At 37.7% G+C, this 121,896-nt stretch overlaps 2 long non-coding RNA genes across 2 annotated transcripts; both read right to left on the bottom strand.

The window, feature by feature from the left end:
• Positions 1–6,298: 6,298 nt before the first annotated feature.
• Positions 6,299–25,433, bottom strand: LOC134493665 (uncharacterized). The gene is made up of 2 exons (XR_010067594.1): positions 24,167–25,433; positions 6,299–6,682 (listed from the first exon to the last, which is right to left on the bottom strand). It is a non-coding gene; the product is annotated as an uncharacterized LOC134493665 (long non-coding RNA).
• Positions 25,434–28,943: 3,510 nt separating this feature from the next.
• Positions 28,944–79,515, bottom strand: LOC134494903 (uncharacterized). Its single transcript, XR_010067722.1, has 4 exons — positions 79,430–79,515; positions 35,636–35,706; positions 34,199–34,308; positions 28,944–29,802 (listed from the first exon to the last, which is right to left on the bottom strand). It is a non-coding gene; the product is annotated as an uncharacterized LOC134494903 (long non-coding RNA).
• Between the last annotated feature and the right edge of the window lie 42,381 nt (positions 79,516–121,896).

Genomic DNA, 121,896 nt, shown 5'->3' with positions numbered 1-121,896 from the left:
CTTTAAACATCTGTGAAAACGGGTGGTAATACATGGTGGTGACAACACAAGTTAAACTTGATCAGATCTGCTTATGAGCATTATTTTCTAGATTTATGCATATAGGTTAAGTACGATATAAGTGCAAGAGTCTGTGGAACAATGGTCGCTCTGCTATCAACAGTGATCTATGGGCCTCTTTCAGTCTGAGAGAATTGCTCTGAGATCCAGTACTGTAGTAACTTTAACAAAAATAATAGTGAAAAATATTTGAAGACTGTTTAAAAGCAAAGTCTTCCCCCGGAGGTGAGACAGGCCTCCTCGCTCCTGGACTTCTGTAAAAAACTAAAAACCTGGCTTTGTCAGCAGGCCTGGAATGGGAAGGGGAATAGCCACTCTTGGGGATGGCTAGCACCCTAGAATGCTTTTAAAAGGGCCTGTTATATTCACAGACTGATAGAGAACTCTCAGCCATCTAGATTCTATCCCATTTTTATTTTTATTGTATTTATTATATTTATAATTATCTTGAATTTTAACTCTGTTTTTATTGTAAACCGCCCAGAGTCCTTCCTTTGGTGGGGGTGGGGGAGATGGGTGGTGACAAAATTTGATAAATAAATAAATAGTCATAAATATGAGCTACAGTATATGTCAGCCTCATGGGGTAAATCAGATAGGAATCACAACCAGATGAGCTAATTCTACTTTATTGTAAAGCTACAGTACACTGACGGAATCTTGCAAGTCTGAAAATATCTCTCTCCACCATCTCCTTTACAGCCCAAGAAACAAGGAAGAGCCCCTTCTGAGTCTCTTGCCCCGCCCACTATCCAACTGCAAGCTATGCTGTCTCTTATTTGACCATTCCCTTGGCAGAGTCTCTTGGCCCTGCCTCCCAAGATCTTTCCCACATACCATCACAGTATATTTCATCTCTTGCTGAAATTCTGAGTAGCTGAAATTCATATGATAGTGGAATTGAGGATAAAGGGGTCTCAGGATGTCCATTAAGCTGTTACCTGTGCAGAATAGTGACATCACATGATTAACCATGTCGAAAGGTTGCACTGATGACAAATTCCTTTCACAGTTAAATTCATGGAGTTGGTTTTAATATTTAAAGCCTTAAGCGGAATCATCCTTCTGAGGAACCACTTACCTCAATATGAATCTACCTGGAAAATGGTGTCTGTAGGAGCTCTCTTAAGGACGCTTGAAATTTTTTTCTGCCTGGGAGCTACATTATACTTTATGGCCTGCCTGGGGGTTGCAGGTATAAGTGATGATGTCACCAGAGTCAGTGGGGCCAAAATGTTTGGCCCAATTTCCTTGTGCTTTGGTGGGGGATGGGATAGATTTTAAGAAACAAATGGATATGAAGCATCTGCAAGGCTTGAGGCAGTGTTTTTCAAACTTGGCAAGTTTAAGATGTGTGGACTTCAACTCCCAGAATTCCCCAGCCATCATGAGTTGAAGTCCACATACCTTAAAGTTGCCAAGTTTGAAAAACACTGCCATAAGGCATCATTTTGCTGCTTAAAAGTCCGATAAATTCCCAAAATGCCCAAAAAGGTAAAAAATATTCATCCTACTCAATCCAGGGAGGTTCAAGGGTACAAATGGGTGCTAGAAGCCTGCAAATATATTTTACATTTTACCCTTTTTGTTTTAAGATCCACATTGCCTTGACTATTCAATTTGAATTAAAAAAATGAAATTTAAATTGAATAAACAAAGAAAAAGCTGACCACTGCTGTTTATTTGCAGAAAGGACATCTTGTTCATTAAATCCAAATCTAGTTTAGGTCTACCTTCCAATAACAGTTGTCATTATTGCTCATAGGCACCCTAACTCCTTTGCTTGCATTATTTATTCATTTATTTACAAAGAAAATAGAGCCCTTTAACACGGTGTGCACAAAGATTATGAGTGTTGAAAACCAAGTCCAGGGTTTGTGGCTCTTGGGCTCATTATGTCGAATGTAGAAATTGTGGCAGACGTAACAGGAAGTAGAAACTATACACAACGCAGAAAAGATACTGTACACTGGAAGCAAAGCAGAATTCACATTACATGCAGAATCCAGAATCTTACCTCAAATAAGAGCTTTAATAGCTTTACCTTTTATTTTGGGAACATATAAAATTCTGGGAACATGGCACCTTTCCTTAAACAAAGCAAAATATGCTGACTCTTTAAGTAAATGTCTCTCGATGGAGACTCAAGACTCTGTTAATAGATTTTATAGTAAAGTCTCTAGTCATCTTAGACATACATTTGTATCTTTAATTGCATTCCTTATAAAATATAGACTTTGTACAGTTATGACTAACAAGCAGGCAATTTCTGATTTATGGCCTGGAATGCGTGGCTTTAATCGTATTTCCTGCTGTGTTCAAGTAATTCATAAAGATACACTGGTTGGTGAGTAACTTAGATATTTAGAGATGAAAGTGATTTTAAAAAAGCAAGTTCCCCCCACTTTACATTTTAGCAGTCATGCTGTCTGCAAACATGCAATGTATGAGCAGCTTCCGAGACACCCAGGCACCATTCTTGGAAACTAACTGCTTGCTTTTTCCTTCTTGCTTTTTTTTTTTCCCCTGGTGGTGGGTAACTGTAATGGAAGTGTGTGAAAAATTGCTTCAAGGGTTTTATGTCTCCAGTTTAAGGATCTGAAATCTAACAACAGCAAGCTTGTTTTAAAAGTTATATGGGAAAATGTAGTGGACATTTCAGCCACTTTTTAGATATGCTGGTGCAGTTGCTCAGTAGGATTTTTGCCAGTAGGGTAAGTTACAGCAGTGTTTTTCAACCTTGACAACTTCAAGAAGTGTGGACTACAACTCCCAGAATTCCTCAACATGCTGGCTGGGGAATTTTGGGGGTTGAAGTCCACACATTTTAAAACGGTTGAGGTTGAGAAACACTGAGTTACAGGAACAAAAGTCCCATCACCTTTATTACTACATTTGTCTGACATAATTTGATCTGATTCCTGTGTGAATGGAAGCACCCTAATTTCATTCACAGAGCTGATACTGTAAGGATAAACATGAAGGTAAATCTCCCCACATGCATGCTGCCTTGGTTTTCTTTAGTAAACACAGGATATAAATTACTGTGATTAAATAAGTGAAATAATCCTGAGAAATTACTGACATACATTCTTCAAAATTATTTAGATGGTTTCCAGGAGCCAAAATACATAGAAGGGAAAAGGTGAAATGACTTCTTTTTCCATATGAGGCTTTCAACATGTTTTAAGAAACACCTTTTAAAAAAAATTCCCACAACTAATTTCCTCTGTCCTATTCCCCACTGAAATGGCAGGCTTTGCAGTGCCAATTGCCAACCCCTTTTAAAGCAGGCAAATGCTTGCAAATGGTGGTGTCTTATGAGCTGAGCAATAATATCTCAGAGAATACAATCCCTTCTATAAGGATTTAATTGTATTTTAGTTGTACCTGGGAGATCACGATTTATTTAAAAAATATTTAAAGTTCGGGCAACTTCACATTAAAGAGGTACATTTCATTCTTTATTTTTAGTTTAAGAACACTGTTAATTCATATATACAGGCCTACACATGAAATGAATATAATAATTTTGTAACTTCTGGTCTATATTTGAGCCTGAATGTGCAGGGGTTCCCCGAGGCCTGAAAAAATATTTCAAGGGTTCCTCCAGGATCAAAAGGTTGAGGAAGGCTGATATAGACCAAGGAAAGGCTTGTTGATCCTAATGGATTTCATTTCACCACAACTCTCTCAGCAATTGCTTCTTTGAGATTGTGTAAATTCTTGTTTCTAACTGCCTTATCTTCTGTAGACTTCTTTTTCTATTGACTTTGATTTTTTCCAAGGATCAGGGTCTTTCCTGGTGACTCCTGCCTTCGCATTTGTGTTTAAAATATTTAAGCTTAAGCCGTATTATTAGTACTGGTGAGCAATGAGTCATCTGATTTTACTTCATCTAATAATGAATGGGAGCCAGTTTGGTCTAGTGGTTAAAGCTCCAGGCTAGAAACCAGGAGACTGTGAGTTCTAGTCACGCCTTATGCATGAAAGCCAGCTGGGTGACTTTGGGCCAGTGACTCTCCCTCAGTCCTTGGAAGGAGGCAGTGGCAAACCACCTCTGAAGTCTTGCCAAGAAAACTGCAGGGACTTGTCCAGGCAATCACCAGGTGTTTAAAAAACTGACTTGAAGGGACCAAAAAAAAAAAAAGTAGTGAATTATTTGTTCTTCTTGTAATCCAAAATATTCTCAGCAATTTTTTCCAGCACCCCAAAAAAGGTGTTCTTTTTTACTCTGTTCAGCCTCTCTGATCTATGTTACGACTGAGAAAACCATGGCCTTGACGATACATCCTTTATTGTCAGTATGATATTTTGCCCTTTAAGGAAGTGCTATCTATCTCACTCCCACTCCCTCCAAGGAGCTGTTTTTCTTTAGAAAAAATCTGCCATGCATCTCTTTCTTCTCTCATACTGTTTCAGAGAAACTTAAGAAAAGTCCTGCTGGAAAAAACACAAAGCTTTCTGCCTTCTATGGTGTTTAACCATTAAGAAGTTATTTCAGCCAGTTAATTTGGCCAAGGTGCAGGTTAAATTACTCTTGGGAAACACTGCAGATATCTCAGAAGCTGTATTTTACAAAATGCTTATCAGCAGTTTAAATGCCCCAAGAGATATTCAATTAACCCAATTTTTTGAAGTTCATATGACTTACTGCATGACATATAAATCAACCATGCAACCTGAGTTTGAAAAAAAAACAGTAGGCTAAAGTGTAGACAACTAGTTTGTTTGTTTATGAGATTTGGGAGCTGCCCAACTCCAAAATTACTCTGGCCAGCTTACATCAAAAGTAGGAAAAAAAGCCCAATACAAAGTTTGCTTTCTGCTTTAGTATGTTGCATTTAAGTTATTGGCAAATTCTAATGTTCTGTGATTTTTCATTTGGGTTCTCTTTTATCCTTTTTCTTTTATTTGTTATGCAGTGATACCCAAGGCAATTTAGTTTTTTATAGTATCAATCAATCAATCAATCATATTTATTACACATTTGGTCCTGGAAAAACCAGGTTGATTAACAATATAAATCAACCAAATCACAGACATTTCAAACAGATACTTGAATCACAAAACACAGTACCAAAGCAGTAAATAACAATACCTGGATAACTTCAAACTTTAAAAATATTTGAATGACACTCTTAAAAACAAAGTTCTAAAAGAGGAAACTGAAGTATAAATGTAGCCTTTAAAACAAACCTGAGAAGGAACAAACCAAACTTTGATGGGAAGGGATTTCCACAAAGGTGGTCTCACCACTGAGAGGGCCCAACCCTAAGTGAATTCTGAATGGTCTCCTTCTGGGTGAGCACTTGCAAAAAACTATTCAGAAATTTTTGGATTACCTTCTAGGGCAAGGTTTCCCAAACTGTGAGGTACATCTCCCTTGGGGAAGTAGACAGAGTCCAGGGGAAGTGTGAAGAACCTTTTAGTTGTACATTGTTACAATAAATCCACCTTTCCCAAAGTTTTATTGTATTGTTTTCATGGTTCATTTGCATTCTTTTTGGTGTTCGGATTTTTAGGGTAGGTGTGTACATTAAGATTATGCTAAAGGGAGATGTGATGGCAAAAAGTTTAGGAACCCCTGCATTAGGGTGACTTACATGGTCTTAAAGCCATTTAAGGATATATTTGTCAAGAATGAATTTAATATATATTAATTAATAGATGTAATTAATATTTGAATGTTTAAATATTTAAAATATTAATAAATTGATAATTTATTCTTTATTAATATATTTATTTAATTATTAATTACTACATTCACCATGGACTGAAGGGAAATCTATAGGCAACCAATACAGCTGTGCCAAAAGAAGTGTCATATGCTTGAGAGGCTTGGCTGACGTATTCTGGACTCACAACAATATCTGAACTTCCTTCAAGGACATTGATGGGCAGCAATTTATAGTCATTTGATCAGGAGGTAACCAGTGCCTGATGATTGCTCTTTTAATTGCAGCAAGGTTTTTATGAAGCAAACTCCCACTCTACCCCTCTAAGCTTCTAAGTCAGATCAGGCCCAAGTAATCAGAGAGGGAAATTCCAACATTGTAATCAGTACCCTGTTCCAAATTCTCGTAAGGTAGACTTGCAAAGTAATTAAAAGCGGTTCTTCTTCAGGGAAAATTTGCTGGGCAAATACCATAGATAATTAGCACATCGTTAAGTAGAACTGTGTGCTCCCAATAAAAAGGCAATAAAAGGCAAAATCCAGCTGCTTTAGCTGATCAAAGAGGGTTACAAATTTAATTTATTGTGTATCAGTGCTTGAATGGGTAATACATTGATGCTAACACCATGATTTGTCTCCACAGGATTATTCTTCACTTCTCCTATTGATGCCAGTGGGGAAAGTTCCTTTTCTTGCATATACATAGAAGTGCATTTGACTGTGCAAACAGAATGAAATTCAGCACAAGCACTTGAGAACTCAGTAGCTTTTAATGTCAGGATGAATTGAAGCATTTCTCTCCCGAGATTAATAATATGGAGCAGTGTGGTACAATTTATATAACAATTTTAAGTGGTCAGAACTCTGTGTGTGCGTGTGTGTGTGTTAGGTATATAGTTCCTCATCATTTAGGTCAAGTATGTGGTCTTCAGGTAGCTTTCATAACTAGAACCAGAATGCAGCATTTTTCCCATGTCAAAACAATCTACATCGTTGCATATACTGTACGGCTGAACACATGACTTTATTTATCACATTTATATGGCCGCCCATCTCACAAACAGTGACTCTGGGCGGCGTACAACAATCAGATATTACTGTAGATAGGCTAGTAAAGTTTTTCCTATTGGTTGCAACTTCTAATTCTTCTTGGTCTCTCTTTTGGTGATCCCAGTGGTTGACAATTTTTTTTAAAAAGCTGAAAGACAGCACCTGTGTGTCATTTTTAAAAATGGCTTAACATTTCTCTCTCTCCATCTTTCTCTTTTGGCTGAGCACTAACAAAGACAAAGTTATTGGAGCAGAAAATGCCCTCCTCTGCACAACTTTTGCCTCTTTTCTGTGATCTGCACAGCTTGAGACACATAGAGAGGTCAGGATGTGAAAGCTCTCAAGATTGACACAACAACTTCTCTGTTTTCCTTCTCATAAGGCTCTGCAGTGGAAGTGGGGAAATGTACTAACTGGAACCTTTACAATGATATTCCCAACAGCACCTGCTGTAGGCTGTGAGTACTATATTTGCACAAGACAACTTCCTTCCTTGTGGCACCGAAACAGGTGTGATACCATAAATTTGTCTGGGATGAATAAGCTGGCATTGTGTGTTGGTTTTAAATTTCTCATTGATCTCAACATAGAAATATTGTCTGTGTCTTGAAGCAATTGCTCTGTGCCACAGCAGAATTTGGCACTTTCAGGAAATCCTTTACATGCTGAATACTAAGGGAAACTCAGATGTTTCTGCCACAGACACTCTTGCCCCTTCCAGAAGTTTCTGGAATATGTTTGGAGCGCAGAAGAAGTTATGACAAAAAGTTGCACTAAAATGTTGATTTGCAGGAAATGAAAGTTTACATGATCTTCTAACCTTTTGAATGCAGGACCCACTTTTAATCTACACATTCAATTTGGAAACAGCCCCTGGACATTGTTTTTTTTTAGTAGATATTTGTCATTCTCTGCCTTTGAGAGGTAGTAGGATAAATCCATACGGAATAAGTGATAGCATAATAGCGAGGAAATTTGAGCAGATGTAATTTTGAGATGTAAGACCCTTGTGTGGCGCAGAGTGGTAGGCAGCAGTATTGCAACCAAAACTCTTCCCACAACCCGAGTTCGATCCCAGCAGAAGATGGATTCTCTCTCGGGTAGCGGCTCAGGTCGACTCAGCCTTCCATCCTTCCAAGGTCAGTAAAATGAGTACCCAGCCTGCTGGGGAAGGTGACGGCTGGGGAAGGCAATGGCAAACCACCCTGCTATAGTCTGCCAAGAAAACATTGCGAAAGTGGCATCTCCCCAGAGGGTCAGACATGACTTGGTGCTTGCACAGGGGACCTTTCACCACAATTTTGAAATGTACCAAGTGCTGAATTTCTTCTGCTGCTGCCACCAACCCAATTGTACTGGAATTCTATGTCAATTTCCCCCTCTTTGGACTTTCTATTAGTGTAATTTTTTAATGCAGGGCTGGCTCACCATTACTGCAACCCACCTTAGGATAGCTAAGCACAACTCCACCTCCTGCAAAGAAATCCTAGTGGGGGATTGGCAGGCAGCCACTTGGCTGTGGGAAAGGCTTTGGTGTCCCAGTGGTATAGTTGGCTTGCTTGCCCATACTAGTTTGCACTCTGAATAAATGCACTTTGCAAAATGAGACCAGTATTATCACCTCCCATCTATGTCCATCATGCAGCACTGTACTTTTATCTACTGGAGTAAAGTAGATTGGAGGTGGGAGGATGTAAGGAAAGTTCTACTCAGGAGTAGCATGAACACTTGAATTCACACAGATAAGCAAACACTGGTCACTTCATCATCCACTGTGAAATTTCTAGGCAATCTGTAATAGTAAGTTGTATTTTAATTCAGCCACAAGAATAGGGCCATGATCAAGTGCACCCCTTGCGTATAGATGATCCCAGTTTCCCACATCTCTAATTAAAATGTTCTCACCCACCAAACTCAAGAAGGACTTGAATCTGTAACCCCTGAAAGCAGTCGCTGCTCACCGAACAGTTGGAGCTGGCTATATCAATAGCTCTTTCCTTTACCTTCTCATGCAAGATTTGAGTTTTTTATGGTCCCAGAGTCTTCATTTGCTTGCCTGATTTATTCATGGTATTTATATGGCCATCTAATTCGCAGATTGTGACTTGGGGTGGCTAACATAGGATTAAAAACAAAATAGCCAATAAACATTAAAAAAAATAGATGAAACAAACAACACAAAACCGTATACTATTATATATTGTAATCTATAGGAAAAATGATTCAGGTAGACTCTTTCAGCAACCATTCCAATTGCCCTGGATATACTTCAATATTCCTCCAGAAGATAACCCTTCTCTAAATTGAGCAATTTAGAGAAGGCCAAGAAGATAAGCAGAAGATTGGTGGTCTGCTTTCATCCCTTTCTTTTTCCCCACACCATGATGTCTCTCATATCTGGAATATATTGTGGTTTCACTATACATTTCACCTGTTCCTATTGAGCAGGAAAAAACTGGGCAATCATACACTTGTATCCCTCCAAAATATTTCTCTGCTTGAAGAGACTCAAGCCATTTCCACACACTATATCAGGAATCAGTGATAATTGGAGCAGTGTTGCAGGACTTCTGGCTGTGGGATTAATTCTGCAGGTTAACTGGTTCAGCTGTTGCTCAGGAGAAAATGCTGGGGTAATAGTTTGCTGGTGCTTTCTCTGCAGCTGCAACTGCAATCTTCTAACATCTTGGGATTCCACCCCCATCTCCTGGAGAGCAAGGCTACTTGGCACCTCCCTCCCCCACCACTTTCCCACCAGAGTGCCTTTGCCTGTATTAGGTGCTTCTAAATGACATTTTTGTCCTGTTTAATTAATGGGATTTTATAGAGAAGGATGCTCCTCCTACATGGAAAATTTCCCTTTGTAACCATTGTTTTCCATATTTCTAAATTTCATTAAAGGGAAAAAATAGCTCATAATATCTGGCAGTGGTAGGAGTTATTTATCTGGAAGGACCTTTACTAAACATTAGCCAAATTAATGTTAAATTAATGTGCATTACAGTTACTGAGCAAGTTTAAAAAGATACGAGTAAAACCACCCAGATTTTGAGGAATGTGATATGGTTATCATAGGACAGGAACTGAACTTCCATCATGAAGCAATGCTGGGATGTATGTAGTTGGCTTGGAGTTATGGGATAGGCTGGCTTTTAATCCAATCTGTAATGATGCAGTAGGCCATGAATCTTTACCCACTGTGCTGTTGCTTCAGAATTTTTCTTTAAATGTATATAATTTAATTATCAAAATAACAAATACACTAGAGGTAAAAGTTACTGACCTAGAATATTACCTTCCAGCTTCTGAGCATGACTGATTGTACAGTGATGTAAAGTGACATGAAAGCCAAAGGTATAATTGTTCATTGTAGGCCTCAATTTTTATTTCTAATATTACTCTGAAAGATGAAAAATCAGTTGTTTATTTTTGGCATATTTTATCTTAGCAAAAGAATACATAGTCCACTTTCCCCCATTATGGGGATAAATCTGAATTAAATTCCAAGGGATTTATTTAATGTCCCTGTAGACCAAAATCTAAACATGGCCTTCATCCAAAAGCTAATTTAGTATTTTCAGAGACTTACAAACTATAAGTAGGAAGCCAATTAGTATGCAGCCAAAAAGAAGAAAAAGAGAGGGGGAGGGGGAGGGGGAGAGAGAAACAGTAGAGGATCCAAAATTCCAAGTTAGCCTAAGCTGAAAAAGCAGCAGTTATAGGAAAATTCAGAGCAATTTAGCAGCTGATAAAATTCTAATTGTGTTGAAATATTTTTTTTTCTTGAAGAAGATAAATTCCTATATCCTACCATTTGCCTGGGTTTGTAACAGTTGATTTGCAAAATATCTATTCAACTGTAATTTATTAGAGAGGGTTTCTCTCTCAGGTGTTGTTGGATTTCAAGTCCTAGCAGGCTTATCCAGTTTGGACAATAATGAGAGATGCTGGAGTTCCACCATTCCATCAGAGAACATGTTAAAAAATAAAAGCCCAGTCTTTCTCGGTTCCACCAGGGGATTACCCACAGAGGATCCTGCAGGAAACAGTTTATCTGGGTCTGTTTCAATCGAGATTGACAAGATAAAAAGTTATTCTGGTAGATGATCTTCATTGAGGTCTAGCTGTCATATGCCAGTCCTGGCCTTAGTAGACTTCTCAGCAGTGTTTAATATTATTGATAGTGGTATCCTTCTAGACTGCTTACAAGAATTGAAAGTCAAAGGCATCATTTTATAATTGCTCAACTCCTACCTGAAAGGGTGGCTCTACTCATGCTCCTAGGGGAGATATACTTGAGTCCACAGAAGCTCCAATATGGGGTCCCACAAGCTCAGGGCTCTTCCCCATGATGTTCAACATTTTCATTACATGAAACTGCTGGAACAAGGCACCCATCAGTATAGGGTGAAAAGATTAAAGGTCCCATGTGCAAGCACCAAGTTAGGTCTGACCCTTTGGGGGGATGCTGCTTTCGCGATGTTTTCTTGGCAGACTATAGCAGGGTGGTTTGCCATTGCCTTCCCCAGTCATCACCTTCCCCAGCAAGCTTGGTACTCATTTTACCGACCTTGGAAGGATGGAAGGCTGAGTCGACCTGAGCTGGCTACCCGAGAATCCAGCTTCCGCTGGGATCAAACTTGGGTCGCGGGGAGAGTTTTTGGCTGCAATACTGCCACCTACTACTCTGTGCCACATGAGGCTCTCTCTCAGTATAGGGTGAGGTGTCACCAATTTGCTGATGACACTCAGTTCTGCGCTATTTAGGTTTTTCAAAGTAATAACCAGCACTACCCGCAATGACCAGTTCTACTTTACCACCCTGGGTGAAGCCACTGATCCTGAGGAAATGTGAATCAGTGTCTGGAAGCTATGACAATCTGTATGGGGAAAAATTAAATCGGATTAAATCCTACCAAGACAGAGGAGTTATTGGTCAGTAGACATCTGGGCTTTCTGATATCACAAGCCCTATGAGTTACTCTGGATGGAGTTATGCTCTTTCTCTAAAGGACATGGTTCATGACGTGGCAGAACAACCACACCAATATAGAATTAGATTAATAATAAAGTCACTGCATTGATTGCTATAGGCTTCCAGGCCCAATTCAAAGTGCTGGTCATTACTTTGAAAATCCTAAATAGCACAGCACTGGAGTACTTCAGTCAAAGTCTTGAACTGAATCTGCCTGTCCAATCTGGCCGCAAAGAGAGGATCCTTCCCTTGTGAGGATTTAGATAAGATGTATGGAATACTCTCCCTTGGAAATACATGCAGCCCCCACTTTGTTGTAGTTCCATAAACAAGGGAAAGCTGTTTTACTGAAACATGCTTTTGGTCCCAGCTGACTGTCTGTGGACATTTATCCTGAGTTTTATCTTGGAGTCTTTTTCTTTTAATTGTTAAAATTGGTTAATTTTTGTTTTTGATATCAATTTGGATTTAATTATTTATTAAGTTTTTCTTTTTGCGTGATGTTGAACATCACTCATAGTCTCTTGAGGTTGTGTTGTGTTGTACATACTATGAATGAATGAATGAATGAATGAATGAATGAATGAATGTTCAGCCTTTCACCATTTAGCGGCCCAGCTTATTTCCTCTTGGTCTTAGTCTGGGCTACTAGTTAAATCTATGACACTGGGAAAGACTCTTGATCTTCTCAATCTTGGGCTTCTTTTCTACTCATCTGGTAATTAATCACTGGGAATGCAAACATGCCATAAGCAGAAGTGAGGGGGAGAGGTGGGCACAGAAAAACAGCTGAAAGCCCTTGGGTGAAACAAAGAACAAACAGCAGCAGTTCATTATCAAAAGGCCCTTCAGAAGGGAGCAGGCAGCCCAGCAGCCCACGGCAAAATAGCCAAGGAGGGCAGAAACCAATGACCACAGCCAGCTGGAATGGAGGTGTCTGCCTACCTTGAAATGAAGTGCAGCAAGTTGACCAGACAGCACTGCTTGTGCCAGCACAACTCAGAAAGCATTAGTTGTACAGCAGGAAAAGCAGGGTTTCCTTTCCAATAGGCTGGGGGCAGGCAGAGGACATTGTGCATTTCTACTCTCAAGAAATAGTTGGGGCCTGAACTTGCACTGTGGCAAGCTGTTCATGCAATTCATCCTCAAGAACAGATGTTTGTAAGAAAGGACTGTGAATTCCAATCAGTTCTGCTGCTGAAAACAGAGCACTGGACAGGTACAAACCCATTTTCAGAATTAAAGAATGCCAAACTCTTGAATTCTGAAAATGGGTTTGTACCTGTTGGATTAGGCTAAAATGGGATTATATAACTTGTGGTTCAGCATTGTTGGGGAATCCAGACATTTTATTAGTGTGTTGTATGATTCATGCCATCCAATTCAATTGTAACCTGGCTTATTTGAACATAGTATGCTTTGCAAACTCCAAATGTTTGGTTATCCTGCGTTCTGAATTTATTATATTGTGTGAACCCAGTCAAAAAGTACTGCAGGTAGCTCTCATTATTTGGAAGTAATTATTATGGTCATTTACCAGAATTCTGCAAATTAACAAATAAACAGTTTCTGTTTCAAGTAAAATAAAGTACAAGTATAAAATTGTAATCACTGAGGTGATCAAGGTGTGTTGAGTTTTATGGACACTGTAATAAAATTTTGCCACATTCAAGGAACCCAAACTGTACCGGTTTGATAGAAGTAGCTGTACCTAAATTAAGTCAATTGTCTGGGTACTTCACCAAATAGGGGGTTATGAAACAATCCCTTACGTTCTTATTGAAAAGTGCAATATAAAAGAACATAGGCTATAGATTCAATGTTTTTTTCTCCACAAGGGTACAACCTGTCAACCCTTTACACAAACTTAGTTCATATGGAACTTTTTAAATGTTTGACCTTGAGAACAAGACTTGGGAAGCTGCTAATGTTAGTGGTCTTCAGAGTATGAGAATAGTTATTTGATTTTAATATCTTGCCAGTCAGAAAAAAGAAAGAGTCTTCACTGTCCAGAAACATATTCCTAGGGTATGGCAGATTGATACAATTTGCCTCTCAAATGCTTTGCTTGAGTTTGATCCATCATCAAAACAACCTCTTCTGAGAACCGCATAGTGTTGTAGTCTTGCAAGGAATATCATTTCATGTTGATTTGTAATTATCCATCATAATCAAAGAAACTAGACATTCTGAGCCACTGGGCAGTAATACAGATCCATGCACCCATCTCTATGTTACAGACCAATCTCCTTCTTTAATACCTATTAGGTACACATAATTGAAATTTAGTCCTTAAGAATTTAGACTGAACTCTTTCCAAATACTCAAAGTATGTTCTCAACTTGACTCCATAGAAAAGTTACTCGGGTGACTTAGCTGAATGTAACTTTAGCACTGTAGAAATACATTTTCTGTACTGTGCAATGTGCAGCATGTTGAATAAAGTTCAAGTTTATTTATTTATTTATTTACTGAGGGACCGCCTCTTCCCTGTTACATCAACCCATCCCACCCAATCATGCAGAGTGGGCATGTTGCGGACCCTGTCGATAAGATTATTCTGTTTGGCGGGGTCCAGGAGGTGGGCCTTCTCTGCAGTAGCTCCCGCCCTCTGGAACATCCTGCCCCCAGAGGTGAGGTTAGCCCCATTGCTCCTGGCCTTCCGGAGGAACCGGAAGACTTGACTCTGCTGCCTTGCTTGGGACAGGGAGGGGAATAGTCACGTTTGGGGATGGCTAGTGCCCTACAGTGCTCGTCGCACACAAGGACTGAGTTAGATCATCTGCCATTTGGATCTTATTTTTATTTGTATTTATTGTCTATTTGTAATTGCATTTTTATGTATCATATTTTTATATATTGGAATTATATTGTATGTTTATTATCTTATTACTTTGTTGGAAACCGCCCAGTCTCTCTCTGGTGGGAGGAGATGGGTGGTGACAAATTTGACAAACAAACAAACAAATAAATAAAGTAACCACTGCTAGAGAAAACCTTTTTTTTTAAAGTTCAACTATTGTAACCTGAATTTATGCCTTCATCAAATTTTGCCGTAAGTCAGGGAGGGTCACTGCTTTGGCTCAGGTTAAATACTGCACCACACTGTTGTTGTGTAAGCAAAGCCAAAAAGTCTCACACCAGCCTGCTAGAGATGGAGTTTGGCTAGATTCTGTGTTGCCCTTATAAAATATTGTGTGAACCCTGTCAAAAAGTACTGCAGGTAGCTCTCATTATTTGGAAGTAATTATTATGGTCATTTATCAGAATTCTGCAAATTAACAAATAAACAGTTTCAAGTAAAATAAAATTGCTTGCCAGGCAGACTCATACTTTTGAAAGTAGCTCTGTTGTAGCGGAAGGCAACTTTTGTTTTTTGTTAGTGTAGAAGAAAAGAACTTGCCACCCAGTACAATGAACCTAAGTTGACTTTGTGTTAGGAAATAGCTAGCTGGAGTCCTCATAGAGGTTGCAAATCTCTCTGAACAGAAGATGTGGACCCCAATAAACACACAAGGAAACGGTATGAAACAACTTATTTAAAAGATGTATATGTTGGCCTGGCATATTTTGAGGTTAGTTACATTTTCCTGAAAGGAAGACTAGGTCTTTCCCAAATAAAGTACTTTTAAAATTAGGAGTACCATATCTGGGCTGCAAAAATCAGACCACTCACTGGCAGCAAATTGTATCAATTTGCCATACCTAGGAATAAGTTTCTGAGTTTTATGTATCTCTTTACTGTCCTCTTATGGTTATCCAGATTTTTATATCCAGAAATGGAAGCCCTATTTGAAATGGCAGACTAATCTTTGGTTTACTGAGAAACAAGAGTAATGGAGACAAAGAATGTTATCTTTCCTTGGTAGATGGGATATAGGGGGGCTGGAATGACAAATTCTGGGTCATTTTCCTTTGGCTAAATATGATTATTCTTATGCATCTAAGTAAGTGAGATACTCTGACTTCCTATGGTCTAAGTAATGTAATGATGCAATGAATAAAAGTGATACAAGCCTAGGGCAGTGAAATGCCTCTCATGTTTTAAGTCCCTTGCTTTTATGACTTTTTGCTCCCATTGATCCCATGCGCTGAATCTTGGAGCTGCAGTTTGCATCCAAAATAGTTTGCCTAAATAGAGGGGAATTTTATTCTGTTTTCATCATCAAGATGGAATCAGCTGCATGGCACTTCGTTTTTTTTTTTTTAACTTAAGCCTAGAGATTGTTTTCTAGCTCAGGGCCCCTGAATTTATAAATTCTGTTTGTTGACCAGGTAAGGAAAGAAAGCCAAGTCTCGAGTATTTATATCAGATGCTGCTTCTTCTCACTAGCAAGTCATAGGACTGAATAATATAAAAAAGTTTCCTTCGACCTGATAAAAGGCTTTGACATCTGAGCATGTGCCATTTATAGCCATTTTCAGTATTAAGGTCTAATTACATGTTTCCCTATATTCTATAGGCTATATTCACATGACACACTGGACCACAAACCAACCAAAGCTTAGCCTTGCACATGCAAACCCAGTAGGTATGGTCAGTGTGTCACAGAAACACAGAAAATTGAGTAAATCATGGTTAAGTATCTATACAATGTAACTAGGTCCCTTCTTTTTCTTATATGAATTACAAGTGATGAGGTAGTATGTGAAGATGGGGACTTCTTTTTCTTTCTTAGCCAGATCAAGCCCCAGGATGACCATAAGTGATATTAACCAAGTCTCCATTGATAGGATTAGTGTCTGTTTTTACTATCTCTTCTGGAGCCACTCACGGACCACACCAGTCTTATCTCCACTTGCAATTGTCTGCATAACTAGAGGTAGTTAACATTAAAATCATTCTGTAGGAGGAATGAGCTTGTCATAGTGCCTTATTTCATCAGAAATGCATCAATTAGCACTGATTGTACTTGATAATTAAAATGATTTACACATCAGATGGTGTTATTGACATTTGGGGCAACCACCTGTGCCATCTCCTGTAGCCAGAAGTGATGAGATTTGTAGTGCTTCCCCTCCTCCTCTTATCATTACAAGGTGGGGAAAAATGATTTTAAAGTAGTTTATTTAGCCTTGGGATGTCTGCCTTTTTCTTTCTTCTGATAAATTAGTTCACGGTAATTCTTTTTTGTCACTGAATCTTTTCCAGCTTGGGAGAAAAAGGTAGTACTGATATGAATGTTTCTTTTTCGTATGCCTAAAAAAATGTGAATCTTGGCATCTGAGGAACAAAATCTGGCTCAGTCTCTGTTCTCTTCTCAGTCATGGGCTCCTACAGAGAATGTTCAAGCTTCATTATAAAGACAAGTTGGGAGAAATTAATGGCTGCAAGACTGTAATTTTGACAAGGCTGTTATTGGCAATGTCAGGATTTTGTCACTCCCTCTCTTTGCTTCCGCTGAATTCTTTGGTGTGTTTACTTCAGGGTGAAATATTCTCAGTTCATTCAACAATTCTGTAAGGGCTGCTTTCCATAGTAAAAAAAATAAGGACTACCTGAATGCTCACAAGCAAATACAATTAATTAAGAACTTTCAAAGGTCCAAGCATGTGTCCCCTCCCTCTTCTCTAGGCAAGAAACATTTGTCAAGAAAGTGTGTATTAAGGAACAACATGAATAGCATAAAAAAGGAGCAAAATTAGCAAGGAGTGAGGTATCTCCATTTCTTCCTTGATCTTGAATTTGATAATAGGCAATGTACAAGTCATATTTTGTACATTTTGTATAAGTGATTTAAATTAACCACCTTCAATATTCAAAACAGAATTTTTATTAAATTGTATTAGGCAGTAATCCTGGAAAAGTAATAAGTCTCGCAGGTTACTGGCTGTTAGATGTTAAAGACATTGAGCAATATAATATTGTATTTTTTATTTGAAGTCATTGCTAGAAAGCATAATGTCTTAAAGGTTACTTAAGAGATTCTTTTTTATGGAATGTGAAACTCCCACAGCTATCACACTTCCGAGTTCTCTTTCTCAAGAAACAGTGGCTAGTACAGATCAATCTGTGACCTCGACTCTGATGAATTTATTGTTGGTTGGTGTTAACAGACTCTTAACTCCAGTAGTTAAGATTTTAGGGAGATTTTTATATCATGGCCCTTCCCAAGCAGGGATTGGATCCTATTGTGTGTCCCAACTATACTCTCATATCCAAATGTAGACAAGAGGTCCGTACAAATCCTGAGGGACATTCCACTTCATTTGAGACTTGGATGCACCAGTATCTTGCTTTAATACAGGCACAACACATTGAAGCTACACCTCACTTTCCCATAGAGTCACTTCACTCTTGTGTTTGGAGCTGAGGTGGCTCCAACTGCCCTGGCAGGCCCTGAGATCTTAATTGCTGCCTTATTACAGATTATACTTGTTAACATCGTGCATGCAGCTCCAACTGCCCAGGTTTTGATAATATTAGAATCCTACCTGATATAAAAACCTTTAATTCAAAATGGATGGAATCCAGTTGCTATAATTTCTATGAATGTTTTGAGAGGTTTTGAAATTATTTCTAGAAGTGCATTTTGAGATATTATGGGCTTTTCAGTATTTTGCATCTTGGAGAAACAAATATGCATCTGGGCCCCACTCTAGATCATGAGTTTTTAGGCTGTGTTCTGATTCTTTTATCTCAGTATAGTAATTCCTAGATGATTTCTCAGTTGATAAATTTATCTCTAACTCTGGCACAAAGGAATCAAGATGGTTCAGAATTTCTTTCCATATCTGGGACAAGATACAGTAAATGTTACTAATGTGATCTGAATTTTGAAGCTAAGTTGTATTTCAAAGGCCTGTTTCTATTCATTCATACTATTTTCAGTAAATTATTGGTACTAAACAATTTTATTTGGCAGAAACATTCTTTGAAATTTTCATGCATAGATTACAATACCCTGCTGGGAAATGTGGATTTTCCTCACTTCCAAGCTTCTAATTGATTATTTAGTTTCGCTTATAAATTAACTAAGGATTTTAGAATGTACTCCTCTTTGGATATGTAAGGCTCTGTTGCAGCACTTTTAAAAATTTGCAGAGCATAACATTAACCTTAATTTACCTCAGATTGCTTCTTGGCAAGTAATTCAACCTAAACATTGTTATTTAGGTGCTTTAACGTCTTTGATCTTTCTGGAGTTCCACATTTGAATATATTTTTAAGAAAAATCCAGTCCAGGTTTCTTGTGTTGCTTCGTAAATGATGCAAACTCCAAGGCATTTTATTTCAATGTTACTGAGAGTTCATATTTTTAACTGTCGAGAAAATATGGTTTGCTAATATTTATATAGCATTAAAGATAAATGGTTCTAATTGCATTTTCTTTGTATTAACTTTATGTTACTATCACTATTAAAAGTAGGTGAAGCAATGTATCTGCAGAAGGAACAAGGGGGATCAGAAGGCAAAAAGCAGTATTGTGGCATTGTAGTGTGGGTCCCACCCCTTTTTCATGCATCATGATGTTATACATGCACTCAAAAGGGGCAGAGATTGTAGAGCGCTGCTTTCATTGTTCTGATGAAAGCAGCAAGGTCCTGTGGATGCCCATAAAGCTAAGTATAGATATTTCAATCAGTATTACAAAAGATGTTTTGTTCAACCCATTTTCACAAAACCCCAAATGGCACTGATTACACAGCCTCTAGGCCAGTGATTTGGAGCAGTGCTAGCTAAACCATGTTTGTTTTATGCAAGTATCACATAAAAGTATGTAGGAAGGAACCAAGTATCTTGAGAAACTATCCACTTGGATATTGTTAGCTAATGCTAACATTAGCTAATGCTAATGATGGCTAATTAAGAATGTCTAGTATGCAACTCTCTAGAGTTCTCTGTGACATAAACAGCTAGTAGGAACTATGGAATAAATACATAAATTCTCCTCCATGTGTTCCAGACAATTTACACCCAGCAAATACAGTGAGGTTATTTTGGAAGCAGCTGGAATTTCCAAATTGGAATTTGGGGATTGTAAACAACACTAGCCATCTTAAGCAATTATTATTTGTTAATACCAAGGATCTTTCCTATCAGTTTTGGAAAAAGGCAGTATCCTGGAACTGCTAGTAGATTCTATACCCAAATCATAAAACCAATATTCAACATATAATACACCAATAGCACTGTGACAAGGCATCCCAAAAATGATTGGCTATAACTTATTTTCAGTGGTGTTTTAGGAAATAGTGTTTTGGCTGTGGGTGGATACAGGTAACATTTCCTTTCCCCAGCTAAATGCATGGTGCACATTTTCTTGCTCCCATGAAGAATTATACAGTAAGATAACCTGGAATAATATGGTGATCAGCATGAGTGCCCATGGAGAGAAAGGCAGGAAAGAACAACTTTTCGTGTAATGATTTGTGTAACAGCTTCATGGCTTGGCAGAGTAATAGAGTTGTCATTGATTGCCAAGTGATTTGGAAGACACATTGAGGTTTCTTTGCACAATGAATTTCCTGTGCTTAAAAGTACTGAGCCTTTCTTTGAGAGAGGCCCCCTCGCACTTTTGTGGGAGTATGACCTACCTAGCCTTTAACTGTATTAAACAAAGTAATTTTCACAACCACTGCATTATGCTTTTTGGTTCTTGTAATCAAGGGTAACGCTGAAGTTTTATCCAGGTATCATGAATACAATGCATTTAGTTTCTTTTTGACTGTGTCCACTTACTAGGCTTACTGTGCCGTAACTGATTCTGCTCCTATTAAAATCTACGTATCCAGGACAAATCTGTTTGGGGCAAATTTCATCTGTATTGCAGTCTATGACAAGAGCCACAGACAGTGGTCTGTATATAATCTGCAATCTGGTATGCTGTTATTGATGTGTAAGTACATTTCTACCCAATAGCAATCTTGTCTAAAACAACAGCTTTAACTATTAACTACTAACCTGGGGTAAGTTTTACCTGTCATAAACTGAACACTGTGTGATATTTTATCAGGTCAATGTTGCCAGAATGAAAGATCACCTATTTGTAAACACTGGAAGTTTTACTGTGCGTTTGAGTTGTTTCCTGCCCATCTCTTTAGAGCAGTGTTTCTCAACCTTGGAAGCTTTAAGCTGTGTGGACTTCAACTCCCAGAATTCACCAGCCAGCTTGCTTGCTTGCTGAGAAATTCTGGAAGTTGCTTGCTGCTGGCTGGGGAATTCTGGGAGTTGAAGTCCACACAGCTTAAAGCTGCCAAGGTTGAGAAGCAGTGCTTTAGAGAGTATCACAAACAGTAACAGACTAAGCTGAAGAAATAGTATTATTGAATATTAATTTCCCTGCATATATTAGATGCTCTGGGGTATAGCTAAGTGAGTAAATGTGGAAAATGTCTTTTTTTACTTTTTTTATCAATCCCCAGTTACTTCTCCCTGTGGTTGAATCAGGATATGAAGCCATTAACACAAGATGTGGTGTGAAAGATGAAGAGGCTCCTTACTCTGATTTATCTTGAATTCCCATTTTTCACTTTCCCTATTAAGTCTTACTATTGTTGTTTTGGCGATTGAGCTTTCTAAGTCTTTGGAATGAAACTTTTTGCTATCCATATAAGAAATTTCCAGGAATTTTCAAAGTAAAGAACAACTGAAAACTGATTTGCAGTAAATTCTAAACTATTTTATGCATTTTGGTTTGGTTCACTGATATGAAGGAAGAAGCATCCCATTTTGCTGTCCTAAGACATACTTCGTCTCTGTTTTCCAAGTCTTATAAAGTTTGTTGTGGTTTAGTTTTCTTGTCTTCTCTGAATAGTTTGAAAAGAAAAACACATCCATATACAGTACATCAAGTCCTATTTATATACTATCATACATTAAAATCTGTTGCAAATTATCTTTTGAATTGCTTTATGGTTGAACAATGTTTCATTGTTGATTCTTAAAAAAGAAAATATAAAGCACTAAGAATCCATAATTCATGATTTGACTTTGTGACATGGTGTATAGTGGCCTTTTAATTTTTTGGAAAGTACTTTTTTGATCCTTTGTAAACTCCACACAGAGCAAGGATGACTACCTAGAACAGCCCTAACCCAGGAATGTTTCCTGACCAGCCAGGTCTCTTCATTTAGGCCAGTGAGGTATAAAGCTTAATACACTATAAAGCTGTCCCTAAAATCTGAAGAACACTGATGTTGTTGTTGTTTATTCGTTTAGTCGCTTCTGACTCGTGACTTCATGGACCAGCCCACGCCAGAGCTTCCTGTCGGTCGTCAACACCCCCAGCCCCCCCCAGGGACAAGTCTGTCACCTCTAGAATATCATCCATCCATCTTGCCCTTGGTCGGCCCCTCTTCCTTTTGCCCTCCACTCTCCCTAGCATCAGCATCTTCTCCAGGGTGTCCTGTCTTCTCATTATGTGGCCAAAGTATTTCAGTTTTGCCTTTAATATCATTCCCTCAACTGATGTTAGCATGGTTTAATCCCTCCCTATGGTGGTTATTGAGAGCAATTACAAAAAAATCCTTTATTGTGCCCTTATGGAGAAAGGAGTATTGAATCCATAGTCTACATCCTGTTACACTGCATTTTTAAAAAATAAGGATACAAGGATCTTCCTTTGAATTCCTCATTTAACTACTTACCCAGGCAATTTGATCTATTCTACGTACAGCTTCTATTATCACACGAATATGATTCATTTTCTATGAACATGGCCATATTTTACTATACTGTTTATAAAACCAGCCATACTTTGATTTCATCAGTGACCCTGCCATAAACGATGCTGTTTCATTTTGTTTCATCTGCTGTAAACTTGAATTCTGGTTATTGACCATAAAAAATTAATACAAAAAACAAACAAACAAAAAACAAACAAACAACAAAAACCTAGAATAGTTAAAAATAACTCTGTTGAAATTTCTCCCAAAATTTTATAAAATAAATTGAGCAACAAAATAGATGTACTATGTCTTACAGGTCTACCCATTTTACCCCCCAACTATAAAAGAAAATGGGTTTTGTCAGATGATGAAAAAATATATATGAAAAGTGCACCCCCTGATTGCTAAGAGGTGTTAAATGACTTCAGGATTGACTTACTGTATTTTGAAATATTTGGATATATTTTCCTTTGAAAGCACATTCCTGAGCCTTGCTAGAAAATGCTTTAAAAATAAGACCCACAATAAGGAAAAAACAGCATTAGTATACAAGAATGGAACAGTTTTACACCCATTCACAAATGGGCCTATATACATAGTACAATAAAGAAAAGAAATATTATGCAAGTATTTATACTTTAGATGCAGAGTAATTTGTTGTCACTAACTCACATATACTGTAAAAAAGGTAAAGGTTTCCCTTGACGTAAAGTCCAGTCGTGTCCGACTCTAGGGGGCGGTGCTCATCTCCATTTCAAAGCCTTGGAGCCGGCGTTGTCATAGACACTTCCGGGTCATGTGGCCAGCACGACTCACGGAACGCCGTTACCTTCCCGCCGAAGCGGTACCAATTAATCTACTCACATTTGCATGTTTTCGAACTGCTTGGTGTGCAGGAGCTGGGACGAGCAACGGGCGCTCACCCCGCCGCGCGGTTTCGAACCGCCGACCTTCCGATCGGCAGCTCAGCGGTTTAACCCGCAGCGCCACCGCGTCCCAGTCACATATACTGTAGATCAAGGTTAATAGATCATTATTTTTCAGTGGCGATATACTTTGAATATCAGATGTTGGGGAACAGGAATATTGTACTCACATGGGTTTCCTAGAGAAATGTGACTGACTACTGTGGGAAATAGGATGCTGGACAAGAAAGGCCTTTGATCTAATGTCTGATGTTATTGTGTATGTAGAGATTTATCTACGTTCTACTGAAGAAAATAGCCTCTCATTTCTCAGACCACCTCAATTTTCGGAATACTCACTGATGTTCTTTGGAAGTAGATTCAGGACTAAGCATTTCTTCAGGCAGCACAAAATTCAAAATTTGGAGAAAACCATGTCTGAGATAGATTTTCACAGAAATAGCCATATTCATAGAGGCAGATGGTTCTAGCAATGCCTGTAAGTTCCAGTTTAGAGGTCATGTACTCTGGATTTTAAAGTCAAGCAGTAAGAGCACCAGTTGCCTTCACACTTCCTTGGAAGCACTAGATGAAATGCTGGGCTAGAAGACATTAAATGGCCTTTATACTTCATATACCTTTGGTGAGGTGGGTGGCCATATAAATTTGATGAATAAATTAATAAATATGAGCAAAGAACCATGGAAAGATGCATGCATCCAAAACCACTGCTGTATCAATCAGAGCCTTTCCTAAATTGTCACCACCTTATGATCTCTGCTGAGTTGATACCTGTGGCAATAACTTTCTGTAAATATTCTAAATCTGGCATTACTGTGTTATTCTGGCATTACTGTGAATCTGTTGGTTCAAATGCCACAAACTTACCTGCTGAGTTTAAGCTGAAATTCTACTGCTGCCATCTTCTTCAGGTCCCACTTTCTGAACTTTTGTCATACTCTGAACATTCTCTCTCAATGATTCATTTTATTTCATTCTATCAAAAATTTTTCTAAATGACATACAGAAATATTTTAAAATCCTGTCCCCTTCCTTCCAAGAAAGAAGAGAGATAGCTCCAAAGCAGGCATTGTCCTTTGGCACTGATTCTGATACATATTTTTGCTGCTTCAGGGATAACATGAACTCTCCAAAAGACCTTTGAGTTGCAGTTAGTCTATGTGCAGATGGTACTTCCCTTGCTGAAATACCCACAGGGCAAATGACAATTGCTGCTGAGTTCTCTGGCAGAGCAAGAAAAGAATAAGCTGTGTAGAGAAAGTGTATCTACACATAATTCCCCAGCAACTCTAAGGACAGGCTGCCCCTTTTCTTTGTTCTACAGTAATGAGTATTTTATTTTAAGATTTTCATACATTACAGGAAACTCAGTGCAGCTTGAGACATAAATCACTGAAAGGGTAATGTTTTAAATAAGCCAAATAAAATAACAAGAGTAAGGAATGAATACACAACTTTTCATTCACAGCAATCATTACATCTAGAATTGTCCTTCCATAATTTTAACTATTCCTAAATATCAATATTTGTTTTAACATCCATTTAACTATGCAAATATTTCTTTTCTTAAGATGTCTCAGTGTCTGCCTTCGATTCCTTTATTATGATAAAAAAGAGATAATTAAAAAACAGTTGTAACTGCATCAGTGTACAGTAGGTTATTTTTATGTTAATTATAATTGTATGTGTTATGATCTGAAATTAACTATCACAAGTGTGCTTTCTGCAATAATTTGTTATAATCACTTGGAAAGTACTGGCCTGAATCTTACAAGAACAGAAAGATCTCATGATTTCTTTAGAAAAAAAATCTTTTGGCAAGTGAATATTGTTGTCAGTTATGAAAAGGAATCTGATGAAAAATTAGGAATCTGTATTATTGAAACCAAATATTCAATAGAAATCAGACTAATATATGCAGATGCAAACTTCTGAAGTATATTACATGTAAGTTAAGCTGTGAATTGCAAAAAGGATGCAAAAAAGGATCATAGTAGAATATGGGGATTTCATATCACCAAGGTACTAAATATCTTTCTTCCTGTTTTCTCAGAACTCATTTGTGCATATGTGTCCCAATGGGAAGGCTGTACCTCAAGGCTGAACACCCACTATACATGCCAAAGATCCCAAGTTCGTCTTAATTCGCCAAGATGTTCAAGCCAGTCTCAGTACTATAGGGTAAAGGTAAAGGTTTCCCTTGACATTAAGTCCAGTTGTGTCCGACTCTAGGGGGCGGTGCTCATCTCCGTTTCAAAGCCAAAGAGCCGGCGTTTGTCCGTAGACACTTCTGTGGTCATGTGGCCGGCATGACTAAACGGAACGCCATTACCTGCCCGCCGAAGCGGTACCTATTAATCTACTCACATTTGCATGTTTTCGAACTGCTAGGTTGGCAGGAGCTGGGACTAGCAACGGGAGCTCACCCCATCACGCGGATTCAAACCGTTGACCTTCCGATTGGCAAGCTTGGCAGCTTGAAATAGGCTTCTGAAAATCAGTATCATTCAGAGGCATCTGGAGCTGTGAGGGTGCAACATTTCTGAGCACCTTTCCCAGGCTTAAAATTGCAAAAGTCTCCCAGTCAACTAAGGACTTAAAATTGACTTTATAATGTAGGAGAGAACAAATCCCTCTCACAATGAGGTCCTTACGACCATGACTCTATTCTGTCCTGGTTGAGTGTGTCAGTAGGCAATAGCCCTCCTCTCTACAACACACTGTCCGTGTCTTCAAGATAGTTTGACTAAGTACTAGGCAGCTTCCTTAGCCTGTGTTTTTGTTAGATCAACAATTCTCAGGCAAATTTTCCTCACAGGTATAAGCTCTTTTCTAATTCTTTTCAGCATTTGTCTTCTTTGGCCTTCAAAGACATAAGTTTGACTAATCAGCAAAATAGGGAAATTTTGTTCCCAGTATGTGGTTGACTGTAATGCTTAGATATGTGCCCTAACAACACTTTTCATGTATATTATTTTCTTCTCTCTCCTGTTCTTTCTTCCTAGCTAAGATAATCAAACTAGCAATGATCATTTGTGCTATAAGACTTATTGGGTGTAATCATACCAAAGTTTGATAAATTCATTTCCCCCCCTCAATCTGATATGTTTTCTTTTTTTGTTTGTTTGAAGAATCTCTAATCCAGGTAACAAATGGTAGAGAAAAAGAACATACTTTTCTGTTATAGCATAATGAGATGCTGTAGATAGCATTTTGTGTTTCCTGACTCCCTAAGTCCATCATGCAAACAAAAACAAACAAACAAAAAAAAACTTATTTTAAACGGACAGCTGGAAAGTAATTCAGTCTCTTGATCCAAAGCTTTCAGTCAAAGATATCCACTTCAGGTGCTGTTTTCAGAGGCAATATTCTTCTTGGCTGTGATTGTAAAAATGGGGCCACAGTTGCATTCATTGTTCAGTGAGCTTGTCCACAGAGTTAAACCCACCGACAGCAATGAATGTTGATTGTGACCTTTTTTTGTGGATATAAGTGAAACTCTGCAAGGGAAGACAAAAATAAATAATCTTGGGTGTTGGCTTTATGACTATCTTCAATGAAATTCTGAAAGCATGAAGCAATGAGGAGAATGGTTAGCTGGAGGGTACAATCAACGGTCGATGGTTTTCACTTTAATCCCAAACTCACCGACAGCGTTGAATGTTCACTGAAGCAACCATAAGAAACAGAATTCCAAAGACTTCACAGTATCCATCCTTGAATGTCTAAAGTAGAGGAAAATAAAAAAGACAATACTTTCAGTTTGGTAGATTAATTCTGCTTAAAATCACTGTTTCCATCACATTTGACTGTTGACTTTTCCATCAAATCAATCTATTGAGGAATTTTCAACAAAGCACTGCTGCACCATATTTAATGCATCAAAAAATTTAAACTGCCAGAACCACCTATAGTCACTTCCATAGTGAGATGGGCGGTGTATAAATTTAATAAACAAACAAACAAACTGTCCTTATTTGGGGACTTTAAGCACAAGAATACAGAGAAAAATATCCACAAATCCCTGAAGAAAAATATTACATCAGAACAAAAAGCCTATTAAAATGAAATAAATCAAAACTTTCTACAAAGTAAACTCAAAATAAAATATTTAGTTTAATCCATTGGTCAGTCTTAAAAATCACACTTTTACAAAACTGGCTCCAAACTGTAAGTCTTATAATACTCATGCATTTATTCTTGTATATACATTTTCACAATACTTATTTGGCACTATTATTATTGCCTAATTATGTCTAAGGCAAATGTAAATTCGAAGCCAACAGGTTTGTCTCCTGAAGTTTGTTTTTTCATGTTTGGCACTGCAGTAAATCTCAACAATTCCGGAAAATGATTTACGCTACAATGAAACAAATCTTAAAAACTGAATTCCCATTTCAACCTACAAATGCTTAACAAACTTTACCAAACCATTTTTCTTCTCAAGTATACTGATTTAGCTTTATATATAACTGCTGCAAAGACATTACATGGCTCTTTCTGGAAAGGTCGTCTGATCCCTTCAATAGAAGAATGCCTAGCCAAGTTCTGGGAATATGCTTCGATGTCTGAAATAACTTTGTACCTTACAAGTAAATCTGATACAAATTTAAACTCAATCTGGAAACAATCCATACATGGATTGGTACCATATTCAAAATTTGGGTTATCTATGCATAGAATTTATGTATCAGTCTTATGAGCTACATAAATCAAAATAGACTCTTAGTAATATGGATACAAAACATAATTTTATTCAGTAATTTATGTCAGCCATGGTCCTATTCATTTTTAGCTCAAGTTTAAGAACGATGAACTATATAAAATGTATTTAATTTTTACAAATAGTTACTGATATTTTAGAAACCTATAGCCATGACATTTTTAAATACTTGGTTTATTCATTTGTATTATTTTATTTTTTCATATTCTTTCCTGTTTATTTTAAGTGTCCAATGAAACATAGGTTATTTTTGTAATTTTTGTTTCTTATCCAAAATGAAACAAAATAGTACTGCCTTCCCTAAGAGATTTTGGAGAGCTTCTGGTCATTTTTTTTTCTCTTGTTCTGGTTACTACCAAGACTACTTTAATCAGCTGAAGAAATCGACAAAACTTTGATTTTTATGTGTATTTTTAAATGTATCTGCATGTATTCACCAATATCCAGGTGAATGCAGCGTTATTTATGGTTTTGTTGTTGTTTATTTGTTCAGTCACTTCCGACTCTTTGTGACTTCATGGACCAGCCCACACCAGAGCTTCCTGTTGGTCGTCAACACCCCCAGCTCCCCCAGGGATGAGTCCATCACCTCTAGGATATCATTCATCCATCTTGCCCTTGGTCGGCCCCTCTTCCTTTTGCCTTCCACTCTCCCTAGCATCATCTTCTTCTCCAGGGTGTCCTGTCTTCTCATTATGTGACCAAAGTATTTCAGTTTTGCCTTTAATATCATTCCCTCCAGTGAGCAGTCTGGCTTTATTTCCTGGAGGATGGACTGGTTTGATCTTCTTGCAGTCCAAGGCACTCTCAGAATTTTCCTCCAACACCACAGTTCAAAAGCATCTATCTTCCTTCTCTCAGCCTTCCTTAGGGTCCAGCTCTCGCAGCCATGGTTCATGGTTTACTCATGATAAATCATATTTAACATATCACTATAATATCCTTCCTTTCTGTATTTATTTTTCAGTCACTTTCTTCTTCCTGTAACTCCTCCCGCCCCCAGTTTATTATTTTACTTCCATGATATCAACCAGGCAAATGAGTTCCTTAGTTGTCGTTCCCTGAGATTCTATCTCCTAACAATAAAGCTGGCTGCTTTTTGTTTCCATTTTTTTCTCTTTTTACTAATAACATATTTGAAAGCTCAGTACTACCATCCATTCTTCTGTTTATTTCTCACCTTGACTGCAATCTGAAAATCTGTGCTCTCTTCTAAACTTTCAGTTCTATAGTCTGCATTTTACATTATTTATTAGTTAAGAGTGACTTTCTCCCCTTCTTCTTCCATCATCTGGTTTCCATCTTCTTTTTTTAAAGAAACCCTGTGGATTGGCCATGTGTGCCTTTGCTAGTCTGTGCTACAAATGCCAGATTTATTTTATGTACATTTCATATCTTCAGGCTTCTGAGAACATTCACATGGGCTGAAACTTCTTCTTTTTCTTTATTTAAGGTTACTAGGTCATAAATAAACCAAAACACTTTTCCTTGCTCTGAGCAATTTGCTCATAAGAGTACATGAAATATCACTTCTAAAAACCAAGGAACCTAACGTGACTTGACAGGAGTACACGACAAAGTAGTTCATTGTGTTGCTTTAAAGGCCATAGGGATTTCAGCTGTGGAAGTTGTCTGTCTTAGGAATAGATTAAATATCTTGTCTGATGACCTGTGCTTAATTTAAGTGGTTGCCTTTGCCAGCCCTTCTAGAGGGCGTATGTGTGAAATAGAGCATCTCATCTTCCATCTTCGATTCTTTTCATCGTCCTGATAGTTTGACCTAAATTGAAAACAGGAATGCTGTATGGTACAGAATATTTAACAGTTATGCCAAGTGGCATATTTAAGCCTGTTAATTAGAAGGAAACAATTTTTACTTTTACACTGGAGGCTGATGGTCAAAATGAATACTGTTAGTTTCTTTCAATACATTTTGATTATTTTACTATAATAAATAAATAGTTTGCTAAAGTTACATAATTAAAGCAGATGATATCATAAATCTCTACCAGTACCTGGACATTATCAGATTTGTTGTTTATCATTTAATATACTATGTACATCAGAGCAAAATACTATAATGATAATTTGTTCCAGCCAAAGTTAAGTCCAACTGATTTCAGCAAAGATGAGAGATACCTTTTTAGGACTCTCGTATTGAAATCAATCAGGCTTGAAATGTCTGCTGGATTAGGCCCATCTGAGCATAACTCTGGGCAACTCACAACCACAGTAAAATTACAAAAACCATAACACCATAAAAAACAGAAACTGTGACTGATGCAAATTACATCTTTTGCATGATGATGTCATGGCATGAGTGACATCACTTGCTCCCCTTGTGGATGCCCATGTTTTATGGATAGCTGAACACTGATACTGATCTATATACATCTACAATATACAATGACCCAAAGGTGACAGACTGTAATACTACTAGACCAGTTTTTCCCAATCTACTGAGAATGTAACTTCTCAAAATCAGGAGTCTGGTAGCCCATTTTATGACTAAGACATTTTTTATTAAAATTTGTGCCTGATGAAGTGAGCTGCAGCTTACAAAAGCTTATGCCTTTAATAACATTTGTTAATAGGGAAAGGTGCTAACTGACCCCTTATTTTTTGTTGGCATGGACTAACACGGCTCTTCTTTTACAGTGCAATTTCTTAGAATCCCAAAGGCATGCCTGTATTAGGAATCGTTATCCCCAAAATCTGGATGAGGAATGCTGCCCTGATTTTGCTTCTAATCACTACTGTTGACAAATTTCAGCATTGGGTATTTTAGCTTTATTTAACAAAAAGTTTCTATTTAGTTAAAAAGCCATCTGTAGATTGTATTTTGTGAATTTCTATACTCCTTTACACAACTTAATTCTATATATTCATTGTATTATGAGAAAGGAAGCCCTGGAAGCTATAGTTCAATATTGGGAGGTAGCAGTTGAAGAAGGCTGTGTTCAACAATGGAATAATCAAAAATTAGACCTTAGAGTGAAGTTATGCAGATGAAGTATCATGTACATACAGAGGCAAGACAGCTTCTTAAAGGCTAGGATCATCATGGGTGTGTGTCTAATACAAGGTTTAACCCCCAAAAGGCAACATTATTGGTCAGGGTCACATAAGATGAGATATGTCTCAAAGGATTTCTATCTCCAGCAACTATTTTTACTGGCTATAGGTTTGTTAGCTTATGCATCCCTCAGCAATTATTTTGTAATATAAAAATGAAGCCTTATAGTGGTTGATACAATTTTAGGCCTGAATTTAATTTTAATCTCTTTATATCTAATTCTTGTGATATGTATCTTGTGATTAGATATCTTGCTACCATCTCAGGACTCCAGATAAACCTCTGCTATCAAAGCTGTCATGAAGTTTCTGAGCAATGTTTCTAGTTACAGCCATATACCCGTTGGTAGGAGCTCCCCCTAATTTTTGTGAAGTATCTGGAAGGGGTTAAAATTAAAATTGGATTTGATAAAATTATTAATTTGGAATGATTCAAAGAAATGCTATATCATTAAGTCTAATAATGACCAGCAATATAGGATAAAGACATTTTGAAATATTTCTTGGAGTCACACATGGCTTAGAACTTGAACATGACAACACAAGATGTCAAAAATGTAAATTTATCTTAGTAAAGCTTGTATTAAAGAACAAGATGGAGATGTTATGAGCAAACAAACATATGGTCCCAGTATAGGGTGGTATCCTAGGGACCATTACATACAATGGTTTCTGCCTTTGTGGTCAGAAAGGAAATCCTATCCTCAGAGGAGGGAATCTGGTATCAGATCCTTTTTCCTTGACAGATGCTGAGATTAGTTTTTTCTGAAGTCAGGAAATTCCAGTCCCCAGAAAGCTCCCACAGATGGGCCAGAGGTGGGTCTGGCCAGAATGGCTAAGATTCTAATGGATCCAAAGCTCCCTCTGGTTTACTACCACACCCCTGAACTGAGTAAGAATGTACACTAGCTGTTTGGTCTGTGTCCCTTCAATCTGCCTGCACCAGAGAGTAGCTTTCTCCAAAAACACACAAAGAAATAATTTCACAAAAAATAAAGAGGACAAATATCTCTTTGTCCTCATTTTTGTTACACTGGCTATAGCCAGCAGTGTAATTGTACATGTCAGAGCACTCCAACCTAAGCTTAAGCTTGCTCTGTTAAAATATTAAACTAATTGCTATTATTTCTGGTTCACTGCCCCATTATCAAAGATGGGATATGTTTTTGATATTTGAAAACAGTATGGAGGAAGGAAATAGGATTATGTGTGAACAGAAGGCAAAGCATCCTGTAGCAACTGCTAAAATAGTGCAACTTATCTAGATTTTTTTAAGTGGTTTCCTTTTCCTTACAGCCCCGACAAATATGATTTTCCACAGCATGAGGATTAGAGAAGTTCAACACTCGTTATTTCACCTTGTCTGTTATTTATCTGTGCAAAGAAGGGAAAGCATAGCAATTTTGTAACTGAGGTTATTCATTGCAGCAAACTCAAGAAATACTAGCAATAGTTCATCTAACAATGAAATCTCATTACAAACTAGAAATCAGGAAAAATATAAAATAGTGTCTGGTGCACTTAAAACCATGTGCTTAACCATGATCTTACTAATACAATTTCTTAACAAGATGAAGTTTGTTAAGTTTCTAAAGAATTGTCAGTGTCAAATCAGACACAGTCTGCAGCACCAGCTCCTCAAACTCTAATCTGATATTATGGCATAGGGTGTTTTAATTGAACTATATCCCTTTATTCCTATAACAGACCCATTAAGACCAAGTCACAGAAAGTGTTTACAATTGTCAGCAATTTATCACAAAACATTAGTTCTGATCACCACAGGTTTTAGCATCTCAGTTGAGACTCTCCACAAAGTATGTGTGATTCCTTTTCAAACACTGTACTGATAACTACTTGTCCAATGCACACCTCTTAACTACTAGATATGTTGAACTGATTTTTCTAATGATAATATACAAAACCAGGTTACTTCAATCAAATGAACTTATATTTTATAGTTGTACTTTGTAGGGAAAGCAGAGAAAGATCAGGTCCAGCTGCCATCAGTTGCCATGAATTCTTAAATAAAAGTATGTCAAAGCCTAGGCAAAGCCTCTTTCCTAGAGCTTAGGAATGAACCAGGGGAAAAATTTCATTTCTCAGGTTCCACTTCCAGAAACCAGAAAGCAAGACTGAAATGTTTCACATTTTACAAGTATTATCTCAAAGCATAACTGTGAAAAGGTTGTGATCAGTACATATGGAGTTTCAGTGTCAATCATTCTGACACATGTTATGTTACACCATGGAAGCATGAAATGAATCATAGTAAAGCTCCACAGTTACAGTTGCTTGAGGAAAGTGATTAGGAATCTTGATTCTGATATTATGTTCCCCACCATTTTATTATTTCAGCAGATTTCCACTGAACAGCTGCAGATTTGGTATGGCCAAGACCTTTAGACACAGATGTTTGTGAAGCTGCTATGAAACTTGGGGAGAAGTCGAAAGTAATTCTATTCTTTCATGAATTCACAGTTTGTGATACTATGCTACCATATGCAGGAAGCCAGAAATCACAGCATGGGACATGTAGTCAGCTTTCAAGATTTTAGCACATTCAACTTACTATCAATGTCAAAAGACAGGAAGCTGAAGAAGTATTTTTAAGAAAAATTGAACAGCTGCAACTGTGAATGAAAATAGAGTAACATTGTTTTTCACAAGGAAGCTACATCAAGAGCATACTACCTATGACAGAAATCTTGTAAGAGCATATCATGCGTGCCATTTTTCAGCTGTTCATCTGTGAGAGTGAGGAACATTTTCATAGGATTATAATTAGTGTAGCAGGAGGTAAAATCCACATCAGATTGCTCTTTCACAGGTTTGGGATTTTTGCTATGGACTGATGACTGTGAATATAAAACAGACTGCTCTGGAAAATGTCTGAGTTAGAAGAATGAAATAAAATATACATCTGTGTTATGTTCACATGCATGTCACTATCACTGACACAGGTATGGTATGCTGGGCAGTCCTACAATCCATAACCCCTCAAAATATGAAATATCAAAAATACACATATTGTCCTACACCGTCTTTCATAGGTTAAGACTTGTAATATCTTAGAGTTGATGAGTTTTTTTCTCACTCACAGTTTTGGCAATTTCCATCATCTGTGTTTAGGAAAGAGGCCACTATTGCCAAACAAAGCTGATTTGGGGTTGGGCTGATAAACAGATACATACAGTGAGGCATGTGTTTCCTGTAAAAAATAAAGTAATAAGAAATGAGAATTGGTTTCAAAATGTATGTGGATTGACAAACGCAACTAATGCCCCCATCAACTTATTTAAATTATAAATAGATCAGCTTTACTCTTCATTGCTACTGGTTGCTATATCCAGTCCTCCAAAATTGTAATGAGAATTTGAACACAAAGGAGAGAATGTAACATTTAAAACAAAAGACTGGGACCAAATTAAAACATACACACACACAATACTTTTATTTTTTTAGGAAGGGCTCTGATGCTTTGGTCAAAATGTTTTGTGTATTTGGCCGTGTTTGTTATGCTGAATCTAGACCACCAAGTATTTTTTTAATAGGTATTTTATTCTCAGAAAGCCAGTTTGGTGCAGTGGTTAAGGCACAAGGCTAGAACATGGGAGACTGTGAGTTCTAGTCCTGCCTTAGGTTCAAAGTCAGCTCGGTGACTTTGGGCCAGTCATGCTCTCTCGACCCTAGGAAGGAGGCAATGGCAAACCACTTCTGAAAAACCTTGCCAAGGAAACTGGAGAGACTAGTCCAGACAGTCACCAGGAGTCAACAATGACTTGAAGAGCAAATGGAGATTGCAATGCTGTCTGTCTGTCTGTCTATTTATTTTAACCTATAACATGGTTCTTAAAGGAGAACCATAGCTATGTCTGTTGAATATGCAAAGCGGTGAGAATTTCATTTGGTTTGGTTTTGATAAGGATATACCAAAATTTTACTTGAATTAGTAAGAAAAATGAGACTGAAAAAAGTGGGGTTTTTTGTTTGTTTGTTTTAAATTGAATGGGGGAGAAAACAAACTATTCTACAATCATGGCATTTACAAGTAGAGATGGGGAAAATTTTAGTCAGACACATAGTTTTAAACTAATTTATGCTAATTGGAAGAATTTTTGCATTATAGTTTTTAGTTCAAAATCTATACACAATAAACTGCATATTAGAGAAACTCCATAAAATGTGTATCATGGTCATTTTAATACCAAAGTGTAAATGTTAAGAAAGCTGTACAAAGAATTACTTTTCAACATCTTAATTCATAGGCTAATAGAAATTGGAGCAAACGTTATGAGTACACATATGAAAAAGTGAAATGAACTGCATTTAAAAAAAATGTACTCTTATTCATTTTTAGAAATATTTATAATTTTTGAGAGAAAAAAAGGAATGCATAAAAAGAAAATTAAGAATGATCACAGAAGGAAAAGAAAATTGCAGCTAGTTTGAGGACAAACATACTTGAATTAGTTCTATCTTTGAAGGCAGGTAAAGATAATACTTCAACACTTTTTCATTATTTTTTAAATATTTACCATTCTCCCTTTTTTCAGCTCCATGCTCGTTTTCTTATACCTCCCCAAAATATTACATCTTGACAGGCAATCTGTGGGAATAAAAATAGCTTGTTAGATTATATATCTAGTACTAACAGCCACTGACCATTAAACTTCTTTTCACTAGTTACATATTTTGCTCAATCATGTTTGAGTCAGAGGAACATTTTGGTTCAAATAAGAAAGAAGTTGTAGCACAGTTTCTTCCTCACTCCTTTTCGTTGATACGCTAATTGTTTATTTTTGTTTTATTCACCCCAAGTTGCACACCAGTCTAGAATGGAGAAGTGCTACTCCATCCAAGACCAACGATAGAAATGTCCCTGACCTTGGAGGGGGGGGGGGCAAACCAACCATAGCTACTCAGCTTGTCAGGATTGAGCCAAAGTCTGTTCTGCCCCATCCAGACTCAAAAAGTTGGATGACTTTGAGCCAGTCACTCTCAGCCCTAAGAAGAAGGAAGTGGTTAACTACCTCTGAAAATATTACGAAGAAAACTGCAGGGATTTGCCCAGGCAGTTGCCAGGAGTCAAGCTGACTTGAAGGAACAAAATTAAGTAAATACATTGTTCTAAAGAAAAGGTTACTGTGCAAGTAAGAAGATGATGTGTTCAATAGGAAATAATGCCATTTCATGTTGGCGAAATTCTATAAATCCCATAAGAAAATAGTAATGAAAATGTGCAGAAAAACAGCAACACAGATGATTTAACTCCTTTAAGGTTGTCATTACTCTTAACAAAAATTCCAAATGGAAGCAAGGCAGCAGTTGTGCCCCAGAATTTAAATTGTTTGACATTAATTCAGTGATCAAGGAAGATCAGCAAATCAGCATGTATGCTCATCGGTTCCAATAGTCTGGGATCCCATTACTGACAGGACTTTGAAATATATTTGGAGTTTATGTACTTCCTGCAAATAGACTGTATGATTAAAATTAAAGCCTTCAACTGACAGGACATCAACCCAATCCTGCAGAGATGGGATGCCAATCAATTATTCTGACTTCAGAGCAAGTATTTGCATGTGAGCAATTGCTAACTGAACTGCTTAGTAAAATGCTGTTGGAAGAATTACCAGCTGAAATTCTGATTCTCTAGCCTTGTTACCTGAAAGAATTTTCTTCCAAGGACGACTCTGAAAGGACACAAGCTCCGATGCATTCTCTGGGTTTTACTATTGCAATATCTTCATTTATTTTAATGGAAAATGCTAATCTGTCATTTACTATTCTCTTCTGAAAATGAACTGAATACACAAATGTGTATTACACCAATGTGTGCAACTGAACACCCATACTGGATGGCTGCACCTGTAATCACTAGCATATGTTCTACACTAATTAGTTCCAAAGATGACACTAGGTTGACATATTAATCATAGTCACATCTCAGCACTCACAGCTGGACTGCATTCTATTTGGGATGGTGGATGTGTGAAATTCCCATCTTCCAAAAACAGGAGACAGGATACAAAAACTCACAAAGAAACCCACCCCCAAAAAAAGATTAACATGCACATTCCTCTCCAATCTAAGATAACTGAGGTTCTGCATGGAATGCCATCTGAATGGTGCTGAATACCAAACTTTTTTCTGCCAGAGGAAGACACCTGGAATCATCACATTAATAATGATGATTCCAGGATATCTACAATTTGAATGACTGTTATAATTCCACATCGGTGTACATCAGAATATCAATACATGCTAAGTGTAAAACAGAGAATAATAGGTTATTTAAAAATATCTCCTCCTTATTTCTTGGATGATCAGATCTCCACAAACTTTGCTAATGAAATAAAAGAAGTACAAAATCTGCTTTTCTCATTATTACCATAGAAACGAATTTTCTCATACTGACTTCATATTTAGGTTCTAATGACTTAACAAGTATCTTGGCAATCCTACTTTCTAGACAGTGAGAACTGGAATCAGAATCTGGCACAGAATAAACATGCTAAGTCCCAAAAGCAATCCAAAGGAAATAGTACCATAGGAAGCTTGATAAAACCTTGAAAAACACTTAGTGACAACTAAAACACATACACACACACAGTTCTCTGTATAGATTCCCATACACATTCTCTTTCTTGGATGGGAAAATACTGTTAACAAGAGCTGTCCTGATTTAGCTTGGAAAGAAATTCTGTTTTTCATTAAAAAAAAAAACCAAAACTGTATGTGGGAAAAAATATACTAGGAAAATTAAATGTTTATAGCAAATACCTTCTTCAAGAAACTAAAGACAACTCTATACATAGGTATCACCAGATGGACAACCAAAATCAAACTGAGTATCTATTGTGTAAGCAACAGGGAAGCAATAGGGAAGCTCTATTGAGTAAGCAAAAACAAGCGCTAGTGCTGACTGCAGCTAAGATAGTAAACACCTTGTAAAATTATAACTTAAGCTAAACAAAACATAGTATCAGATCAAGAAGATACAAGCTCAGCAATATTCCATATTATTATATTTGGAAAAGTAAATAACATATTTAATAGATTAGATCTGATAAAATTCCCTGACGAAGTTTGGACTGAAATTCATGACATTATTAAAGATGAAGCAAACAAAATTATCCTGAAGTGCAAAAAGGAAAAGAAAGCAAAATGGCTGTCTGTTGAACAGCTTAATAGAAGCAGAAAGGAAAAGCCAAAGGATACAGAAGAAAATGTGTACTGTAAGTGCTGAATTTCACAGAAGAGCAGTAAGAGATAAGAATTTATAACTAAATAAACAAACTGAAGATAATTGTGGAAGACAAGATACTTATTTTAGAAATCAGAGTAAACAATATGCAAAAATGGGCACAATAGAAGACAAAAAAGGCAAATATCTACCAGAGAAAGAAAATATAAAAGAGAGATGACACAATATGTGACACAAAATATATGAAGAGTTGTTCAAATAAAAAATAATAGCAGGCCCAAAATCAATTATATGTATGAAAGTTTGAGCACTGAGCTAAAAGCAGACATTCTGAAAAGTGAAGTTAAATGGGCCCTAGAAAAAAATAACAATGAAGCTGCAAGAGTTGATGAAATACCCACCAAACATTTGCAAGAAGATGCAGATAAAAGTGCTACTTGCATTTTTAAGCAGATGGCCAAGGGACTGGAAAAGATAACTTTATATTCCAATACCAAAAAATGACTAAAGAATGCTCATACACTTAAACAATTACACTTACCTTACACGCCAGTAAGATAATGCTCATGATTTTGCAATGCAGACTTCAATAATTGAGGGACTGAAAGCTGCTAGATGTACAAGTTGCAGATGCACCTGAGATCATTTGCCTAGGATTTATGCAATGACTAAGAAGTGACATAGAAAACAAAATAGGGAGTAATTAAATGGCTCAAAATAGGAAAGGAGCGCATCAAGATCTACCTTATTTATTTAACTTATATGCAGAATATATCATGAGAAATGCTGGACTTGAAGAAATTGAAATTGGAATTAAAATTGCTAGGAGAAACATGAACAGTCTCAGATATGCTGATGATACCACTTTGATGGCTGGAAATAAAGAACTCTTAAGGAATCTCTTGTTGAAGAAAAACAAGAAAGTAAAAAGCCAGTCTGTGAATTGATAAGACTATCTTCCTAGGCTCAAAAGTTCACAGGAATGGATGTTTGCTACTGACTGTGAGAGATCTCTACAAGTATTAATGTGCATAATATCGATAGAGCTATGTTTTGTTCAGGCTAGAGTTTTTCAGTTGTAAGATATGGCTGTGAAAACTAGACACCAGATGCTTTTGAATTATGGTGCTAGAGAAGATTGTTCAGAATACCTTAGACTGCAATAAGAACAAATAATTCAATACTAGATGCAGTAAAACTAGACTGGTCGCTAGAAGCACTAATAACAAAGCTAAAACTTAAATAAATTAAGACACATAATGTGAAAATAAGAATAATGGGAGGAGACCTGGTCCTTGAAAAAATGAAGGCAATAAAAGGCTGACAGAGACAAGGTGGCTAGATGTTATTACTTATGACACAAGCAAGAGCTTACAAGAACTCAAAGAAGTCGTTAAGACAATTCTGGCAAAATGATGAGATTCAGAAGTGACTGAATGACTGAAGAACAGGTTTTTGAGTCAAGAGAGCTCTACCCAAAGAGATCTGCAGGATCCAGACTTTTGTCAAAATAATGAAAACAGCATTGTGCCATAAGCATTGTGCCAGAAGGAGCAGTCCTTTTGTGCATGTATGTGATGTTACAACACACTACAAAAGTAGTGGACCTGGCATTGCGTTGGCATGGTGCTGCTTTCGTCATTTAGTTCCCCTTGACCCTACTGTGGATGCTTCTGTCTGTACTCCAAATTTCTTGAAGGAATTTACACAAGACTGGAAAAGTCTTCCCAATGTCAATTTTCTCCATGCGAGTAGAAATGTTTGGAATAAGCATATCCTTAACTCAGTGCAAGGAGATGTTCGATATTTTTATAGCTATCTCACCTTTCTGTTTTGTGATATAATTATCCTTTCTTTACAGAAGAATGCATGCACAAATCAATATAACGCATGCATCTCACTGGGTTAAGCCTGCAATCATTTGATCAAAGAGGGGCCAAAGGAGAACTAAAGCCACTCTTCCTTCCATCTACTCTTTCCCCAGAACAGGTGATCAGTGATACTACACACATGACTAATCCAACTCATTTGTCAGGCTTCTTCCGCAGTCCCAAAGGTAATGTATTCACTCCTCTTCCTATCAGATCAGACTGAATGGCAGCACTGAGAGAGTTCTCAATATATACTTCAAATCTAGCAATGACATTATTGCTTTGGAAAAGGAATTATTGCTAAATCTGATGAAATGTCAAAAGATCAGCAAATATCTATCAGTTTTTCAGCTTGTGCTCTCCTGATATAGAAGTCCTACATGGAGGGGGAGGGCAGAGTGAACTTTTCTCAAATCAAACTCCTGATTTTTTGTTTTGCTTTGTATAAAGTGACCTTAAAATAATGATTTTAGAATCTATTGAGGAAACTAGTTAAACTCTAACCATGCTGGGTAATACTGCCATTGCAAAAACAAACAAAATAAATACACATTACACAGGTAGTGCCAGTCTAAACATTTGACAAGGTCTCATGAATTCCGTATTGGGTGGGTGGGGTAGGTTTATAAATTTATTTAATCATCCTCAATATTTATTTATTGGTTTTAGGCATTTATCCCTGCATTTCAAGACCAAAAAATCCTTATCTGATGTCATCAGAGTATAAAGAAAACGGTGGAACCATACTATTTTATCACCACTGCACAAGATGATACACCTTGTCCCTGCATATACTATGTTATTATTCATATATATATATCACAACCCTTATGCACAATAACAATTCCCCTTCCTGGAGGTTTGGTAGAGAAAGGAGGCACCATGACCTGCAGCTTTTAATGCTGTTACAGAAAGGAGTTGTGCTGCCGGAGTTGTCATGCTACGATGAGCAAATCTATATAAATTTCATACATTTTCCTATCCAAATTAATTAGGCAGTTTTCTGGTCTGTTTCTTTGTTTTACTGATTTTTAAAAGGTTTGTGAAAATTTTTAAAATGAAAAACTGCATCTGTTGTTCACTTTTCTCTGACATACTTGAGCTTTCGTAAATATACTTTAAAAAAAAAAATGCAGATTTCCCTGGTGTACTTAATTACATAACTTTCTTCAGTGCAGATTTTAAAACATAAATTGCCCTGGTATGAACCCCCTTTTAAATTTACAACCTTGCTCCATACCCTACTCTAACAAATGGGATCACTAATAGTAACCCAAACAAGTGTTTCCGCAACCATTCTGGTAAGTCTGAAGTTATGCATGTTCAGTTCAATGTTTTTCTACTGTTATTCACAAATACATAGAACTGCAGCCAGTATACCAAGTGGCTTTTCACTGGGGAATGTCATAATCATGATGAATAAATGATGGCTTTTATCTCTTCAAAGATGATGACTATCACTAAGTGTCTACTATAAAATATACTGACGTTCATTATAAATACATTATTAGAATGCATTTTTAGGGAAGAGGAACTTTAATAACTTTGGAAGTGAAAAATACATCCTTTCTTTTAGTGTACTTTTGGGTGAGGAAAAATTCATGAGTCCCTGCTAAATTTGCATCCTTGGACATTTAAGCCCTGTCTTACCAGGCAGAAGTCAGCAGAGCTTACAGCATGTGCAGGCTTGCAATCATTGCTTCCCTTCATCGCTAAATGTTCTTTTAGAAGCTTTCTGTGGTTCAACAACCACATCCATTTCTCATAGTCTACTGAAATTTCCAGTCAGAACTCTTCCTCCTCTCACCCTGCATCACATATACAAATTCTTCAGTGGAAACTGTGATTGGTGGACCAGATTTCTGCCTTTTTGAAGATAATAAAGAGCTGGTGCATGGTGGATGTCAGGTTTTATTTTGGCTTCTTCTCAGCAGTACTAAAATATATAAATTTAGTTTTTTGTTTCTTGCAGATAAGAAATAGATTGTTCCTTGTCCACTGTTACTCCATTCTCATACCTTATCTCTGAGTAAACAGTGAACTTCCAAGTGGTGGCTGCTTGATTTCCCCATCTTTGTTTCTCTGACTAGTACTTAGCACAAATTCCTAGTTAGTAAGGGTGGGGGTGGGGGGCTATCACTGGACCAATTTTGTTCCTGAGCATTAGGGACAATGTTCTTCATTTCTGGTTCTTTATGTTCATCTGGAAAAAGATTACTAAGAAGCCCTTCCAGAGAAAATGTTGGCATTTCTCTATGTTATATGTGTTTTTAAGATGTGCTGAACATTTCTGCTTCTCCATCCTTGAAACATCAAGCTCATGAGGCTGTATGAGCAAGGACATGAGAATGAGAGTTGGGACTTTCAGTATCCCTGGAGCCCAACAAAGTACTCTTCTAATACTGGCACTAATACTGTAGCTAAAATTTCAGTAGAAAATTAGTAACTGTTCAAATAAAAGATAAATGTGTTTGTTTTTTAAAAATAAAGGAATTATCTTCAAGCATCCTGAACCACTTTGTCAGATGTATGAAAGAGCAATGTAATTAGTATGATCATGGAAAACCTTTGGCAGGGTGATGCTTTGATAACAATCCACAGTGTAATCTGTCTGTTTCTATGCATGCCCAGCCCACACTGGGGGCCCCTTGTAATATTTTGGCAAGTCTTAAAGAGAATGTGCTAAAGTACTTCAAGCACCAGGTCTGGAAGACTTCACACAATCTTAGTAACTGGATGAAAGCTAAGAAGACCCATGCTTGCAGTAATGGAAGGGGAGCAAACATTAACAGTTATGCAAACAACATCAAAGTATACAATGCTTTTTTCCACTATGATTAATAATTTTAAAATTGATACAACAGGGTGAAAAAAACTTTCTCAGTGGCTTGGTGAATGGCAGTATGCCACATTTTTTTCATAGTATTTTGTCCTCTCAGCCATGGCAAACCTTTGACACGGAGCAGAAATCCAAAATCCATTTTTAAATCCAACAGCTTTAAAACAGGAGTAGATTATCAGAGCCAGATTTGGATTTCAACTGCAGTATCCTTAAATAACACAGGCCTTCTTAAGGCTGAGTTATGGATGCATAGCATACAACTGGAAGTCACATGTATTGAGTCTGGGTTGGCTTGTGTGTTTTCCTTTTCTGAATACCTCCTTCAATCACTTGAAAAATAGAGAACTCCTGAAATAATATCACCAGTCAAAACTCTCCTTATCAGACACTTTTTTGAGGCCATTTGTGGTGAGCCCAAATGGGAAGTATTTTCAAGTGCAGGGGAATGCTGATTTGTGGAGAGAAGGGGCACAAGAGGCTTAGTTTCATGGCAGGAAGTATCTTTTCATTCTTTAAAGCAAAAAAAGAAAAAAAAGAGTTTTGCCTCTATTTCAAGTACAATATTTAAGCAGTATTTTTCCCCACCTGCAATGCCTCAAAAGGAATGATGCCATGTCATGACATAGTGATGTCCTCAGGAATATTGGTAGGGAGAAAAGTAAGAGAGAAGAGGACAGAGTATGATTAGCTCAGAGTCATCCAGTGAGCTTCTATGATTAAAGGTGGACATGAAGCTGGGTTTCACCAGTCTTAGGCCAATACCTCCACTACGTGTGTGTGTGTGTGTGTGTGTGTGTGTGTGTGTGTGTGTCCATCTGTCTGTCTTCCTCCATTAATACACGTGTTACACTTTTGCCCTTGCCTCAGATATGCTGAAAAAGTACTGGTGAAATATTTTGGGTCAATCTGGTTCCAGAAAATAGGTGTTATGAGAATTTATCGATTTCACTTCAGAAAAATAAAATATGGTGTTAAGGTGCATCTCTTGCCTACTTTGGGACCTGGTGCTCATGGGAAAAACCCTGTACAATACTGATTTCCAGCTGCTTGAGCCATTGTGGGAATGTTCTTGTACCTTGCTTTCAGTGGGCCTCTTCATCTCAAACAGATCTGTAGTGCTGTCCCAAAGATGAGAGCCAGTTTGGTCTAGTGGTTAAGTCAACCGGCTAGAAAGCAGGAGTCTGTGAGTTCTAGTCCCGCCTTAGGCATGAAAGCTGGCTGGGTGACCTTGGGCCAGTCACTCTCTCTCAGCCCAACTCACCTCACAGGGTTGTTGTTGTGGGAAAATAGGAGGAGGAAGGAGTATAGGAATGTTCTCCACCTTGAGTTATTTATGAAAACAATAAAGGTGGGATAGTAAGTAAGTAAGTAAGTAAATAAATAATCCTGTACATATACATACAGTAGTTCGGTATGAAAATCAGCTACCCCAGTCACTTGGGCAAAGGGAAGATACATGTGCAGAGACAGAATTCATTATGTGGGCATCATTACTGAATGCATGAATCTCCAGCCCAATCCACCAGCCAGAACTCTGTGTACATAGCTACAATGAGATTGACCACAGAAACACTTATCACTCTCTGGGAGGGGAATGACGGTACTGTCTTTCCTGCCAAACCACTGATTGGTAGTTTTGCTCAATCTCTGGATAGAAGGAACTATCCGTGCATAGGTAGAAGTAAATCAAGGCCTGTACGTACCAAGTATTTTCCACATGTTTCTTGCCCAAGGACTGGATATATAATACTTAATGAAGCAGGAGCTAAAAAGCACTATCTGGAAAGCATTACAGTAAAAATAATGATATACATCATATGGAGATGTCTAATGGGTTTCTGTCAAAAGTTACCTCTTTCCATAAACCCACTGATTTACTGCTTCCCTCTACAACTACACTGTAAGGTGAAAGCCCCATCTAAGCATTTCCAAGCACACAGAGAACGACTGCAGTTTTACCCCAAAGCTACTTACAGCTGTTTCCAACAAATGCTGGATCCACAGCATTTTCATTTTTGTTTTGGAAAATGACCTGAAGCACGCGAAAATATCTCCAAAACACCTTCCTGCTCACATAGTCACTATTCTTATTTTAAAATGTTATAATTGCCCTTAGTGGGCTGTTCATACTGCCTGGGCATCTTGATAACCCTGTTCTCTTTCTGAAGTTTGGGGGATTTCAGATAAAGTATAAGTGGCATTAGTTGCCTCTCTTTGCAGAACACAACAACACATCCTGTCTCCCAGTGGGATGGCTGTGTCTGTGTTTTCAAAATCCTCAGCCACTGCAAAGGAGTATGTATGTATCCATACACACACACACACACACACCCTTCCCTCCCTTCTGGAGGTGGTACAAATAGGACTGGCACCACTAGAGACAGGTTCAAGTTTAGGTGTGTAACTGCTCCTACCTGTTTTAGCCCTTTTCATCCCCATTGGAGTCACAGCAGGAAGAGTTAAAACTGGAACTGCCAGAGATAGAATGCCTAGAGAGTTGTCCCTCGGACTTTGCCTTGATCATGGGTGTTGGTAGGAGCAGCGAATCCCTGCTAAGTAGTTCACATGACAAAGGGGGAGTTAATTTGGGGAGTGTTAATTAACCACAAGTATGACCAGGTTTAACTCTCTACTGTAAGATAACTGGCTGGGCTATTTGCCCCATTTTGCCTGTTTTCTTGGCATACTTACTTCCTATGATCCAATTAAATATGTTGTCTGTTGCACTATTAGATAATTGTGATGTATACAAGGCAAGGTATATGCATTATTTTTGGTGTGGTAGTAGTGAAAGATTCCCCTTCCCAATGTTCTGTGGAAAGAAATACTGGATATTTTTCAAAATGGGATGCTTTGTAAGACTAAGAGGTTTATAAAATAAGTTTATAAAAGAGGTTCTAACTTGACCAGACCTCATTAATCCTTTCCATTCTCAACCTTTCTCTGATGTCAGAAAAAGTGAATGACATGTATGTATGTAGGTATATATGTGTGAATCACCATCGGACTTGAGGATGGGCAGGAGAAGTTCTGATTATTTCTGCAGTTTAAGGACTTCCATGTTTAACAATAGAAGGGTAAACAGAGGTTTCTTCTTTTTAAACTTTGTTTCCTGTTCTTTTAAAATAATTTTATAATTTTTCCCACAGTGGCAATGTTCCTCCTCTAACAGGGCATTCCAATTTACCTAAGGAATCCTTGAACTACTTGATGGAAAAGGAAGGTTATTTCTACTGTAACAATAACAGTTTAAAAGTAAATGGGAAGAAGTTTAAAAAGTAACTTTTACATGCACTATGAGTGTGTCAAATTATAGGATTTTTAAAATTCCCCTTTCCCCTTTTTATTTCCCCTTTCCCCTCTTCTCCACTCTCCAGTGTTGGTAAGATCAACAGAAGGACCACAAGGAAAAATCTTAAATCTGAGGTAGGCTCATACTGGAGAATATGGGAAAATATCACTTTTCAAATATCCTGGGCCCAAGGTGAACAGGGCTTTATAGCTTATAACACCTTCAATTTTGGAGCCACTGGAGCTTTTTAAAACAAGGGAATCATATACATGAATTTAGTACTCTGGACCTGCTAAAGTTTCCAAACATTTCAAGCACAGAACAGCCCCATTCAACTTTATTGTAATCTAATCAGGATGTATGAGTCACCGTGGCCAGATCTATCCTTTTAGGGAAAAAATACTGGTTATACATTAGACTTAGCTGGCCACCCTTGAAACTTGGGAATTCAGGTCCCAGGCTGAATCAAGGATTACAACCAGGGATCCTACATCTTAAAATGCCTTTTTTAACAGTGAAAACTTTATATAACAATAATACAGCATATACAGGTAGAAATATATATTCATTTCACTCTTTTAAAAAGGAACATCAACAGTGCTCTTGTTCTATTTAAGTTTTATTATAATCCCTTTATTTAAAACAAAGGTGTATTTTCAAAAAAATATATTATCTATGAATGAACAGATAATTATGGGTTATACAATTATTGCTCAATATAACATTAGTAAAAGTTACCAAGCAGAGTATATTGTTTTTTTCTGATATAAAAAGAGAAATATAAATTTTTGAACTTAATGCGAAAATCTCCACTGTATTGTTTATAAATGTTAAAAGAAAAAAGAAAAAGGGAAAAAGAAACCCATAAAAATAATATAGGTAAATATTTGATTTCTGATTTCCCCCTTATTTGTACTCCAACTGATCTGCAGTACCTGTTATCATAAGCTTTAGAAACCATATTCTAAATGTTTTTATTGACTTTGCTTGTAACATACAAAATATATGGAAGCCACGCTTGCTTAAATTTAGTTAAACTTCTGTTATTTATATATACTGTTAGTTTTGCCACTGCTGTATATTCTCCAAGTTTAAGTTCCCAATCTGATATTATTGGTACAGCCTCCTAAACCTTAACTAATGTATTATTATCATGGTAATGTATTATTATCATGGTCCAAGAAGGGAAGACACCTTACTTTGGTCAGTGCCAATGGGCCTTTTTTCCATTTAAAAAGCCCTCACAGCAATGCAAGTAGTCTTCTCCTCCATGGTCTTCTTTGGGATACTGATTATTTGACTATGCCATGTTGTGCCATTATGATGACAAGAGCTTTTAAATGCTGTGAAGATATTTGGGGACTTTTTTTTTTTTTTTAAAGAGAAAGATTTATTTTTATTTATTTATTTATTTATTAATCAAATTTATCACCGCCCATCTCCCAAAAGGGACTCTGGGCGATTTACAATAAAACGTATTGAACTCTTGAACTCTTGGCCAGCAGAAGGGTGACCTTCTTTCCTTCAGAAAACAATTCTGAAAGGAATTCTATCCCCTCTTCAGTTCGCTATGGCATTATTCATTTTCACACAAACTTTCAGAATGTCCCCTCATGTTTCTAAAATGAGGAACATTCTAAAACCAGGGAATTCTTTTTTCTCACAAATCATGTGATGTTGTCAGTGTGATATAAAAGATGTCATTGCCAGAAAATATCCAACATATAAGAATGCCCTACAGTTTTTCTGTTATAGAATATGACATTAATTCAAAACATGTAGTTTTAGAAACTGCACAGCTTTACTGTAATGGTTCACTCCATGTATACAACTTAAAATCATGATCTATTTTTGACTTTCATTTGAAAAATGCTTCTGAATGTCCTTGGATTATATACAGTCAAGTGATGCCAGGAAATCCACCTGGTTCCTAACATCTGTGGCTATGGAAGTTTCTTGTTTTATCCACAAATCCCTTTCCTGAAGCCTTGACCCTTTTCTCAAGGCCCCAACTGTGTGTCTCTCTCTCTTCTATCAGGGCCCTTAATTTTCCTTCTGAGGTTCCCAATCCTACCCCATTTTAGGGAAAAAGGAAAAAGCTTTCTTTTTTGCTTCTGGGCTTTAAAATAGTGTCCATTATTACTAATGGAAGCCATCTTAAAGACTCACAGGTATAATGGGAGAGGAAGTAAAGAGTTAATTGTCTCCTTCCCTTTTGATAAATTACTCTGCTGCAAATATGACAGAAACATTTTGCCTGTGAGAATGTGATGTAGATTTGTACTGTAAATGGAGTATGAAAACAGAATGTAGATGTCCTAACAGTCAGGAATCACGCTGAGACGAGGAGTAGGTCTCTGGTGTTTATTACTGCTACATAAGACAGAATCCTAATAAACTGAAGAAGCGTGGGAAAACCCAGACAGATAAACCCCCAAAGTTAAGGCGGGTCTGATCTGTGTCTCTTTGAATGGCCGCTTAATTCCTCAGTACTACGCATGCGTTTTCCCCCCTGGATAGAGGCCCCCTCCTGCTCGCCATCAGTACTCATGACACTAGTAGTATATAAGATGTATACTTGTTTGTAAGACAGTATCCTGTTTGTTATAAGTGGAATGTCTTTGTGAATAGGGACAGTCATCAAGCGTCAGTGCAATGCTTCTAACAACCAGATTATCTGGATCCCTTTCAGTCAGGTTCCAGGCCAGGATATGGGACAGAAACTGCATTGGTCGCACTTATGGATGATCTCTGGCGGGAGCAGGATGGAGGCAGTGCATCCATCCTTGCTCTCCTTGACCTCTCAGCGGCTTTCGATACCATCGACCATGGTATCCTCTTGGGACAGCTCAGGGAGTTGGGGGTGGGCGGCATAGTTCTGCGCTGGTTCACCTCCTTCCTCCAGGGCCGGTCCCAGTCGGTGGTGATAGGAAAGGAGAGATCCGACCCTTGACCCCTCCATTGTGGGGTGCCGCAGGGTTCGGTTCCCTTTCCTCTCTTGTTTAACATCTACATGAAACCACTGGGTGAGATCATCCGTCACCACGGGTTGAGGTATCATCAGTATGCTGATGATACCCAATTATACATCTCTATCCTGGGTGAGGTAAGTGATGCAGTGACTGCCCTTTCTCAGTGCCTGGGTGCTGTGGGGGTCTGGATGGGGAACAACAGGCTTCAACTGAACCCTGGTAAGACCGAGTGGCTGTGGATTGATGATGCTTCATCTTCCGGGAAATTGTCATCCTTAGTTCTGGATGGGGGTGCACTGCCCCAGACAAACTCAGTGCGTAATCTGGGGGTTCTCCTGGACTCACGACTCCTGCTCGAAGAGCAGGTGGCAGTTGTGGCCAGGAGGGCCTTTGTGCAACTTCGGGTTGTGCGCCAGTTACACCCGTTCCTGGATCGAGAAGCCCTCCGAACAGTCACTCACGCCCTGGTTATCTCCCATATAGACTAATGCAATGCGCTCTACATGGGGCTACCCTTGAAGAGTATCTGGAAGCTTCAGCTGGTCCAGAATGCAGCCGCGCGGGCTATTTTTGGTGCCCCTAGGTCGGCACATATAACCGTTGCTGTGCGAGCTGCACTGGGTGCCAGTTTGCTTCTGGGTCCAATTCAAGGTGTTGGTTAGTACCTTTAAAGCCCTACATGGCATGGGGCCAGGTTACCTGAGGGACCATCTCATCCCCATTACATCAGCCCGCCCCACCTGATCTTCCAGAAAGGGCATGTTGCGGACCCCATCCATAAGAGAATTTCATCTGGCGGGGTCCAGGAAATGGGCCTTCTCTATAGTGGCCCCTGCTCTCTGGAATATCTTTCCCCCGGAGGTGAGGCAGGCCCCCTCACTCCTGACCTCCCGGAAGGCCCTGAAGACCTGGTTCTGCCGTCTCGCCTGGGGCAGGAAAGTAAATAACCATTCTTGGGGGTGGCTCGCACCCTAGAGTCCCTCCCACCAGCCTGGATTTTATACCTTTCTTGGATTTTATTTATTTACTGTATTTTATTGTAATTGTTTTATCTGATTTTAATGTTTATATTTTGTGCTGGATGTTACTGTAAACCGCCCAGAGTCCCTCTTTTGGGGGAGATGGGCGGTGGCTAAATTTGAGCAATAAATAAATAAATAAAAACTTTGTGCAGTTGCTCTACCTGTGGCTGGCATATAGCCCCAAATATACTTGCCTGAAACCAATCTGACATTCCAGTCAAAATAATTTTCCATGTTTCTGATATCAAGGGATTTTCTATTATTCTTACATAATGGCCCTTAGAAGAACGTAAGTTTTACATTCTGAAGCTTATGGCTTTGGAAAAATATGCTCCCACCCCAAGTCCTACTATGCAGCCTCATCATGGCAGGGAGATGTTCCTGGGACAGATAAGAGAATGCTTGGGTTGTATGCCAGGAGTGTATACTCCCTACACTGTACCCCAAGGCGTGAAGATCATCCCAGCTGCCTACCTAAAACAAGCAGGCACCTACATTGAAGAACAGCAACACAGGAAGATGCTGGAGACAGACTGATCACTTTAGTAACAATAGCAAAGGCATCATTTCATACTGCATGGGAAAAGGCACTAGTAAACCACTCCTGTATTTTATCAAGAAAATCACATGAATAGTCAAGATAAAGTGATTGATGATATACAGTAGTGCTGAATGATGGGCTCCTCTGAAAGAACTGTTAAGGGAGGAGAAAAGATTACTTAGTTCTGGGAAAGAAAAAAGTGTAAGAAAGGAACTCAGAATAACACTGCCTTGATTTTATTTGGTACAGCCATGTACAGAGAAACTCTGACAGGCATTCAGGATTGATCTCAGCCCTTCAAGGTAGGCAAGGTCAAGAAAACAAGAAACAGATGCAGCATGAATTTCAAGAATGCTATTTATTATTGTAGGGTATAATAACAGAATCTTGAAGAATACTATGGATAGCCAAGAAAACAAGCAAATGCATCATAGAACAAATAATTCCAATTTATTCAAGAACAAATGACCAGACTCAAATTATCATATTTTGGACACATTATGTGAAGATCCAGCTCCCTTGGGAAGTCCATAATGCTGGGAAAGGTAGAAAGAAAGAATAATCAACAGCAAGGTGGATAGACGAAATTAGAACAGCAATGGGTGCACCACTGGAAAATCTGAAGGGCCAGGTCGGGGACAGAACATCCCAGAAAAAGTCTAGCTATTGTATGTGATCCCTAAGATTCAGCTCTGACTTGATGGTACATAATCAGTAAATCAAAGTATAGGCCAAGGAAAAAGAATACTCAGGAGAGGCAATCGATTTTTCAGTATAGCAGTGAAAATGAACTTAGGCTGAGCTGTAGTCTTCTCCTTTCCTGCAACTCTTCTCCCCCCATCCTTGTTTCCACATTTGTGATAAAATGCTAATATCATTTTGCATTCCCATTGGGTGCCATTAGCTAGAGATGAACTATGGAAAAGTGGTTCACAATATGCAGCCAGTGATGTAACTGGACTTCTCATGTTTTGTTAGCATCAGACTGAATCCTTTATGGTTCTATGAGATTATCAGAACCGTGTATCTGGAAGCTATATGTATTTCAATATGCTGTTTGGCAGCTTTCGAGTGATGAAATAATCTTTCTCTTGGCAGAGTAGAATATTGATGATCTTCTTCTATACTGTGACACTTTGTTGAGGGAAATTATAGCCCTTGATTGCCAACAGATGTAATCTTGTCAAACCAGGACAGGAAAAAAGGGCCTCAAGGTGAAAAACCATCATGTAGAACAATGTCAAAGCTGTCTGTCACCTGTCTGTCCAAACTTTTCTTAGCATCCCTTGTCTTTAAGAAATGAAGCAAACTCCTTTGAATTGGGCATCCTGCCATTCTAACAGATGGTTATAAATGTGGGCAGCCAAGAGACCATGCCTGTGTTTGTAGGCAGCAAAGAGAAGAGAAGATCTTAATGTGACAGTCAAGAAAGTGCTGTAGATGGGAAGAGATAATTGACTGAATGAATTATTCCTAAAAAAATTTTTTGTAAGCAAGTAATAATTTTAGTAAATATGAAGTTAATTAAAAAAAAAATCAAGACTGCAATCCGAAGCCTCTAGGATCCCCAATGTCACACCTACAGGCATCAAAAAGCCTATTCACATCTCTATTGGCACCCATCAGGTTCTTTGCTCCCTTAAGTGTTTAATTTTATTAATTATATTTTTTCTTTAAAAATGAGAAGTTGACATACTGCAAAGCCAAGTACCAGACTAAATATGGCATCATACTTAATCCCAAAAATGCCTTTGTGGTACCCATGAACACACTTAATGGAAAAAAAGAAAAGAAAAAAAGGAAGGTGGCTGCAGCCCAATACTCTGTTTATTTATTGATTTGATTTATGCTCAAAAAGCAGAAACCAAAAAGATGGGTCAATATTTATATTGAATCAAACATAATATACTAAAAGAGTACATTGAAAATACAAAAATAAGGTTGTCAAAGTTACTACACTATTAAGCCTAAAGCAGTAATGACTAAACAAAATTTGGAAACTGTTTTGGAGATCTCAGATGACCTCTCAGTTCAGACAAGGAGAGTATTCTATTCATCTGTGCTACCACGATGATGAGTTAGTATCTGAGTTACCAGGTCAGCTCACCAAACCATCCAAATAAAAAGAGCTGTGCAAAAGCACACGTGAGACCAATTCAATTTCCCATATACACATGGGCTCTTGCAAAGGAAAATCCTTCAGTCTTCCCACTAGCCCCACTAGATAGCAAAACATTAAACTGAGCAAGTGTGTCCTGTGAGTTGAGGAAAGGTTATGGGCAATTAATAGGTGCAGGAGAAGGGTGTTCCAAACAGATTCACTCCAAAGCAGAGATTATGCTTAGATCATTCTGGATATCACTGTCAAGAGCCTATTGCTTTAGCTCTATTTAGGTTCTCTCAAGGTAATCAAGGCTCTCTTAGAGCAATCAAAGTCAAACGTTTTAAGTCCAAATCAACAGCTGCCTTCCATGATCATATAAATTTATTGTGTAGGGCCAGGGAATCCAGGAAGCTGCAAGTAAAGCCTAATTTGAGCCAAAAATTAAGGCAGCAAATGGCAGGAGATTAGACCAGATTCCAGTCTCAGCAGACAGTTGATACACACTGGATAACTTGCAATAGACTCTTAAAAATCAAGGGTGGCTTCACTAGAACTTACATATCATATAACCAATGGCTGATAACCTTTGCTCCAAATACTTTTGCTGCAACTGGAACGTAATTATTGCCATTGCAATTGGCATAGCACAGAATTTGCAAATTTGTGGGCTCACACAGTACAGGCCTTTGTGTTCTTTCCAGATTGATGATGCTTAAAAAGAAGCACTGAGATATTTACATACTCTGATTTAATTGATAACAAAACTACTGATTTTCTGCACGTGACAGCAAAGAGGGTTTTTTTTAAAATGGAGAAAGTTATAACTTTAGTTTTCTCATAGTTGATGACCAGCCTTTCCTCTCTGCAACATGAGGCCAAAGTCTCAGAAATTCCATCTCAGGGCCACCTGCACTGTTTAGAGGACTCCTGTGCCATCAGCATATAAAAGAAGTAAAATGGGTCCGTTGGCCAAAAACTTGGGCATGAAATTTAGGTTTTGTCATGATTTGCATTAGAGAACACAGACATTAAAAAGGGGAGTGAAGTTGCACCTATGCTTCAGTCCTTTTTCGCTGAGAAATTGCCACAGTCGACCTGTACTGAATTATTTTCATGCAATTTCATAGTCAACAAAAGAAGTCATTGTTTCACAGAGGAAGCAGCTACCTTCTGCTTATTTATCTCTGGGAATCAAATCAAAAGCTGCCTTTAAATCAATGCAGGCAACATTAAAAATACTCCCAGGACTAGATGATGGAGAACAAGGTATTAATCATGTGATTGTTGCTCCTGCCTGAGGTTTCTCTTTAGATCATATAAATCTTTTGCCCCTATTTTGTCTGGATGTGTGCTCAGTTTTCCAGAAAAAAAAAAGACAAAGGCAATTAGGATTGTAGTCTCAATTTTTTGTGGAGTAATTACCCCTTAAACCAATGATGTGTGACTTCCCCTCCTAAAAATACATTTGGAAATACTTACTTGACTTTCACCCAAAGGATGAATCCTCAATTTGTTTTGAGGCTTTCACTAGATGAAAACTGGTGACTCTCTAGGCCAGAAATTGCCAAACTTTCTCAGTTCACAGTCCCCTTTGTGTCTCAGTAATTTTTTCCTGGCACCCCTAGCAGCTTTTAAACTGTGCAATGTGGCCTCCTCGGTACAGTTGTTAGCAGTTCCATTACTTAAGTGGTAACATGTCCTGCAGCACCCCCATGAGTGCCCCAGGGCACCACAGTGCACAGTTTGGGAACCATGGCTGTAGGCATATGAGGAACTGAATGCCCTTAAAACCTCTGAGAAGATTACATTAACTATACAGGTTTCTATATCCTTATGATGCCTCTGAAGAGTTGAAGGTCAACATTTTTTATTGGCTGGATAGTACTTATTTTTATATAAAGCACGTTTTAGTGGACACTATTTTATTTCCTTAATAGCCATCATGTTGTTCATCTGAGGAGGTCCCCTCCATTTTCATTAAACAGATCTATTACAAAAGTACCCATCATACCTTTTATCCTCTAAGAATAAAGTTCATCGCACCCAATGCTTGCTTTTCAGATAATCAGAAATAAAAAGGAATGACTACAGAATGGAGAATTTTATGTAATTTAGGAAAGAAATGAGTCTTTCTGAGATGAAGAGTTAAAAAAGAAAGAAATGCATACAAGAGTTCAGATTGATGACAGTATAAAGAGTAGATTCTCTAGTTTAATCTTTCCCATTTTATTATGTGCCACAGATTTCCACTATAGTACTATGAAGCACAGCTACTGTGAATCGTTTAACAGAATAAATCTTGAGCCTTTTGTTGTATAATATGCAAAGCAAATGATTTTTGCAGCCAAGTAAACTGAAGAGATCATTATTGCAATTTTCCTCATTTGATTTCACAACACCCATGTTGGTCTTGCAGTGCAGGAGGCTAAGTGTTCTGCTTCAGGCAGGACCCCAAGGCAAAAAAAGAATTAAAAGATTAGTTTTAAATATGGCCATAGTGGGGTGGACATATATGAGCACCGCTTCAGGCAGCAAAATGGTTTGGACTGCCACTGCTAGTGCTCAGACAAATGTCCTGATGAGAAATCTAGTCACTTGGTTAAATGCTTTATTGAGACATGTTCATAAAAATAAAATAAAATAATAAAATAAAATAAAATAAATCAAAGCCAACAGGAAACTTGATGGATTAAACCGATCTTTCTACTGCTTCAACATTTCTGAAATATATCTGTCAGATTTTAATAAACGCAATCTGCTTCTGAATATCAGTGACTGACATTTTGTTACTTAAAAGAGCTGTAATGTGTCCTAAGCTCTACTTGTACATGTGATTTTTCTACTTTTGTGAAACAGTAAATATGGAAAATTTAGTGAATGTCCAACATTAGAAGTTTGATACGTTTCAGAATATACCACTGTTGGTTGGATGTTGTGGTAATATTTTATTGTAAACCGCCCAGAGTCCCTTTTGGGAGATGGGTGGTAATAAATTTGATTAATAAAAATAATAAAATAAAAATAATATCGATTTTCAGGAGCGTACTTCCTGATTTTTCAGACACTCAAAAAATTGACTACCTCATGACTATTAATATTTATATATAAATATACATATTCACAAACTTCTGAATCTCCACTGTTAGCTTAGATCTTCCTAACAATACCCTGGACTGATTGATGCAGTCACATAATACTCTGACCACATTTGGAACTTTCCTAATTCTGGAACTTCCTCAGTATGTGGAAAGTAATACGGTTTGGTTTGTAGGGACAAAAAAAGTGCTGCCACCATGATCACAGAAACATTCTGTAGCTATAACCCACAATATCTTATATTGTACCACAAAGCTATAGCTGTCCTTCAGGTAAAGGCATAGCTTAATAGTTTAAAGCCTTACTGCAGTTAAATGCTTACACTAAATCAGTGGGAACATTTTTAACTATGAAAATACAAGAGGTCTTTAAAATAAATAATTGTTATTCATTTAAGTTGGTTTTGCTTTCTTAGAAGATAAAGAATAAAAGAACCAGACTCTAATAATTGAAAAATTAGGACCACAAGGTAAACCTCAGTATACGCGGAATTAACTACATGGTTCAGCAAGAACACAGTGCTCAAGCACAGTCCAGAAGTATCTAGAATCCAGTCAAGTGAATGTTAAGAATATTATACCACTTAAATACAGGTTCCTATCCATAGTTCTTTGGTTCATTACATGAATCAACCATGCACAAGTTCCCTAATGTCAATTATGTGGACCTTGGGAATGGCTGGAGGAGACACTTCAGGAAGCTCACAGTAAGATGCATATGCAAGGTCATTCACCAAATTTTACTATGGTTGATAAGCCAGTCTTTCTAAAATTCTAAAGCAGCATAGAGGATTTCACTAAATTTCTTGACATGGCAAGAAAACAGGAATGGCAAAATATCATCATCATTTGCCAAATTATGAAGACGTGAATAATACCAACCCTTTATATAACTAGGTACTAGGAATAACTAGGTACCCACCATAGTCCACGCTTTCTTTGCTTTGTGAGTGTATGGGTTTTTTTGGGGGGGGTTACTTAGTCTCAGATGTTACTCTGACTCTGTGAGGTATCAAAATGTTTTTTAAAACAACTTTTTAAAACTTACCTTATTCTGCATGATGATGTTTTCAAGAAACAAAATACTACAGAATACAAGATTCCTGAACGTCTATTCAATTTTGTACTTTACTGACTACGATCAGGTCATTTTTAATACATGTACTTTGGAGCAGGAACTCAATCTCTTTGTTGCTTTGGTTAATGATCTTATATCCAGTGATGCTATTGCATAAAATAATTTCAAAAATATGGTCAAGATAAAGGGAGTCCCAAACTAATTTTCACAACATCTGTGTACTACTCTGCTTTGGTCCTATTACATGCTTCTTTCATAACTTGCCCAAGATGAGCATATGAGATTCTTCATGCCACATTCTTAAAGTGATCCTGAACAATAAAGGAAATGGCTTTATCCTGTTTACTGGGTTGTGAAGTCAATTACTGTTTATCCAGGGAACTGTATTTGTGTAGGTTAATATTTCTGTGCTAGTGGTAGGTAGGAGTCTACATTCTCGAGTTTATCATTCCTCAAAATCTGAAGAGAAATCATAATGGCAAAGTTGACTTAAAAAGGATAAAGCTTTTTCTTAGATGTTGGATTACAATGCACTTTCCATGTTTACTCTCTTCAGTTCATCCAGTGGAGCTCAGAATCCAATGCCTACCACAGAAATGCATTAGTTTTTTCTAAAAACTTTTCCTCTTACTGCTCACATGTTCTTTCTGATTTTTAGAAAATTTGGCCTCACCATCTCATGTTTTTAATAATGAGAGCAAATACATAGTTTTAATAAAGATTTTTAAAAATCAGGCTTGACTCCTGCAATCAGTCTTCTCAGCAACAATGTGGAAATGGTTTCTTCCAGGACGTTTTTTCAACTCTGCAGTCTAGCCTATAGCTCTGGAATTTCCTGATAATCTCTCATCTCCCATATCTGATCTTGCTTAGCTAGGACAGCCATGTGTTTCTACCTGCTGCAACCTAGTTCTTATAATAAGTAGTCTTGCTCAGATAGTATAAACTAACTCCAGACTACCAGTGTATTAAGATTTTCAGGACCACAAAATAAGCTATAAAAAGTCTGTATTATGGCAACATAGCTAATCATTTTCTAAAGTGTGTATGACAGCACTGAACACCTCATACAAATTTGTGTCTGCATACATTTATGCAGAGGACAATTTAATTCTAGTTTAAAAATAACAGTCCATACGAAAGGAGAACAGGACCCATGAAGTGGTCCACCAAAAGTTATCTGACTGAACAATTTATCAGTTGATGATCTTCTCACTATGGTGACTGACATTGTATTTCTATTTAAAAGCATTTAAGTGGGAAATGTATGTGCAAATTGGTATACAAAATTGCAGGAAATCTGTGTCCTCTGTTTTGATTAAATTTCACCACTCCTAGTCAAGTGTATATTGTGTAATCAATCCCAGCTCTAAGTATAGTTCCGTTCCGTTCCGTTCCATTCCATTCCATTCCATTCCATTCCATTCCATTCCATTCCTATCCTATCCTCTTCCTTCCCATCTGTTCCTCAATTATTTCTTTTGACTCACAGGCAAAGTAGGTTGAAGCTGCTGATCAAGGAGAATGCAGGAAGAATCCAAGACAGTCAGAAACAATTGATGACAGGTTTTATTTGGAATTTCCTTTGATAACCTATCTTTATTCCTCCTATCAGAGGTAGAGAGAATCAATTGCAATTTTTGTTGACAAGGTATTAGAGTAACTGATTCCACATTAACTGTGCTGCCTTTGCACCAATTAGTGCTTGCCTAATTAATGTAATTGCAAAAGGACATTATTGCACCCATCATGTATGGGTGTATGTGATTTTTCCTGTTAGATTTATGGAGCCAAAGCTAATGGGATTCTAAGAGAGAGAGAAAAAGCAGGTAATTATGCGGGAAATCTGTCTATTGCTGTGACCCTATGTACAAAGCCTAAGGCAACTGCATCCTCTGCATTGCGCCCTTAAAAGATAGCTAAGTAGGGGGCAAAGATCTATATCTTGCACTGAACACTCTCCCATGACTACTGCAAATCTTAATTAGTATCTACACTGGCAAGTCTCATTTAATCAAGCATTACCCATTTATTTTTAAAAAATTCTACTGCTTTTCCCAGTAGAATCTTAAGGTAATACATTGTCACTCTCAGCCCAAGCTGTTACAAAGAGTCAGTCCACTGAAACTCCAGTTCTTTATTTGCGCACACCATACAGACAGAATCTTGCCAGACTAAAGCTACTCTAACTAACCTAAGGGGAAATAACCTGGGAGGGTCTAGGGTGGAGCTATCCTGAACCTCTTAATTTTCTCACCATTGCCTCCTGGACTGTGCCTCCTCTTATCTCCTCCACCTCCTTGGAATGTGCTCCCTCCTCCCTGAGAACCAGCCACACCGCCGAAATCTACCACATACATGGTAGGATAAATTCTTCTCAAACTTCTATTTTCCCTTCAGAACAAAATGATGAGGTAGGATAAAAATGAAGGAAGAAGAAGAATGATTTTCTAGGGGCGAAGTGAGATTAAAATTTAACTTGGACCTTCCCCAACTTTAGTTCAGCACTTTAACCTTGCTGCTCCCAAAGCAGTGGTCTCCAGATTTGTAGGACTCCAACTACTAACATCCTTAACTGATTCTTCTGTGGTGCTGCAGCACGCACACAACTTTGATGGGGGTAGGGAGGGACTGAATTAAATTTTCAGAATAAATATAGTTCTCTATTAGAGTAATGAAAAAAATTTGGGATAGTACATAATGTCTTTCCCACCAATGGCATTAAAACAAATGTCAGTAAATTAAATATTAAAAATAAATAATAAATTTTTGGGGAAAGTTAGGGAATACTAGGATCTAATCCCATTAAGATGTTTAACAAAAAAAGTTGTCTAATCTCAGTAAAATGGTCAAGATTCATTTACATGTGAAATCTACCTTTAAACTTAAGTATTGAAAATAGTAAGCAATGGAGAAAAGAACAGAACAAAGAAGACATTTAAAGATGTCTTCTATAGCATCATTGTAGTTAGTCCAGAAAAAAAAAAACAGTTCAGCCATGCTCGGATTAGTTCTTCATGGGCATATGGAAACAATAGCTGATTGCTTTAATAACAAGCTGTATGTATAAATAAAAGAGTTATAGATAGAATTTGTGGGTTTGAATGAAGTTAAATAAACTGCTGCCTTCACTGGCATTGATCTCCATGAATATTCTGCTCTTGATTTCCATTTCCATTAAGGGGATCAGACAAGGTTTCACAAAAGCCATGATTGCAAGGACACACACAGACAGCCCTTTGGCTTTGATAGGTCTTTGCATTTTATAAAAGGGCTGAGGATAAGCATAAAGATTCCAAAATTACCAATACAAATGGAAATAAAGGGCATTGAGAAAAATGCTCATCAAGAAGAGATAGCAAAAATGGTTTTGGCTACAAATCAGACAAATTATATTTACTTCCCAATTACTAATGCTGAGCATGGTGGTGCTGTGTTACCAAGCACATATCAGACCCACAGGCAGTGGTAATCTGATCTGTTCATCTGTGGCATCTCAGGATTGTCGTGCAGATGTTAGATCAGAAAGTTTATTATGATCATGCACAAGTATATTCATTAACAGCTGCAGCTGTAGGGTTTTCTCTGAGAGGAATCTTCATGTGACCACAAGAAATGCCTTGCTGCATCAGATCAAAAGCCCATCTATTTCAGCATTCTGTTTCCATCAGAGGCTGTCCAGATGTTTTGAACACCCCAGCATCTGGCATATAGAATTATACTGCCTATCTTCTTAGGATTTCATCCATCTGTCACTGCATGTTAGTATTTTCAAACTTCCTTGTCTGATTTTTATGGCCACATCCCACTTCTGGTACTAGACAACATGTAGTAACTATAGTGTGACCAAGTACTTTTTTGTTGTTGTTATAGTGAATATTATGTCAGTTTCAACTGTGTAACTTGTACTTATATACAGATGAAACACAAGAAAAATAAAATAAAATTCAAAACCTTTTAGATTCTGGTGATACTTCTTAATCAGCTACCCTTTTCCCCCAATCAATAAAACTCCAAATAATTTACTTATCTTACCAAATAAGAATGTCTTATTGTTACTTGTTAGATTTATATCTTATCTTTCCTCCAGAAGCTCAAGTTTGCTTGAAAAATCCACGTTTCCAGACAGAATCTGTTTTGAGAGTTTTATACAATGTTCTTTTGATATGGATCAAATATATCACACTTGCTGATACATTTGATGTTTCTGATATGATACAAGGAAATAGCACCCAATGAACAAAAGCCCCATAGCAATCTGAGCTAGAATAAAATCCAACTTTCCTTTAAGAAAAACTTGAAGAAAATTACTGACACCATTCCTCAAAGAGTAGCAACCTGACCTTCACCAGGCTAATGAGGAGAAATAAATTGTATCTGACTGTAAGTTGTGTCTTTCTTGTCATTATTCAGCTGTGATGAATCTTAGCAGATGTTGTTCAGCAGTCCCACAATATTATAGGTTATTGGCACATTGGATAAAGATAATCTGTGTCATACTTTAAAAGATAAATTTGTTTACTGCAACATAGGCAAGAACACTCATTACCAGATGCATGAAGTAGATAGTCAAAGTGTTGAATGAATTAGCAATGGAAAAACATTTAAGAAACCAAAAATAAAACATGAGAGAACATGAACTCCTAAAAATAGAAAGCTAGCGTGGTGTAGGGCAGGGGTCCCCAACCCCTGGGCTGCAGACCAGTACTGGTCCGTGGCCTGTTAGGAACTGGGCAGCACAGCAGGAGGTGAGTGGTGGGCGAGCGAGTGAATTTACAGCCTGAGTATTTACAGCTGCTCCCCATCACTTGCATTACTGCCTGAGCTCTACCTCCTGTCAGAGAAAGCAAGCCCATTGGCTGCTATCTCCAAACGGTGTGAAGAAAAAAGAACAAAAGATCAGAAAAAAGAGGAAGCGCTTGAATCATCCCGAAACCATCCCCCTGCCCCAGTCCGTGGAAAAATTGTCTTCCATGAAACAGTCTCTGGTGCCAAAAAGGTTGGGAACCGCTGGTGTAGGGATTAAAGAGTTGGACTAAAACTTAGGCTCAAGTCTACCCTTAGCTATGGAAGCTCACTGAGTGACTGTGGGCCAGTCACTTTTTTGTACCCCATCTCCCAAAGTCATTGTGCAGAGAAATGCTGCCTTGAGCACCTGAAGAAAAGTAGAAGGTAGTCCACATCTAGTGACCACAACTTGGGACCAGCAACTTGGTCATTAAGGAAAGCAATCATTAAGTGAAACCAGGACTGTGCTTATGATCTTACTTCAGCTTTCCTTTGCTTTAGAGAGTTGCGAAGGCTGTAAATGCAAGGATTGTTCGCAAAGTTACTTTTACATCACTGTCATAATTTCAAATGGTCGTAAAATGAGGCAGTTGCTAAATGAGGACTACCTGTATAATCTAATATATCTACAGTATCTACTACTAAGTCTCTGTTTGTAACCTTCGATTAGCCAAAATGGTGCATCATACCGCAACAATTTTTGAATAAAGGTACCTCGAGTTGGCTAACTTAAAGAATTTACAAAATCCAGGACCCACTACTCCTGTGTAATTGAAATTTCAAGGATCTTCACACCAGTTGTATTGGCAAAGTTGTGGCCACTGCAGCACTGTTGAACTGCCGCAGTCACATGATCATGATTTCCGACAATCCCTGCCAGCTTCTCACAAGCAAAGTCAATGGGGTAGCTGGCAGGAAGTCGGAAATTTCTTCCACTCCCACTGGGTTTTTGCCCACCCGTGCTCTTTAGGTAAGTAAATTTTGACGTATTATTGAAGTTTATTTGCCACTACAATTATTCTTCTATTTACAGTATGATGTATAGTCTTCTTACATGATGATGGGAGGTAAAAAAAAAAAATGGTCAGCCTAATTATGCCACAAAAAAGGGGGGGTGTCATGGTCAAGAGATCACACCAAATGTCATCAGGAAGTTTACTACCTTTCCCTCAAAGGATGACCCAATGGGTCATAGGTTGTTTAGTAACTCATAAAAATAAGAATTAGTTAATGACTGATCTAATTATTTGGCAGGAAAATGCTTCATTTTTCCATTTTGATCATAAGTATACTATCTTTATTATGTTGCATATTATGTTTAACTTACATTTTTCTGAGCCAACTAAAACAGTGGAGAAACAATTCAATTTCTCAGTACAATGTCACTGGTCAATGTGACCAATCTTGAAAAAAACAGACTTATTTTGAAAACAGCTGAACTATAATTCAACAGGTTTAATTCAGTCTACATTGGCTTGAATAAAGACAGATTTTTTTTTATTACACTGGTTGTTAATTAATTAATTTCGTGTTCAAAACTGCTGCAAATGGCCATTTTTATTAAGGTAATTATAATCTAGATCCTTTTTTTATCTTATTGTTTACCATTCACCTACCCTTTACCTCATAATTCTCACAAATCTGAAGACTAGTCAATGAAAGCTCCCACCATCACGTATGAGTTTTTAAGATGTCACAGTATTCTTAGTTAATATCTACATTGTTGTGAATAAATAATGCTTTTAGTACCATTTAAAAACTTGACAGGAGATCATTCATGATTAATATTTTCCTTTAAAAGTCTGTGCTCATTCCACTAAGAAGCTAATGGGATGATTTTTGGGCCAATTAGTCTCAGCCCAACCTACTTCACAGGTTTGTTGATGGGGGAATATCGTTAGGGAAGACTCCCATAAATACTGCTTGAATTCTCAGAGAAAAGGCAGTATATAAGTGTACTAAATAAGTAAATACCATATATTGGCTTCAAGCCTAATTAAGCTAGTTGTGATGAAGTTAAACTGAAACTAATTGAGCAAGCTAGTCAGATTAACTCATTTCCCAATGCTTTCAAAATAAATTTTAGTTAATTGTTCTATGACAACTAATTTTCATCAGTTAAAGAATTATTTTTAAAAACTCGCATTTCAAAGAATCTACACTTGTGACTGAAGTGCTTATTAATTTTTGAATATATTTTTATTCAGTGATGAAATTATCAAATGAAGCATTTTGAAATATCTTCAAAGATATCCTGTTAATGATAAGGTAGTTTTTTTTCCCAAAAGGTTTCTCTTTAAAAGGGACATATATTAAGATTTAATCAAATAACTGAAATGCAAGTGATCAATCATGCAGCCATTTTCAATTCAACAATAACCCTAATAATATGTAGTCAAGGCAGGGAACTGAATGTCCATTCCAAACAACTGCTATATGGTGTGCAATTGTTCTGTAGACTTTTGTTTTTAGTTATAATTAACTGTTCTACAGATGTTACCTTCAACAAATTTGAAACATCTGGGTGACACTAGAGTGATTCTACTTAACCAAGCAATGTAAAAATATTGTATGCATGCAATAGGTAGCTTTGGATCATTTTCTTCAATAAATTAATGAACAAGTATAACATTTTTTACTCATTTGTTTAATGGGGTTCTCTTATCTCGTTTTAGGACTTGTGTGGTGAACAGATCACATTTTAGGTCATACTTATGCAGAAATAGTGAAAATTCAAAAGTTTTCACCGATTTTTAAGCACCACTGTAAAACACATAAATTGTGTGTTTTGAAAATCCCTTTCTGTGGAAGTTGTTGCTCTGACAGGGGATGGGGAGAAAATTGTTCAGTTTCCCATTTTGAAACAATATGTGAAGAAGCATTCCGTTTTCCATTAAAATATCTATTTTTGGAAGGTTGTAACGCAGTAATTTGATTTTTAAAATTATATACAAATTATACATATAAGGGAATCTATCTGGAAAAATGAGAAACTGTTAGAAACTGAAACTGAGATTCATCTAACTGTAACTGCTAATATTCCCATTGCTCATGTACAGATGCCAATAGCTTAAGACTACTGTAGGCTTCCCATACATATGATAGCTCTGAGGCTCAATTAATTCAACTTTACATATTTTCATAACAAATCTTTCTGTAAAACAGTACTTTTCACAATATGTGTAATTACAAAATTCTGAATGCAAGTCAAGGTGCTGGTTACCACTTATACAGCCCTTCATGGCAAAGGACATGGTTTTATGAGGGACCATCTGTCTCTGATGGTTTCTGTAATGACTGTATTACTCAGTCTGCCATTAAGTTTGATTCATACGTGATTATAGTAGAAATCTCTTTAATGGACAGTAGTATACAGAACAGTGAAAAAGTTGCAAATGAAAGTTCCCACGTTTTCCCTCAGTATAATGACCCAATGAGTACAATTCCCCCTCCCTCTCTCAGGCATGCAGCCCCTCTCTTTGTGCCAGTCAGTTCAGCTTCACACAGATGTCTCCAACCGTTCAGCAGCTTGACCTTGGATACCAGAGATAGTCCAAACAAGGTATGTTCACACTTCTGGCATATTCCCCCTCCCAACTCCATTGACCCGCAAGTCCAAACCCATGTTAGGTCCATTCATGCATGTGAGTCCAATGAGATGTTCTGGGAGCGTTTGATCAGGGAGCATGACAGTTTCTACCTCTCCTGCATGATTGTGGGAATGCTCCATATCCTACTGATTAAACAATGTCATATGATGGGATCCAGGAAGCAGGCCTTCTCCATCATCTTGCTTGCCTTCTGGAAGAAAGATAGTCCTTACCCTGATGGTGTTCAGAAAGTCTTTGAAAACCTGGCTTTTTCTCCAGGCTTTGGGTTAGGGTGGGTAGAAAACTCCTTACAGGATTTTGCATGTTAGTCTGAATCATTTCTCTTCCATATCTACATAATTCTTTTCTTTGTTTTATTGTTCTGTTTTAATGTTGTATGCTGCCCACTCTTTATGGAGTTGGACGGCCTTCTTAATTTGACAGTCAATCAATCAATCAATCAACCAAACAAATAAATAAAAATCCAAGACTGTGAATATGTGGGTGATTGGCAAGCTTTGGTGGCTTTAAACAAGATTAGAAAAATTCATGGAAACAGCTATATGAATGGCTATTAGACTCGATTGGGAACTGATGGATCTGTCTATCTTTATATATCATTCACAAGGCCTATGTCATATTTCTGCATCAGTATTCTGCTTGAGTGTTCCCAGAAACACTTGGATTACTATTTTAGGAAGCAAGATCATCTAATAGATGGACTTTGGTCTAATCCACATTTTTCCTGCTTAATAATGGCAGTTTGAAAGAGTTCCTTAGATGATCAGAACTGGGGCTTGGGCATGCCTTTATGCAAAACAACTTTATGCAAAACAACTAAATGCAAGAACTCCCCCCCCCCCAAAAAAAACATACTGCCCACAGAAAAACAGCTTTACAATTTCTTAGGGTTTTTATATTTGCAGTGGTATGGAGAGAATTTCCCACCTTAGCACAACAGTCCACTGCACACAAAGGCTTGCTCTGTGAAGATAGCTATTATGTGCAGCAATTTAAAGGGGCCTCCAGGTAGAGGCAGCTTTCATGAGTTTGATCCTAAGGCATGAAATTTTCCTCTGAATAAAAGATCAAAGTAGGAGAGTTGGGCTGGTGCTCTTGACTTTAGCTGAATCTCAGGAATCTTACAGTTGAAATCCACACTGAATATCACTGAATGAAATATTTGAGGAATAGATTTCCTTCCTGGCTAAGATATAAACACTCATTTCAGCATTATCCCATCTTGAAATTTGAAATTGACTTTATTATTACTGTTTTCCTTTTTGCGGAATTTGTGCTTTTTTCGATAAATCTGAGCAATATATTATTATAAATATCCTTTTTGGTAGATAAAATCTGATTATGGATTAGTATTTTGAATTATAATTTTGACAATGAAGCAATTTAATATGTTATTTATCTGGGCCACTGCAAGTTCTATTAATAGAACCTTTCCTAGATTGGGTGGCCCTTCAGACAGTCATTCATGCCCTAGCCATCTCACAGCTTAACTGATGCAATGTGCTGTTCTTGGGGCTGCCCTTGAAGATCACCCAGAAGCTTCATCTGGTCCAAAATGCAGAGGTATGAGCAGTAATGGGCATGCCTCGGTATGCCCATGTAACCCCTCTGCTTCATGAGCTGTACTGGTTACCAGTTTGCTTCTGGGTACAGTTCAAAGTTCTGGTTGTTACTTATAAAGCCCTACATGGCATAGGGCCTGGTTACTTGAGGGACCACCTGTCTCCTATAGTATCTGCCTCACTACTTAATCTTGCACAATTGGCACTCTCCGGGTTCCTTCCATTAAACAATGTCATCTACTGGGACCCCAGAAGTGCACCTTGTCTGTAGCACTGCCTGCCCTCTGGAATGAGGTTCTCCCCAAGATCCAGATCCTGCCCTCCCACTGCTGTTGTTCAAAAGAATGGTGAAGAACTGGCTCTTCACCCAGGCCTTTGGTAAGGGAGAGTGAGACTCTTCGCTTCATTCCATCTGGTCTGTCACACTTGCCATCTTTTATTGTTTACTGATTTTATTGTAATTTCTTTGTTGATTGTTGTAAGTCCCCCAGAGCCATTGGTCGTGGGGCAGTATGCAAATCATCATCATCATCATCATCATCATCATCATCATCATGCTCATTCTTGTCTGCAATCCTAATTACAGTGAGAAAGACTAACTTAATTTAGCAGAACATTTTTGAATAAATATTCATTATATATATTTTCCTTTGGCCATGGGACAATTAATAATCTACTTGAAGGAAAATCATTGTCATGTTTGTAACAGAATCAGGCAAAAAACTCAGTTGACTTCCTGATTTAGCACAGGAACCACAGCTGCTACTTATGCAGTAAGTTTTCCAGAAGTCTGTCTGTTATGTGGAATAGTTGTATAATTTCAGAAAGGAAGGGATGCAATTATGCTATCAGATAATGTTGTCAAACACCACATTTCACTACACTGATGCGTACGTAGACTATACTGCATGTCTGCTAACAGTACATTAAATACTTGGTTGAGATCTGCCTGTCTTCATTAACATAGTATATATTATTTTAATAACAAGAGTTCATCTCAAATCATTTCCCTATCTGACTATACTGACTAGCACAGAGATCCAGATTTGACAAGTAAAATGTAATTTGTACACTGAACACTAGTCAGGAACAGGATAAGGTGACTGCATCTTTTCCCATGCTTGCATGCCCACCCTTTGCTGCTGACACATGATTCCAGGAAAAGATGTGTTTGAATTAAAATGTCCCTGACAGGTGCTCTGATTTATATTTTGCCCTATGAATCCAGATCTCTGCATAGCTCTAATCAATATATTCAGAAATGCAGGAAACATTTAGGAAACACTGCAGAAGAAGAATATAGATATAGACCTTTTAGTAACAGTGAGAGGTGCATCTGCATATAATAGCACACATGGGCATTCTCAGAAGCTTTTGTACATATGTGCAACATTACAACACCTGTACAAAAGGGTCAAGGCTTGTACCACAATGCCTTTAAGTGGATTAAATTATTTTAGTTAGATGATAAATCATGAAATTGATAGGGAAATTAAATAACAATGGAAAAATAATACAGCCTTGCTTAATTCATCTTCTAACATAGATCAAATCAGACAGCGGATCTGCCATGTTATATCTTACTTTAAAATAAGTATTTTTGTATATCTTATAGATAAGAATCGAGTCGTCATGCTGGCCACATGACCCGGAAGTGTCTATGACAACGCCGGCTCCAAGGCTTAGAAACGGAGATGAGCACCGCCCCCTAGAGTCGGATTCGACTGGACTTTACGTCAAGGGAAACCTTTACCTTTACTTATAGATAAGAATAAGCAGATGGTAATCTGTTGCTATACTTCTAAACTTTTCCCATACTTTTCTTCTAGAGATACAATCAAATGCCTGCTTAAACTTAGTAAACGCAGCATCTAAGGCAAAGCTAAATTTTTCTATATATTTCTCCACCAAATAACTTAAAATTCCCTGCTCTGTTGCACTTCAGCAGATCTGATCCTACCTGTTCATTCCCAAGCATATTTTCTAACTCAATCCAATTTAAAAGTGTCTTGCATACATTTTGCTAATGGTACTTAATAGACCAATTAGGCAATGATAACTATCATGGAAGCCTTCCCTTCCCTTTCTAAAGGCTGGTAGTTATTGCCAATCCCCAGTCTTTATGTAAATAAATGATGAGGCCAGAATGGCACCCACTAGTCCAAATCCTTTTAATCAGCTCTGGGGAGGATCAAAATAGTTCTGGGTTCCTTTCCAAATTTCAGCTGACTAAACAGTTTGGACACTTTTGACACTGAAAAGTATGGCTAATTTCAGAAAGATTGACCATCCTTTTCCAAGAAGATTACTGAACCAGATTCCTCCACATACATTTCATAGAAAAATACTTCCCAACTTCTTTCAGGAATATGATATTCAAGGTAATAAAATGTTGAAGTTATAAACGACTTGGGACTGATTATTTGTGGAACAAGGTATTTCACCGTTATGGTGACCAGGAATTGGTGTTCATCTCATGAGAAAAGTCCTTCTCTTTTACTTCCATGGTATGAATTTCCTCAAGAGTTCTGTTTAGTCCTTAGTCTGATGTTAGGATAGGTAACAAGAACTTTCTCTTTAATCAGTGTGATTTAAATTAAATTTAGTTATTTCATTTTAGACTGTTAGTCTCTTTAACACCATATGGTAAAAAGGCAAGGACCAATTTTTTTTTTTCTTTTAAATCATGTGGTAGAAGAAAGTGAAGACTTCTGAGATCCTGGAGAATGATTACCATTTATGTCCCATAATTTACAGTGACACAGTGATGGGTAGGGCAGTGGAAGGGAATGATCCAGAGTTCTGGCAGTGTACAGAATGTGGTGCTACAATGTTATCATCCTTCAAAAAGCACAAACTTTCTGCCCTCTATCAGCACTAGGGGTAGGCTACTAATGTCTGTGGTTAACCAACACATATCAGAACACACAATGGCTTGTGCTGGTATAAAGCAATTTCTTGTATGTCAAATGGGAAGAACTTGATATGGAATCTCTTGGACTGCAATTTCCTATCAAAATCTATCTCCCTGCCTGCCCACCTAGGGGCTGATTCAAAATTAGTTTGCTGAATTTCCACTCTCATAATGAATCTTCTTTATCTTTGATCTCTTATATCAGCCATACTGGGTGAGAATTCTGGGAATTCTCAACATATCTGGAAAGTGCCAGGTTGGGAAAAGCTGTTAAAGCTTCAAGAGAATACTCATGTCTCTCTAGGGTGTAAAAGAGAGAAACCAACTGTCAATGGGGTTATTTCTTATTTTCTGTTGTAGAGTCATAGTCCTACATCTGAAAAATATGTGCAATTGATCTTCCACAGAGCAGCTGCTTCCATAGGATAAGGCAACAATGCTTGGCATGTTGCACAAGTAAGTTCTTTCCCTCCAGGCCTATGAAAATGCTTAAGGTCAGACTTTTTAAGTTGATGAAAACCAACAAACTGAGGTCAAAAAATGATCTTTCTGAGCTTCATGTAATTGCTACAGGGAAATAGGCCATATAGGGAAAGCTTGCACAACAGGCCGAGATTTCAGAAGCACTGAAATTCAATAGACTGAAGATTGAAACAGCAGATGTAGCACTGAATGTCCTTTCTGCTGTCAGACTTATATTATTTTAGTAGAGAAATAGGTCATCATTGGATGATCTGATTAACTCCTATTCAAATTCCTCACATACATATTGCTGCTACTTAACAAGGATATTTTTAAATGTTCAGTTAATTCTAGTAATCATTAAATTAATGTAAATTTAGACTTTTTTAAAAAAATAGTATTGAAAAAATTGGAGCACTGCTGAAAGTGTTTTCAAGAACTTTTTCACCTTTCCATTCGAATTATTAATGTAATTACTTATAAACCATAGCTTGGTATTTCCTATCAGTATCACTAATAAAGCCCAGTCCTCATTTAACATTGGCAAATAAGGCTACAACTTTTGCTCTTCCCCTAGATTATTGTCCCAAATGCAGTTTTCTGGATCAACCATCTCCATGCAATTATGGAAATGCGAACTAGACTACTATACATTTCTTTTAAAAAGAGAGGATTTTTTACTAAGTTACAACCAGAGGGGAAGCAATTCCACTTGCGCATATCAAGCAGTAACCATGATGCAGACATTATATATGAATGGGACCACTGCCATTTATTTTTAGATTTTTTTATCCTGCTTTTATTATTTTTATAAATAACTCAAGGCGGTGAACACACCTAATACTCCTTCCTCTTCCTATTTTCCCCACAACAACCCTGTGAGGTGAGTTGGGCTGAGAGAGAATAACGGGCCCAAAGTCACCTAGCCAGCTTTCATGCCTAAGGTGGGACTAGAACTCAGTCTCCTGGTTTCTAGCACAACTAGACATCAATATTGATTAAGCAATTATATATTTTACGAAGAGGGTTAAATTAATGACCATACTTATGAGTCACAATAAACCAGAATTCTGGCTTTCCATGAATTATCATTAACGTGAATGGCTCAGTTCCTTCTATAAGACAGCTTTGCCAATAGTAACAGCTAAACAACCTGTAGAAGTTCCTTCCATGGCTGTCCTTTATGCCAATGCTGATTTGCTAACACCTAACAAGCCAGGCTTGGAAGCAAGAAATATAGTTTCCAAATCAAGCTTGCTAGGAAGAAAATATCCCAGAATTCCCAGTCTGCATTCAGAGTAACCAAACCAAAGGAGTATTTGTAGTTTATTTAGTTCTTCTGGATGGACAAGGAGCTATTAAGCAGAATGTTTAGGCAAATTCTTCAAAATTCTGGCTTAACATGAAGTGTGTATTCAGTGAACAGTACATATTCCTAAAACTTACATTTTAAAATATAGTATAGTTATACTTGATGAAGTATTAACCACCTTGATGAAGTCCAGTCATTTCCACAATCCCATTCAATGTAATATCCAACTTTGGCCTAGGGTATCCATAGGGGGTAAGAGATGACACATATGAGATGGCATTATGCAAATACCACAAGTTGTGTCAAACTTTGGGCACCAGTACGTAATGGCAGCATTGGTGTGATGGCATCATCTCATGCATTTTGTCATTTTGGGACTGCAGTTTGCATATAGGAACGTAAATCACGTGGAGAATTCCATGCTGGTCAAAGGTGTTACAGACTGTTTTCAAATATTTGGCTAAGAGATAACACAATTCCAATCAGTGACTGAATAGAAAGACATACACTGTTCTAACCCACTTCTAATAAAACTGAAGAGTAAACTAGGATTTGGGGTTGGAAAAAAAAATTCTACATTTGGTAATGGAAAAGCACTTCTTCTCTGACTGAGATTACATAACTGTAGGGAAATCTGAACACCAGAATTTCTATTAAGTAAACAGACTAGCTCATCAGTGTTCCTAATAATTAACAGAGTGGTTCATGTACACCACTGCTCATACAGTGCTATGTGAAAAATACATTATATAAAGCTGAAGCAAATTCATTCTTCAATTGTAATTCCTCCTAAATTAAAAAGCTTGTGAGAATTATACTTCTGAAGTCTACACATATACTTTATATTGTTATTGCTTTCTTTAAGCCATGAAACTTCCTGAACAATGAGATAAAAGCAATTTTACAAAAAATAAAGAATTCAGGAAATGTATCTCACAGTGTTTCCCAATCTGCTGCATCCTAGATGTGTTCAATTCCCAAAATTCCTCTCTTTTAGACATTCTGCTGGCTTGGAATTCTGGTAATTAAAGCCCAATACATCTGGAGGGCACCAAATAGGAAAAAGATGGTATATTTTTAAAAACTGAATTATATAATTCAAGTAGACACTTAATTTACCTTGCAAAAAATCTTATTTTTAAGATTTTCAAATAATTTTCCAAAACCTTAATCATCATATAGTGGTCAGTGAACTGATTATTAACTTCTGCAAGGGGTGATATATAATGAGGACAATGTTTCAACAGATGAACCAAGAATTTCATCTCATGATTTTTGAAGATGTTTAGAACGTTCATTTATCAGTGAATCCAGTGGATTTATAACAAAATAGGAGACATGAATGCAAATGGTTGGGTTTGGTTTTTAAACATTATTTATTAAGCAACATTCAAATCAAATCAAATCAAAGTTTATTACCATCATAGACCAGCAGATATTAAACATTAATGAACAAAGGAATATTAAAGTGACTTAAGACTAAGCATGGAACAGATTCCAATATTTTATTAAATCTTGGATTAAAGCTAATAATCTAATTGTAATAAAGATGATAAATCTATGGATTATCCAATGAACTGTTTTGGAAAACTTTCCATTTTATGTATGTGTCTCTGTGCTTGCACACATATGACACACAGAGACCAACACAGAGATGCACCTAACAATTAACAGTACATACAGTGCTATGGGGCAGATCTCCCACTGTGGCACTGCTTTCATTATTCTGATGGAAGCAGCAAGATCTTACAAACACCCCTGCCATCATGGAAACTGAACAAAAGAGCTTTGTGCTTCTACAGTTAATAAACCCTAAAGGATTGGTGACAATCTTACCCAAGTATGTTTCATTACATTATAATGGCACTAATAAAGCATCTCTTGTCTACATTACAAATAAGTTGCTAGTAAAAGCATAAAATACCATGCTATATTTGTTTCTGAGACATGGAGATATTTAGTAATTATTAAACTTAAGCTAAAAAGCTTATTTACTACTTATGACAAGTAACTCTTATGACAAGAGTCCCTCCGGTCGGAGGAGATGGGTGGTGACGAATTTGATAAACAAACAAACAAACAAACAAACAAACAAAGAGCCAGTTTGGTCTAGGGGTTAAGGCGCTGGGCTAGAAACCAGGAGTCTGTGAGTTCTAGTCCCGCCTTAGGCATGAAAGCCGGCTGGGTGACCTTGGGCCAGTCACTCTCTGTCAGCCCAACTCACCTCACAGGGTTGTTATTGTGAGGAAAATAGGAGGAGGAGGGAGTATTAGGTATGTTCGCTGCCTTGAGTTGTTTATAAAAATAATGAAGGTGGGATAAAAATTTAAAAAAGAACAAAAAACTAAGCTTCTCTAAGTAATATGTGACTGGAATGTACTTATCTTTTATTTTTTGGCATTGCTCTGAATGTTGTGCTTCTGTTGTTTGGTTGAAAAGCATACAAAGATATGTAATTTAATGAAAATCATGCACAAAAGGCATACTTGGATAAAGTGTTTCAAATGTGTACACTAGGGAAAACTGCATACATACAAATGAAAATGTGTGCAACATGCACATGAATCTTCATGCAGAATATAAATAACATTCCCAAACTGATAATGAAAGATGCATCTATTCCTGGGTAATAAATATTAAGAAAGATCTGAATCATCTCTTACAAAACATGTAACTCCAAAGAGTTTCCCTTTACAAACTGTATATTCAATGTGTAACAATAACTATGGGTTCTTCATCAATCTAGCTCTACAATCCCCCATATTTACACTGGAGAAAATCCCACTGAAGACACTGGCTTCCTTTTAAACAAAGTTGCAGTTGTGCAGCAGTATAATGCATATGTTTGAGAAAAGCATGAATGAATTTATAGGTATTACAAGGACTGCTGTTGAATTCAATAGTAAACTAGTTCTGAATTAAAATTCTAGCCTCTAATTACAGCAGGCTCAGATTTACAGCAGCCTCTGATCACGTACACAGGTTGGCTATCTTCTGCATGGAGGCATCCACCTACAGAAATGAAATTAAGTGTCATGCAGTATATTTTCGCAACCTAACCATGAAATGTAATAGAAAAGTTGGTTTGATGTTATTTTGTATGTTGCTGATCTACAGTACAAGTTGCTGACTCTCCCACCTTCTCTCCCTCTGTATGTGCATGTGTGTATGAGAAAGAGAAAAAGTGAGTGACTGAGAAAGACAAAGAGACATTATGAAAATGCCAGGACAACCATTAATCTTATCTTATCCCATGGAAATGGCATTTCAGTAAGTTGAAATGGGAGAGGGCACATGCACTGAAATGACTTAAGTCATCTGCTGTGATAATTAACTATTAGATTCCACTGTTGGAGCCACTAAACAATGTTATATCCACAGGTGTAACTCTTTTCAAATGTGATTTCTCTGGAAAATATTTCATTCTTTTTCAGATGGATACTTCACAATATGAAGTTAAAGATTTTGCAATTTTGGGACTGATTCAAAATAACTGTCTGGATTTTTTACTGACATTTAGTGTGATGATGATGATGATGATTTTTAAGTTAAATATGGAACGAGTGGCATTAAGAATATTTTTCAGGCTTAATGCCTGAAAGTTGGTACAGATCTGATCCTATCTACAGGAACTGGATGTGCTTTAGGAAAAGTTTTTAGAAGACTTCTAATATATTTTGCGCGGTGGAAGAGGGGAGAAGAAACATAATTCAGAAAGCAAGCAATAACATTAGAAGCAGCAATTGTGTCCTCCCCCCCACTGCCCAGCTCCATTAAAAATTGAGTTCTGTGTTGTAATCCTGGCTCCCAGGCAACCTACCCGCAGCAAATCTGGGATGACGGATTTGTTTTGACTGCAGAACCATACAAACAAATGGAACAGACAGATGGTATGATGTGTATTCATGATACATGTCCTTGTATCATAGTCTAGTCCGTACTGCCTTTTTAATATAAAAAAAAAATAGGCAGAGCTGAAATCCCAGCAGCATGAAGAGCTTCAAGCTATCCCAACCAGAGTGGGGTGGTTCTCTTTTAGTCTGAATGAATTCATAGACAGTATCATGCTGAGGGATAAGCTAACATTTTTTTCTCCAGTGGTTCTTTCTTTGTAATGATGGAGCACTGTGCCTTTAATAAATTTATATGGAGGGAGAGAGAGAGAGAGGGAGATATTGAGAGAGAAATCAATGAAGATTATAGAAGGCTAAGATTAGGATCATTCCCCACTGGGATAAAAGGTGGATATATTATTGGAATGCCAGATATAAACAATATAACACTGGAAATATTTCGTTCAGTCATATTAAGCAAAGAATGAGGTGAAAAATCCTGTGGTGGTTTGTCTCTCCTCACTGCGTGATAAAGAAAACCACCCCCTCTTCTTTCCAAACTTCTTTTATCTGGAAGCTGGCTGATTAAACACAAAGAAAGCAAATGCTTGTCAGCAAATGCAGTGAGCATTGTTCAACATAAAAGAAGCTATTTATTCCCCAATGTAGAATCAGCTGGCATATGATGGGGCCTCCTCTCTCTCCACTTGATCAAATATGCTTTTCTTTTTGTTTTACTGTCTCTGCTTTGTCAAACACTCCTCATAAACTGCTACCAGGTCTAACACCCAAATGCCAGAGAGGGCTTCAGGTACCATTCCTATGCCGAATATAGGCTTCTTTCAGAGAATTTGTGAGAACAGTTAACCAGGAAAACCTCCCACTCAAATCTCACCTTGCCTCTGAATTCATCAGGCAGTCTTAGACACATTAACATATCTTCATTTAATTTTTTGCAATTGCCAGTACAGTATGGGAATAATAATACTGATCTTCCATAGGAGAATGTTTTAAGGTTGCTTGAAAACGGAGCAAGATGTTGCATTGATCATAATATCACACATTTCCACCCCAGGCTTTTTGCAATCACCTTTATCACATGGTTTCGTTTATGTTACCATATGAACCAGCCATGACAGTGCAGATACAGCAACCAAGTACTCTCCATCTGTTTTGGACTTTAGGTTCTATCTGTCTAGTCAGAATGGGAAATGACAAGGAACGTAAGAGTTATAGCATAAACTTCTGGACAGCATAGGATACTACCAGTGACTTAATGTGTTGTACCAGTAATCAGTAATATGGGATTGAGAATGGAAAACTTGCAATGTTATAATCTCAAGTTAGAAGGTCAGTTTTAGCAAACACTCTAGCAGAGGCAGGAAGTGCAAAGAAAACATGTCATATGAATTCAGCCTAGTTTGTAATTAATATTTTGGAAACACTTTTAACATTTTCAGTATTCAAGCATTAATTCTAACTGTGACACCACAAACAATAACAAGAAGAGTACAACAGGATCAATATATATTTCAGCAAGAGTGTTTTGCCCCATATAATGGATTTGCAGAACTAACATAATAATGTGTTGCATATTAATGCTCCTATCCTGGACATATTTTCAGTGGAGTCCAATAGATTTTAAAGGAATTTCTTTTTTAAAAAGTATATTTAGAATTTCAGCCTTATGTTAAATTCAGCTTATTATACAGTTATAAATTGTATGAATAAAGAACTTTTCTTTCAACTAGCCACCAGGATCCAGCAAAAGAAGAGGCATGTTACTTCTATGGGGCACGACGTTTGTTCTCCATCATTCCTCTCCTCTGACATAATATATAAATGCTAAGATCTAGTATCATTACTACATGGAAGGTGAAATCTTCAAACATAGTTATCCCTTGTTAGAACTTAGAAGAATTTTAAAAGTAACTCAGCAAATGTCAAGGTGGTAATTTGACATACCAAAGTTTCTGCTTCTCAGAGGACCAAGAATCAATCAACTCAGCAAAAAAAAAAAAAAAAAGATAAATAGCCTGCTGAGTTGATCTTGATTCTTGATAATTATCTAAGAATGTCTATGTGGTTTTCTTAGGAAAATCCAGGACACCTTTTTCCTGGATGCTTTTAAAAAAAAAGCTCATGTACTAACCAAGTTGACATTGCTTTTCTCTGGAACAGACAAGGTTACCCAGGTGCTGCCATCTAGCAATATCAAGAGAAAAACCATTTAAGGCTGCCAGCTGTGGGCATTTCTATTCAGAAATATTTCTGTGAAGGGTGAGATAAAAAGAACTAACTAAATAATATGTGGGTACAAAAATAATCAGAGGAATAGCTGACTTGAGTTGAAAATCAGGAGGGCAGGAAATAAATGTTTATAAGCTACTGATTTTTTTTTTTGGAATGAATACAAAATTATTGTTCTTCTCCAGTTTTCTACTCTTATGCCAGTGGTCTAAGAAAGCCTATTTCTTTAATATGCCTGCCTCTAATATTTCTTCTGATATCGCCAGAAATTAATTACAGCTTTCATACTTGCATTTCACTTTTCTTTCACCTATAATTCTCCAGTTCTAATCTGTCTGAACATTCAATGATGCTTTTAAAAATGAGCTGGACTTTATTTCCCACTGTGGGGGACAAGATGGGATGGGAAAGAAGAATCTTAGATATGTTTTGTATATGAAGAAATAGTAGATGTCTACAAACTTTTAATCACACAAAAATATCCTGCTGGGAATATAAAGTGGCAAAGAATATGGCATAATATATATTTAGTTAAAGGAATAAGGCTTATTAAGAGTAATTTATGAGGGATACATAGTTTTTATGTGAGTTTCCTTCCACTGCTCATATTTTAGTCTGATATATATTTATTCATAGCTTTCTGATGTATAAGGACCAATTAGGAGTAGGCAACCCATGGAGTGTATGCTCTAAACCCCTTATACGGGGATCCACAGAGATTGCAATGCCAGGAAAACAAGTGAAAATAATTTGTTTCTGTTTAATAAACCCAAGAGAGCCAGTTTGGTGCAGTAGTTAAGGCATCAGGCTAGAAACCAGGAGACCATAAATTGTAGTCCCACCTTAAGCACAAAGCCAGCTGGGTGACCTTGGGCCAGTCACTCTCTCTCAGCCCTAGGAAGGAGGCAATGGCAAACCATTTCCAAAAATCTTGCCAAGAGAACTGCAGGGACTAGTCCAGGAAGACACCAGGGGTCAACACTGACTCGAAGGCACAAAAATAAATAAGTAAGGAAGTAAGTAATAAACCCAAAGTGCTGCCAAACCATGAAGTCCACTGCAGAATGCAAAACCCCATCTACTTTGGTGATAGCCCTGTCTTGTATGGATGCTGAGAAAACCGTTTTTAAAATGTGACTCTTGGCCACTGGAAAGTTGCCCACCCTGGTTTAAACCCAAATTACATAACTAGGCTTTGCTAACGATGCTACTGCTTTTCTATTTATTGATTTTTGCTCTGATACCTTTAAAACACTGTTAAACTGCAAGCTCCTTTGACCTTTTCTACATGTGCTCCCGTATCTTCAGACAGATGATAACTGATTTCCATATCCCTGAAGACGAACAAGTTCATTGTTTGTTTAAAACCATCCCTGGAACCAAAATATTAAATTCCACATCAAACAAAAGTCATGGTGCTTCAAATGATGAACAGTTCCAGCAGTTTAAAAAAAATATTCAAGAAACTTAAGAAAGTTCAATGTATCTGTATTCATGGCATTTGGACAGAACTCACAAAAACAGCTTACTTGAATAATTTTTAGTAACATTATGATAAACCAGGCTGCTGTACCTTGGAATTCTGGTAACATGCCTCATCTGCTTTCCTTTGGCAGATACAGAAGATGCTGAGCACAGAAGATGTCTTGAGTTTAGTTACTCATCTTGTTCTCTCAATTCAGCTGGCAAAAGAAAGCAAAGGAGATTTTGAGTAATTAGTTTGTGTGTCTGGGTATGTGTGTATATAAGAAACAGTATGGAATGAATTGTAGGATACCTAGATAAAGGTGAATATTTATAATAAAAATAATAATTTGCAGTGACATCAGATTTTTATTTTTAAAATTACTAAGCGCAAGAATGAGGTGCTTATTGGTATGCAATGTACAAGTAAGAGAGATTTAGATTTTTACTCCAAAATCCTAACAAAAAAGTTCCCCATCTTCAGATACAATTTTAAAACAAGTGTGATGCTCTATTTATGCACATGTAAGATTTCAGATTTTTGCAAGGATGCAAGTAGCTTGGATATATTTTATATTCCATATTCTGCTACTTCAACTGTTCTTGTAATAGGTCCCACATTTTCTCATGATTTGGCCATATATAATTTGATAAAAAATATTGGTGGTACTAGAGAGGTAGGAACAGACTTTCTCTTTGGTGCAAATTTGCCCCTCAACTTTTACTTTTACTGCTCCCATAAACATGAATAGCGACTATTTTGTATGGGGAAAAAAGAACATACTTCCTACTGAATCCATGTAACATGCAAATTCTTTTCTCTCTACAAGTTTGGTGCTATTGTTAGGCCAACTAACATATAATGTTGCCTCATGTGATGGATGCTGTCACAATAAGGGACTGGAGAATATTGTAAAGGGTGCTGTATCAGTAATTCTGTGTCCCTGAAATTAATCTGTTTCCTCAAGTGCAGTAGAAGACACTGTACTATTGGTAAGAATGTAATATTGGTCTGGTTAGCAATTGTACAGGAAATAGGAGGGAAGGACCATCTTGCTTTTTGTCTCAAAGGGCAAAGTGGATGAGCTGGGCCTTCCATAAGGAAAGTTCCTTTGATCCTTCGAGTCATTGAAAGAGCAGAAGAGATTGCAGAATTAGAGATCCCATACCAGCACAACCATATTATTTCCCATAGCAGATTCTACAAGTGTGAAAAAGGACTTTTGTTCAAGTCCCAATATACATGCCTAGAACTTCAGCATAAGTGGGGACAGATGACATGGTCCATCCCCATGCAGGAAGGGTGTACATATCCCTCTCCCATGCCAGCCAAACATGTAGATGGAAGGTATGGATTTCATTTTCATCCCACAACTCTCGTATGTTCCTTCAGTGCAACATTTCCAGTGTACCATACTTTACTGAGCTTATTCTTATTTTTATATCACAGCCAGCTGCATTTGAGGTTGTGTATGACCAAAGATGGCAGGGATGGTGTCACAATCGAAGCCCTGCCACTTATGGATGCACCTCAATATTGCACACATGTACAAAAAGGGCTTGGATTGCAACATCATGCCTGTCATCTTCCAAATGTTGACATACAGGGCCCCCCCGCAGATGCTCATGGTCACAGCAGAAATATCAGATGAAAACCCATCAACTAAAATCAATAATCTACAATGTCACAGTAATCTCCTTAGGCTTTTCCTGTTTTATCCTGTAGGCATTTCCTAATAAATGTTAGCATATCTGATACATGCCTCCAAATTAAAAGAATCTGTAATTATGTGTCTATTTACTTGCATATTGTGCTATTTTCTTTTAAGTGAAATTTTCTTTTAAGCATTTGAATTTGAGTCCTCTTGGACTCAAGCAATACATACAAAACTCATCTCATGTGGTCTCTCCCTTGCCTCCTTATATTCTCTTGATTTCTCTCAGGCTAGGAGAGTTATTAAAGAAAGTCTTTTAGATATTGAAAGAGGACCCATCCCAAATTCTGCCCAAACTTGGTTTAACCATGTTAGGTGGAAACCAGCCAACTATACCAACTCACTCATCTCTCCAGCCCAATAAAGCTTCTTCTTCAAAGCCAGATACAATAGTCTCCCCTTACTGCTTTTATATGAGAGATTGAATAAAACTCCTATGATCAGCCAAACCTGCCTCTGTGGTGATGGTTCAGTTGAATCTATTCTCCATGTGCTGCTTCACTGCTCCTTCTATAATGATATCCCAAGAAGACTCATTTTCCCTTTCTTGCAACATGCACCAAAGTATCCTGAGGAACTTCATGTCAATTTCCTTTTATTGGACAAGGAAAGAGTTATCGCCCATAATTTAGCAAAGTTCTGTATAGCTGCTGTGAATGTGCACAAACAGTTGACTACTGCACATGACTGACATCCTCATATCTGATTCACTTATCTTATGGTCATGAGATGGTTTGTTTGTTTTCTTTTCTCTCTTTGCTGTATTTAATTTATATATGTTCTGTTTTATCTGGTCACTGACCAAAATAAATACAGATAGCCCTTGGGTTACAATGGTAATTGGGACTAGAATTTCCATCGCTAAACAAAATGCAATATCACATGATCACACCACTTAGCAATGGCAATACTGGCAGTCCCTGTTGCCATAGTTAAGTGAGGATCTCATATGACTGCAACTTGAGACTTCCTGCTGGCTTCCAATAAGCAAAGTCAATGAGGAAGCCGGCAGGAAGTCATAAGTTGTAGTCATGACAAGCCTTTCCTTCTCAGGTGGCTCGCAAGCAGTCTGGTGGGTGAGAGCTACAGGTGGGAGGGTGAGTGCTACAGACTGTGGGTGGGAGGGTATGTGTGTGCTACAGGGGGGCATGGGGTGCACAGGTGGGTGCTACAGGTGGGTGCTACAGAGTGCAGGCAGGCATTATGAAGTATGAGATTCCCCTGCCATGGGGGCTTCTTGGGAGAAAAAGCAGCCGAAGAGGGAGTGATTTGTGACCGCCTGCTGGCTTCCCCATTGACATTGCTTTTATGGTGACTGTAACTATCATGCAAAATAATGAAAATATTTTGGCTTTCTGTGAAAATTTGAAGGATAGGAAGTCCTACTTTTTGGAAATTGCATTAAGAATTCCTATTCAGTGCCTCTGGATTGCCCTATATGACTTTAAAAACTTCCCTTCTATGGAATTATAATGACTCAAATTCCTGTTTTTCCTTTATGGAGGCCACTGACAAAATGCACCCCCCCCAAAAAAAAATCACTAGAAGAAATGAAAAAAGATAAAGATTTGCATGGAAAATCCAAATGGATGGATGGATGGATAGATGGAGATAGGTAGACAGATACGAATATAGAAAACTATTCTTAAAAAGTAAAGCCTTCTTTGAGTTGAGCTCCATCCTGGTGATTTCATGCACATGTCCACAGAGTTTTCTTGGTAACAATACAAAATTGATTTATCACTGTATTTTGGATTTTTTTTTGTAACTTCTCAGCCTAGCCTACAACCCTCGCATCCAAGTAATCTCCCATCCAAGTATCAATCAGACCAACCCTGCTTACCTCTTTTGAGATCAGCCAAGGTTGGCTAGGTGCAGCCACCTAACGAGGCAAAAAATAATTAATTTAAATATATAGTATAACTTATCATAGTGGGAAAAACTGTGACCATACTTGCAGTCTATTAATTGCTAAAAGGCAGCTTCAAACTTCATACTCCCTCTGAGGTTATCTCTTTTTAAATCAAGCTTGGACTGGATGGAGTGCTTCTCTACTGAAGACAAATAGCAGATATATACAGTTTTGTTTTTCTTCTCTATGACTCTAGAGCAGCTACATATACACTTGTCCAAGGGTTGAAAACCTATGGCTCCAGATGTTGCTAGACTATAACTCCTAGGAGGCCCAGCTAGTGTAGTCAGTAGCGAGTGGTGACATGAGTTGTAGTTAGGGGAGAAGACAGTAATTCTTAAGAAAGAGACACTGAGGTGTTTAATCTTGAGAAGTTAAAACTGAGGAGCAAATATCTGACAGAACATCACACAGAAGGACCTCTTCAATCGCATCCAGTTAGTTACTATATGACACAGAATGCTGGACTAGATGAGCTTTTCTTTGGTTCTTCTGACCTGTTCTATATCACCCAACAGCGGAGGATGAAGAATAATGGATTTAAGTTACAGGAAGGCAGTATAGGAAGAAAAAAGGGCCCCTCTCTATACTGGTCACCTGCAAGGAAGCCCAAGTAATAAATTAGGGTGTTGTTTTTTTGTGCCTTCGAGTCAGTGTTCACTCCTGGCAACTGCCTGGACAAGTCCCTGCAGTTTTCTTGGCAAGATTTCAAAAGTGGCTTGCCATTGCCCTCTTCCTAGGTCAAAGAGAGAGTAACTGGTCCAAGGTCACCCAGCTGGCTTTGTGCCTAAGGCAGGACTAGAATTCATGGTATCCCGGTTTCTAGCCTGGTATCTTAACTACTACACTAAACTGGTTCTCAATAAGTTAGTATGCATGTCATAACAGGAAAGTGACCTGTAAACATTTTAAATACCATATAGGGTATAAGGTGCCTTTGTACGTGCAAAAAATGTATAAAGCTTAACCATATAAGGCAAAAACATACTTTAGTTCAATAAGAAACGGACACACTGTGCTATGTGTTATTGTTATAAATGCTGTTAATCATTCCAATACTAGTATCTGCTTGTGTGGGACAGATCTGATTGTTATTGAATAAAGTATCTTCTTCACCTGTTACCCTCCTTTCCTCATTGCACATGGAATCATTATTCTATCCACAACAGCAGATTCAGCTGAATGTTGGGAAAAACATTTCCTTACAATAGGTTGACAGTGGAATAAATTACCCAGCATGGTGGTGGGCTCCTCTTTACTGGATGTGTTCAAGGAAAACCTGGACAGCCATCTATCAGGAATATTTTAATTTGGATTCCTATGCTTAGCAAGGTGTTGGACCCTGTGATTCTTTGATTCTATAATCTGACACTGTTTACACATATTTAAAAAATCACAGTGTGTTGGAATGAAGAGTTTTCCCAGCCTTTCCTTCATTTCATAGGATGATACTTGCTAAGGAAGGGAAAATGAACACTATATGTATATAATTACACAAACTGTTATATTACGGGTTACTAAAAATAGAGCAAAACCTTTTTTTAATAGCCACACCATTTTTATATCTTTTGTTTCAACCTTGGTTTCTCTTTTTTGGTTTATCACATATTGTTCATGCTATGCAGACATGTGTTATGAAACTGGATACCTAATTACAGTAATGTATCTCACACTTCGCTAGTCAACTGGTAAAATGTATGCAGCTCCCTACAAAGGTAGAAAAGATTAGAAAGTGCAAAATGTTGGTTAAGATTTTTCTCTTGCTAGACTTCCAGCTAGCAAATAACTTGCTGGTTTGACATTGTGATTCAGCTACATTATGCTAACACTTTTCACTCAGAAGGAAAGTGATACTTCTTTCTCTTTAAACAAGACTGTCTAAAAACCACTGCAATATTTGTAAATCATTTCATTCTTTAATCTAGCATTAATTTCCCCAGAAAGCCTTTTTCATAACAAAATGTATGTGCTGCAAGGTACAAGAATGACTTTCTGGTTCATACACCATCTCTCCAGCTCTCTGCCATATATGAAGAAGCTTTAATGTGAACTTGTAGATGCAAGTTCCTATCCTAATGCCTCCAACTCACAAGATTAGTGTGCCAAGTGGACTGTGACTAAGGTTAATTCACAACATTTTGTTCTATAAACAGAATAAGAGTTAGAAAACTTTCTCCAAAACATTTCTGCATGAATCCTGTATGCCTTGGAACCTTACAGTTTGAATCACTGAAGACATTTGTGGTTGGGCTAGGACTGAACTACAGGTGGTCCTCGGTTAACGACCACTCGTTCAGCAACCGTTTGAACTTATGATGGCATTTATGACGGGTCCTCAAAGTTCTGGCCGTTGTAGTGCCTCTGCAGTACGTCGTCATGATCTGGCACTCAGCAATCGGCCTAGATTTCCAACCGTTGCAGCGGCCTGCAGTCATGGGATCACAATTTGCAACCTTCCCTGTCAGCTATCCATAAGCAAAGTCGATGAGGAAGCTGGCAGGAAGTTGGGAGCTGCGGTCCATGAGGTCTTTGCTGAATGACCATGGTGTTTAGCTTAATGACAGTAACCAGGGACTGCTGGGACTGTCATCGCTAAGTGGCACTCTCATGCGACATCATGCTTTATAACCACATCAATTAGTGATGAAAATTCTGGTCTCAATTACCGTTGTTAAGCGAGGACTATCTGTATCTCATACAGTAGGTAGGGCACTTCCTCAGTTTATACTCATAAATTTCATGGATAAGTATATTACAATTATTCTTATTTCTTCTGTTCTGATATCCAGTTCTCATTTGAACTTTTTTCAGAATTTCTCACAAGCAAGTGTTTCCTCAAGTTCTCTATTCCTAAGCATAATTCACATTGTATTTTGTATACACAAAAGCTACCCTGTAAAGGCTCTCTGAAAAATTTCTCTATCACTTCTTTCACATTACATACAAATGGAAATAAAATACTAAATGTATTTTACAGGAAGATAATTTCTGGAAAATTTCACTTGTAGAAAAACACTGTAGTTTTCCAGCTTTCCACATAATTCTACAAGAAATAAGTAACATCAATGCTATAAGTAATATATAGATGAACTGATACAAACAGATGAAGTAGATGAATTGATACAAACAAATCTGACAAATAGAACAGGCAGGCTCAACATTTATGCATTTCCATAAAGCATCATCAAAGTGGAACAGTTCTTGTGTCCTTCATTTTCCCACTATTTGTGCCTCTGCTTGAATAATGTACCTTGTTTTTCTATTCATAGGGCAAAATGACCCATATTTCATCATTGTCCTTTGGAATCATTCTAAAACCTTATCAGATTTCATTTCCATTGAAATAAACCTCAAATATAGGACTACCAGAGATATGAAATTAGAACAGATTTTGATTTTGGTTCTGTGAAAAATAATTGAAACCAATCAATCTATTTCAGATGTATGGACAATATATCTTGGAAAGCTTTATGGAAACCCTTTAATCATTAAGTTGCTATGTTTGGATAGTTGTACCAAAGTGTGAAAAGTGTGTTCTAAGACAATTAAAAATCTAATATTCTGGATTCACTATTTTTCATTGGTGCGAAAAATGAAATCCCACCTCCTCCTTGTCAACTATTGATATGAGAACTTTTTGATCCATTATCTATCTTTCAAGCTGGAAAATCATGCTAGCCTTTCAAATGGTTCAATTCATGCCAAGGTAAGAAGCCAACCAGTGCTCAGATATGTTTAAATATCATTATTTCCAATTGTGGATAAATTCATATTGTGGTTAACACGTGTTATAAAGAAACTGGTTTTATCATATGATATCATCTTTCCTTATACTATTATATCTTAACTTCCAACAGTTTTTTTTAAAATATTATCTGCCTCTTTCATGGCTTTCTCCTGTCATCTTTAACTGCTGACCTGTTGCAGACTAAACCCAACTGAGCAGAGAATGCCAGCCCAGCAGGCCTAATAAGCCCAATAGTAGCCAACATACCACCATTCTGAGATTGTAAAGATTGATTTGCCATGTTTGTAACTCTTCTGCAATTCTTATAGTTTTTATAGTAAAAAGTGCACTAGGATATATGTATATTGTCATATTTTAAGTACCAAAGAAGTCTCAATTTTCAAAATTTCTTATATCTGTGTATATCTCATAGTACTATATAATATATTGCTTATATACTATACTTTTTAAAAAAATCTACCCATCAACAGATGACTAAGCTCCATAAGAATTTTCGAACATCCTTGAGTATTCAACAATAGATACACTGGGGTATCAGACAGAAATCATCAATGACATAATTGTCTTGTGAAATCCACCCAGCAACATGCTCTAGGTATCAGCTCTTTGTTTCTCCTTTTACCAGCCCTTGAGAAAACTTACCAAGTTCTGAGTGCTTGAATCTCAAAGACTAAATTATTCAAATTTGGAAAACATATGAAGAGGTGGTTTATCTGCATAATTTATTGATGGCAAGGATACTGAATTTCCTTGTTTCAATACTTGAAAAAAAAATCTTGGCAAAGAGCATAAATAGTTTGAAGTAGAGAATTAGTTTCTATTCTACAAAATGCAATACTTTATATTCATTCTTCTTAATAAGTTATCATGCCTCTATATTGTCTCTTTGCAATTATTTTTTTGAGTTCGACATATACCATTTTAATCTTTCTAGAAATATTCTTCCCTGTATTTTGTCTATGAAGCCATGGACCTCTTGCCAGCTTTCTATTCTTCTTGCTAGTGTTTTACACATGAAGTCTATTTTCCTTTAGCAAATGGGATCTTTGTATCTTTGTCTTCTTTGCTAGCTTTCAGGCATGTTTTGGCAGAAGCTTTGACTGCTGAGGCACTAGAAAGCAGGGAGAGGGAGGGACTGTGCAGTCATTTGTCAGCTTTCCCTACATCTGTAATTTTTTGTCCACTCAGCACTATTAGAGGGGCTTAAAAAAGGGGAATTCTCAAAGCTGAAGAGAGTCAAAAGCTCTTTAAACCACCACCAGACAGTTACAGTCAAAAGTCGGAAGAAGAATGGGCTGGATTTAGGAGAAAACCTACTAAATTATCTGCTGGGTATAGGACAAGGCTTCACACATTTTCCTAATCTCAGGTCAATGCAGGCTAGAATTGTAGATTTCAGTGAACAAAACTGCAGTCTTCAGATACTTCTTTCTTAGATGACTTAAAATGCATTTCTCAAATGATTAAACCAAAGAAAACTTTTCAGAGAGACTGAATGGAAACCTAAGTTCCTGTATTATTTCTATAAAAGCAAAAGCCATTCCAGGACACCGCTAGTCTTTTCTTTTGATTTCTATGATCTTCTGGAATCTACCAACTTTCAGAAAAGAAAATGTGACTTCAAAATATCTCAGGAAACAGTAAGATATCACAATTTTGATCTTTTCCCCTCCTGCCACATAATGATTGATTACCCAGTATGCCTCTATTTTATGAACCAGTAATGCTGTTCTGTTACCATTTCTGTAGGCTGTTGCTATCTGAACTCCTACTGTGACTGTTAATTAATCAGTCTGACAAACCAAGGAAAGACCCAGCTATGTAAGGAATTATTACTTCCAACTCCAGTGACTAATAAGAGATTTTAAGATTATCTATCTATCTATCTATCTATCTATCTATCTATCTATCTATCTATCTATCTATCTATCTATCTATCTATCTATGGAGAGAATAAAATAAATAACTCTTTACATTGTGCTAAAATGCATTTTTATTTCAAACTTCAATTAAGCAAAAACATGAAAGGGTGCATAAAAGCTTTCTTTGAAAAGGCTAGACAGGAATTAGAAGAAAATCTTCCCTGGACTGAAAGGATCCCGTTCCTGAATTAGTAACAGGGAGCAAGTAAACAAAGTTTTAGTGACAAATGAAACGACCACAGTAACATGTGTCAGAATGTTAGATCCTGAGAGATGCAGTGAGACATTAAGTGTACAGGAAAACATGATTTTGCAGTCATATTAGAGAGCCTTTTTAGTGCCTTCTCCTACCAGAGTTTGGCGACCATGAGGTTTTTCTTTTAAATGTTACTGTCCAAAACAAGGACATTGTATTTTTGCCAAAACCTTTAGATAGATTTTTTCTACCAGGATATATATATATTTAAAAAAGCCTACTGAAGCCTAATGTAATTAGGTGACATGAGCAGCTGCATTTGCAGCAGCTGCATTTGAATTTTGACCTTCTCAAAACTCTGGTATAATCTGAGCACATTTCCCCTTTATCATTATTTGAGATACCCTGATTTGCAAGAGAGGCTTTCTTGTTTATTTTAAAGCAACCAGAAAGCATCCTAGACATTTCCTGGAACAAATATATGAAGATAGGAACAAGAACTACTTGGAAAGGAGAAAAAAAAAGCTATTATTACTGTCTAAAATAGTTAAACCCAAAAATGGTAAATTAATTGGACACTTTTTTAAATACCCAGAAGGAAGGCAAATTTGACAATATATTTTTGCATGATGCCAGGTGAGTTAGTAGGATGTTGTAGTGAGTGATCTTTCAATCAGGCTGTCAAAGATTGTCTAGTCACAGTCCTGTGTAATACACAGTCACAAACTCAGATTTCATGGCAATCTCTTCCTGGATTCTACTACGGCAGATAGCAGGATGGGAGCATCTAGGACGGTTACTGACATGCTAATTTTTTTAATAATTTTTTTAAAAATTATTTGACAGCTACAGACTTTTCATCACCTCCTACAATCCTAAATGGTATAATGTGGAAACAATCTTTTCCTGCTATCTGTCAATTATCTGTATATACACCAACCAGGTAGTTATTTCATCATACTTAAACTGTTGCCTGTTCATTAATAACTGTACCTTGCAATAATTAATAAAAAATAAACATAAAAGAGAGGTGAGGACAGCTTGATGTCATTCTTTTGATTAAACTGGCATAAATGCAAATATTAATTTCTTTGTAGTAATAATTTCAATAGTGTTATCTCTGGAATATCTGAGATTAGGATTGGCATCAAACAATTTTGCTCCGTGCTTGCAGAAAGGCTGACATTTATGGAAATTAAAGTAAATAGTCAACTTCAGAAATAAAGTTGGCTCCTGAATTATGACTTCAACTATTCCCCTTGTCTCTTATACAAAACATGAAATGCAGAATATGTTGTCTTGGTTGTGACCCTGAAAAGAAACAGAATGATGCCTTGCTGACACTATAGTGCACAAAGTTATAAATAAAGTTGTAGATCTTTACAGGGTTAATTATTTACTATGTCGCTAATGGCTGGAGTTAAATTGCGTTTCTCGTATTTCATCTTCCTATACAAAACTAAGGTAGACTCAACACTCAGAAGATATATAAAAATATATGTTGTCCCCCAACCTTTTTTCTTAAACATGGGAGATAAACAGCTACAATGTACATTCATAAGGAGATTAATTATCTATATAGCAGGTTACCTACTGGTTTTAATCTAATTAGAGGGCAAGAGAGCCAGTTTGTGTAGTGGTTAGGCATCAGGCAAGAAACTGGGGGACCATGAGTTCTAGTCCCACCTTAGGCACAAAGCCAGCTGGGTGACCTTGGGCCAGTCACTTTCTCTCAGCCCTAGGAAAGAGGCAATGGCAAACCACTTCTGAAAATCTTGCCAAGAAAACTGCAGGGACTTGTCCAGGCAGTCTCCGAGAATTGGAAATGATTGAACAGATTAAAATAAATAAATAAAAGGGCATAATAGAACATAATAAAATAATGCATAATAAAATAACGTACACTGCTTTTTCTACCTGAACTGTGTGGTTCCCTCTCGTTTTTATTCATATTGCTAGCAACCTTTAAAAAAGAAATTGTTACTGAGCATTTTACTTCATTTTAAAATGAATCACTCAATTTATGTAGTTTATTCAAAGGAATCATCTGTCTTTTTTTAACACTATGAAATCTTCACCAGGACTTGAGAACTAGAATCAAGGAGATTCACATATGAACTCCTTCCTCTCATTTTCTGGTGTAATCACATAGTGCCAAGGATAACAAGTACTGGTGCCAGCCTTAAGCAGTGGGGTACTCTCGACCTAATGATCTTGCATGATATCTTAATCACTGTACCAGACAATACTCTAGAAAAGGAGATGGTAGAGATAGAGTTCAGAGGTCACTCTCCAGGTGGGAATCACCAGTCCATTTTTTCCCCCAGCAGTAATTGTAAATTATGTTTCCTGCACATGGACTGCCAGCAAAGACTTGCAGTAGCAGCTACAGGCAGCTTAAGTACATATTTGAACCACTGGGAGGTTCAGTCATTACAGGTGAACCACACTGCTTAAAAATGTATGTTCAAACACTTAAGAACATTGCTGAATGGAAAACTGATTGCTTTGAAAGCTTTACATGTTATTTTCTTAGAAATCATGTCAGCCTGGTAACAAGAATAACAAGGCATTCTTTCTTTACTATAGAATGTGATCTCCCTGTATCTTGTCAACCAAGTTCCCATCAGTATAAATGAGATGTAGAATTTTTGAGAAACGATAGAACTTTTTTGTTAGTTTTGCCACAATTTTTTTTCACTATTACTGTCTGAATTTCTAAACAAATACGTCTAATGGTGAAGATATAGAAGAAAGAATTAAAGTATATAGTTTATAGCACCAGAGTCAACTTGAAAGAGAAGCTTATAATAAGCATTTGTCAAAGAAGTAGCATTTTTAAAATAAATTTTACTTTAAAGTAAATGTGAATTTGCTCCACTTAGTTTCACCACTGTACAATTTCACCCCCAATGAAGTCTTGCAACTTTTGGAAAACACAGATTAGCCAGGGCTGAAACCTAGACTAGGAAGTTGCATCAGAATCATGTAGTAGGTCTACAAGTGCTATGAAGTGCTCCTTTTTTTACAAGCGGAGGACAATTAATCGCTGCAGCATTCAAACTTTTTGAGGCCAAACCACGGCCCAAATCGTTTATGGGGCACAAGGAGGAATTTACGCGAAGAAGGATGCATTGGAAACAATGCAAACAATTTTTTTTTTAGATCAATCCTTGCTGCACCCAATGGAGCAGCAAACACCCAGTTAAGGCTTGAGACAGGAATGCCTGCAATCCAGGTAAGGGCTTGGAGGATGATGATAACTACTGGCTGAAAATCCAATTCTTCCCAGTTGGACTGATGCCATTAGTTTTAATAGACAATTTTCCTTCTCCCTGAAAACCAGCCGTAGAGCAGAAGTTGGCATTATATGGGCTTTCTGTACCATTCCTTATTTCTTTAGGATATGACCAAGCCAAACAACTACTCAAAGAAGAAGAGATATGGAGTTTCAGACTAAAGTTAATAGGCTGCCCCAACATGGCAGAAATTGTATAAACAAGGGCACTTGGGAACTAGCAAGATATCTACAAATCTAACTTACCCCAAACTGAGAATAGCCTTTTTCAAAACCAGGCATAGCATCTTATCATCCACACTGCTGCAAGGCAGATATTCCAAATCCCAATGAAGCATACCTGCCTATGTGGCAACAAGGAGATCAAAACCAGTTTGCATATATTATTACATTGTAAATTCTACAGGGATATCAGATCTCCTTATATTCTGCTCCTAATATGTGAATTTCCAGGAAGACCAGACAATTTACACGTGAACCATCTTCTACAAGAGTCAAAACCCTTTATCACCTGTGCAGTAGCCGAATTCTGTGTTGCTGCAATGAAAATAATGTATAACTAGTCACAGAAATAATAAGTCCTGTTTTATTTATCACTTTAGGTTTAACACATACTAGCTATCTTGTTTTTAGATGATATATATTTTACTTCATAGTCTGTAATATTTTAGATTTATACTTGCACTTGGACATACAAATAAAATAAAATAAAGCAGTGTATGTCACATTTTTATATGTTATTTCATCTTTGTTGTGCTAGTATTTTATCTCATCTATTTGATTTTACATTTGTTTTTTAATTTTTGCTGGTCATTGACCAAATAAACTATTATATATAGACTAGGAAGTTAAAAACATCACAGAAGAAGGCAATGGCAAACTATTTTCATTCTCTTGCTAAGAAAATTTCATGTGTCAATGAAGTCATTAGGAATTGACCTCAACTTGAAGGTGACTTAATCTTTACCTTACAAAGTCTTTACGGTAGATATGATTACCTTATTACAAGGAACACAATTTTAATATTTTTGAGAACCAAAAGATTGCTTAGCCATTCAGAAAAATGGAGGTAGGATAGAAAGGGGATACGTATTTGACCTCACTTATAACATCCTTGTTCTTGTCCCTGCCATTTGCAGTATTAAACTTTTCCAAATTGAACAGAAAAGTATGGAGGGGAAATCTATTCATTGTTCAGCTAAATGTGCTTTAGAATATTCCATGCAACTGAAAAATGTAATTATATACAGTTCTTTATCATGCAGAGATTTTAAAGCATATTTAGCTGAATATATACTTTCCTCCATGTCATCCACTTAAAAGAAGAAAGTCTGAAACTGCAGCTGGTCAGACAATATTTGAAATGGGGTTAACATGTGCAACTCTGCTCATCTCTACAGTTATTCTGGAAATAGATGGAAGCAAATGTCTATATATATATAAATGAAAAAGTTAAGATCTTGACCCAGAGTGGGACTAAAATCAGATTAAAGATCCACAGAGATCCGATTTGTTAGTGATTTTTAAAAAAAATTAATATTGGTCTGTCTCTACTTAAAGCAATTTAATTTCTAACGATCAAACTATGTATTTGTACCTACACTCTTTTATTTAATTTTTATTATAATAATGTTTAATGATTCTGATTTCAGGAATGTAAAAGATTGCTGGCCATAGCAAATGTGTATTGCTATGGCCAGAGGCCAGTACAAATAAATTTAACGCAATGATTCTGTAGTTGCATAATGCTTAGTTATTCAGCCACAAATTGAAACTGGATCCAAATAGGGTTTTTTTTTTCCTATTTGTATTCTTAATATGAGACATCAATTATTCTTTACATTTCATTTCAGATGTGGAAAGATTCTTAGAATGATCCCTCTTAGTTTTTGAATGAAAAAATTCCTCACATACTCAATTGAGCAGATCAACAGCAAGCAGGAGATGAATAAATTTAAGGGAACAAATTTTATTAATTAGCACTTTTTAGCATGTCAGTGAGGAGGAGGAAGAGGCCATTCATCCCATTTCAAAGATGCTCTCAAGAAAACTAGCTGCTAATTATGGTGTTACACAAAATTAAGTCAGATGTGACTATCCAGAAATTTCATTCATTCATTCATTCATTCATTCATTCATTTTCTATCCCGCCTTTATTATTTATATAAATAACTCAAGGTGGCGAACATACCAAATACTCCTTCCTCCTCCTATTTTCCCCACAACAATAATCCCTGTGAGGTGAGTTGGGCTGAGAGAGTGTGACTGGCCCAAGGTCACCCAGCCAGCTTTCACACCTAAGGCGAGACTAGAACTCACAGCCTCCTGGCTACTAGCCCAGCACCTTAACCACTAGACCAAACTGGCACATGCATGTGCACGCGTGTGCGTGCACACACACACACACACACACACTTTCTTTCTCTCCATCTCCACACACTCACATACCCAAAGGGACTGCTAGCCTCCAGTACCATGTATATTTTCAAGAATGCCTCTGATCCCCAAATAGGCCCCATCAACCTTCTTAGAATTTTTTTTTTTTAAATGCTCTTTCCTCCCCCAAACTCCCCAAGTACAAAGATAAGCAAGGTAGTAGAGAGTATCCTGAGGAGGAACTAGAAAATACAGCATACAACATTCTTGTAATTTGGTCTCCATCATTAATTGTATTTCACTCTGTGACAGCATCTGTAATATTTTCTCAAAATTTTAAATGTGGCCACCAGATAAGAAGTTTGAAAATCTGTGAAGTCAATCAAGTGAAGAGTTATCAGCAACAAACAGAACAGAATAAAATACACATACAAGTATTTGAGCGGATAGTCTATTTTCCTCTTACTGTCCAATTCTCTGAACCTTTGTGTCCAATCCAGTTTCAAAAACTAAGCATACTGAAGGTACCAAATTTCTGTAGCAAATCAAATGAAAAGAGTATGTTTGTCCCTCATTCCCTAAATTGCCAAGGAGTGAGTAGATAGCCATCAAGCTTCTTTAAGTGCCTGCTAAAGGTGAGGAAGAATTTACAGTGCACAAAATAAGTAGAAAATATATGCACTTAGCCGCAACAGAAAGTCTGCCTGAAGATTCCCAATAGAGGCTCTTTTCTCCTTGTCAATCAATCTCTGTCAATAAAGATCAACACTCTTAGAACTTTAGAAGAGAGAATGCAAGATATAATTAACAGATGAGAGTAAAGGGCTGCAGTTTCCATAATAGCCAGACAGCACAAATTTAATGAAAATAAATACCCCTTTTGAAGGAAATGTAAGTTTCTCTTCACAAAACTTGGCTGACCCTACATGCAAATGCTCTGTTCTGTTTCTTCTTCACAAATATAACACACAAGATTTGTACAATAAATAGCAAGAGAAACACACAACTCATTTTGTGAATGTCTTTTATTTACAGATATTTTTCACTATATTCACCTCTCTGCTTTTACTATTCACCATCCCCACCACTATGACTGCAAATCTATAATAATTTTCTTATATTCTACTTCTTTTTGTTGACTCAGTAATAAATAAAATAACTCAATAATAAAATAACTCAGTAATTACTGGTTTTGCCATTTCCCCTACAATCATCACAACTGAAATATTACTCTTTATCCACCACTGTACCTATATCTCCACTAAGAAACTCCTACATCCCCGTATGAGATGTCAAATTATTAATTTTGTGTTGTTTCTTTTTTGATAGGGTAGCTCTAGTAAATTTCATTTCCTTACTGGAATAGGTTCAATCCACATATTACATCCTTGCATTAATGATAACCATTAGCCCATTCACATGTTCATTAGAAAAAGTCTAAAAGGTCCAGGGGGGATTCATAGAGCTATAGCTGCCTCTAACCATTATCTGACACTGCCTCCTTGTTGACACTCACATACTGGAATGATTCTGCAGTCCATGTACTATTAAGTCTTTATGAAGGTTATTTTTACAGCAGTCCGGGCAAATTGGGGGTTCCATTTCCATGGAGAAAATCCCATGCATATTATTCCTTCAAATTTGGGGAAGGATTGTAATGGTATGTGGGAATGGCCTTGAGAGATGGGTGGGGTGGGATGGAGATGCTGCCTAGAGAATGGTCAGATAAGAGAGGGCATAGCCTGCACCTGCATAATGGGCGGAGAAAGAGGCTCAGAAGGGACCCTCCCTAACTTATCAGGTAGTACAAGAGACGGCGGACAATTTGTGCTTTCAGACTTGCAAGATTCTATTAATACAGCCTTACAATAAAGTAGAGGTAGCTCATCTGGTTGTATTTCCTGTCTGGTCTACTTGGGAAGGCTGACAGGATGGAGCTATACTCATGCTGTTGCTGTCCCTTTATATATTTAGTAGGTGTGGTTCATAAATGTTTAAATGTAAATCTGTAATTCTGTACGTGAGGATCTCATAGTTTGCCACCACTGCAAAAATTCTGCCTATCCCAAAGGTTCTACCTTATGCAATGTACAATTAGAGAAAAACATTAATTTTATACTAATTCCTTTCCCCCCCCCCCTCCACTGTCACAATTTAGGTGGGAGAAGGTTCTCTTAATAGGCCTTCTCAAGATGTTGTAAGAGACAAGTAGAATAAATCCCGGCAAAAATAAAAGGCTCCAAAAATTTGCATTCATTCATTCATTCATTCATTCATTCATTCATATATATCAATTCATATGGTTGCCCATCTCTCTAAACACAACTCTGGGCAGCTAACAAAAATGAAAAACAATACAATAAATAACAAGAGCAAAAACATAAAATGGCTGCCAAGAAAACCATGCAACCAACAGATATAAGCTCAACTAATCTCCAGACCCCATGTCCAGGAAAACAACTAGGTCTTAAGAGCTTTTCGAAAGGCCAGCAGAGCTGAGGCCAACCTTATCTCTGATAGTATGGTGTTCCAAATGGCAGGCACCACAACAGAAAAGCCCCCTGAACTGCCATACAGACTGTCTTCAGATCTAATTGTCCAAATTCATGAAGCAGAGGTTGAACAGCCAACTCAAATCTTAAGTATTACTGCAGTATTCTTAGGACACAAACATGGCTCAGGACTACATTTCTGAAAGGTAGCCTTCATTCATATAGTCCTGCCCCTGAACCAACAGCTTCTAAATTTTTGAGCTGTTTACCCAAGTACTTGTATTGTGGCAATAAACAAAAAGGGCTTGCTTTTGGTTATAAGATGAGGTAATTGTCTACAGGTATTGCACACCTGGTAACCTTGTTTGAGCGTGGAAGCTAAGCATGTTTGAGCTTGGTCAGTAAATGAATGGGAAATCACTAAGAAAGCCCAGAACTATAAGTTAGCCTGGGAAGTTTAAATATCCCTCTTCTCCAAGCACTTCCATACTGCTGCAAGGAACTATGTGGATGGTCACCAGGAGCTGAACTCATCTTGAAGGAGTAATTAAGATTAAGATTTATTTGGATAAATCAATACCCACATGGCTGGAGTGATGAGATGCAAAGAAGAAACACATCTGCCTTCATATACTTGAGATCACATCAGTGGCAATGGGTTGATGGTCTCTGTAAAAACACTCCTCTTTCCCAGCACAAAAAAATAAAGTGGGGACCAGACTTAAAATTAGGAGATTCACTCATTTAAGCAGAAGAGAATTGGAGCTAAGGCAGCAACTTGACCAAAGCCCCACAATTAATTAAGGACAGAGGTGGGGCTTGAACCCAGAGTCTTAGGACTGAACTCTAGGTAAGTACCAAAAACAATTTTCCTTTTGTGGCACATAGCCGCCTCAGACTGAGGCACACAAGAGGAAAGATTAACCCACATATGACATGTCATTGTATTCTTCTCTAACTAAGGGGGCAATTTAATCACTAACTGAGTTACCCCACTCTATTTCAGTCTATAATTGAAGCTGGGCTTTGCATATATTAGAGTGCAGTGCCTCACATCTTCAACCACCATACCTCAGTCTTAGTTGCCATTTGACCTCCACAAAAATATACATATTCAGCTTTCTAACAATGAACACAGAAAGGACTAAACAGTCCACATAAACCATACTTGGACCACTACAAGGTGAAACCATACTACTAACTAGTTGCAAACATATGGGGAAATGGTTTGCATTGTGCAATAATTCCATTTCTTTATAAGACCTGCACAAATACTTGTAATAACTTTGTTATGGTCAGAAATGGATGGAAGGAAAATATTTCCCCCCGATTCTATGAAGAACACATTTAACTTTTCCTATCTGCAAAACCTCATAGTTAAGTTTGACATACCACTATAATATGGGAAAGAAGGTTGCCCAATATGGGCAGGACAATTTCCCAAGCTGTTGACTGAAGTCAGAAACTTGAGGAATGTGGTTTTTGTAGATTCCTATAAAGGATATCTTGAGCCGTATTTTCTGACTAAAGCACACAAAGGAATTTAACCACTGCACTTTTCTAATCTGTAACACAGTTTGGGGCATTTTAAACCATTTTAGAGGAAAAAGTCATTTAAATCCATTTTTTTCAATGAACAGTACATTTCAGTACATTTTATATATTATGTATTTGAATATGCACACATTTAAATATATATTTGATATAACTTTTTAATTGCAGATTAATGTGGACACAGAAACTAGGATTATAAGTAAAATATACAAAAATGGCAGTCCAGTTTCTATTCCCTTGGATTTTTTATTTTAAGCATGGAGTGGGGGTGTTTGTTTTTCCTTCACTGGGCTCCATTTAACACAGCTTTTTGCCATCACATTTTGAAAATTCACTTCTCTGGAGATATTTAACAAATTTAAGAAAATAGGTTCCAGTGTAATTAGGCTAAAGTATATTCCATGTTTTGTTTGCTTTTAATAATAAATAGATGTTAAAATCTTCAAATGCATTCAATAAACTGATTTCCAGGCATAAAAAACTGTTCAAACACATTGGGAAATCTGTAGTGTTGTTTCTTAATGATGAAGACTGAATAATATTACCATGACATTAAATAGCACGGTATCTACTCTTTCTACATGTTGTATCAAAATTCCTAGAAACAGATGTGCTATTCAAGCATTTCATTCAGTTTTATCCAGATGTTGTGCTTAGAGAAGTAAGGGGCTGAGAAATTTGCTTTCATTGTCTTACTGACTTCTAAAGAAATGCTAAAATATCTTGATGCTATCCAATTTGAGTAACAAACACATGCATAACATATTCAACTGCCACTTATCTTCATTTGGTTTAAGTTCACTGTAATTGCAGCTCCTATGTCCAACATGCACATAAATCATAAACTCATCATCCAGAATTCCAATAAGTGCATCCTTCTGAGTTCACTATCCCTCTCTGGTCATTATGATCTAATTGTATGAGCATATAAAACATAAATCAAACTGGAAGCTAATTGATTGTACTACCAGGCATATTGTGAAAAAGCAAAACAAAGGAAATGCTATGGATATGCCTGTGAAAGTCAAAAGAATGGAGAAATCAACACAACAAATGCTGGTTTTAAATGCAGTGTAATGCCTAATGGTGAAAATGTTTGGTGGAATCAATGAAAAGAAACAGAGCATGTTTCTGGAAATTTTATATGCTTTTAGTTTATCTTGATTTTTTTTTAGATGTGGAAGATACTGTATATACAAAACACTAAAAAATACTTGTTGGCCATGCATTAGCTGAGAGTGACAAAAACGAATGCTCTCGGGAAGGGGATAACAGTAAACAATAATGGGTAGCCCCCATAAAGAAAGTAAGAATCTTTTTAATCAACTGGCTTTTTAACTCTACAGACAAACGGGTTAAATATGGATAAACTGTGATTTATCCGACTACAGTGTTAAGACAAAACTACAGACAGAGGGGCAGGAATACATTAAAATGAGAACCAATGCTTACAGATTCTGACTTCCCAGACAAGATGGGAAATAAAGTTAAAAGGTGAGGACCGAAAAGTGAAGTTAAGCCATGGAATCTGCATTCCATCACTATCTTAAAATGAAATAGATGAAGAGACTGTGGACATTTAAATTAAGCACTACGAAGTGTTGCACTTGGTTCAAGTTTGTTTGTAATACACTCTTCCTATGATTGGAATGAGGAAATAAAAGAATGGTAAATTCTTCATGTTTAAAAACATAAAATCTGTTATCCATCACCTCTTTTATTTGAAAAAAGGAGTTTAACCATTGTTTGTTTGGTTCTTCATCTTACAGAGAATTTACATCTTGTAATTGACAACTTGAATCACAGCAGTATTTTATGCAGCATAAATTGATGTCTATAATATCTACCAACATTTGATTTTAAGACTGTTCTGGAAGACTTGAAAGCTTGCAGGTGATTTTTGTCACCGTTGAACATACTGCCATAACATGGAATTATTCTTCTAACCAAGGTGACATCCCTATCACATCGACCCGTCCCACCCAATCATGCAGAGAGGGCATGTTACAGACCCCGTCTGTAAAAGAATTCCACCTGGCCAGGAAGCGGGCCTTCTCTGCAGTAGCCCCCACGCTCTGGAACATCCTTTCCCCGGAGGTGAGACAAGCCCCCTCGCTCCTGGACTTTCGAAGAAAACTAAATACCTGGTTTTGCCAGCATGCCTGGAGTGGGAAGGGGAATAGTCATTCCTGGGGATGGCTAGCCCCGTAGAATGGCCCTTTATACTCACAGATTGATATGGAATCTTTAGACATCTGGATTTTATCACATTTTATATTTTTATTGTCTATTTATTTATATTTATGGTATTTACAATTGTATTGAATTTTATATTTTGCTTTTATTGTAAACCACCCAGAGTCCCTCCTTTTGGGGGGAGATGGGCAGTGATAAAATTTGATAAACAAACGAACAAACTTTGCTTTTTGTCTTATTAGAGCATTTTAGCACTTCACGAGAAAGACCCCTTTAGCAACAAAAGAAAATATAAAATACCTAACAGAGAAAAGCAATGGAATAAAACCCAGTCCATTATGGAAGTCCATGAAATCCCATTAGATTTAATCAGATCTTTTTGGAAAGATACATGCTTTGAAGTATTTAAAAAATACAAATGGATTGTGCAGGATCTTTGTAATCAAAATTAAAATATATTTAACTAATAAGGGTTTCTTATAAGCGCTATCAGAGACTATACAAAGAACATGTATCATCATGTACATTTTCTTTTTTGCACTTAGCAGATCCTGCAGTTAGACTAACTTTTGACCTTAAAGTGAGGTTCCAATGCAGCAGCATTGGGATGAAGCACTCAGTAACTGAAAAATATGTTTGGACAGCTGGTACAGTCAGAGGCTTTCTTGAAGAAACAGAATTCAGGCATGAAGGTCTTCATTTAGAGATGTGTTTGCATAATGGGGTAGGGGTGGAAGAAGCACCATTGTCTTCATAATGTAGAAAAACATCTTGAGGAGTTACATGCAATAAAGTAAAATACAGAAAAAAAGTCTGCTCTATATTTTTCAACTCTGAAGAAGCAGTTACTAAATCATGACTACCTTCCTTTCTCTCCTTTTGTATTTTTTAATGCCCACTCGTACCTATATCTATCCTCCTCCTCCAATTTTTTTTTTAAATAATGTGCATGCCTTGTCCTGGTGCTATCTCCTCCCAGAGTTAGCAACCATTGGTTCTATTTGTTCCTTTGATGCTACTATCTGAAACATGGACGTAATTTGCCAAAACATTTTTCCAGCCAAAATATAAGTCATTTTTTCAGCACTGCGTTTCTGATATTTTTCTCTGCATATCACATGTCCTAAATATTCCAATTTCCTTTCCTTGATCATATTCACATTTCCCCTATCTTCACCCATTCTCTGGAGGACAGACTCATTTTGTGCATATTAAACCTATATTTTAAGCTATCACCATATCCACATTTCAAAGGATTCTATTTTCCAGATTATCATATCAGACACTTTGCTTGAACACCATACATAAAAATGTAAAAACCCAACATCATATAATCTGCCAACAAACTTTCAATCCTAGGCTCTGACAGCAAGTCTGTTTACTTATTTTTTGAAAAACTACTATCACCTGTTAATTCCTACTCCTTATTCCCATGCTACAGTCCCATCTATCATTCAAAATACAGCCCAGGTATTAATATTGTGCACCTCCTGTACGTGTTTCCCTATTAGCATTATAATTGGTTCAGAAATTTTATTTTTACTAATAACCATTACTTTTTGTTTGCTTCTGATTCTGTTTATCTCATAAAAGTTATTTGATACACTTGATTGAGTAAAACCTGTAAACCTTGCTTGTTATTTGCAATAGAATAGTATTGTTTGCATAGCATAAATTGATATTGGTATGTCAATAATATCTACACCTTCTTGACATTCTTCTAAATATTCTCTGAAAATAACTTCAGAACAGCAATAATTCAAATTCTATATCATATTTGAAATTGTTTTGTTTCTTTCTTTTTATTTTAATAGCTGCTCCTTATTTTCAGCATAAATTTGTAATAATGTCTCCAACATCCAGCCCTATGGTGTTCAATATATCTAGCAACTTGCTACATTCCGCTTGGTCAAACGCCTTTTCATAAAGTCAATGAAACATGCATAAATGTCATAATTTACATCTTTACAATGTTGTACTAAATTCTGTGTATCAAAAAGGCTATCTCAGGTTCTTAACCCATTCCTGAATTCAAACATTAAGAAAGCTTCACTTCTCCAATAAATGCTGTTGTGTATTATTTCAAGGAGTATTTTAAAAACTTAGAACTTTTTTAGTTTTTAAGTTTTTTTTTAAACTTAGAAATTCAGGCTTATCATATGGCATTCAATGCATTTTTTTCAATGCAATTGTTTTGGGTAGCATAATAAACACAGATATTTGCCAATCAACTGGAATAATACCTGCACTGTAGGTTATGAACATTTAAAAAAATATCTATGCCATTTTAATCCATTAGTTTCAATATTTCTATAGGAGTGCCTTCAGGTCTGTCTTGCCATTTTCAATGTTTTAATTGCTTGCATTACTTCTTCTCTACATAAATAAGATTTTGTATCTATATTTCTATAATTATGATGTAATATTCTACCATCTATTGTATCAGTTGTTCCACATATAGTTGCTATGTATATTGCTCTTCTTTTATGTCTTCAAGGTCTATTAGTAGCATTTGGGGTTTTATGCGCATCTGTAATTTATTTTCATACCCATGTTAGGAGTATCTTATTTAGATCCTAGTGCTTCAGTTTTACAACAACTATCCACTACACCTTAATGAAGCAAAATATATAAAAAACATAATAGAAAGCAGCAACATACAAACACGTTAGTGCTAGGAAAAAAACTAATCCATTGGGTCATTGCACTCCTGATCAATGCTTGGGGAGGGGAAAAAACAAACGAACAGGCATTTAATGCCTTCCAAAAGACAGGCAAGGTGGGTGATAGCTGGGATGCTGTTCCAAAGGGTAGGAGCAGCACCAGAGAACCCACACCACATTACACATGTTGCCTGTGTGACAGGACCTGAAGGGTGCCATATCGATAGTCACCAAGCCATAGAGCACACTGTAATAATCCAACTTCAAGGTGACCAAGGCATGAGTGACCATGAGCAGGGCCTCCTGATTGAGGAATAGGCACAACTGGTGCAAAAATGAAGTTGTATAAAGGCCTCCTGTGCCATGGCTGCCACCAACTCTTTAATCAGGAGCCACAAGTCTTGGAGAAGCCCTAAATTGCACACTGGGTCAAAATTCCCTGGACCTAGGGTTCCCACAAGACTCAGTCTTATGAGGTTAAGTATGAGCCTGTTTTTCCCCATCCAGACCCCTACTGGCTCCAGACACTGAGACAGAACCTCAGTAGCATTACTTGGTAAGCACAGGGTTGAGATGTACAAATGAGTAGCATCAGCATACTGATGGTATTTAACCACACCCAGAGGTCTTATAGTATTTTACTTTGGATGTAAAATACTGTGATTGAGTCTCAAGTATAAATCCAACTCAACCACTGCATCTTATTTTCAAGATCTCCTCCTGCCGAGTAAAGTACAACATAGTAGAACACGATGTATCATTTGAAAATTATTATCATATGCCATATATTACATGTTTACAATACTGTCCTCCATCTGAAGTCTGAAAACTGCTCAGCTCCAAAGTTCATCTGAAAATGACAGAGGAAAACATGAAAATATAGTGTGCATATATGGGAGACTGAGTCAGAAAGCAGCCATGTAAACAAATAAATAAAAACAGAATTAGCCTGCATGTTCAGAATACAATTCTACATTTCTTATTCAGACCCAAGCTTGATGTTTCTATTTGTTTCCAAGACAGCCAATGGCAACCAAGGACTCTTTAACTTTAGTAGTTTGCATAACTACTAAAGTTTATTATCATATATCTGACAAAGGACAAGGAGAGATACTCCTTGAGACACCAAATATCTTGGGCTTCCAGTAAATCTACATCTTTACTACTACTTACAAGACTAGCAGTTTTTCCTTGCCTGCATTAAGCCTCCTCAACTCCAATCAGGGTTCTCAACTTTATAAAGGGCAGTCCTTTCTTCTGAATCCAATATTGCCATCCCATTGACGTAGGCCAAACCAGGAAACTACCAGTTTGCCTAGAACTAGAACTATACTTCATTGATATAGGCTAACAGAATCTTGAAAGCCTGAATCTTCCCTTCCCTCCCTCTTATACCCCAGGTAATTAGGGAAGAACCAGCCTTAGTGTCTAATATTTTCTATGTTTCCTGGCTTAAAGCATGTTTTTGTGCATGTTCGTGTAACCATCACTGCATAGTTTCTCCAAGGTCATCTCTGTGGCTGTCTAAAAATATAAACCTAAATAACAATAATGGAAGACAATCTTCAAATTTCCCTTCTACATTAACACCTGAGTTTTAGACAAAGCAGCACAGAGTTATCCTGTCTGAGTGTTGGCTAGCCTGATGATTTATCTGTCGCATTTCTATTTGAATGATAATTATTATTTTGAATATTTGTGACAGTATGAATAAATTAGTATACATAAATGTTATATAAATTAACACTGATTTTCTCTTTTTTTGTGTTGCGTAAGTTGTTACCTTAGTTTTTACTGATCTCTTCCACATTACTGCACATGTGAACGTTTTTACTTCAACTTCCCTTAATATTCTCTTCAGTTTTATTAAATCTTCCATGCTGTAGGTCAAATAGTGCAACTTGAACAGAGTCTTGGTTGATGCTGAAATGAAGTTTCTCTTTATTACTATATTTTTCAACATGACACTTTGAAGAAAACTATTATTATTCCTCGTTGTATATGTAATTAATGGAAGGTAAGGTAAGGATGAATTCAGAAGTCTAAGGAATTTTCATAATGATAATTCTGCAATGCAGAAGGAATTCTTCTGGCTACAGTGTCAATGCTTGTTCCTTTGTTGATTGAGCCTAGAGTTGCCATTGAAATTATGTCCAAAGTAAAATTTGAAGTAGCACTGGAAATGGTGGAAGGTTTCAGCAAGAGTTGCAAAATTTTTCTGGAGATGGAGGTATCTGCAGTTATCTTAAATTGCCACTGAATTTGACCTAAAATGAACACAAATCAATTCTTCCTGAGCCAATCATTTGGGAATGTCTGCAAGTAGGCATATAACTTTACTCAAATACATGTAGATTTCATTTGCTGTGGAATTTTCTTTATAAGAACAATTCTAACTTGAGGTCCTAGAAATTGATTACAATGTTCTCAGTGTTTAATTTCTGAAACAAAAAGAATCAGGATCGAAACCTATTTATAAGTGCATTTATTGGCTTGGGACAGAATGAACAGAAGCTGTTATAATGGCTTCAGCCATAATCTTGGGGGTTGATGCTTCCATTCATCCAGTGAACAAATTAGCTTTGAGTGCTGATTCTCTTTGACAGTCTTTAAAATAAACTCTGCTATGTTCTCCAGCACTTGGTAGTGTTTCAGTTCAGAAGCTGAGTTGTTACCAGCATTCCAGTCCATCAGCAATATTAACATTGAATTCATTATTAAGCAGGATACTACGGCACTCAACTAAATGCATCTTTTTAGCTCAAACTGGGTAATTCTTCAAGGCCTCAAGTAGAAGAAGCCTTTTATTTCCATTATTATTTCATATTTCTACCTGGAAATGCTAAGGATTGCATCTAGGACCTTCTGATTACAAATATTTTCCATACAACTGAGCTATGGAACAGTAACCTAGTTCAATTCTCAATTACTCAATTACTTTTTCTTGAGAAAGATCTGGAAAGGGAGAATTCTTGCTCAAGGGAATGGGTTAGACAATCTTCGATAACTGCTGTATACATTTTCTGAATTAGACTGGGAAACCTGTTCTTAAATTTTAAAGTTAAAAATTAGGCAGCAACAGAGGAATCTACTCTTTGTGCTTTGTGTGGTCTTAAGTATGTCTCCACATTCAAAAGAGGCAAGTCCAGCTCAGGCAGAAATGTGATAAACAGCTTTCTTCAAGAGGTAGAAATTCTTCTGTGCTTCAGTTCAGTCTGATTGAATGCTGAATCAGAGAAGTGGTAGAAATACTCATTGTCCCAGAAGACTCACTACAACCTAGCAAAGTCCAGACAGAAATTTGGGACAAATCTCCAGGACCCCGCTGAACAAAATGATAAGGAAGGCATAGCACATTGTGAATCACATATACTCTCCTTGCTCAGAAAGACTTCAGGATCAAAACTAACATATATTGCTTTTGAAGAAGGAGAAGCACAAGGTCATTCAATCTAAGTCAAAGATTATCTAATTGGACATAGATCAGATGTACAACATGTGGCCCACCAAGCAGCCTTGTGTGGCTTGGCAGTATTTTTGAAAAATAACCGATCTGCTGCAGCCCAACATACCACTGCCGGGAAGGATCTGCCCTCACTGCCTAGCATTTTGCAGCCATTTCACCCCAAAATACATACTGCCAAATGCCTCTAGGCTTCATGGACACTGCCAGCCCCATTGCTGCTGCCGTGACACTAGCTGCCAAACAGCTTGATCAGTGTGCCAGTTATTTCTTTGTGCCTGCAATTATTTTTGCAGTATTAATCTGGCCCTTTCCCCTCTATGAGTTGTGCAGGTCTGCTTTAGATACGGGTGTCTTACTTATGCATCTTCAAAAAAGAAAACATAACCTGTGTATATGCTAATTTACATGAATAGATGCAAATTTAGAAATAGTTATCATGAACCTTTCTCATGATACATTACCTTAAAGTGACTTGGGCAATAATGAAAGATAAAGGTAAGATCCTAAGCTTTAGGGACAGGGTGAATGTGGAGCCTCTTTTTTATTTGTTTTGGTTTTGTCTTGCTTTGTTTTATTTTGGTCTGATTTGTTTTGTTTTTGTATTTTGTCCACTTGGACAGTTGTATTTTTATATGTTGTTTTTTTTAGTTGAGATATTAAATCTCTCTTGTTTTCTCTATCTGAGAATAGCAAATCATTCTTCTAGAAACAAGGGGAAAAATTCACTTGGAATATGAGAATATGACCCTTTAACTGCACCTGTGAAATATCCTTCCCACTCTAGAAATAAAGTTCTCTCCTGGATGCATTATATATCTGGATTCACAATCTTTCCCACATTTAGCTCTTTTGAGCTCAGTGGCTATGCAAAGGGACCTATTGGATCACTTAAGCTATTACCCATCATTACATGTAGTTCAGACCCAAAGTACTAAATAATGTTCCTAAATAAACCCTAATTTTTATGATCTATTTACTCATGGGAATGTCACTAATATTAACTTACTGTGTTAAGGTTGTGCATTAAGAAAGAAAATGTATTTTAGGTGCAGAAATCATTAACACAGTAAATACATTATATTGTTTTATTAAGAAGAAAGAGTTCTTGTGCTAATTCTCCGACTCTTGTGCTTCCTCATTCAAGAGAATAGCAGTAATTATCCATGATTGCTTTAATCGTTTTCCCATTTTGAACAGTAAGGAATTGCTATCCTTACATACCATTACTAGAGAAAACAGATTTTAAACAAATATCAAGTACAGGATACCTAGTGCATTAGTCAACCAAAGAAGAATATGATGTTTTTCAGTGGGATAGTTGTGTGGGTGGCCACAAGACTATGGTATTTACCCTCTAAGCTGGAACTGTTTTTTTCCCTAGAGGACTAGAAGCTTCTTTCTTAATGCAAAAAGGGACTAATGCTGTTATCTCAGGGTTATCAGCTTGTAATTAATACATAAAAAGCAGCAGACTTTCTGAAAGATCTGATTATATATTCAGAACTCCTCCCTATTCTTGGCTTCAGGATACAGAACATATTCCTATTTTGTATTATTTAACATAATTAATAGAATTGAGTGAAAAAACTTTTGAAAGCGGGAACTATTCTAATTCAAGATGTCAATGAGTAGCTGCAAGTGTGAATATTCTACCATGAACAATCCCTAACCAATACACCCATCTTAGCCTTTAAGAAAGAAGGGGATCTGTAAAGCGATCTATTTGTTTGACAGAGAATTCAAATATGAGCATCTGAGCATATATCCACACATGCACATGCATAGTAGCCTAAAGGCATACATACAGTTGGGTTAAATTTTACATTTGTTTCTGTACCTTGCTCCCTGCTACTGTGAACAAAAGAAATAATAGAATCTCATGGGCAAGACAGTTATCACAGGATTTGACACAAGTGTAGCAAGTCAGGAAGCTGGTAGGAATCTGAGTCTAAGCTGTATTAGTCTTTGTGGGTAGAATGAGGGGAGTGGAAATCTTTAGCAAACATATTGCACATGACTAAAAGATACACCTTGAGGTAATGTTTATGGGACAGAGTCTGTGCTGTAAAAACAGTCTGTACTTTGCCGAAAGTATGAGTAAAACAGGCCCAAACTAATTAGCAATGGTGGGGGGCGGGCAGAGAGTTAGAGTGTTGCACCTGGAGCAGGGAGGCGTGACAAGGGGAAAGGTTAGCGTTAGGCATGAAGGCACTGACTAAACAGACTTTACACTCATCTGAAAGTCCAGGCAACCCCTGCAGTGTTATTCCATAGCTCTGAGGGTAGGTTTTTGGTTTTTGGTTTTTGTTCTAAGCATAAGCATAAACATAACTGAAAATGGCTAAAAGCTCAGCAATCCTTGAACAAAAGAAAGCACAAAATAAAAACAAAATCTGGATTCCATCCGCACTCTATTTATTCATAAGGATCAGAGCATGCAATTTTAATTAAATAAAATAAATAGCTTTATTTCCCCATGATTATCTGCTAGCTTCACCTTTCTTCTTGAATAGTAGTTATATAAAGCTGATCACGGAGGTGGGGCAGAGGGAAGAGGAATGATAATGTGGGAGGAGAACATTAGTAAGAAGCTAGATAATGTTATTCAACAGCAAATGTTTCTTTTGAGTTTTTATTTGGGATTTCCCCCCCTTAGCATAGAGATGCACTGATAGAATTTCCTCTTATGCATCGATTGAAGGGGAAAGAGCCCTGCAAGGAAAAAAAACAGTGAGAAAAAAAAATTCTGCTCTAGCTGGAAAGCACTTTTCTTCTCATTTTGTCAGTCTAACCACTGATAGCACAAAACTTTACAAAATGCCCTGTTTCGACTGTGAAACAGACTGTTTTGAGCCTCTTGGAAGTGCTTTGAGCTCAAAACATTTTCAAAATGCTCAAAATAGCCTGTTTCAAGTTTCATGCTTGAAATGGTTCAACATTAAACCCCCTAACACTGGATTTATTTATTTATATTTCAAATTTCATCACCACCCATCTCACATGAAGACTGTACCCAAAGCACTTCCCAGATAATTTACAGAGGCCAAAGAAATTTTTAATATTTCTTTATACAGTCTGATTAGCCTATCTCAGGGGACTGATTCAAATTCTAATGGAATCTGATGGACTGTCATTAAAATAAACTAGCAAAGTAAGCGCCATCACTATTTATTTTATAAGCAAACTCTGTTCTTTTTTCCCTAGTGCTTTGTTTGCATCTAAGGTTGCGTGGTGTATAACACACCAGAATAGTTGCTTATTTCCCTCCCCATTCATGCTATAAAGGGAAACAGATAAGTTGAAAATCCTGTTCAGCATTCTTAATGCATTTTATATTACCTGGAGGCCAAGCAAAAGGTGCACTGATGAAGTGCCCACATACTGTGGTTAATGCAAACTGTTCAGTGTGGATACAGCAAAACTTTTCTTGTCTTACAGAGAACATAACTGTTTGCACAGAAGTGGAAAAAGACAGTGAAAACCTAATTTTCTTTTAAATATCGCTAGTCCCACGTATGTGAGTCACAAAGCAATTTTCTGCCACCACAAAATGGCAGGCTGCAACACAAAGTGTTATTTCAGACTTCAGGCTCTGCTCAGCTATTAAATGTATGTTGTGAACCTGGATGTTTCCATTATTTGATCTGGACTTAAATAAAAAAGAGGACCTCAAGTTAGGCTTTCAGAAATAAAGTGCTAGATTTTCCCTTAGAAAGTAATAGCAATTGTTCTGATTGTGGGGGGGAGAGGAGAACTTCAGGTCTCGTACTAGTTCGGGATCTAAATTTCCTCTCTGCCCAAGATATATCTGGCGTATGTTGAGAGGAGACACTGACTTTTCTTAGCTATATGCCAGCCAGTATTACTTGGAGTCAAACTTGGGGACAGACCACAAGTAATAGGAGCACCCCTAGCTTCAGCAATGTGAGAGCTTAGTTCCCTAACATTGCCAAACAAGAAAACAGAATTCAATCAGTCTGTCGCACCACTATTTCTACTGCCAGTTCCCACTTCCTTCTTCAGAGGCTGCGTAAAATGAACTAAGGGAATCGTAATTGGGTATCAGGCACGTTTTCCAGGATCCTCTCAAAGCTTTTCAAAGGTGGAAAAGTAGCAGGAATAGTGGTAGAAAGTGAAAACTGAAACGAAAGGGAAGACTTCCAAGCTATGCTAAGAATTGGCTTCAAATTTAGAGTTTAGGTTCCAATAAATGCTCTCATTCAAGTTGACTAATATATGCTCTGAGAAGAAGAGGATGACCAGCAGCAAGTTGGATGAACTCAGTTACAATGGCAATGAGTTCACAGTTGGGAGACTTGAAAGAACAGGTTAGGATACTGTAGACTGTCATGGAGAAAATCTGTCTATGTGGTCGCTAGCGGCTGAAAACAACTTGATGGCGCATAATCAATCAATCTACGCTCTAGAATTTATTGTACCAATCCCAACAATGTAGAGCAATAGGTATAGCAGAAGAATATTAGTGAACCAAAGCCATTTTAAACTTCCTACAAACACAACAGTATACAGATGGGTAGGATTTCTCTACCTTCCCAACTGAGCCCAGAACTTTAAGTATATACAGTAGGAAGACCTACTCCACTATGACCTTCTGAAACCTCTGGGTCCTTGGCTACTGCCTCCCTGAATATACTTAGTATTCCCGCTATCTATAATTAAGTTTGGGAACTATATTTAATGTAAAGGTAGCAATTGTGATTCCATTTCCTTGACTAGTTTAAATCTGCCTGGACTTTTTAGTCTTCCTGCTCAGTACTTCCACTTTTTAAATAAGCACTTGCAAAATAGTGTATAGTAGAATTATATTATATTATCGATGTCCATTCCTTCACTATTTTTCTTATATTTTTCCCAGGAAGCTGGGATTAACTGAAGCTCTATCTTGTATATGGTGCTCGTCTATGGTATGGGATGGTAATGGCCTACCAGCAGCAGGAGATTCTTATTTTTTGCCCCTACTCTGCCCTTAAAATTTACTGCCCCCTCCTCTAGTTACATACAGGCCATGAGGCACAATAAAAGTTTTCCATTAATAAAGAATTCTTGGGGAAGAAAATATCATATTAGCTCATACAATTTTAAATCTTCTAACCTTCAGAATCAGTTTGGAAAAACAAAATGCTTAAGGAGAGATACAGGCCTTCTCAAAGCTATACATATCCATGAAATGTTATTTCCAAGCATTTTCAAGATCCCTCTTTCCTTGCTTTATTCCAAGGGTTAATTCTGCAGTATTTTCTACAGATATATTTGATCTGAAGTCTCCAGGCAGGGTTGCAAGTACACCTTCACTGTGATTTCTGCCCTGCTTATTAGTCTCGCAATTTTCATGCCTTACTGTAGTCATAACGTGATGTTTCAAAAATAACACAACAAACCTACCATCAGTGTTCAGAAGAAGTAACTCAACCCAAAGGATTGAAAAAGCTTAGCTCAAGGCTAAGTGACAAATGGCAAGAACCAACGCCATTTGATTTGTTGGCTCTTTCCACCCAAATTTAGCCAGTCTTAGCACATGCAGGATTAGCAGTATATCACTGTACCCAAATCATATATGCTATTTCATATATGTGACAGCATATTCTGTTAATCAAAGACTGATGATGCATTTGACTATATTTTTGCAAGCATTTATAGATAATTGTTCCGGTATATTATCTTTGTAATCTTAAAATACAACCAAAGCTTGCAACACAAGAGAATTTAAAAAGCAACTAAACTAATCAGCTAAATTAAACCCAATAAAAAGACCAGAAAAATAGAAGTTTATTTCCAAATATTAATTATAATAAGGTAGTATCTGAAAATATTTGTTGGGGAACAGAATCAAATGGTAAAATGCTTCCACAATAAGGCACCTTTCTGGATCACTGCCTCCCCACCTCATATCAAATTATTCAACAAAAACCTTCCCAATGGGAATCTTAATAACCAGAAAATCTTGTGGAGAAAGATATTCCTTCAGATATTTTGATTTGGGATATTAAGGTTAAATTTAGCAGCCTGAATTTAGCCTAGACAAGACTGGAAGCCAAGACAGTCGTTTCAAAATTGGCAAGATGTATTCCATATGACAATTTCAGCAAGCAAATTAACTGCCATATTCTGTAGTACCCATGGGTATTTCTGGCCACCATTAAAGGCAGAACCTCATATGTGTATTAGAAGAATTTAGCAAGAAGCTGCTAGGACATGACAAATAGCATATGTATATTTAGTAGAAAGCATAGCAGGAAAGCTAACGAGGGCTACAAATCTGACCTTCTCAACAAAGCAACATCTACAAAAAAGCATAAGCGCATTTTAAAAATGAGGCTTTAAGTCTCATATAATAACGGAAGATTATTTGTGACAGCAACATTTTGGGAAAAAAGATGGATGACACTAACTTCTAGTGTCAGAGGGAGTTGGGGGACATTGTCACCGGTCCCTTGTCAAGGATGGATCACTCCCTGTTGGCTTTGGAATTTGTCCTAACAGCCAGGAACCACGCTGAGATAAGGAACAGGTCTCTAGTGTTTTATTGTTGCTACATAACAGGGAATCCTAACAAACTGAAGAAGCGTGGGAAAAACCCAGACATATAAACCCCAAAGGTTAAGGCGGGCCCGATCGGTGTCTCTTGGAATGGCTACCTAATTCCTCAGTGCTACACATGCGCTTTACAGCCTGGATGGGAGCCCCCTGCTCGCCATCCTTACTCATGACAGAATTGTCTGTGGCGCTGCCCACCACAGGGAGGAGGGTCCTGTTCAATCGGTCTGCCCCAGGAGTCTAATGGACCCGGTAAATTCTAGAGGGAATTTGGGGTTGCTTCTGAAGCTCTGGTGCACAGTTTGGCCAAGGTCTTAGTCATTGCTTAGAATGAGCAGGCAAGAGTGGCCTTGGATCACACCTATACAGACTTGTTCATATGGTTCCTGCAGGGCTCCTTGGTTTTCGAAACAGCTCTGGGAGATGAAACGGTGGAACAGATGCCTAGAGTGCCACTGGAGGAAGACAAAGAGCTAGTCTGACCCAGCACAGGCAAAAGCCTGCCTAAAGGACTACCTTGTGGCAGTAAGGTGAAATATATCTCTCTGCTCTATTGTGTCTATAGTTAGCTTCCTGGTAAGTCTGTTTTGGGTGACTTTGTTCCTTCTTAGTAAGAGGGGCATGTGGGAGCCCTTGCAGGACTGCTGTGAGAATTTAACTGTCAGATGAAGTTACTTGGATCCATTCGGAGTTAGACTCTGGCTGTGCTAGTCCGGTGGAGATGACTGGGGGCTGGGTGTCCTAACAGTCAGAAATCACGCTGAAACGAGGAGTAGGTCTCTAGTGTTTATTACTGCTACATAAAACAGAATCCTAACAAACTGAAGAAGCGTGGGAAAAACCCAGACAGATAAACCCCAAAAGTTAAGGCGGGTCTGATCTGTGTCTCTCTGAATGGCTGCTTAATTCCTCAGTACTATGCATGCATTTTCCCCCCTGGATAGAGGCCCCTTCCAGCTCGCCATCAGTACTCGTGACACTGGGTTTTGTCAGGTTACCTGGGCTGAGGAGTGGGGGAACTATCATCTCCTTCAAGGGACAAGATGCTGCTCCCTCCTGCAAAGAAGCATTTACTGCCACCAGGTGTCAAGGCCTCCCAGGAGGTGATGGGTAGCTGGATCCAAGTGGTGGTAAATGCTTCTTTGCAGGAGGGAGCAGCGTCTTCTCCCTTGAAGGAGATGGTAGTTTCCCCACTCCTCAGTCCAGTCCCTAGCCTTCCCTTTTAGGAGAAGGTTGTTGAGAAGCTGGTAAGCCTATAGCTTCAAAGGGCTCTGGAGGAAGTGGATTATCTGGATCCTCTATAGTCAGGTTTCAGGCCAGGATACAGTACTGAGACAGCACTGATCACACATGTGGATGAACTCTGGTAGGTCCAGGATGGGTTGGTATATTCACCCAGCCCCCAGTCATCTCCACCGGACTAGCACAGCCAGAGTCTAACTCCGAATGGATCCAAGTAACTTTATCTGACAGTTAAATTCTCACAGCAGTCCTGCAAGGGCTCCCACATGCCCCTCTTACTAAGAAGGAACAAAGTCACCCTGCATTCATCAGCTTTTGAAATCATCAAACATGGTATCTTTCTGGGCTGGCTGAGAGGGTTGGGACTGGGAAACATAGCATGTTTTCCTCCTTCCTCCAAGGCCAGGTGTTCCAGTCAGTGTTCGTAGCAGGGCAGAGCTGTAGTTGTAGACCTTTGTTTTCTAGGGGGCATAGGGCTTGACTCTGTCCCCCCTCCTATTTAACATCTACATGAAACTGTTGGACAGAGTCATCGGTCAGCACGGGGTCAAGTATGATAAATACGCTGATGATACTCAGTTGTACATCGCAATTGTACATCCCAAGTGATGCTGTGGAGGTGCTTTCCCAGTGCTTGTGCATGGTTCTGGATGGGAAAGAAGTAGCTTCAGTTCAATCTTGACAAGACTGAACTGGGGTTTAGGACCCCCTAGGGGTCTGCCATCTTTAACTCTGGTTATGCTCACCCAGCCAGAGCTGGTACATAATCTGGAGTTTCTTCTGGACTCACAGCTCCTCCTTGAAGAGTAGGTGGCAACTGTGGCTAGGAAAGCCTTTACACAAATACAACTTGTTTGCCAGTTGCGTCCTTTCCTAGACTGGGAGGCATCGCTCATGGTCACTCATGCCTTAGTCACCTCCCGATTAGACTATACCCTCTCCTCATTTAACAACCACATTCCGTTCCAACAACTTGGTCGCTAAGCAAAATGGTCACTAAGTAAATGAAGATCACTGGTTGCTGCCATCTCATTCAGATAAAGTTCTGTCATTCAGTGTCTTATACCTGACCCATTTCTTTCCCTTTCTTTCCCCCCTCACAGGGCGGAGAGATTGCTTAAACAAGCTATTGCTTCCTGAAGTGCTTTTCTCCGCAGCGTGCCACTTCCCTAAAAAGTGCTAACCGCAAATTAATAAGCTCAGCTCTGTGACTTAATTAGTTGATTAGAACCCTCCAGCTGGCTGCACTGCTGCCTGAAACTAACCAGATCTTAATCAGCTTCAGACTGAAGGCTTTTGTTGTCAGGTGCATGAAATTTGGCTGTAAATGCACGCATTGGTTGGAAAATGATTTTTTTATTACCATTTATTATCCTTGTATTTGCAAATGGTCATTAACTGAGGTAGCCGCTAAATGAGGAGTGCCTATACTGCAAAACACTCTACATGGGGCTGCCCTGGAAGAGCATTCAAAAGTTATAGTTAGTCCAGAATGCAATGGCATGGGAAGTAGGGGGTGCCTCACAGTATACCTACAAAACATTACTGCTGCATGAGCTGCCCTGGCTCCCAATAGACTTCTAGCTGCAATCCAAGTTGCTATTTATCACCTTTAAAGCCCTACATGGCATGGGACCAGGTTATTTGCAGGACCACCTATCCCCATCCCAGTAGATCTGGCAGAGTGGGCATATTCCAAGTTCTGTCAGTGAAACAGTGCCATTTGGTGGGGTCTTGGAAGAGTGCGTCCTCTGTCATGACACCTGTCTTACAGAACAACCACCCTCCAAAGTACAGATGGTCCTGATCCTGTTGGCCTTCAGAAAAACAGTGAAGACCTGGCTTTCCCTCTAGGCACTGGGGCCAAGATGTTGACAGAGCCAGCATGGTATGGTTAATTGATGGATGAAAGTTTTACTGGGGCTCGATGTCATTTTAATTATATTGTGTTTTTTATTCTTTTTCACTGCTCAGACTTGGTTCGGTAGATGGGTGGCTATATATGTCCAGTAAGTAAGTAAGTAAGTAAGTAAGTAAGTAAGTAAGTAAATAAATAAATGGGATTGAATTTCATGAAGAATCTAAATACAGCATAACAAGCTAGATTGTATGAACCAATTGATTATTCATCTGAACTGCTAGGACTGAACCATGAACCTCTGTTATTTCATAAATTCAGTATTTTCCTTCTTGTGCATTAATCTTTCTAGAAATTCTTTCCTAAACTAGGAAATCTACCAAATCTGATTGTGTTCAGTTCTCATCTTCTCAAACTCATTTTCCCAAAATTTGTTTCATCTCATTGTTTAAATTGTTAAGCATGAACAAACATTTGTACATATTTCATGAGAATTCCTTCTAATATATACATTTATGCACTTTTCCTAATATAGATATTTGACATAAATTAATCAATTAATTAATCTATTTATACAGTCACCCACTCATCAAATATCATCATTTATATAGACACCCACTCAGCATACATCACCAAAACAGAAATATATAAACATATAAAGTGCCAGGACAAAACACATCCAGTGGGTTATTTCACTCTTAGACCCAACATCTGAAGAAAGAACCAAGTCTTTAATGCCTTCCAAAAGGCAAGCAGGGTTGGAGACAGCTGGATCTCAAGGGGAATGCTGTTCCAAAGGGTGGGAGCAACAACAGAGAAGGCATATCTCCTGGGTCCCACCAGATGACATTGCCTAAACAACAGGACCTGGAACATGCTGATCCTGTGAGATCTTACTGGACAGGCAGAAATAATTGGAGACAGATAGTCCTGCAAGTAGCTTGGCCCTGACCCATGAAGGGCTTTATATGCACCTTGAACTGAACCAGGAAGCAAACTGGTAATCAGTGCAGATCACAAAATAGAGATGTCACATGGGCATACTCAGGTATGCCCATAACTATCCATGGAGCTCCATGATGTGCCAGGTAAAGCTTCTGAGTGGTCATCAAGAGCATCCCCTCGTAGAGTACACTGCATTAATTGACAAGGCATGTGACAAGGACCTCCTGATCCAGGACAGGCACAATTGGTGCACAAGGTGAAGCTGTGTAAAGGCTCTCTGAGCTATGGGTGCTATCTGCTCTTTGAATAAGAGCCATGAGTCTTGGAGGGCTCCAAACCGTGTGCTGCGTCTGTTTGGGGCAGTGCTATCCCATCTAGAACAAAAGATGGAAAATGTCTGGATCCAGGCAGTCCCATAGTCCACAGTCACTCGGTCTTACAAGAGTTGAGTCTGAGCCTGTTTTCCCCATCCAGACTCCTACCTCCTCCACATACTGAGACAGAATCTCAATAGTATCATTTGGAGGGCCCAGGGTTGAGATATAAAATTGGGTATCATCAGCATACTGATGTTATCTAACCCTGTGCTAATGGGTGACCTAACCCAGCAGTCCCATGTAGATATTACACAGGAGCAGGGAAAGAATCAAACCCTCACCCATCCCATAAAGTAAGGGCCTCGGGCTAGATCTATCCCCCCATCAACACTGACTGAAAATAACCATCAAGGAAGGAGAATAACCGCAACACCATGCCTCCCACTTCTAGCCTCCTGAGCCAGTCCAGAAAGTTACCATGGTCAATGGTACTGAAGACCACCCAGAGATCAAGGAGGACCATGGATGTACCACCTCCATCTCAGTCCCACCACAGGTTATCATCAACAAAAGCAACCAATGTGGCCCCCATACTGTGTCCAGGGCAGAAACCTGACTGATAGGGGTCAAGATAATCCACTTCATCCAAGACCCTTTGGAACTGCAATTTTACTACCTTTTCAACCATCTTCCCTAAGAAAAGAAGGTTGGAGACAGCTCAGAAATTATCCAGCACAGTTGGGTCCAGCAATGGCTTCTTGAGACTTGGGTAGAACCGCTGCCTCCTTAAGTGCACTACTCCCTCTCTCAAGAAAAATTCATCACCTCTCGGACCCAGCCATGCTACCTCCTGGAAGCCTTAACTAACCAAGACAGGCAATCTAAAATAAGATGGACCCACTCACAGCTCCAAGGACCTTGCCTACTCAGGGCCAACAGGATCAAATTCTTCCCACATAACCACGTCAGACCTTGCCTAGCCAACTCTGCAGGATCTGTATGCGAGAGTCCAATGGACTGCATCCCAATGATTTCATCTGACAGATGTCATAAAGAATCCACAAAGCAACCCTGCAGGTGATCTTCCAAACTGGTCTTTCCCAGCAAGAACAAAGTTACCTTAAAAAAGCTCATTGGACAGTAGTCAGTGGATGCAGCAAGAGCATCAAAATAATTGTTTTGCTGCTCTTATTGTCCTGGCATAGTCTCTAACGAAGACTCCTATGTCTGGTCATATTTGCTCTTCTTTTTTCTCCATCATCACTCTAGACATTTCTTCTGTTTCACCGCCCAGAGTCCCTCTAAAAACTGAGGACCCACAGGGACCCATGAACAGAGAGAGGCCATGCAGGCACAATCCAGTTTAAGGTTGTCACCATTCTCTTTTCCCAAATTGTGACTAAGGCCTTAGCCAAACTGTACACCAGATCCTCAGGAATTCCACCAAGTACTCTCTGCAACCTAACTGTAGAGTGTAGGGAAGATGATCTTGACAGATATAGGTCAGATCCATTACCAATGCAACAAGGGAAAAAACATGGCAAGGTATGCAAAGTCAGCTTAGGCAGACACCTCCCCAATTCACATGAGGGGTGGGTGGGTAGTAAAGAACATTCGGACTTGCAAGTTTCTGTTACTATAGCCAATATCAATAAAAGTAGTGTTATTTATATCTATCTATCTATCTATCTATCTATCTATCTATCTATCTATCTATCTATCTATCTATCTATCTATCACCGCCCATCTCCCCCTAAAAGGTCAGCCTTCCTGTGGAGTTGATTTCTTGGTTTGGTCTACATGGTGGGGCTGACATCAATCTTGCAAGTCTGACTGTTCTTTACAGCCTTCCCCCCCCCCACATCACTGTGGTAAGAAATCTGGTTTATCTCTGTCAATCAAGGTCATCTTCCTTACCCTCTACACCAACTGGGTCCATTAGGTGAATAGGACCTACTTCCCTGCAATGGGGAATGATGACGGAGAGCTTCATTCAAAGAGTGACCTGTCCATAACAAGAATAGAAACATTCCCCAACCACAGATCACATTGCCAATGCCCTGAATCAAAAACCAGATCTAATGTGTGATCCCGCAGTGTGTTGGGCCTCATGACTTGGGCCAGGTCCATAATGGCCATGAACTCCTGAGCCACTCCAGACTTAGTGCCCAAGTGTGGTAGACTGAAGTCTCCCAAGGACCATAAGCCTGGGAAATTCCATCACCAAGATTGCAACAAAACTGAATAGCTCAGGCAGGGATGTTGCTATGAAGCAGGGAAACCAGTACAGAAGCAGCAATCTTATCTATTCCTTAAAGTCCAACCTAATAAATAAGAGCTCACAGTGGGGCAGTGCCTCTGAAAGGCGTAACAATCTCCCAGATAATAATAGCCACTCCTCCACCTCTGCCCTGGGATCACAGCTGGTCACACACTCAAAACCCAGGATGGCTTTCCAAAAGAAGAAGCCCTGTTCCACACCTCCCTGCTCACAAAGGATTTGGTAATTTTTGAAAGTAGTTTTTCACTAGTCAGGAAACCTTTATGCAAATGTTTTCCTAAAAATGGATGTGCAAACTTTTCCATAATATATATATATTTTATATTTATTTATTATTTATTATTCAAATTTTGCCACCGCCCATCTCCCCCCCAAAAGGGACTCAACTCCACAGGAAATCAACTCCACAGGAAGGCTAACACTACTTTTATTGATATTGGCTATAGTAACAGAATCTTGCAAGTCCGAATGTCCTTTACTACCCACCCACCCCTCATGTGAATTATATTTATATGCATTTTGGAGCTGCAAATATCACTGTAAATTTGGGAAAGATGTAAATATCAGTGTAAAATTAAGTTTAATTTATATATAGATTTGAGCAGTGCAAATCAGATAATTTCACATTAAGATGCAAATTGAATTTCTCCTCCATCTCTACTCCTAACTGCATGTAAAAACAGAAATTCTGTAAAACAGAGTGGCTGACAACCTACTTATTCTGCTCACAAGCCATAATCAAATCTCAAATATGTAAGAAATACACAATGCTTGCCTATTCCATTTGTCAAAGAAAAATAAAGCTTGTAGGAAGAAAACCACAAAAGATACAAATAAGAACATGTTATATTCTATATTCAGTACAGAAGCAATATTTTTAAGGATGCCAACTGAGGTAGCATGCAAACAAAGAGATGTGCTACAGGCTGCCTTTCAATGTTGCATATGACGTGAGAGCAGCCTCTTTAAACTGTGTAGTACACCAAAATATCTTGGCTCTTCTCTACTAGGCTATTTTTTAAAATGTAAACTTTTAATAGGTCAAGAAGACCATACAATCACATGCAGCCCTCAAGTCCCCTTTTGAGGCTCCAGACACAAAACTCTGACTATAGTGCTTAAAATCAATGTCCCAGATTCTTGACATTTTAAGGCAGGAAAAAAGCTCTAGTGTAATGCATAACACAGCCTTAACACAATTTTAAAAAGGTAGAAAAAATATCACCTACCCCTCAGAAAAAGGCTACAGGAATTCAGATCAGGGCCGCAACTGGGTGGGGGGCAAGCGGGGCATGTGCCCTGGGCGCCACACTGGGGGGGGGTGCCAAAATGAGTGCTGGGGGGGCACCAAAATGGGCGTGGAATCCATGTTTGCCTTGGGTGACACAGACCCTAGTTGCGGGCCTGATTCAGATTACTGGATACAACTAGATATCGTAGGAAGTAGTCTATGGAGGTAAAAAAACAGAAGGAATCTTGTAGCACCTTTTCTAACTAACAAATTTTATTAAAAATCACAAACTTTTATGAGCTGCATCTCACTTCATTAGATGCACAGAGTGACTAGATTAATGTAGGATTTAAATTGGAGTGAAGTGGGGGGAACGAAGGGGAAGACAGGTTGATTATACAACTATAGGTTACATGTGAGAGAGATTACAAGTACTTTATCAAAACAACTGTAGCCATCTTTAGTGTGATTAACAATGGTCAAATATGATGCACATGCATAACCTGGTACACAATGTAAAACTCTCCTGTGGCAACAATTTCAGAGAAAGACTGAAATGATGGGTGCGCTGAATTTTCATGAAACTCATTCACTATAACTGACATTTTA

The sequence above is a fragment of the Candoia aspera genome, chromosome 3, assembly GCF_035149785.1.
Source record: "Candoia aspera isolate rCanAsp1 chromosome 3, rCanAsp1.hap2, whole genome shotgun sequence".
Lineage (NCBI taxonomy): Eukaryota > Metazoa > Chordata > Lepidosauria > Squamata > Boidae > Candoia > Candoia aspera.
This window is presented reverse-complemented; position numbering and strand designations above follow the sequence as displayed.